The 116,609-nt window shown below is 39.0% G+C and overlaps 1 protein-coding gene across 1 annotated transcript; it reads left to right on the top strand.

Moving 5' to 3' along the window:
- Positions 1-17,770: 17,770 nt before the first annotated feature.
- Positions 17,771-79,214, top strand: hcn1 (hyperpolarization activated cyclic nucleotide-gated potassium channel 1). Its single transcript, XM_030769194.1, has 8 exons — positions 17,771-18,126; positions 25,206-25,629; positions 46,879-47,040; positions 57,837-58,055; positions 63,387-63,533; positions 65,532-65,772; positions 70,174-70,338; positions 78,205-79,214. Exons 1-8 carry the CDS (start codon positions 17,771-17,773, stop codon positions 79,212-79,214), a joined length of 2,724 nt encoding a protein of 907 aa, XP_030625054.1.
- Positions 79,215-116,609: the final 37,395 nt, after the last annotated feature.

Below are 116,609 nucleotides of genomic sequence, written 5' to 3'. Positions count from 1 at the left end.
TTGTGAACTTTTTGGAAGAGGCCCCGAGAGGTTACCTACATCTGCTCTACCATTGCAGTTTAGGCTTTTCATCTTTCCCTGACTGTTGTGGTTGTCACCACAGTCTGAAGATTGCAGACTCTTAGTGCTTATTATGGAAAAGAAAACTAAAAATTAAAGATATTCATCATGGACCCTTTACAACTGAGATGAGTTGTACAGCCTTGTATTTTGATTGTTTGGGCAGGTTGCTATCTTATCTGTCATTTTTACTGAGCCAGAAGTAGGTTCTGTATGTCTAATATAATGAAGGTTATATTTCTTTCCCAGTATGTTTGTAGGACTACTAAGCGTCAAAGATCCACTGTATAATTTGTCTAAATGTGCAAAATTGGCCTATTTACCTTCCCTCATTACTCTTCATGGACATCAGCACATTGTGGATCACATTAATTCACTTCCAGTGCCTTAAAAAATCTGCCTGGCATTTTTCCTATAAATGCAGACACATCCATTTCCCCTCAAAGGACACAGTCAGTAAGCTAACATGAGTCTGTAGTGAGTTTGATCAGTGTCTTAGTCTATAAATAAGGGCTTGAATGAAAAGAATAAGGTGATTTAGATTTGACTGACATGTCAGAACCTCAGGTGCTAAGCTCTAACTTGAGGACTATTAATGACACATTTAGTGTGGTTAAAATATAGATAACATGTCTGTTTCTAAAATAAATTCATTAACACTTCCACCAACACCTTCTATGCGCTGCATGCAACATATGTGCACAACACATGTGCACAAACTGACAGCACATAGGTAGTGGTATCCCCTGACTATGGGCCAAAGACAAGCAGCAGTTCAAAGATGCAAACAAAGTATCTACTTGGAAATTACTGGGTAACAGCACAAGCAATGTGCTGTTCTGTTCTTTGCAAAACAAGTCTAGTCTTAACAAACATCACCAATGTTAAATTAAGATATTAAATTAAAATATAACAGATGTTGTTTGTATAATCTTCATTGGTGAGGGTGGATATTTCAAACATATTTCGGTGTTAATAAAAACCAACACTCACTAGAATGAGAAGAATCAGAAGAGAATGAATTCAATTATGAATGCATTTGAAAATGATGCTTTCTCACAGATAAGCCGGGCACTGTAAGTATTAACAGATGTGTTACTCTTCACACTCATAGGTAAATCATTTTCAAGCTCACTTGAACTATACTGATAAAATAAGCTCTCGAAAGCAATAATGTGCATTTAAACTTTCTCAGTTTTTAAAAACAAACACACAAAAAATAAAATACACAGTTGTTACTTCACATATTTATTGTATATAAACTTGTATTTTAACTCATTCATAGATCCTTAACATTGACTTACTTGCCTTGCTTACAATGGAGGGGTTAAAGCTCTGATATAAGATCAGTGTTAGTGACTGAACCAGAACTAGCTAATCTGGAACTTGATAAGTAGATCCTTAGTAATTGATTCATTAGCGTGTGCTTAAATTAAAGTACCCAATAGCAATTAATCATTAATGACGAAGTTTGCTCTGCGACTTTTGTGATCTAGATTTAATTCTTAGTCTGGTTTAGCCATTGTCCATAATTACCATGAATAGAAACATCAGGATCCTTTGATAGGTCCTTTGATGATCTTAGAAGACCCTTTTTACATCTGAGTTGTTTGTTCATTTTTTGGGGCGTACTTGTGTTATTAAAGTTTTGAACCAGAAGTAAGTCACTTTTTGTCCCAGCTGATGCATTTGTTGTTGCTGTTAGACTGCCTTTGAGGTGAAGGCTTCCAAACCTTGTTGTTTTTTCAGGGATGCACATAAGTCACTGGAGCATGTTTGCAGACGCTGTGAGATAAAACCTGGGCAGCTGAGCCAAGGATATACTTGAAGTTACAAATAAATATGTAATTTTTTTGCTGAAAAAAAAACTGACATAGCAGAAAAGAACAATTATTCACAATGTGTGTTGGTAAATGGATGAATATATACTTTCTGTAAAAAAGTATAAATTCCTAGACGCTGGTGTCCATTGGGCTGCCTGTACATGTGCCGTCTACGTAATGTGGTATGACATCATCAGTAGATATAGGAACAGGTGTGTGAGAGCTGGCCCGTGGCCAGAGGTGCGGTTCATTTTAGATTCATTTACAGCCAAGGGACACGTCTATCCAACTTGGTCAGATTAAGTCAGAGTTAAGTGGCGTAACCCAACACAGACGATTAATTCATAATAAGGTTGAGATGTCTAAGTGCTGTCAATCACCGCTTCCTCTCAGTTTTGCCTCAGTTCATGTGTCAGAGAGCCTTCAGTAAACTGGGATATAAAACATCAGTGTAAATGACTTGGTAACACTGAAGATGATTTGATCATTGAAAAATACAGGAACAGCAGTGTCTGTTATGCTGGTAACTGCTTGACTGCTGGCCTTTCAAATTAGCATTTACAATGAACTACAAAGACCAGCTCATTAGCATATTTGTCAGTATAAACTATTCAAGGGCTTTTATTGCCACTTACTCATATCATTACCAGTACAGTCAGAGACAACAAAAAACACTACTTACAAAACTAGATCATGAGGATCAAAGACACCTGTAATGAAATGCACCAGGAAAAAAAAGACAGGTGTCATTAGAACACACTTGCATATTTTCCTTCCTCTAGAAATGAAATGTCTGAAGACACCATTGTATCTGATCCACTTTCTCCAGCCTGTATTTACTCTATTTAAAGGTCTTATTTTAATCATATTCAGTACATAACTCCATACAGTTATATCTCTGTGATATTGAATGTATACGTGCAATTCTACACAAACTCTATTGCATTATTTTAGGCAATCATCTCTCAGCAATCATCTAATCTAGGGCCAGGATGTGGGGCTTTGGCTAAGTCACTCTATACAGCTATCACCATGGATCACCCACTACCACACATTTCCACTGAAACACTTGATTCCGATTGGTCGCTAAAATATTCAGGTCAGGTTATATGGCTGTGACCTTGAGATTCTTATCGTCTGTCTTGGTACCGGCAAGACAAGGTGCCCGATAAATATTGCATTTGGTCTGGAGTGTGGGCAACAAACCCAGCAACACTTCAGAGACATACCGACTGTTGTCAGACACTATGTTCAGATGTTGTTTAGTCTCAGATGAATGAAAGTGCACTACAAAATTACTTTACAATAATCATATTAAAGAATAATATTTATGCAATAAATATTTTACATATAAGAACTATAAATCTATAAGGTTTTGTGTTCATTCTATCATTTCTTCATTCCTGTAGTACGACAAAGGTATTAATGAATACTCAGAATACTCAGATATTCACAGTTATATTTCATTATGATTAAAAAAAAATATATATATATATATATTTTTTACATGGCGTAGTGTTTCGACACTATGTGTGAAATGCCTGTCATGAAACAGTAACCAGTGTGTGATCATTTTGCCACTGTTCCATGGTAAACATTTCATCGAAAGCTCAGTGGTCTTATATAACACTTCCATATAATATTTACAGCATTATGGAAATTCCTAATCATGTAATCAGGTACATTCCAGCCCGTTCAATGACAGAAATGCGTAATGATGATCATTATAATCATAGGGAGAATCACTGCGACTGCTTATGTAAATACATAAGCAAACAAATAAAACTGTATCATTACATAACTATCTGACTGATGCTCTTTTACTCTGCGCTTGCAAAATAAAGCCAGCCTAAAAGTCATTAGTCTCCACGTCGGACTGAAGAACAAACAGTCAGCACACTCCTTTAAAAACAATGCTGATCTTTCAGGGCGAGATGTAAAAATAACAGCAGGTGATTCAGAGGGTACGCACGTGAGTACTATTAAATCTGGCAAATTCCTGACGCTCCACACACATTCTCTTCTGCTGCCAAACTACAGCTTGGCTTGAGAACAAAGGACTGAGGAAAAAAAAAAAGAAAAAAAAAGTAGGTCAAGAAAAATCCTGATGTTGCAATACTACAATCACCTCGTCTGCTTCCACTCCGCTGTACATCCCACAGGCAGGATATGTTGGGAATGAAAATGCACACACAACCCCGTGTGTTCATTTATTCACACGACGCTACAGCTCAGAGGACAGAGACTCTATTTTCAGACCAGAGGCAAAAGAAACTTTGCTGGCACGCTGCAGCGCCCGGGTAATGTGATAAATCAATATAAGAATCCTTTCAGTCATCACGGTATAAAACCATCGAACCTCAGTGTTTTATTGGATATTTTGGATGTATGGCGCAAATTGATTTACTTTTGCAAACTCACGTGCACATTTTGGATGAACCTGCAGCTCATGTCCAATCACGTTTCAGATGGTTTAAAGGCTGAATTATCTGTAATATTGCTAGTATTATGTGATAAAAAAACTCTTTAAAACAAAACAGAACAAAAAACAAACATTCCTGTATTTGTCCTCATTGCACAATTTATTTATGTCTACTCCCAATCTTATGTAGTTAATAGTGGGAGCACTGACAGAAACAGAAATCAAAGAGTTACTAATTATACTTGAACAATATCTAATTATTTTAATCATACTGTTTATTGAGGAGAAGAACACTGTAATTTAACAAAGGTATCATAGTCCTTCAAGAAAGTACACATGACAGACTGAACTCTCCCTTTTTTTTCTTGCCTTTTTTGTTTTATGTCAAAGTAAACAACCACAGTTTAAAATGGTTTTTGTCTGGAAAGAACTGATATTTGAAATTGCACGTTTATTTAAGCCCTTCAATAGCAATGTCAAAGTTGTCTATTGTTTCATTTTACATACAGAATTTCCTCAGAAATAGGATTTAATTCTTTGTTTTAGTGTTTTGGATTTTTTTTTTTTTTTTTGGTTTTCCTTCACAGCTGTCTGAGGCTACATTGCTTTCACATTTGAAGTTTCTGTCGTACATTTCTCTCTCTCTCACTCTCTCTCTCTCTCTCTCTCTCTCTCTCTCACTCTCTCTCTCTCTCTCATTCTCTCTCTCTCTATCACTCTATTTCTGTCTGTCTGTCTGTCTGTTTCTCTCTGTCTCTCTCTCTCACTCTCTCTCACTCTCTCTCTCACTGTCTCTCTCTCTCTCTCTCTCTCTCTCTAACAGTGATGGATCAGCAGACACACCTGCATAACCTCTCCTGTGTAAGCCCAGCTCCTCCTCCCCAGCTGTTTCTCTGCTCCCATTACAGATTCTTTTTGATGTACCCATTTCAAAAGTTCTCCAGGTGTCACATCAGGAGATCATCTGGAAGGCTCCTGAATTAGGATCACATGTCCACTAGCTTTAAACTGAAAAAAAAACCTTATATTGTTCAAATTCAGTTTTCCATGTCTTATTTCTCAGTACTGATTCAAAAGATGGGAGGATGAGTGTAGATTGACACTGTCAAACCAACACTAAAAACCAGATCAAGAAAAAAACCCCAAGAGTTCAGTGTGGTGGCATGGTTCAGCGTGTAATTAGAAACAGCTAAGACCACTATGAACAGGCGTCTGATAATCCACAGGGGACTGTATCAACAAATCAATAGTCTATTTCTCACCATTTACAATAGCCTAATCTCTCTGCATGGACTTTCTTTGTGTGCATTTGTGTCAGCTGGAGATCTGGTTTGGAGAATTCTATTGCGATGGTCTAGAACAGCAAGAAGACAGCTGTAAAATCGCTTCTTTGGAGTGCAATTATAAAAACATTAATCAAACACATCCCTGAAGGTTTGGGTATTTGGGCCCATTTCAGTGCCTGTCTGATGAGGTGCAGAGATGCAGGTTACTGCAAAGGAACCTGGTCCATTAAAATAAAGAAGAGCAAAGCCTGATATGTTGCTACTGCAGAGAGAGCAAAGGGTTTGACTTATATTAAACTGAACAATTCTTTTCCCTAAGGTATATGCAAGTGATAACACTGAAAATCATTATGTACAAAATTACACAGAGAAAATAGTCTTTTGTAATGCCACTTAATGGAGTCTAAATTGTCTTGCATATATTAATAATGTGCTCCTTCACTAGCACCAAATAAGATTGGAATCAGTTTTTCATTACATTAATAATTACTCAGCAATTAAAGGTAATGACTAATATCATCTCACGTATCAAATCCTGTGGGCTGAGGGAAAGAGGAAGCTGAAGTTAAAATTTTATTAAGCAGGGGAGTTTGCATTTAAAATGTTTGCCTAAGAGTTAAAGGTGACTGCTTAACGGGGTCAGACAATGAACAGTAACAGCTGAAGTAAGTTCAGATTCTGTGACTATAGGTGACTTACGTTAGAAAGTTTTAAACCAAAGTTAGATGCATTTTTTTTTCATTCCTAGTGCTGTAATTCACTGAATGGTATGTTATTTGTATGATACACCTAGCAATGTTACACTATCCTGTTTGTGCCCGGATGCGCTAGTTCCATGACCCTGCTACCACTGTGGGCTGTGCTGCTACACGGATGAATGTGTCATGGCTACTGCTGGAGTACATTACAAGTGACCCATTAACAGAATGTAGTTTCAGCTGAAAAAATTGGTTCAAGAAGGTTCTTTTGGAAAGCTTGTTTTGACAGCAGAATCGACTCGCAGTATGATGAGGTCTAACCTCCACATTTGCCACATTAAATATAATGAATCACTAAATTAGTTTTTCTTTTGACTCTTAATGTAATTTTCCATTTAAAACAATGTTTGATCTCTTTTATATTTGATTGTTTTCGATGATGTATCTCAGTGTTTTGTGGTCCACAGTTTAAGGATATATGCCACTTCTAATGGTCAGTTCAGGCAGAGCCTTTTTTTCACCAACCTGAATACACACCTGTGCTGCAGCCCACACCACTGCCCAAAAGTAGGACAGCATTTTGGACGCTCATCGTGGACATTACCAGTCCCGCTGTCTTCTGAAATCGGTATGTTTGACCTTGACATGCTCAAAATGATTTGTGTTAAATAACAAGATTTACTGCTTTCAGATTAGAATCCCTAGTCCCTTGCTCTGAATATTTCATATTTTCTCTCTTGCAAGGACATTTGGTGATCCTATTTTTTTTTTTCTTTTAGTGAAATGTACAATTAAGTCTGATCTCTGTGTCCCTGTGTGTGTGTGTCCCTGTGTGTGTGTGTGTGTGTGTGTGTGTGTGTGCATATACGTGTGTGCTAATGAGGAGTGCAATGGGTAACATCCTGCTTTTTTCTCATATTCAACCTTCCAGCTCTGCTGAGACAGCATGGTGGAACCTCAGGGGGCCTTTAGGGAGAGAGAGAGAGAAGGAGAGAGAAAGAGAGAGAGAGAGAGAGAACATGTGACCGAAAAAAAAAAGGAGTTTGAGGGCAATGGATGAAAAGAAAGGGAAGAGAAACAGAGAGAAGAAAGAGGATGGTAGAGAAGAGAAAGACAAACAAAAAGAGATAAAGAGAAAAAAAGAGTGAAAGAGAGGGCAATAGAGGGCATGGTGTGTTCTCATCTGTAAATCCGTGTTACGCAAAAGCTGCCACAATACAAACCCAACAAAGTACACTTACTTCTCTGACAAACAAAAAAGTCCAAGTCTGATTTGCTCTCGGTACAAAAATGTTTCCAGTGTGACCTTGTAAGTGGAAAAGTACTTTAGATGACTGTGGATTAGTCTGGCTCTCTGTCAGCCCATGAAATCTGCTGCTTTGGAGGTGATATGGCCTCAAATCTGCATAATGAACAATAGCTTCCTCTCATTATGTTCTTTCTCCTCAATATAGACCACATTTGACCTTGTTGTTACTTGAAATGAGCATAGCTTTCTTTAAACTTTTTAACATACTGGGAAATGTAAGGTAGCTGTGATGTTGCTACTCATTTTAACTCAATGATATTTAAATGTCAGCTCATGACATATTGAGGATCACCTGGAAGAGCTAATGAAATGTCCAGAGTGCTGGAGGGGTTTTGCCAGAGCAATGATTAGAGGAAGATCACAGTTGGAGTTCTCCTTACATATCTGAGAAGGAAAGCTGTGGGAAAACAGATGAGGAAAAATATGTTTGGAAAGTCGTATGAGGTAACAGGCCAGAGTGAAGAAATAATATAGAGATATGAAGGATAAGAGGAATATAACAAAACAGCTTGTGCGAATGTAATAATTTGCATTTACTTAGAATAATTTATTGTTTTATTGTTTGTTTATTGTTTATTTTTTTTTATGTCACAAAATGACATCTTTTGTTCACGATTCTATTCTATTCTATTCTATTCTATTCTATTCTATTCTATTCTATTCTATTCTTTGTCTTACCAAATAATTTTAGAGAGTGTAATTCAACATGGCATACAAGTAAGGCATAGTAACCTGTCAGCACAGTTGATCACACGTCTCTCATCCAAACTGCCATGAAGATCATAGGGAAAAAAGTACATGACTACCTTCAATTCTTATATGAAAATTCTGTGCTTAGGGAGACACAGAAGACTCTGAATGAGCCAACACACACCCTGAACCCAGAATTCGAGGTGTTGCCCTCAGGCCGACCATTCAGGATGCCAAAGTGCAGATTGAACTGATACAAGATTTCATTCATTCCATCCTCAATCAAGATATTAAATAACAACAAGTAGGAGTACAACATTTTTGTACAACATACATAATTTTTTTTTTTTGAGGGAGGGGGGGGGCTATAATTGAAACCATTATCTTTTATTACCTTCCGTTATTTTACAGCACTACTGGCTTGCTTATACCTGGGTTTATTATTGGTAATTCTGTCTTTTTATTATCTTTTACTAGTTTAAAGAACCACTGGCTGATTATATTTGGTTTTATTATTTATTCTCTGAAACTACAGTCTTTTATTGTCTTTTATTATTTTAAAGAAACACCAGTTGATTATATCAAGTTCTATTATTTGAAACTACTGTTTTTCTTTTTTTTATTCATTATTATTATTATTTTTATTTTTTTGTTTTAGTTTTTATTACTTTTCACTACTCTCACTACTTCACTGTTTTAAAGGACTACTGTCTCACTGTCTCACTTGATATGTGAATTTAAGCACGTTTTGCATGAGTTTGAATGAATGATATATGTACTTGCATGCATGTGTATTGTGTCGTTGTTGACAAGTGTGATGTATGTTGCAGTGGCATGGAGCCCAAGACAAGTTTCCCTATCGGACAATAAAGTATACCTTAACCGTAACCTTAACCTCATTCTTTCTTAGGCCCTGTTTACACTTTCAAAACGCTTCTTGGGCGATCGGATCACAAGTGGACTGTGCTAAATACAAGTGTAAATGACCACCAAGACGCATTGTGAACCGATCACTCAAACCACTTGCCGAGGTGGTCTGGGACGCATTTGACCACATATCTTTTGTAGTGTAAACGCTAATGCGCCCTGATGCATCCCTGACAGAGACTAACGTAATAACCTTCTAGCGAAGGTGACGTAGCAGTAACAAAATCTTAACACAAGTGGTCAGCTGGACACATTGGAGGCGCACGATAGACGCAGGTGTAAATGGCAATGTGTCTCGTCTTGTGATCCGATCGCCCAAGATGCATTTTAAAACCTAGTGTAAACAGGGCCTTAGATACACACTCCATTACACATAGAATTCCGGATGCACACTCCATACAATGCATAAAACCTGCCATGCCTGTCCAGCTTAAGACTGCTAAGTCAAATTTGAAAAGGTTAACGAAGGCCCTTACAGTAAGCCGTGTTGACTTGCAAATGCGTTAATTAACATCTGAAGCTTCCTAAAGCGTGCTCATAGACTTATTACCACATTAAAATCACTACAGTGAACACATTTGACATTAGCCAAAGGCTAGTATGTTCACATCACATTGTCACTGCATAACTATGTGCTGTGCAATCTGTGACCTTCATAACCATCACCATAGCTCTTCCATTAACAAGCATGTAATGAAATGACGGTAAAATGACTGAAAGTACAGTAAAGTTAACACAGTTAGTCTCCGTATGCATTCTAAAAGCTTCAGTCACAAAAGAATTTGGATCTTAAGCAAAAATATGCATGAGAACAATAATCTCTAAAAACATATTAAACATCAGTCAGCTGTGTTATATTTCCTCACCATGATTAGAAAAAGTCATTCTGAATTAGAGCATTCTAATGTGATACTGAATCTGAACGCTCAGCAGCTCCTTCTCAACACAAAGGTTTTTAATGTGTCAGTTTAATTTTAGTGAAATTCACAGAGGGTCATTCTACTGTGTGCTGGCTGGGGAGTTCTGATCCTCATATGGAGAGGACAGAAACCAAAGACTTTGAGATGCTGATAGGCTTCACTGACACTGAAGAAGAGAATGCATAGTCTACAAAGGCAAGGAAACTTAATCAGGATTTACTTCCTGCCTACCTGAGACAGAATAAAACCTAAACCTACCTCCCACGACAGGAAGCGACTCGCTTTTTTTTTTACACACTCTCTCTCTCTCTCTCTCTCTCTCTCTCTCTCTCTCTCTCTCTCTCTCTCTCTCTCTCTCTCTCTCTCTCTCTCTCTCTCCCTCTGTCTGTCTGTCTATCTGTCTCTCTCTCTCTCTCTCTCTCTGTCTCCTCTTTAAACAATTCCATTTGAGTTGTCTTGCAACGACAGTTCATTTATCTATCCTTGTTTGCATTAATGAACCTCAAATTATCAAAATATATTTGTTAATACATGTATACATGAATAGAAAATGATTAACTGAATGTTCGAAGATATTTTTCAGCTTGCTTATTCATGTCCAGTTTGAGAGAACTAAAAAAAAAAAAAGAAAGAAAGAAACCTTTGAGTGAAAAGCTCCATATCATGTGCAGCCCATATCCCTGTGGAATGGTTCCTCTCTTCAATATCGTTCTAATGGATAAAAATGGACTCATTTAACATCTGGTTCTGATCCCACTGGATGGATATAACTCCCCTCTCACTCTGTAGCTTAAATATCCATATTATCAAAGGGAAATGTTTTATAATAATAATTTCTTCTTTAATTAATGTTGAAGGGCTAAATTGAACGCCATGCTTGTGTGATTTTGCCTTTCTATTTTTGTAACTTTTTGAGCATAAAACTAAAATATATTGAAGCGCCTTGAGTGTGATTTCCAGTGTTTTCATTCTCCCCTTGGCCTGCCATGCAATACTCATTTCACCTTTTTCCAGATCAGCAGCAGGTAATGCCCTCATATTAAAGCTTCAGGCTGATGGGCTAGGGAAGGACGATGTCATTTTTTATGCCCGGTTACCTTTTCCTCCCCTCGGGGTCATTTAAATCTCCTGCAAAATGAAGCAGCCTGATTGCCTTTTTCAACACAACTTATTTTGGAGTTCAGGTAGCAGGGACAGAATCAAGGTCTCTCTGAGGGAGAGCGATCTGTAACCAGCAACAAAACCAGCTCATGACCTTAGTTTGCGTCTGAAACAACGACATCAATCATTACTGTGTGGAATTTTTTAAGAAAAGGGGCAAGGGTAACAATAAAACACATTATTTGTGGTTTGTCTTACTGCAGAGAATTTTTGAAGTGGCTGATTTTCTTTACACTGTGGTTTCTTTTTTCCTGAAGCAGCTATTTCTCTTTTGTAACATTCTCTCTCTCTCCCTCTGTCTCTCTGTCTCTCTGTCTCTCTCTCTCCCTCTCTCTCTCTCTCTCTCTCTCCCTCTCTCTCCCTCTCCCTCTCTCTCTCTCTCTCTTTCCCTCCCTTTCTCTCTCTCTCTCTCTCTCTGTTCCATAATGTTGATGACCACAGTGCAAATCTACATTGTTGTTCTCCTGAGGTTAGACATATTTGAGAAACCCATCTGTGTTTTTTAGAAGGGAGATTTGTGAAATTCCATTGAATTTCTTTAACTTATAAGTGTTGTTTTTACTGTCTCTTAATCTTTTAGAAATTGGTGACAAACAAGACATAGAAAGAAAGAAAGATTTCTTTCTTTTTCTTTAATCTTTAAGATCTTTTTCTTTAATTATATCATGTGGGATTAAAGACACCGAAAAATGTCTTTTTGATTATTCTTTTTTTCATCTCGTCTCTTGTTCAGCTATTAAACCATGGAGTGCAGCATAATATACAGTCTACAGCCCATTTGTTGAAAAGAAAAGCTTCCAGGAGTTTAGACATGGCTGGCTAAAATCAAAATAATTATATCTTGTGTTCCTGGATGGCAGACTGCCACCAAACACATCAGCATTACCATTGCCTAACAGGACCCAACACACATCGGACCTAAGGGTCAGGGCTAGGACTCAGCAAATCCACCTCTAAAAATACTTTGTCAATCCTTTGGATTACTACGCATAGCAAGGGAACACTATAGATGTTGTGAATGTGGAACTAGACAAGAGCAGGAATGGGATAAATAGGAAGATATCATATCTGTTCTTTGCTCTTCTCTAAGAAAGTGTCTGCTCCTTGCTGGAGTTCCTGTCAGGTGAGGTAAACACCTGCTTAACCCGGCACACATCAGATACACACACACACACCCACACGCGCACACACGCACACATACACGCACGCACGCATGCACGCACGCACACATGCACGCACACATGCACGCATACACGTGCACACACGTGAACACACACACGCACGCACGCATGCACACACACACACACACACACACACACACACACACACACACACACACACTTCTCTATATATGGTCGGATCTTGACAGTCAAATGTGAATTTATTGGTTGAGTTTGACCTACATGCAGGTAAAATGTCATGTTTATCAGTGTGCGTTGAAGTCTCCAATGCAAATATTGATGCGTTTCAGATTTCTGTGAGCCTATAATTCCTGAAAACCCACAAGCAGCATAGGTATTCTCTATAAGGCAAATTCTCCCTAACATGATTCATGCTGATCCGTGCCAGCTTTAAGGCATGCAAAGCTCAAGATTATCATCCTCCATGTCTAAATCTAGTATTAATCACAGCCTGTGCAGATTGGACTGAAGCCATAAGACAAAATTGGATCAATCAACTGGAATCAAAATTAAACAGGAAGTATAGTGACTGATTGACCCTGACTATGGAGTTTTATGTTATATCTGACTTTTCGTATTATGGATTGAATAGAAGACATGCAAATTGAATGAGGATTTTTTTTTCATCTTATTTCTCTAGCTCAAGCCATAACACAGTTGATAATATCTGAGTTATTTGGTCTGAGTTATCTGTACAAATGACTTGTGGGGAAAAAAAAGGACCACACTGACGTTTAATGGTTGAATGTATAGTGGCTGACAGATCCTGACTGGGGAGTTTCCTGTTCCTGACAGCAGACAAGCTAGACGTGGCTACACGCACACAGACGTGCAGATGTGGACATAATCTCTTACTATCCGAATCCCAGCTATGTAATCTGTATGTCTTTACATCTCAAGTGAATGACATTCAACATTTTATTTCCTTCAGATCAACCTGACGGTTATTTTGTTGAAAAAACAACACAGCACAGGTGAAAAAACAACACACTTTACTCAAACCCTGCAATTACAGTGTATCATTGGCAATTATAATCACTTCTAAGCATTTAAAAATGTTTTATCATAACACATAAATATGCTATAACCCTCTAGCAGTGTATTCTCCACCAGACTCACATTTCTCCAAATGAAACATGATCCATAAAATGCTATGAGACATCTGTCCTTTTTCATAAGAAGCTTTATTCCAGACATTGACTTTGTTTTACTGCATTTTACAGAGATATAAAACAATATCAGAACAAAACACAGAGGTAAAATAGGCTAGTCCTGTCACAGTTTCTGAGTTTCTGATTGAAAACATTTGATTACACTCACTGGCTGCATTTGCGGGAAAAAAAGAGGCATTATCTCATAAATAGGTATGTTATGATGTACCTATTTGATTATGCAGGCTGTGTCATGCATGCCTTTGATTGTGATTTGACAAATAACAGTGTCCAGGTTGCAGACCTTATCTCTGCACTGGAGAAACTCTTCAGCTGATAGATAGATTTAATTACACACACACACACACACGCACACACACACACACACACACACACGCACACACACACACACACACACACACACACACACAAACGACTAATTGCAATGGGTTTAGTGCCATTGATTTTGATGACACCTCTGGAACAAAGTGCTCTGTCTGTAATGCTACATTTTTTCTGAATGGACTGAACAGATTTTAGGTTTCATAGTAAATGACTGAAATGTGGCTGTGGTTAAAATTTATTTTTTAAGCTATATTCAACTTTGAGGTCTTTATTTTGTCTATATATTGCTTTTTTCTGGTAAATTATGAACAAATAGGAAGTTCAATATATGTCATCATTTTCTCCTTGGCTTAAGGACTGACAGTTAAGCTTTAGAAAATGCAGAATCGACACAGAGAGCTTCTGATTTTCTCCTCTTCATGCTACCTATCCACACTGGGGTTGTTCAGGTGAAGGCATGTCCTAGCTTTTTGTACTATCCAAACAGTCGGTGTTCTGGTTTAATGAATGAGTCTGCTTCCGTTTATTAATCGATTTATTAATTTAAGGGTACAGAAAATATCTACAGATCAGAACATTCCTAAGGACCAGGCTGGATACAGTATTCAAGATTAAAATGATGTTATGAAGATCTGTTCATATTTTCTTATGCTGATATCTGAGATCTGTAGTCTGGCAAAAGTATTTCTCCACTTAATGTTTAATTTTTCTGCTGTTCACTTCAGTCATTTCCATCATAATTGTTTATCAGCTGTTCTGTTGCCATGTTTTTCATGTTTTTCATTTGCACTTTGCTGGTTTTATGGAGGACTTTGACTAGGTTTGACTGAGGAGGTAATACACACACACACACACACCCACACATACACACACACACAAACTTGTTTTTATCTTACCCCTTTGGCTGAAGCCATTAAAGGGTTGACATCATGCAGCAGTGAGCTGAGCTATTTGTGCAAATGACTTGTAGGAGGAGAGGAGAATTCTGAAATATAATGCTCTAATTTTATAACATGTTCTATTTATGGCATGACAGATAAGTGACATCAAAGGGCATGTAAAGTGTCATGTCAAAATGAAATATTGAATGTAAACAGAGCTCTGTGGTTATAACCCAACAGACATAATCTCAGAGGAGCAGTTAAACAGTGAGAGATATCTCAATGGAACAGCTAAACAAAGCAAGGAAGAGAACCTTAACTCACAGGATACAGAGAAGCCCAGTATTTCATATGTTAGTATTATGTACCAGAGCATTACATTATTATATTGCATCTCGGGGGCAACAAAATGAGTTTAACATGGAGAGAACACAGCATAGTATTGCATAACAGTCCACACAGGACTGAAGTCAGAGAAGGCATATCCATTTTCATATACAATAATCCTTGGTAGAGTTTAAAAAAAACAACAAAAAACAACATGAGTAAAAGTAATAATGTTCTTTTGCTACCATTTTCTTTTTTGCACTACACTTCAGCACAGGTTTGGATATATAGTAATAAGGTCTGTGTTTAATTTTTTGTGCAATTTTAAAGGATTCATGTGTCAGTATTCCAGTCTGGGCACAGTTCTCATCGATCATTCAAGAGCTCGCTCGCTTGCTTACAGTGTCCGAGACACGTATGTATTTCACGTGAGAGCCAAATGAACAGTAAAGAATTTCAAGATGCATTTCACTGTTCCCGTCTAGGGTCAATCCCACAGGACCTCAATGTCGTACCTCTGAGTGTCTGTGTGCTCCCATACACGTGAGAGGACGCTGATGGAAACATAGAGCTATTGCCCAATGGCCGGTTTCGGGGCATGGTTACCTTGTGTTCAGAACTTATGCAATGTTTTTTCCCCTCTGAAAGTGAAGTTACACAAGCACTGCAGGCCGCCCTGTTAGGGAAACATTTGGCATGTCAACTAATCCACCCCTGCTCAAGCTGAAAGCAAAAAAGGGATGTCTGCCTCAATTATGATAACACTGGAAGGCTTATGTAATGACTCCACTGTCTGATGTGCATTATTGGATCTAATGCAGTCTCGTGTTGGGGTAATAATATTAGGTGGATATTCCGTCTTTTTTGGACTCCTGCAGTTTCAATGTAGTGCGGTGTGCTTAGGCAGTCAAAAATTTTGCAGCTGTAACGATACAAATGCTTGAAAACACTGACTATGCGTACATGGTGTTCATAAAATTATGTTTAGATATGTACCATTCTCAACAATTTCTGACCTCAGTTTTAAATAAAATCAGCATGACTGTTTGAGCTGTGAAATGGCTTCTATTTCACATGGTCCAAATCCATTTTGCACAAGTATGGAAACGGTTTGTGAAAATTTGTTCCATTTTCTATGTACTCCATGCCCCTAACATCACCGCCTTTCATGCAGGTCTGAATACAGCAGAAAGATGAATGCAATATGACAGAAGTTGCACCTGCCCAAATGGCCGGTTGAGTTAAATGCCCAACACTAATGCTTTCAGCAGATTAGACTTTATATCACAGCTGACAAAGACAGGGAGACCAGAGCAGAAACATATGAACAAAAACTTAAATGAGGCCATTGGAATATCACTGTATTGTCATACACACAGAAATACAGACACACACAAACATGCAGGCACACAAACACACAGTGGACGAGGGTAGCAGGTGGCCTGTCTGTGAGTTTGATCAGTTGTGGTGGAGACAGACTCTTATCTGCTGGGCACTACTCTCTCGTCTTGCCAAATACTGGCATAGACATGTCTGAAATACCCATGTGCCCCCTGATTAGAAATCCTCATCAACGTGGGCAGGAAATCCCCTCATTTAATTTCCCTTCATCTGAGGCAGTACACAGGGAGAGCTGGCAATCAGAATCTTTGATAAAACCCTAGGGATTGGAAGTCAACTCAATGGGCCACTGAGTATTTGTTAGTTCAAAATTAACACAAGTAATAGCAACCCTGGGAAGCATGGATATGGTACCTTTTCAATTTGATAAGGTCCCACAACTTTTCAAGGGCTTTGTTGCCTTAGCTGATGTCAGCTTAACGTAGCAGAGGCATGGTAGCATATACTGGAGAGGGAAACTGAGAGAGTGCAGGGTCCCCACATGCTTCAGTTTGACACATCAGAGTAAAACTGCTAGAAGAACATATTTTGCTGGAAAACTCTCACACACTCTCAACATGTAATTTGTCTGTATTTTTTCTTTTCATTCAAATGTTCCTGGTTAACTTAAACATGACGAAAGTTGTATAGGGTAGAAATATACTTTTATAACCTGATTGTTCTGTTGACCTTTCTTGTACAAAGACGCTTTATCATTTTCAGTGTGATAACACCACACTTCAGTCATATCTGACTAAAAAAAAAAAATTACCAATATGGTATCTTTGGCTGACTTACATAACAGGAACCAGCACTGGCAACCACCTGGTTCAATTATTTATTTATTTATTTTGGGGGGTGGGTCTCTGAGTTTGAAATCTATCCATGCAAAGCATTATGGAAATGAAGTGCACGAGCTCAGTGAACAGAGCCTCTATCCCTGCCGAGAAGAGAGCAGCAGTGCAGTGCCTGCCACGCGCGGGGAGCGGCAGATTGGGCGGCAAATCCTGACGGTAGATGGCGGTAACCCACGAAACCTGATCTGCCAGGTTCACCAGAAGTCTGCCTCAGTTTGCAGCATTCGCAGTAGAAGCAGGGGCAGTCGAGCAGTTGAAGGACATCAAATGAAAGAGGAGAGCTTTCAGCGGGTCCTCTCGAGTTTTGCGCGTCGCCTGTTCTCCACACCTGGAGACAGCACGTTTTGAAAACATGGAAGACAAATCTAATTCTTTCTCCAGCAACAAAGAGGAGAAAGGGGATGGGAATAATGTATTTCAGAGGCAAGACTCGATACTGAAGAACAACATGGGCAGCCAAAACATGAAAGAACACAGCAACTCCGTGGGCTTAAAGGGGGACCGGGAAGAGACCATGGTCGGTTTCGACGATATAGATGCAGCGTCCAGACAATATGGTTTCATGCAACGGCAGTTTGGAGCAATGCTACAGCCCGGTGTGAACAAGTTCTCTCTGCGAATGTTCGGCAGTCAGAAAGCAGTGGAGAAAGAGCAAGAGAGAGTCCAAACGGCGGGATATTGGATCATTCATCCCTATAGCGATTTTAGGTAAGGAGTAGAAAGTCACCTTCCTCAGCTCGTGCCGTCACGCACACTTAGGTCCGCAGCACTTACACACACACACACGTTCACAATCACACACATTTCCATTCTGCCATATTCACGCATGCACGCCTTGCTCTATGCAGATCTTAGCTCTCAACCTTGACAGGGGGTTTTGTGGTGGGTTGCTAGGTGTAAAGGAATTCATTCAATCAGGGAGCAGTTGGTTTCATTATCAATGCTGACTGAATGCGGACGACGTCCTTGCCAATAATGAGTGTGAATGTCATTTTGATACAGCGCAAAGACCTGTGATGTGAAACTGCTAGGATCACTCAGAAACTCGTCATTGTGCTATAATGATTGATTTCATCGTCGTATTGCCCAGCAGTGGACGTAGCAGTTACGCTGCACTGTGACTGTGAATTGTAAACACCTCATCGTCACTGTCTGCAGTCAGACAGAGAGAGTGAGAAAATGGATAAAACGGTGAAATTCTTACACCAGTGTTAAGTAACTGTTCAGGGTAGTTTACTGTTGCCTGGAGCACGTCGTGTAACAGCACTTGCCAATTTTAGAGGTGGAGCAGATCTAAAGCAGTTTAACTCTAATCCTGTTAACCAGGTGAATAGAAGGGGGATTTAGAAATGCACTGGCCCGCTGTTTAATATTTCATTTTCCATTTGACGTGTTTGTCAGGATTTAGTTCAAAATTACACCAATAAAAGGTCCAAATCTCATTGTCAAGAAAGAAGAAAAAATCTTTCAGTTAGACAGTTGATTCAGTTGATTTTAATTCCTAGGTGTAGAAATGATCTAGTTCAGTAACTGTTTAATGGCCTGCTTTACCAAAAAATAGGTTGTTTTCATTGCACCAATGGGATTTCTTTACAGAGTTAAGTCACTGGTGAGTTTTAGACCACTGCGCCATGTTAACTGTGGTAGTTCATTGCAGCTCTTGGCCAGTTAGGAGCCGGTTGTGCACCTCATGCATCGTTCGCGCCTTTGCGCAAAGAAAAAAAAAACATCTCCATCACTAAGGGTGGTAGCTCGATGACACAACATAGGCTCTTAATGATCTGCACGATATGTATCATATGGTGTATGGTAATAAAAGAAATACGACTCATCCATGCGTTGTATTGAATCTTTATGTCTCTTGATGACAGCTTTGGAGAGTTTCTTCTTTGTAAGGTCATTATTCATTGCTAGATGAGTTGATAATGCAAAACTACTTCTGCAATTTTACGACAGTATTTTAACTGCTACACAAGTTCATATTTACTATAACATTTCCCACCCATTGGAAGTTCTTGAATAAGTCATTTAATAGCCCATGTTTACATATCTGTAAACGAGTATAACCCGACAGTAGACACTCGCTCTCGCAGAGCGCGCGCCGGGGGTTGACGATGGACATCACGTGCACGTTTTACCCTGGCAACAACTTCTTCAAGAAGCTATGTAGTATTTGCCTGCCGCTTCAGTTGCTGCACTAGTATTTTGGTTGTACTGGCCCGTTTTAGGCTCGTCTTTTCCCCGACTGAGTGAATCGCTGTCCATGGTACTGAAACCATTATTAATCGCTGTGCGCGCTCTTAGGACCCAATGCGTTTTTCTGATTTAGAGAACAAGGGCAAGAGGCGCAGCATACAGTGTGCTATGTCTTTGGTTGATTTGATCAAAATACCTGATCTCAAAATGGAAAGGATGGAACGTGTCCAGAGTAGAGTGCTTACGTGTTTGTCAGTGGTGAAGAGGCAAGCGGGCAGTTAATGTCAAATCTGTAGACATTAGGAGGTTAGAGAGAAGGTGAGCATGGATTAAAAGTACAACATGACACTGAAAGAGCTTAACATCATCCTGAGCCCTCTGATGTAACACGACTGACCTTTGTGTCGTATACACTTAAAGTGGCTGCTTAGCAACCCCAACAATATATTTAATTTAACAAGCATGATAATTAATGCAAGATTTGACCATCAGTAGGGCCATAAATGTTATATCAGGAGGTTTTGCCATGAATGTTAGAGTACTTATACAGGTAAACTGATAACAAATCTTCTTTGTGAACTATGATTATAATATTAACATATTGACAGCAGCATCTCAGTGTATTTCTCTTGTTGAGAGATCAAGAGGAGACCATTGAGATAGCATTGGTTACATTCCAGTCTGTGAAGAAAGAAGGCTGTTGGCCTTTCTCTGCCCCAAGGTGGGTCAAGGGTTTCAGTGTGCCCTCTCTGTTAACCCACCTCTCTCTCTCAGATGACTGGATTTCACCTGAGCAGGTGTCATTCCTGACTCCCCCTTTCATCACATCTGCAAAAAGGCTTTATATCAAAGAATAGAAACAGAGTGAGAGAGAGACAGAGAGACAGAGAGAGAGAGAACAGGACAGAGACAGAGGGAGGGGGTGCTGACATTGTTGTCACTGCCTTTGTCATCCAAAACACAGGGGTGTATGGCTATCATATACCACCACTACACGCTACAGTGCTGCAAGACATGCCTGACACACCCCTGTGTCATCTCCTCTGTCAAAGTGAAATTGCTGCCTCTCTTTTCACTGAGAAAAGGCCTTTGTTGTTCTTAGTTCTATTTTTCAGCCTACTAGAACTGCAGGAGAGACTGCTGGCTGAAATACTAGCCCTTCAGACATATTTGTCTTTCTCTCTAGTTTTGAGTTTCTTTTCACCAGGCACACACAGGTGAATAACTGATAATAAAAAAAAAACTCAACAACTTCCAGTGAATGAAGATATCGTTGGGATTTTAAAGCACGAGGAAATTTAATACTCATGTATCTCTTCATACGGTTACTGTTTAAAGATTAATGACTGGTTAATAATATTCATTATTTATAGATTTCAGAAAGAGCTCACGCTCCACTTGTCAGGGTCTTGGCCCATTGGAAACAGCTTTTGTTCCCCCATGGAAGCCTGTCATGTGGCTCTTTTATCTATCTGCCATATTGCATGTCATCTGGGGTTGACGCTGCTATCTGCTGCTCTGTATCAACATACTATTGCTCCCGCCGTAATTCCTTCTAAAAACAAAAGGTAGTATGAAGGAGTGACAGAATGATGTTACTTACAGGATGAGGCATACCATACATCACATCACATTTCTCTGGGGGATTTGTTTGGTTTGAATTTCAGTGTTTCTGTGATGTCTATTTGTCAGGTAATGGATGTGGGGACATTGAATCACTGGCTTTAAAAATGAACCGCATCACATCTCATATCAAAGTCCTCAGATTTCTAAACCAAGATTAACCTCTATTTTTAGGAACTGCAACTTTGTAATGCATTATTGATGCTTTTTGGTCTAGCTCTTTTTCCCCTCTCTCGCAGTTCAGAGATGTATCCTAAACTCTGCTGAAGGTCCTTGTGTGTGTGTGTGTGTGTGTCTCACTTTTTTCAAATTGATGCCCTCTAGTGCTCCTTAATTAGCTTTGTGCTGTTTTTCTTTTTACCTCTAACAATGCATTACAGTGTCCTAAATTCATTTAGGCACATAAGCAGCAAAATGCAGGAAAACAGCAGTAAAACAACAACAACAACAACAACAACAAATAACAAATGCAGATGAAGGACAGAGCAATAGCTGTGGTTCAGGGCTTGTGGTCAATGTATTCTCACACAAAAAGGAACACCTCTGTAATACAGGGACAGTTCAGGGTAAGGCAGGCCAGGTGATCTGAGTTAAAGTCTTGACCTCCCTTGCCTTTCCCTGGCACTTATTCGCTGGCGCAGGCAGTCATGTGGTTCTGGGCCAACTAATGAAAATGCTGCTCTGACGGTCTACCTGTCAGCCTCTTTCACAGTAGGCAGATAATGTCATTAGCAGTTGAGCAGCCGTGGTCTAGAGGTTAGCGACCCGGACTTGCGACCGAAGGGTTGTCGGTTTCATTCCCAGGCTTTGGGCATCCGTGGCTGTGTGCCCTTGACCCCACTTAATCCCAATGCCCCCCTGGGCGCAAGGAATACTTCCCACTGCTCCTGCGTCTGGTGTGTGTGTGTTCACTACAAGTGTGTTGGATGGGTCAAATGCAGAGGACAAATTCACTGCTCACAAGGTGTGTGGGCGATCACATTTTACATTACTGAAGACTCTAGACATGGCCCCATGATTTAGGCTTCCTGCTGCAAAGAACCCCACTGTTTAATACTGGGAGACTCTGAGAACTCTTTACATCCATAACTGATGTTCTACATAACATAAATAACAACTGTGAGCATTTTATAATTTCAGTAAATGTTGTGGTATTGTATCCTCTTTTATTTGCACAAAATAATTGGAAATAAATTTTGCGGGTTTTATGCTTTTGCTTCAAGTATATACATATATAAATCTTACCCTGTAGTGACAGATAGCAATGCAGTTAATGTGTAACTACTATGCAATTATCTCCTATGAATAGGGACTGAACATTCTCTCTGGAATTTGTTTTCGGTGCTTTTGAGTGTAAAAATACCTGTTGTGGATATTATTAACCTATGTAATGCCTGTTAAGTTGGAGTGCAGACAATTATCTGACACATGATCTGGAGATATTTATAAAGCAAGGCCCAGGACTTCATTTATTCAAACAGATCCATTACAGCCCAGCGCCTCTACTGTAGCTGAGGCTCCAGCGGGGCTTTTGAGATAGGATTCTTGAAAGCATCTATTTTAGTTCATGGGTGCCGTTATCTGTGGCTCGGACATTTCGCAAGGTTGAGCTCTTCGGTCAGGCGCCGGGCAAACGCTTCTGGGTTCACCCATCATAGGACACAGAAGCTGCATTAACACTGGGAAAAAGAATGTGTGTGTGTGTGTGCACGCGTGCATGTGTGTGAGTTTGTGTAAGTTTGTTGCGATTTGCATCCTGTTTCATGCTCCTCCTTAATTGTCGAGGAGAACCTTGAATTCTGAGAACTGAATAGTTTTGTGTGGGAAATGCTGACTCATGCCCACTCTACTCCTGTTGATATCTAGCTAGTCAGACGCTAGTAAGACTTTCTTTCTTTCTTTTTTTCTTTCTTTCTTTCTTTCTTTCTTTCTTTCTTTCTTTCTTTCTTTCTTTCTTTCTTTCTTTCAGTGCACTCTTCTGTATGCTTGTCATTTGGCAGAGGTGCTGCTATTGCGTTAGCAATTTGTGCTGTGATGGTCTTCGAGCAGTGGGCTTACTGTGAAAATTTCTCTGAGAGCTGTGTGAATCGTCAGGATGTCACAGAGGAAGATGCTAACACTTGGTGTGAAAATGGAGGCAGTCAGACATTTTGTTGTTTGATTGACCGCTTCATCCTGACAGTCAGATTTCAAAAAATAAAATCAGTTAGTGCCTCAGAGCATTATGATAAAGGGAAATGGAAAGAGAAAGAGTGGGGAGTGAGAGCAGCGGCAGGAACAATTTCAGTGGTCACTTTTATGAAAATATGGCAGGGTGATGCATGAAAAGCTCTTTGAGATAGTATTGTGTTTATGTGTTTATTCAGATTCATTGTATTACTCCCACAAAACTAATAATTAAACACAGATATACTTTACATACATTTACAGTCATGGCAGGAAAAGGCAGTCTATTTATTTCCTTAGCCTTTATCCTTATTCCTATGTAAATATGCTACAGCTGTATCAAGTATATAGCCGACCTGTAACGAAATTCAATGCACTAAAAAAGCTAAAACAAACGAAAAAATCCCCCAGCATCGTCTTACATTAGGTTGCACTGTACCATGTCTAACTACGGATTCTTATTACATAACTGTGGCGGGTTTAAAATTATAATGAGGTTCTGCATATTGTAATAGCTCCCCCTTTGTCTGCTGCTAGGGCATTGAATACTATCCTTCGCAAATTTACAGTTAAAAACCAAAGCAGCGTTTGGTGTCAGACCACACGTCTAATTGTTTTATACTAAAGAAAATGTATCTGTTTACCTCTAAAACTTCTTTAACCTTCAGTTTGGAGAATGGAGATATTGTTTCTTTCTTGATGGACTTGAATGGTAGTGGACAAATGTACTTATAATACCCAGTCATCAACACAGTTGGGAATATTTCTTAAAATAGATTTTAAAAGCATGGACATGCTCACAGTATGGTGCAACTCTATCCTGTAAAATAAATAAATAAATAAATAAAATATTTCGAAACTTATTTAAAAATCTAAAAAGCCATAACGTTAGTTTTTGCTTTTCTTTCTTTCTTTTTTTTTTTGAGGGTTGTTTTTGTGAATTTGCATGACTTTGTGTTCCGTGATTTTGTTGTATACCTCACAGGCACTGCTAGTAGTGTTTGTTGCTCCAGTGAGTTCAGCAGCCCAGCGGGAGACTCAGTGCTGCAGCATGAAAGCTCGGGTGAAAATGAGCATGAGCAGAAAATGTGTGGACTGCAGGCACATGAAGCTCAGATGGCAGAGGGGCCTTAAAAGACATCTTGCCAAGACACTAGAGATATCTTATCACTGTCGGGCGTGGCCTGAGGGTTTCGTTTCACACTAAAAGAATGTTGAAAATGAGTGAGGGATGGAGGGAAGAGAGAGGGTTTAGGGTGACATATTACAGTGAATGATGAAGTGCAGAACAACATTTATGTGCATCACAGTCCACTCTGAACTCTCGGTTTCATTTAAGAAGTACAGTCTCATCGGTACATAACATAAGACATGTTATTCTATTTTCTTGAATATTTGCATGTTTACAGAAGAATGCTGTCTGTTACTTTTTGAATAAATTGCATTATATTTTCATTTGTTTAGTCACAGTATTTTTTTTTTTCATATAATTTACTATTGCGACTAGTAGTGCATGTGTGTTCACTATTATTTCCTTGGCTGAATCAAGCAAATGCTATTGATGTATGTTAAGTGTCCATGAGTTCAGGATTTCCTTGGTATATTCAAGATGATAAATTTCAGATCATTCTTTCAAGTAAAATACATTAATACGATTTTACAGTGTGTCAGAGACCTGCTAACAATGCCGCTACACTGCTAATTCTGCTGAGGGTCTGATGGCTGGGAGATGAAAAAAAGACTATACACCACATAAAAAAAATGGAACTACCTTGATATGTCATTTTTTTCTCTGCTTCTAGGTTCTACTGGGACTTGATAATGCTCATCATGATGATGGGGAATCTAATCATCATTCCTGTGGGAATAACGTTCTTTTCCGAGCAAACCACCACCTCCTGGCTGGTGTTCAATGTGGCGTCAGACACCATCTTCCTCGTGGACTTGGTCATGAACTTCCGTACCGGTATCGTCAACGAGGAGAGCTCGGAGATCATCTTAGACCCTAAGGTCATTAAGATGAACTATCTGAAGAGCTGGTTTGTGGTGGACTTTCTGTCATCCATTCCAGTGGATTATATCTTTCTAATAGTGGAGAAAGGCTTTGACTCTGAGGTGTACAAGACTGCTCGAGCACTGCGCATTGTGAGGTTTACTAAAATCCTCAGTCTTCTTCGTCTGTTGAGGCTTTCGCGACTCATCAGATACATTCATCAGTGGGAGGAGGTAAGAGAGAGCAGTTAGGATATTGTGTGTGCGTGAGTGCAAGTGTGAGTGAGAGCGAGAGAGAGAGAGAGAGAGAGAGAGAGAGAGAGAGAGAGAGAGAGAGAGAGCAGCCTGAAATAGTGATTTAATTTAACATGTATACAAATATATATAAAATTATGCCAATTTTGAGAGATGGTTCTGTTATATATTTTTTTTTCCAGCAAATGTTTGTGTTCAGTAGAGAAAGGCAATGGGAGACAATGGGGACTTTGAACATATTTATCTCAAAGTGTTGACATAACATTAAGAAACTCCATACTGAGCGACAGAGATCGACAGACAGACAGACAGACAGATATAGATAGATAGATAGATAGATAGATAGATAGACAGCTAGATATATAGATAGATAGATAGATAGATAGATAGATAGATAGATAGATAGATAGATAGATAGATAGATAGATAGATAGATAGACAGATAGATAGGTAGAGCATCATTTGGAAGCTCAGGTGGTTTTCAGCAGAAAAGGCCTGTCTCTTAGAACTGATCATTACCGTAAGAGGTTCAGAGGCTCTGAGGGTTAACATAAGTGATGCTGCTGCTTCACTGACGTTTGAAAATCTCTGTTTTTTCTTTGGTTGGGTGCAGCGGGCCATCTCTGAGAAATCTGTTCCCTATCGCAGAGCCTTAACTACTTTTTGCTCATACCATTAAAACAACTGAAGCAGGCCCAGAGAGGTCTGAGCAGAGATATAACCAGTTACCCTTTTTACTGACATCTCTCTTAGCATGAATTACCTCAGATCTCCTGCATGGAAAATTCCCCTATTTATTTTTCAGTTGACTGTTTGATAGGTTGATAGCACAACTGAGCAACGTAGAAGCTTGTAACGGACTGCTTGGGCTCTGATTGGACACTATCTCCATTTCTTTCTATGGAGTGCTTTTTGGCAGAAACAGCATAGTTAATCATCAGACAGAGGGCCGTATAGCAAGGTTGAGAAGCAAGTTCACGAGTGAGTCTCCATTAGGTTGGCATCAGCCCAAGTTAAAGTAGGTACAGTGCCGACCCAGAGGAGAGACTCAGCACTTTCGGACTGGCCTAATTGAAAAACAGATGTGTCTCGCTCTCTCTCTCTGTAAAACGAATGCCAGCAATGTCGTCTGCAACGTCTACACTTAATTCCCCTCATTACACGGCAATGCAGACGTACTGTAGTGATAGCTGGGACTGGATCCAAAGAGCTTGATCTTTGTGCCCTGTCCGGAGCCACTGAGCAAACAATTGATCTTCTGCTGTCGCAACAAGTCCCTCTAATACTCCCATCTCATGAAAATTCTAAATAAAATGTCCAGGTCCTTTTCACCATGTTTACCACTGAAACATCTACAATTCTCCATTAAGAAATGGGCCACACAAACTCTTTTGGGTGTTTTTATGAGGGAAGCTAGTACTCAGAATCCTTTCCTGTCTGTGAACCTAAGAGCATAATAGCTGAGTAAAAGGACTTTTTCAAATTCTCAAGAAAGTAACCACTTCACTGGTGGACCATTATTTTTGCAGATATAAGACATTCCCTTGGGTTCATTTTAAGGTTACATTGCGTCTTTTATTTAATTAAACTGCTGTTCTCTTGGAGACTGATGGTAGATATTGAGGCTCTGTACTGTTGGCTCTGAGGCTGATTTCCAGCTCCAGTGAAGAGTGGCACAATACCTATAAATATATATATGTGTGTGTGTGTGTGTCTGTGTGCATGCAGTACATCTCTTTTTTGTTGAACAGGGTTGAATCAAGGTGCAGAAATTGCCTTAATAACCGATGTGCAACATGTAGCCACATAACCAAAGTGTGTTATGGTACAGAGTCCAAATGGGGTTTGATGAAATCTGCTGCTTCCTGGGTGTTTGCTGTGAAGCACGAATGCTTTATAAAACAGTTTCAGATTTGTTGCTTCATAGGCCACACGTATACCACGGGTTGTCTAACGTGTCAGGATGCCTTTTAAAAATAACCGAAGCTTCCTTATCTGACTTAAATGCACAAAAAGTGCAGTTGTTGTCTACTTTCTAAAATGTTGTCGATTACAGAAATAGATGGCTTAATACAGTCCACAGATGTGTGTGTAGTCTTTTTATACAGCCCAGTACTAAATCAGTTTGTTAAATTAGTTGTAGATTATGAGGATCCATCCCAGCAATAGTGATGGCTCCAGGCAAAATTCTTGCCATTCCCAGACTGCTTTGTTCTTCCAAAACAGGCGTTCCCTGTGCTGCAGAGATTCAGGTCCTTTATCTCTGCTCTAAACAATGATACACAATGCAGAGCTTACTCTGTGTTATTCCCGGACACTTGGAAAATATAAACATGTGGATTCTTTAAGAATTTTCTGCTGAATATTATAATATCGTTATATAATACGTTTATCGAGCTTAATATACTGTGATATGCATTTTTTTTTCCATTTGCTCTCTTCATCTCTATCATAAAACTGTCATAATTCATGTTTTTTTCACTTTAGTAAAATGCTCTTAACTGCTTATCTCAAACTACTGATTTAGATGGGCAAAAAAAAGAATACACACAAGAGAAATGCTCCCCCAGCTTGCTTTGCAGAGAGAGAGAGGGAGAGGGAGAGGGAGAGAGAGAGAGAGAGAGAGAGAGAGAGAGAGAGAGAGAGAGAGAGAGAGAGAAATAGATAGATGAAGATGGAGGCTGGGCAGCTGAATCCCCATGATGATGGTAGACACATCTGTCTTGTCGGTGGGGTTCACAACACCAGCTTATTGGGCACACTCCTGAGGCAAGGTGGGCAGTTCATGTCAGGCTAGTGCCTCTAGTAGAAAACAGCTGCTCTCTCATAGTACAGATGACAGCACAAATCGCACCTCATTCACCTCCGATACTCCTAACATTTGAGCCTTTGCTCATTTGGGTCTTACTGAGTCGCCAGCACAAGATCAGGTGAGGCAGTAGCCAAATTTGTTACTTGACTTTGAGCCAAAGCTGTTGTCTCTTTAAACTGCCATAGACCTGAGAGACACTCAGGCAGAATGATTCATCCTTTGGATGGTAAATTGATCTGAAAAGGGGAAAATTTGAGCTGGCTGACCCATGTATCGGGTTCATTGGGGAGGAAAGGTGGCATACTGGGTCTAAGAGAGAGAGGGGGAGAGAGAGAGAGAGAGAGAGAGAGAGAGAGAGATACATCTAAGGCCAGTAAAGTCTGTAAACAGATACTCAATGAGGTCGTCTGAGGAGCTGTATTTTTGCCCTCAGTTTCCAAGCTAGGAGAAGCTTTTGGAGGACATTTTGTAGGTCTCAACTTCTCTTATGTCAGTGATGTCAGACTATGTGGTGATTTCTTTCTGTGATACTGAAAGCACATTCTGGCACAAATCACATATTTTACTGTCAATCATTTGTTATTATAGCCATTTGCAGTGATCCTACTTTAAAAAAATGTACCACCTCCAATAGCTATGTGCATGAGAATTGATTCTAATCAGTTTAACATGAAGCAGAGACTTTGTGTTCACAGCACACAGCGCAGTCATAATATCTGTGAATAGATTATGGATTACATTACAACTAAAGTTGATAAATTATAGCTGAAATGAATATACCGATAATGTATCTCCATGTTATTCGGGAGTCAGGTTAAGTCAGACGAGGGCACATGGGAACATGGCGTGTCTGCCACCAAAACAAGCAGAGTCAGGGGTTCCAGGGATTAAAAACTCTCTTCTCTCCAACACTTCCATCTGCTCTTGTTGCCTCTGATTGACAGCTCTTGACCTCAGAGATCCATAGCCATGGCAGAGTACTAGTTAGCGGTCGAGCTGAGTCACGTTGAGCAGGCCGTGGTGTCCCCAGCAGCAATGACTTAGAGTTCAAATCCTTTGCATTCATTCATCTTTTGTCACGCCAGCCATTTTGGATTACTGGTATTTACAGTTTTAGCCTTTGCTGAGAATGTGTGTATTCAGTGAAGAGAGAAGAAATTTGGAAAGAGTGTGGAGGGTATTTCTGATTTAAGAGTATCAAGTGGCTTTTTTTTTTTTTTTGGTTGTTAAAAATTGTTGTTATGTTTTAACATGCACTTACACACTGTTATGCTGCTTTAGATCTATTGGTACTGAATGGCACATTTCATTATTTACCATACAGTCAAGGCCAAGTAGAGATGATTCACTGCACATGTACTGTAATTTTCGAATGACATCTTTAGACTTACTGAGTGAATTTACTGTCATAACTGAAAATCCATAATGCTGAAAATTCCCTTACAAGACTACACCTCAAGTCTTGAGCTTCTCGTCCTGCAGGCCCTGATTTTTTCCAAACAGTAGAATGTAGCACCTTACTCTAAAAGTGGGTGGGACCATTTGAGGTGAGGCAGAGTACCAGTATGCAAATGAGACGTGAGAGTGGTGTGCCTAATTGGATAAGGGATTGTTGCTGTTCCGTTGGTGGCTGCTTGTACAATCTTCTTGAGCCCCAGCGGATCTGGTGCCTAGCATGTGTGAGAGCTGCCTGCTGACGCCAGCCGGCTAAAAGCTCTCATCACGCGGAATTGTATGTGACTAGGCGTTAGGGTCTGTTCAAGCTCTTAAGAGGGAACAGAGCATTAATGAATGGAACATGCAGGCCCAAACCGTTCTCAACAATCTTTAAATGAATGTGTGCCATTTTTTTCCCCATTCATGACTGCATGCTTAGGAGTATGTTAGGACAATCGGTTTATATCCTGAGTTTTAAATTAACTCCATTTTGAGAACTGAGTTTCCTTGCCTGCCTCTCATAAATAAACAATCACCCTGGGTCTAGAGTCATGCTATGTGCATCTCCCTCTCTCTAATTTAACAGTTGACTGTCTTTACGGGCTGATTTTGTCATTTGTTTGGAAACATATGTGTCATAATTGTTGAAGGGCATCGGCTCTGACTCTCTGGTTTTCACAAAGCTCTCGAAACCCCTCGTTTCTGAGGTTAATTAGATTTCACAAGCGGTTCACTTTGTCCAGGCATGTTAATGCAATTTCACTTCAGTTTCTCTCAATTAACAATTCATCTTCCCAAAAGCACTCTGTGTGTGTGCTCTTGCATAGCGAGAAAGGCCTGAGTCGATTTTTGGCTTGCAAGAATTAAAAAAAAAAAAAAAAAAAGGGCTTGTGGTTCTTCTTGTTGCTGCCGCCCCATAGGGTCTCCAGACACGTCCCCCAAAGGAGAACATAGTGAGCCTGGAAACATGTGGCCTCTAGGTAGGATAGACTCTGGATGAAATTCTTGCTCTGGGGATCCAGCTAAATTGGTTTGCCGTGTCTTGCCTCGCCTGAGCCCCTGTGCCCTCCGTGAGCTTGTGAAAGAGCCCTAGCAAATCCATCTCTTTTCCTCTATCCCAGCTTCATTCTCATTGCACCTTCTCTCCAGTCTGCCTCGGCTTAAATAACTAATTGCTAAATTCCACATGATTGCTCTGCAATAGAGCCTGTGTGCAGTTCCTAGCATGGCCGTCGTGTGTGCTCCTCAGTCCGACACAGTACAATGCTTCAAAGCCCCAGCGTGACTAATGTTGTTGTGGTATAATTTAGGGCTGTCTCACACAGAGACAAGGTAATTCAGTACATGCAAATGAGGATTACGCTGATTTGATGTACAGAAATTCACACAGAAAGCAAAATAATACTTCTGCTGAGTTTGATGGGAATTAAGAAATTATATTGTGTGTTTCCCCACACTCTCTAAAGAAAAGGGCTTAGGGGCTGCAGAGATGGAGGCAGCTTAGCTGCAGATACACCTACCATGGTGATTAATCACTATTTATGATGTGACAAAAACAAATTGTCAACATAAATTCTCTGACCTTATACCCAATGTGAAAAGCATAAAAATAAAAAAAGCATGTGGCAAAAAAGAGAAAAATGAAGAGACAAGTTAAGATCTTTGAACTTAGAGATGTAATGCTTTATCTTGGGTTACAAGACCCTTTTCACATTAAGGGGGGGGGGGGGGGCTTCCTTGGTTTCTCAGCATACCTGATGATGATTCAGGGCTCAGTATTCTTCTTCCCTTGAAGAACCTGCGTATTTTCACTTAGGGTACTTTTGAGGAGTTTCTGCTAATCTAGATCCATTTACTGGAGTACATCCTCTATGGCTCATGCTAGTCTGCTGTGCTAAAGGCATGGTCTTCTTGAACACAGCTGTTTTAGGAAACTCAACTGGATTACTGTAGCAGTAATATTTTTTTATTTTCTGTTTTGGGTTGTGCCTGTGAACTCTAAGATGTAGGAGACTCTGACATCTAATTATCACTGAATCAGTCACAGGCCTTTTGGGATTTTTTTTTTCTTTTTTTTTTTTCAGCAAGACCATGTGAATCAAACATTTTCTAACGTCATCTCTCAAAAATCCTCCTCTGTTGCACTGTACAGCAAGTGAGAAGACAATCTGTTAAAAAGCTGAGTCATCCTAAATTCCCCCATTAATGCATTTAATCTGAAGTCTGCCCCCAGTGGTGAAAGTGTGAACTGCACGAAAGTAGAACTGGTTTATTGTATTGTGTCCTCACAAATGGTATATATATTGTACATCTATCTGTATTCTGTATCAACTGTTCATATTTGTGCTGATGAAGCTGAATGGGACATCCCATCATCATTTTAGATTCACATAGATTGGATTACTGTTGCTGTGCTTTTGAAAAAGTAAATATTCACACACACGTGCACACACACACACAGACACACACACACACACACACACACACCCACACACAATGCAAATAAACTAAAAAAATTCAAAGATCCCATACTAATTGCTGATATTGCAACAAAGGAGTGTGGGATTTATTGATTATGCCTATCAATCATATTTTCTTGACATTGTGTGTGCAGTGTACAATAAATCTGCCTTATGTGGATGTTCACACAGAGGAAAAGCCTTCATTTTATGGCGGGGCATTCAAATTCATTTGTGGATGGAATATTTGTTTGGGGATGTTGGCACAGTTATTTTTTTTTATTCCACAGTGTCTAAACACATCATTCATTTTGATTAAAAGTTGATTTTAATTGACGCTGTCTGAAATCATCTAAATTAACTTTAGTTTTGAACATGGTTTCTCAGCCTGTCTTTATCACTTAGAAAATCGTTACTTCAGAATGAAGGTACATCTGCAAACCCACTGCAGATAATGAGCCACGGAACATGCTATTTAAGAGTGATAAGAACAGAGATTAGCCTAATCTGAGTTATTTTCTACAGCCAGGAGTAAACAGCAGCGTGTACTGCGACTGTAGTATGGGGGTGGGGTTGGGGATGGAGGGGTGGGGGGTCGTTGACTCATAATCCACGATGCTCAAATCTCCCTCCTCAGTGCCCCCCCCCTTCCCCCCACACCCCACGACCCATGCGACAGCCCTCTGTCCTGGGAAACAGATTCATTTATAAGCATATCAATATGATCCTGTTAGAATTTGTTAGACATTTTTATGTACTCATAGCGGTCAGGTTTAAGAATATTGTCATATCATGATAAATCTGATGGCATGCATGGAGCAGAGAGACGATCACAGTAAATCAAGATTAATTCAGATGTCTTTGCATATTAAAGGGTCTTAATATTTTGTCACCGCAGAGTTAATGTTGCAGCTCATGTTTTTGATAGGAGGTAATGAGTGTTTGCTTTATGTTGTAAATCATAAGCCAATATTAGTGGGTTAGTGTTCTGAATCTGTTTTTATGCATTTACATAAAACATAACAAAATGAAAAAAAATTTTTTAAAAAACTTGAGAGGTTAAGTCATACTTATTACACTGCAGCCTGAGACTAACAGATTTTCCTACTTTTTTAAATTCTCATTGATTTAATGAGATACTGATTTTCTAGATGTGATACAATCAGACTTAATCATTTGTGCAGCTGAATGGATGGACTCCACATTGTATAAATGCATTGTAATAAATGTATAGTCTAATCTGTGAATTTATGTGAATATTAATACTTTTCCCACTTTTTTCTGCTGGTCAGATTTTCAGTGAAGTCCGTCTTTGATTTCTTCAGGTTTTTTTAAATTGAGTGTAGAAGGAAGAGATGGATTCACAGAGGCATCATTAAATACACAGAGCTGCTTATTGTGGAAGCTTGGTCATAGTTTTACATCATTTTGGCTGAAATATTTAACACCATGCTTTGCCCTAAGTGCAGTGGGGAGTGCAGCATGCACATGAGAGAGAGAAAGAGACAGTGGGAGACACGAAAGGGGGGAGAGAGAGAGGGAGGGAGAGAGGGAGCAAGTGAAGAATGAAATCACTTTTGGAGAGTGACATGAAACTGCTTTATTTGTCAACCATGTCTTTGTGCCTGTTTGTTTGTTTGTTTGTATTTGTGTGTGTGTGTGTGTGTGTGTGTGTGTGTGTGTGCGTGACTGCGTACATTTTATAGAAGAGCCTTCAGGGTAAGCAAAGGTTGGGCTGCTGTGTCAGTTCAGCAGTTTACATGGACATACAGTGGACCATACTGCAATCCACAAAGATCCTCTCTCTCTCTCTGTCTCTTTCTCGCTCTCTGCCTCTTTCTCTCTGTCTCTCTCTCCCCCTCTCTCTGTTCCCTGCTCACATGAAGTCTAATCCAACCAGACTGCCATCTCAGCACTGATGATCCCTGCCAAATTTCAACCTCCCTCTCTCCGCACCTCCTCTTTTCACTTGACCTCTTTTTCTCTGTCTCTTTTATTCTCACTCTCTCTCTCATTTTTGCTGTCTGTCCCACAAACCTATGTTGTCTCCTTTTCTCCCACTCCTCTTATTCTACTCTTATGTGCCTTTGTGCTTCCTGCTCTTTCCTGTCTTTTATCCGTCTCACTGTTTCTTCTTTCACTTTCCTTTACTCTGTCCTCTTTTCTGTCTGTTTACTCTTCCTTCTCCCGATTCCACACACCCTCTTCTAGTCTCTGCCTTCTTTACCTCTCAAATTTACCTTCTTGTTTTGCCCCCTCCCCCCTCCCCCAATCTGTGGTGGGGATAATCTTCCTTGGGATGAAGTGATTTGCTGTCTTTAAGATTTGTCTAAGCCCAATTATTAGCAGCTCTCAAACTTTTCAGAGACAGACATCATATCTCTCTGTTAATGAAACTTGTCTGTCTGGTTCTCACAGTGGCACCTGTGATTGTAAAATTGTAACATCTAAACCTTTGATGACGTTTGGTGGCATCATTTTTTGACCTCAAGTTTGCCAACGCACTTCACTAAAGCATACCCAGCTTTACTTGAGGTTCTAGCTGGATAGGGGGCTTCGTTGTGGTCTATTTGAATCTAGACCTGTGTGTTTGAGATGCCAGAACATTTTATAAGAGGCGAAATACAAATGATTAATTAAATTTTAAGTAACACATTAAATCCTGTTTGGTGTCGTGTCCACATTTAAGTCACATTTTTATTAATTTTTACAGATCAGATCTTGATGTTTATAATATTTTCATAGCTGACTGTGATATTATCATAAAGGTACCTTGTGAGAAGATCATGTCCCATGAAGAAAAACAGATGTATTTTAGCTTCTGTCCTGAAGGAGTGAAGGTTCTTGGCTGTGTACTGGCGGAATGCTGCGCTCAAGCTGTTATTTGTACAGTCTTCTGTTGATGCAGTGTGTGTATGTGTGCTTGCCTGTGTAAATGTGGGTGTGTATGTGTGTGTGTGTGAGTGAGTGAGTGAGAGAGAGAGAGAGAGAGAGAGAGAGAGAGAGAACTGGAAGTTCTGTTGTGAAGTTGTCGGAGAGCTCCCAGTGGACAGAGTAAGCCGCCATGTCTAAATATGGCCTCCAAGATTACTACGTCTTCCTTGGGTTAATGGAAGGGTCGCTTTTTAAAACTCCAATAGGCTTAGTTAGCTACACAACTGTGTAGCACTCCATCTGGAGATCTGTGTAATCTAATTTACTGCTCCTCTCAAATATTACATTAGTAAGTTAAAGGTCTTCTTCAAAATAAAGCACAATTTTCCGTGCCATATGACTTTATCTAGTGTAAAATCATTAAAAAAATACAACCTTTGAATTGTTGCGGAGGAATGTCTGGCGAAAGTTCTTTTTTGTGATATCTTTGTCCTGTGTGTACAAGCAGTGGGCGATTTGTTAGCAAAATGACCAAAATGCATCACCCTTGTTCACTTGCCATCCCCCTACATACTCTATAGAGTGGTGTCAGCGACCATTAGGCCATCCCCCCTGTTAAAAAAATAACAAATCCCCCCTGTTAAAAAAATAACAAATCCCCCCTGTTAAAAAAATAACAAATCACCTGCTGCTTACAACAAGGAACACACCAAGTAAAGAGGATGATGCTCTAAAGCTTTGTAGGATGTACTTTTGTAGGATGGGGGAAGTCACTGAGCTTCATATGGGGAATGTTCAGTCTCCTTGAAAACAAATGAAGCTTAGGCTCTCACTGTAGTGATTACTTACTGAAGAGTCTTTGAATGTCCTTTTGCTTAGCTGTTAAGCTCCAAATTGCGACATCCTATAGCTTCTATGTATCATTATGTGTCATTTCTTTGTATACTCACTTCAATGTACTCTCCCTAACCTCCCCTTCCTTCATCTGTACTCTGTTACATATCCTTTCTTAGATATCGCTAAGAACATGATATTTGCCTCTGTGGTTTTATATCAAATTGGATACTGCTTATGCGCAGTTTTCAGATCCTGTTCTAAGGGAACATTTGGAAGCTTGAATTTCCACACATTGCATAAAGGGGCAACGTAAGAGATGTTGAAGGATTTGATATTGGAATCAGGAGTTTGGCATTTGAAACATGGGCGATCAAGAGGCTGACATGGTCATTAAGTGTTGTTCAATAATTTAGCCTTGGTAATACTGGCTGCTATAATTAGGAATAGTGGATGGCCTCTCAGACTGTCTGTGAGTATGGGTTGAGGAGTTTGGCTGTGCGGATGTATCAAGCATTAGATTCCTCTCTCCGCTGTCACTATTCTGGATACCCTGTCCCAGAGCCATCGCATGCAGATTGATCCTTTTATGGAAATATGACCATGTCAAAGCCAGGAGGCCTGTTCAGGAACTGTGGCCTATTAAATCTCATGGTAAAAAGCATTCCATATGATTCCATATAGGAGAGTGAATGGAGAGGCTTTGAGGTGTTTGCATACTTTGTGAACATGTACATGTGCGTGTGTGTGTGTGTGTGTGTGTGTGTGCTTATGCCTGTGTAGTGCTCAGACTCCAGGGACGTTTGTCAAATACTATCATTTTTGCAGTGAATTTTAAACAGGTTCAGTGTACGAAAGGTTATTTATCAGTCTGACTTTGACAGATTCATTTCTTACGCTATTATAGTCCAATCAAAAAAAGCACAATATATTTTACGTTTGTAAATATATTGAATTTACATTACATTGATTTACATCTTTGTAAGAGTTTAATATAACTCACAAATGAAAACAGCAAACTAAGGACAAACAACATATATATATATATATATATATATATATATATATGATATGTTGTACTTTGTTAGGACAATTTTGTAAGGACAAACTTGGCTATTCAGTGCTGCGTAAGGATGATGAGATGTCCAGATGTAAGCATTACAGGGGCACTGTGTTTCTACAGAGGCTGGCACACACCACTGCTATTTTGTTCTATGTACTTGTGTTACATCCAGAAATCGATTGACCAGGCCCATCTAGCCTGTACCATAAATAAGTTTTGTTTAGCATTGAAATGTGAAACTATGCCAGCTATTCCTTTTCAGGGCCTGTTTTCTGGAAACTTTCCACAAAATGCTATATAAAAAATATAATGTAGGGTATGAATGAAAACATTTCCATCAGTTTAATATGGACAATTGCTATTAAATGTATTATGATGCTTTTTGTTTTTACTGTGCATTAATCTGCATTTGTAAGATGCTGTGGCATACAATGACTGCTGATGAACTCAAATGTTATAATTCATTTTCATGGCTTTATGGAAGCTGTACAGTGCCTTATAAATGCATTTATAATGTATTTATGTATACAAAAATGTTGCCAATATTTTATAAATTCTTATGGCATCATTATTTACAGATATTGACATAAAGGCATCCCTGTTGGTCCTAGAGGCAAGTAATATCTACAGGAGAGGCGAGCAATATTTATGGAATCATTTGCCTGCTTGTGTTAATTAGTGGTAGAAGGGTCCAACCAATAGTGTTTGAGCATGACTTGAAATGGTAAAGCTTCATTACTGAATTTTTGGTCCAGGAAAGGATCCAAAACTAAATAGAAAGCTCTGACTTATTAAGATTCTCTCTCTCTCTCTCTCTCTCTCTCTCTCTCTCTCTCTCTCCCTCTCTTTTTCAAACTGAAGTCTTGAAATACTCCTTGAACTGTACATTCAGTTGTAATAAAAGCAAAAATATGAAAAATAAGATATCGGTCATCACCTAATGGAGCTGGAATAAACTGAAACTAGCACAGATGTAGCATTTACAGTATGCATCAATCACATATTAGTGACACAGATTCTGTTTAAATGAAAAGGTTCTAGGAGAGGTTTGGAGCCCCAGATGGCCGTGTTTTGTGTTAAAAGAACTGGCACGGAGAGACAAGGCACAAGGGAAGTGAGGAAGAATGTGAGCTGAACTGCACACGTAAAGATGTAGGGGCCTCACTACAGCAATGCACAGATTAAGAAGGAACAGAAGTGTCGAGGTTATCATGCTCCCAAGACCAAAATAGATCCAGCGCCTGAAGCATGCGCCTAGCCAGCAATGAGTTCACACTGGAGGATGGGCTGGAACGAACCTCTCTGGATTGGGAAAAAAAAAAAACACTCAAAAATCACCCTATTATCCAACTGTAACGCTGACGCTGGCAGACAGTAAAGAGATGTAAGCTTGTTTCCTTTTGCCCCGTGTGAGATTTTGTTTGCCTTTGCAGTAATGAAACAACAGATAGAGGGGGAGAGAGAGAGAGAGAGAGAGAGGGGAGAGAAAAGCCGCAAACAAACACTGTCGCCATTAGGCAAACAAGATGCATACATATGCCACGCGTTTACCGCCGAGCTGCTGATCAGCATTTGGAAAGAATTATGTTCTCCATTATACTTCATCTTATTTTTAGTTATGTAATACTACAAATAAAAAAAAAATAATAACAAACAACATAGGTAATCCCTGTAAGATTAGTAGTAAATGGTCAGAATAAGAGGCCAAACACTCATGGCCAAAAGATTACTCAGATGCCTTTTAAAAAGGTTTACTATGGCAACTGTATAAACTATAAATCGGCCTAAAGCTGGATGTCTATCAGTAACATGTTGTGATAATACACACACAAATGTGCATATAAGTTGAAAGAGGCCTGGGAAAGGCCTCCAAGACTTATAAAAATCTGGACAAAAAACACTTCAAGTATGTTAAAACAAGAAGACATTACTTGTCAAATTCTTCTTACTGTCAAGCTATAGCATATTTATGTAATTACAGTAATGGCAAAAGTCTGATGAAAATAGCAGTTTATGGCAAAATAGCTACTGTCTTACTATGAACAAAAACACTGTGTAACAGTTACAGATAACAAAAGATACAGAGCATTATTAGAATTAATTACAACCATCTATGCGGACAATAACAATGAAGTACTGAACTCTGACTGCTACTCCGCTCCGTCCGAGACCTTTTTCCTTTTTTGTGTGTTTTTCTGAAAAATCTGTTTGTTCTATTGTTGCATGGACAGTTTTGTGAGTTGACCTTTCCTGCAGCAGTATACCTCTCCCTCTGTAACCGTCCTTTTCATGCTAAATAATCAAACTGTCAGGTTCACTCCAGTCAGTGTATTAAAACCTCGACCAGAGCAACCTTTTCTCTGTGCTTGCTACCTTACTCTGTGAAGCGCAAGAACCAAAATGCCTTTTCTATTGATCTTTACATTACCTTTAATTAATTATGTGTAGTCACTAAATTACTGTTTGGACTCATCAGAGAAAACACCCTTAATTTGATCACGAGGTCACTTATTCTGCAGAGAAGTGACTTAATCCAGGGAACTGAACTAAAAAGTACAGTGTAAATCACTGATATGCAAAGCAGTTTGGAATTTTGTAATAAAAGAAATCACGGTTTTTAGGGGAGGTTCACCTTTTTTCACCCTGTTCCCCCGTATAATGATCATTTTCCTCCAATATAATGCTAATGCTCCTTGTAATGAAATCATTGACTCAATTTTTCAGATCCGTTTTTTCAGGAGATAAATATGTATCTATGTTTTTATTGTACAATGCAGAGAATGTCTCAATAAAAATAGCTTTAAAATCCATGCAAAAGCATACGACCATTAGTCAAAGATGCTGTTTCCCCACCTTCTGCAAGACCGAATCAAAACAGATTCAACCAGATTACACACAATATGGAGGACTCAACAGTTTCTATCAATACATCTTCTTTGTTTAAACTGGCCTGATATTTAAAAAAATCACATAAGGAAAGATATTTAAAATGTTTGGAGTTTTGAACCATCTACCATTCTGAATATTACAGTCTGTGTGTCAAAAATGGTACACTTCCTTTGCCTCCTCTTGAACGTTAGTTAAGAGAATGAGTAGTCGCATTATCGACTCTATTCTAAATGTCAAAAAGTTAAAATAACCTCAAAATAAAGATTGAAACACAACATTTTAGTTCTGTTCTTTTGCTGTGGTGTCATCATGTGTTTCTCTCACTGTCCTGCTTCCTTATACAAACCTAGGGCTTACTCAAGACTAGCTTCCATCAATCATCTGAATGATTTTCACTCTTGACCAGAGATAGTGAATTACAACAGCCAGAGCTGTGACTCTCTTAACCCCATTTAGCCGTAACATGATTGACAGCAGTGACATCCTTGGGCATTTCACCAATGAAAACCAAGATGCTGAAATTAACATTTTATCATCATAAAAACTGACCCATACACAAAATATGCTTATCTATATGTACATTTATATTACAAAGTCACTACTACACAAATTACTGTTTTCTACACTTTGACAGACATTCTCTGTTAGATAACTTTTGATTCAGATTGATTTTGGCAAAAGTAAATCCAAATAAGGTTGTCAGACGGTGTAACAATAAGCAATTCTAACACATGCGTTATTTTAATGCAAAAAATTGCTACTAAAACTTGTGGAAATATAGGGTTGATGGACACAGAGAGCTGTGTGCGTGTGTGCGCGCGCACGCGTTTGTGTGTCCATGTTAAATCAAGTATGTCTTGTGTTGAATCGGAGAGTGTTATTGCAGGCTCCAGGACACAGCTTCTGGATTTGCTCTGAGATTGGCCAGTTCTCTGTTGCTCTGCAGGAGGTCTGTGAGGAAGAGGCGCTTTGTGAGGAGGAGTGCTGATGTCATTTCCCTGCTGTACTGTGGAAGGGAGGAATAGAAACAATCATGTGCTTCAGTAACAGTAAAACATCCCGTAGAGCAAAAGCTATGAGTCACATATCCTTCATATTCTGCTTCATTTGCTACATTAGATTGTGGAAAGACTCCCTCACAGCACACATCTGGCCCACTCACAATCACAGAGGAACTCAGAGACTATACAGAGGAGGAACACAACTGAACGCTTCCAGCTGTTTGTGATTTTTTCTATGTTCTTTATTCTTGTAAGGACTCTATTTGTACCGTAATACACGACGTTAAAATTAAAATGTTAAGGGATTTTTAGAGGCATTTTGAAGCTTAGGTCATTTTCCTGGAAACGGTTTGTCATCCTTCAACATGATAATCAGTGGTGGATTTAATCTTTGCAATTAGTCTACAGTTAATCCGTCATAACCTTTAATGGAGGTCACCCATTGCAATGTCTAATTTAAATGTTTAAAAATGCAGAGAGAACATTTTGGATGCTGCGTAGTTGGATTTGATGGTAAAGCAAAATTCTCATTCCTGCATTGCAGCATAAGGTTCATGTACGTAGATCAGGAGACATCTTTGTTGTTTATCATTCTGTGGCATTGGGCATTGTGTACGCATTAAGAGATTGGTAACCCTAATGCTATTAATTCAAAACTTCCTGAGAGAGAGATCTGAGTCTAACCAATGAGATAACAACATGCCTAGTTAAGTTAACAGCCCATTTGCATCATGGACAGAGGTCAGTGTTTGCGTTTGTTCTTCCATTCTCATGCTACCGGAACAGCAGCTATTTAAACCCTTAAAGGCTTGCACTGGGCTCTGTCTTTCCACGTCTACACTCTGCCTTGTGTGTCATTTAAATGGACCCGTCTCTCTCACAATCATCTTGTTAATTCTGAAAACTCCTCCACTGTGAATGCTGTGCAGAGACTTGTGTAATAAACTTGTTAATGAGGATTAGCAAGAGTTTGTACACAAATCTGTTCAGGACAAGCTATGAAATCTTTCTTTTCCCCTTTCAAATCCGGTTGCGTTATCAGGCTATAGTTCACACTGTGCCTGAGGGAACAGTGACGGAGAGTGAGATTGTACGAGACAACATAAATCCATCTTCACAAATACGACAGATAGAAGATGAATGCAAACTGCATAACATTTAGATCAGCAGAAAAGGCTAGAGTGGTGAACTAATAGTCTGTGAGTCTGTTCCTGAGCTTTGTCCATTTATTAAGCCACCGTATACATCAAACCTGAACCGTCAAGCACTCTCCCAGACTTTTCCATGTTGTTCTGCATACGTTAACCTTACAGAGTAGAAAGGTTTTGCAGGAAGGTTGTTCAGATCCTGAAAGCTTATAGCCTGACACGGACCATTTACTCTGTGCAAAGTCAAACTAAACGTAATGCTAAGCCTGTTTTCCGTGTGTAGGAGCCTTTTTCTGGTCCAGCTCACTATTTTCACAACCATTTTGTTATGTTTTCAATTATGAGTTGTTGACGATGAATGTACAGACAGGCCTGTCAGAGTCTTTCTGGATCTAAAGAGTGGTGTGAAGCATTAGCAATTCAAATAGTTCCATATGCAGTTCCCTGTGTTGTTTTTTCCAACCACTTTACTTCATGAATTTTTTCAGTCCTTTAGGACGCTTTTGCCCTCTCTCTCTCTCTCTCTCTCTGTTCTCTGCTCTGTATGAAACAGGAGTGTGAAGCGAGACAGAGCAGCCTTCATAGAGAGGAATGAAGGCTCAGCATTAGCAAGCTGTGAAACATGCACCCTTTGAGCCAGCGACTAATTTTAGCCCCACTGCACTGTACCTCCCTACTGTATCTCTCTAGCAGATTAATAGAGTTACACACAACGGCTCCTACATTAGCTCAGCTGACCTCTCTGAACCCTGCACTGCCCTCACCTTGACACAATGTGCAGGATAATGCCAGCAATACAGAGTGTGGGCAAATGCGTGTTGGTGTGTTTGTACACGGTCGTGCATTTTGGATCGGTTATTCCATTTTTTAAAAATATTTTCTGATGACACTTTCAGTCCCTCACCCATACCCGGAGAACACACGCGTGTATGTTACCATAAAGTGCTGCGGTGACATTAAGTGCTTGTGACAGATCCAGTGAGGTTAATCAAGGAATGATTGGCTGAAGCGGAGGAGTGTCGCGAAGGACAGAAGAGACGAGTGCATAAGAATAAACAGGAGAGAGATCTTGACAAGCATAAGATTCCTTTGCCAGAATCGTTGAAATTGGGGGTAGAAATGGTGAAGAGAAGTATGTGGCTTTCGAGAGAGAGAGAGAAGAAGAAGAAGAAGAAGACGAAGGAGAAGAAGAAGCGATAATTGATAGTGAGAAAGTGCAGGGCCCCAGAGGTCTGCTCTGACATTCTCATCCTTTGACTCAGCTGTCCGCCTGCTCTTTTCCTCTTATTATTATCATACGCATCCCTCTGTTCCCTCTCCCTCCATCCCTCTGCAGCCTTTCCGGCCATCTGTTTTTCTCCAGCCCGGCTTTCTGCTTATGTAGCTGATTTTGAGAGACATCAGCGGTTTACTAGGAGCGATGTTGTTCTTTTTTGGCATTAGCTATCATGAAATGATTAGACTGCTCTCTGTATTTTGAATTGCTTTGCACGTGGATATTATGAAAGTCACTGTAGTGAACTCTGGATGCTCTCTGCGGGGTGAAACCGCCTAAAAAGGGTTAAAAGGCAATCCGACATCACAGACTGATCCTGAACGTACCGTTTGTCCTACTCCCACTAACCTTGAGTGTAAATCAATTCTCCGTAAATGTTCATCTTTAACCAGAATGTGTGCTGCGCTTACGCATGAGACATTGGCACAACGCTACACAAAAGTGTAGTGTCTTCCAGTTATTTCCCAGAGGAATGAAATCTCATTTTGGACATTGTGTGGTTATACTAGGAAAGACTGTATTTTGATAGCCTCATGCTTGGAAGATTACTACAGAGAGATATTATTAAACTCAGAAAATGGGTACAATATGGGTACGAAGCCAAATAGAAATGGAAGACTAATGATACTGTATGTTTCACCCTTGTGTGTATGGAGTCCTTTTGGAGGTGTTTCCCGTGTCAGCTCTGTGTGATATTGAGGGTCTTCCCATGTCAGCAACTCCTATGTGCAATACTGTTTGTCCTTGCTATGTCAGGGCTGAACTGACCAGCCCTGAGGCAGACCCGGGTCACAGTGAAATTGTATTTGAATGATTGAGCCCTGTCTCAGTATTCTTACAGAGTTCCAGTTCCATGTGTCATTTTCTGCTAAGGTTAATAAAATCCAAGCATCATATGAATGCTTCATAAAGACTTCTTCTGTGTAGCCTCTGTGTAGCAATTAAACAAAATAAATAAATAAAAACCTGCCTGGAGACAAAAGGTCACCATTCCTCAGAATTTTGTTGAGCATAAAATTAACTTCTTAATCTATCACTGTCGTGTGTAGCACCATAACACACGAGCCTATTAAAATGCCATTAAATTCATGCATTAGTGATTTGAGCAGTTTAGGAAGAGAGAAATCCTATCACCTTAAAAATAGATAACAATTACCTCCAGCTTCAAATCAGGTTTTAATTGGGCAGAATGGAGCTGGTGGACAGTATATAGGGGCTTTGGAATGAGTGAAATCTGGTTTATCATGCAAAACCAGTCACTTTGAGGCTGCCAAAACATTTCCAGATTCACCCCCCCCCCCCCCCCCCCCCTCAATGTTGAGCTTTTGCCAACATGTATAATGGAATAACCATCCGGGAGGGTGTGTGTGGGGGGGGGGTAATGGGTTTTTCATGCAAATGAGACTGTGTGAATCCTGCAGCATACCCACGCAAGCACAAGAGGTAAGGCTTTGTTCAAACCTGCTCACTAACGCCGCAGATTTCAATCAGTTGTAAAGAGGGCTCATCTGATTAAAGGACCCAGTCAGAGTAGTCCCTGTGCTCATGTCGAGTCACCCTGCCTGACACTCATCTCTCACACCAGCAGGTATTAGAGCTGAGCACAGGACTTAACTCTGAACATGAAAACCAAACAGCAATAACAGCCCCTGCTCAGAGAAATTAATCTTCACCAAATCGGCAGAATAAGTGTCACCTGGATTCCTGAGTGCACATGTACATCTCACTGGTACATCTCAGTTTAAATTCGTCATGCTCACACATCAGTGGAGTGCAATGTTTCCATAAATGTATTTATTTATTCTCAAAGCTGGGAAAAAACATATAGCATGTAAGTCACCATAGCGAGGTAAGCCTGATTTTGTTGAGAGTGAAATTAAATTACCATAATAAGGCTGTTGTCGTGTTCTCCATTATATCCAATCTGAATGAATGTATTTTTTAAAAGTTGGCTGAAAGCGAAATTAGAACAGAAATGCATGTAATATCATGGCTTACAAGCTGGAGTTTCCTCTGACGGAATGTAGTCAGAAACATATTAGTCTGAAACCCATAAAAAAAAAGTGGACATCTTTTCCAATCTGTTTCCCTCCCTCTTGCTCTACTTTCTTTGCTGTGCTATCAACCTCACTTTATATTTTAGCAGCTGAAGACAGACAAATGTGAAACTGGTATTTCAGGGCTTATAGGATTCTTTTTACTCTTCTTCTCTATTTCTGCAAATCATCTCCACCAAAGACTGTTTGCATATACGTAATTCTCTCAGATCTTCCTATGTTGTCCCAGCAGAGATGGTTTAGACACTTTCTCTTTCTCTCTCTATCTTCCTCTCCCCCTCTCTCCTTCTCTCTGTTTTTATGTCTCATTTTGTTCCACATTCTACCCATACCCTGCATGGAGCAGCCTGTATTTTTTGCCTCCTGTAGATACAAATGGTAGGGCAGCTGGCACTGTACTGTACAGCACTACTGAGATCTATTAAAGTGTGTTCTTGTAGATGTGAGATATGTTACCTAATCTCAGAGGATGGATGAAACAAATGTGCAAATATGCTGCTAATAATGTTATTTTCTTGTGATAATAATATGCTTACTGTTGTCTTAAATATGGCATTACATATTTCAGCTAAGAGGTCATGTGTCTCAAAAACAATATTAAAAAAAAGTCATCATGTTGAATGATGTTGATGAACTTTTGAACATATGTAGACATCATGAACTTATCATATAACTTATCATACACACACACACACACACACACACATACACACACACACACACACACACACACACACACACACACACACACACACACACATATATATATGAAAACCTCTAACTCTGCATTTTTCTTCAGTGCAATTTGTTGTTGATGTTTTGGTTTACAACGTTTATTGAGTCAGAGGTGTTCAGGAGCATTCATTTGCAAGATGACTGATTTACAAATTCTGTCAGTTTTTAGCATAAAAAATAAGGAATTATGCAGTAGGCTGGGGATTAATACAAACTGTGGGGAACATAAATTTTCCAGTTGTGTTGGGGTAACAATTTCAGTGCTCCCAAAAGAATCATAGTGTATGATATTTGTCTACCCAGACAGCCAATCTGAATCGCAGAGTTTGCGATAAACCTTCATTGTTTAATCTGAGAAAGTGGGACTGGTGATTATTTTCCCTTATTTTAAACATCAGCCTTTGGTAACACATTCATCTCCATTATCTCCTGACTGAAAAAAATACTCACAGTGACCTGTTGTCGGTATATCAAAGTGTGGTGGGTCGGACAAAATACCTTTTGCTCTGAATAGTTAGCCCATCACAAATTCAAAAAAAAAAAAAAAATCTTACTTTGAGATGTCCAGGTTTGGTACGAAGAAGAAAAGGGGAATGGCTGTAATTGCAATGACTGAGTCGTCTCTTTTCTGTTCCCTTAACAGATTTTCCATATGACCTATGACTTGGCCAGTGCCGTGGTAAGAATCTTTAATCTAATAGGGATGATGCTGCTACTCTGCCACTGGGATGGGTGTCTGCAATTCCTGGTACCTCTTCTCCAGGACTTCCCTCCAGATTGCTGGGTGTCGCTCAACGGTATGGTTGTAAGTATTGCCTTTTTTTTTTTACTGTCTTTCATTTACTTTAGTCTTCTTCTTCACTGTCCCTAGAGCCAGTCAAGATATTTCTCATTTGCCGCAATGTTCGAGATATAGTGCGTTTCAAAAAGAGTGCCAGGTACTCGTTGAAACAGTTTTGAGTAGCTTAGTAAATACTCCACCCCAATAAAAATGTCGGTACATGGCCTATACAAATATTAGGCTATTTACAGGCTGAAATTTATCACTGCGGCAGAAATTTGGAAGCCTTGGAACTGAACATAGCATAGCATTTCATCTTGACCTTTTCCAAATGGGAGTGTTGCTGCTATCATAATAGCAGATGGCTGGAAAGGATTTTTTAATTACACATCATATTAACAAAAGATGGACCACCACAAATGCCAAGATTAAGACTTTTTTTGGCTTCTCTGCACTTCAGACATTACTCTGCTCAAGTCATAATCCTCAAGGTCAAATAGTTACACACATTTCCGTATTAAACCTTTGGTTTAAGCCATATATATCTTTTCAAAATGGACCGCAAGTGTTTACTTGTATGAAAGTGTGGAATGGAGCAAAGCAGCAAACATGTTCCAACACATTAGTGCTCAGGGTTGTATTTGACCAGGATTCAGCATCAGAAGCAATTTTCTCTATAAATCCATCCAAAAAGTACAGCTACTTGAACATAATTGTTTTAACATCATGATGGTAGTTGCATCAAATGATTTTAGTGCAAATCCTCACAATGCTTTTCCACCAAGAAAGATTATGAGGATACTATGATGCAGAGATAAACAGATACTTTTTAATGGACAAGAAGAAAATCTCTTTGCTTTGTTTGATATCTGACACAAATCAGTTTAGCATCTATTGCATTAGATAAGAGGGCAGATATGGCTATACAAAGTTACGTAACAATATCTTTCCAAAAGACAGATTTAACAGGACAGATTTTGAACTTTGAGATATTATGCGGCGTTTAGGAGCATCTGTCCATTCTGAGCTTTTTTGTGTTTGATTTCATTTGAATGAAGTCCCTGTTGTGACATTTTGTGATATCTGTGTGCGTTGAATAAGCAAAAATTTGACAAATACATTAATGAAATGAAATGTTTTGTCAATTTTGAACTCAGAAAGACATTACATCTTAGCTGCAATGATGAGCATGGAATTTATTGTCTAAATATATGCGAGATACATTCCAGAGCAAATGAAAGGAAAAAAAAAAACATATTAAAAAGTTGATTAAATCTCAACAATAAAATACAATTTTTTTTTTTTGAAATTGGCAAATCCTCTCAAATCACCCAGCTTAGCAGGCACAGTTTGGTTCAGACTGGTTTTGTGAAACTACCACCGCAATTTAAATTCACCTCACGTCCACCAAAGAGACAGTGCTACCTAAAATCATTTGATAGTCTTTAGAACCCTTTTTAGCTTTCTGTGCAGTGGCACTGCTGGCCCAGGTTGTGATCTGTCTCAATTTAGTTTTGCTTTTCCTCCAATCCCACACCGACAGATCTTCCCTGCACAGGAAGGAGCTCTAAACAGGAGCTAAAGCGGTTATGTGGAGAGTTGAATGCTTTTTCATTGTGTTCTTTCCATTCCTTGTGGAGTTGAAAAACACATTAAGGTTCATAAGTGTTGCAGTGCAGTCACGCCTGGTGAATTTTAAAATAGGCGCTATGTACAACTCCGCATACATCCATTGGGATTTGTATGTTACAAAACACACACATTACTGTCAGTAATTTTCAAAGGAGAAATAATAATTGCTCCTTTAATTTAGTGTATCACCTTTCTGCATTCTATGCAGATGCACAAATATATAGTCACAGCTTTGATTGGCTGCTGTACCGATTATTATTGTTAGCAATTTTTTACAATATACATAATATATACCTTGCAGCAAGATCAAAGTGTTCACTTCCATGGAGGAATGTTGCATGACCTACAAAACCCCAAAAGAGTGTCAGTGTGTGAAGTCAGTGAGGCTGTTTCTTTGGTCAATTCTCAGCTCCACTTTATTTTTTTTTGTCATGCAGTGATTATAGTGTAAATGAGTACAGTGGGTAACTGTGTTTTATGAAAATGAGAGAAGTAAGAGGAATTAATACATAACAGATTTTCTTATAATTCCTGTCACACGAATCTCACTCTCTCTCTCTCTCTCTCTCTCTCTCTCTCTCTCCCTCTGCTGTGAGAGAGGTCAAATGCCCCTGGATGTTCTCCTTCAGAGCAATGAGAGAGGAACTGGAAATTGTCCCCTTGAGCTTGGATTTTAAATGCTGGCCCCAGGTTCTTGTACTGCAGCAAACACGCACACACACACACACACACACACACACACACACACACTGCTAAGAGTCAGAACACTGAAGGTACATCTGTCATTACTTTTTACCATCATATACCTCATCCTTTTTCCCAAGACTACTGGGAACTAAGGAAAGTTACCCACTTTTCTCCATTCTGAGTCACCATGCCTGCTAGACCAGTCTCTTAAGCTAAATATCAAGATGATCCAGCTATTAAGCCCTCACTTTAACATCCGTTTGATGTGATGTGTTTTCACTCAGGGGGTTTTTAAGCAGATTGAGACAAACGACCCACTCCCCGTCCTCCTCCCTAAAATGTTGCACTAAATAATACATCAACCGTCTTTAAATCGTTCCAGTCACTTAGTCTCCTGGCTTTTTGTTTTTTGTTTGTTTATTGTTTTTTTTTCAACACTGTTGCCTCCAAAATAGCCCCTCAGAACAAAACAAAGGATCTGATTTTTGCTATCTTTCGTGTAATTTTACTCACTGTAACATCCCCTCGCTGCTCTCCTCTGCTTCTTTTTTTTTTTTAATCTTTTCTTTTCTTTCCTTTTGAGTCAAGACTTTGTTCGACTTTGGGTAAATGACACCCAGCGTGTTTACCTTTCTGCCGCCACGTCTCCCTTAAATCCAATGCTGATAAAAAAATGAGTATCTTGCGCTGTCTTTTCTCTCCCTCTGGGTGGGGGGTCTGTGGAGGAACGGGGCGACCCTGCTGGGCTATAATTCAGGTTCACCATATGAAAGGCACGACGCGCTCTAATAGCCCAGCAGGGGGACTACTAACAGGAGCCTGCAGACTGAGCAGTCATAGGTGGACTACATTACAGAGGCTGCAGGTTGCCTGTCAGCTACAGCAGCCAAATGAGTTAGTAATACTGACCTTCCTATAGGGAATAACAGCCCTTCCTTATAGTGTCCCTCCACATGCTTACAACTCTGTACCCTAACTTCCAATAACTCTTGCCCTCACAGCGGCTAGCTGACGGAAAGAAACTTTCTGTACTTGACTTTCTGAAGGTTATGCTGGATTGCTTGGCTTCCTCAGAGATTCTTGTACAAGTGTCCCTAACAAAATATCCCAGAATCGATGTCAGGATTATTAGTATGGGATACGTGTAGTCTGTGTGTTTCAGAGAGTGAAAGCTCTTTGAAGACAGCCACTGCAATGTATAGGTTGCAGCTGCTGTAATTAACTTGGTATATTTGAATAATACATGGAAGTGTGGGATGCAGCCCATATAGATGTGTCTGCTATGTGTGCAACAGTAGGCACCATAAATTTAATATGAAGATGATTTTAACGTCTGCCAAACAGTAATTATGTGCTTCATTTTTTCCCATATACATGTATTATGATAAAGCACATTCCCTTTGTGGAGATTTTCAATGAATCATTCATATTACTTACTTAGAAAAATGCATATATTTTATGTTAGTATCATAAGACTGTAAATGTGCTACTGAACAAGTCACTGAATATGGAATATTTTGCAGTCTAAATAATAATTAATTCAGATGAAACGTACACTAAGCAGATTATCTGTTTAAAATGTTTAATTAAAAGTCAGTATGTAGCTTTTCAGGTTATAAAACTTAACAAGTATTCAAGCTGTGAAACATGGCCTGTCATTGCTAATATTGAAGAGATTATCATTCTGATCACAATTTATCTTATTACTGTAATCCGATTCAGGTGTTTATGAAAGTTATATATGTTTTATTCCAAATGGACTATTAAACCCTTTATCAATTAAATAGGCTCCATTTAAAAAGCCACTTTGTCAGTGTATGTTGTTGGCTCAGATGTGATTTGTGGGTGGAGTCTTGCGACTGACTCCGTGGAGATCTTCCCCCCCCCGTGTGCACGGTTAATGTAGTGTTCTACTCTAATTGGCTCTTTCTGTATCTGTGCAAAGAATCAAAAATCTTCGATTGGTGTTTGGGAGGTTTAAACATGATCACTTATGTGGCCAGTGTGAAGCCTGAGTGCCCTGACGGGAACTCAGCCGAACCAGAGCAAAAGACCCAGAGCCAGGCTGACGTTCCGGCCCTCATTCCCTCAAACCATGTTAACATTTTCAGTGGAATTTTTAAACAGTTTTTTTTGTCCTCTTTCTTTTTTATGTCTAAACGCTCTTCTTCATTTCCCAATTTTTTTTTCTGTAGACAGTCTAGACACCGTGTCTGCCAGTCGACCTCGCCAAATCTGTCTTTAATAAGATTCTCTGAAAAATCACGACCACCACCGTACGCGACAACAAAACAGGAAATAGAAAATGAAAACTTTTTTTTTTCTACAAGGGTTATAAATACTCACTCTCATCTTCCTGTCAGTTTGACAACATTTCTACTGGCGTTAAATCACAGGATGAGAGTACTGGTCCTGCATCTGTTTGTACAGGAAAGTTATGGCAGATAGGTGTGACATAGCAGGACACACACGCGCACACAAACTCACAAACACACACACACACACACACACACACATACACACAGAGTGTGGATGATGTGTGGGAGTTTGTGATGGAGATTGTGCTGAGTGGGTCTGTATGGGACTGAAGCTGATTATCTTCATGACTAATGGTGGCAGAGGAGCCAAGGCCTGCAGCAAGCTGCTTTTACTTAATCACAGAGGATGATAACACTCTCCACTTTAGCCCCCTGAACCAGGACTAACTCTCAGCCAACCCTCACACGTACACACAGACATGTACGGACAAACACACATACATACGTAACACACAAGTGCGCACACACACACACACACATCGGACACACAGGCACAGTCACAGACACACACACATCGGACACACAGGCACAGACACACACACACGCACACGCACACAGACATCAAAATATGGAGGAGGGTGGTGGAGTCACTGGTGCAGGAAAACCTATATGTCTGGACTTCCCTGAAATCCTTATCGTTTTCTGTCCGAGTGCTATTCCATATCTACTAAATATACCACACACCTTTTTTGCTATGGGCATTATGAAAACCATCATCATCTTACATTCCGCTTGACCCCAATTTCTTAAAGGTTACTGATACCTGCATGCTCTTGGAGAGCTTGTCTTCTTGCTTTGTTGAAAAGTGCTGGAGCTGCAGAATTTATTAGGTGTATTTGGTGATGGGTCACTAAGACAGGGGTTTTTTTTCCCCCAGCCTCATTTAAATTTCTATTGTTTAATTCATTAGCTAATATGGTAGGAGGCTTAAACTTTGAGAAAGGAGGTCGTAGTGTGCTTATTTTCAATGAAAGCAGGCAGACTTGGATCACAGCACCCTCATTCCCAGACTGAAGGCCTGCTGTTTTTAATTTTGATGAACAGTTTGTCACCAGATTTTTCATAACTGCAGTTTAGAGGTCTATGTGTCTCCAAATGCAATCATGTTTAGTTATCTCTAACCTTTAATCTCCACACAAAAAGTTCACAGGTGTTTGAAGTAAACAATTTTTTTTTTATTATGCACGGCATTCAGGAAATGATCTTATCTTGAAACTTCAGACTTTGATGAAGCTGCAGCTCTTGTACTCTCTTACCTTAGCTAAGCCAGTGGGTTGAAGAAAATATCTTTGTTAGCAGATTTACAAGCCCTGTCTTGCTGTCATAATCGCTCTTGTAGACACAAAGAGTATATTCCCAAGAATTTATTGACAGACCCTTGCAAAGGAGTCAATTCCACGCCATAACGCTGCACTTGAAGAAGAGATAACATTGCCAGACCAAATTAAAAGCTCTACAAATCCTCTTGATTTGATGGAAGAAACACATCAACTGAAAAGCTAAATTCATCTACTGGCATTTTCCCAGGGTTCAGTACACTCTGTGGCAGAACTTTAAAGTCCCTTTCACTACTGACATGATTAGGAAATATGTATGTATTATGTGTATATGCATTTATTTGTTTATTTGGTTCAGGTGGCATCTTGCTTATCCATTGTAAAACTGCCATTCCTGCCATCTGTGAGCTTAGAATGGATTTCTGACAGGATTAATGTCACATAGAATATGATTTATTTTGTAAACAGTCAAAGCCTCTTCAAGCCCCTCGGGTTTGATATTTTTCTCTTAAGTGCTTTTTTGACTGGTAAAATCAATCAATACAATTAATAAAATTGCCCTTTGTGTTCAGTTCAATTTTAATAAGTTATTCAGTTTTATTCATTCATAAGTCAGTTCTGGATTCAGATGAAGCAAATTAAGTACATCAAACATCGCAGTTGTTTTGATCTTCTATTGCAAACTCTTCAACACTGAAAGTTTGGTTTGCTTTTAATCTTCAGCAAGCTATTGAGGGCATTCTTTGACCCTCCTTTTTTTATCTCAAATGTCACTTGGTGAAAGCTTGGTGGTCTTCCAACTTGTTTTGGGGGAAAAACAAACAAAATTAAAAAAAAACCAAAAACATTTCGGCTGCAAGAGAATACAACATGCCAGCTTTCTGATGTTCATTCTAATGGAATATCCTTTCATTCCACCGAGCTCCTTCTTTGCTGACTCACCGGCTCTGGCAGAATCAGTGGTTTTGTCTGTATACTTTTATGTGCTTACCTGGATTTTTTTTTTCTTCAATTTATGTTTAAGTTTTTGCTATAGACGTCGGTACGCTCAGATGAGTTGTGCCTCTAGGACTACAGTGTATGTGAGAATGTGAGAAAGAAAGTGAGCAGATTGACATTTTATAATGCAATTGATAAGCAGAAACGCGCATGCCTTAATGAACAGCTGGCAGACTTTAATTACATATGCAAATGGAGGTGTTTTAAAACAGGCGTGTTAAAATCTTAGAAAGTGTTGATTTAGAAATGCAACAAAATATTTGTTTCACTTTTACTTCTTGTTTGCAAATTGAGAAGGTTTTTTTTTTATGTAATCATAACACAAGACAAATGTTGCAAAAACATTCATAATGCACAAAAACATTGCAAATTTCCACCATGGTCTAATCATATGTAAGAAGCATATTTCCAGAAACTCCACCAATAATTATGGCTCCTCAAATGTTTTCATATCTCAGGGCCAAACTAGGCAGACTAGACACCTCTAAAGCTTAAGCTAGATTTATCAAACGTTATTCCAGCATCGAGAACAAGTGCACCATTTGTCAATATTATCTTTCATCCTGAAGGGGTTTTTTCCTTGCTAGTCTGTCTGGCCCATCAATTCTCTTGCCTTTCTCTCTCTCTCTCTCTCTGTCCAGAATAGATGAGAAATATTGACCACCTCAGCAATCACACTGTCTCTTCCACTTCAGTATCTCAAACTTTTATGACACTCCCTCTAAAACAGGTTTGACGTGGACTCTTCCTCATCCCTGAATGATTTCCTTCTGATTAGCTAACCCATGTGACCAACTCAAGGGAGCACTTGATTGGCTGAGTGGTTTTGTTGGGGCTTAAAAGATTGCTTAGCATTTGGGGCCATCTGGCACAGATTCTCCAGGATGATTGACAGTGACGTGCGATTTTAAAAGCCATGCAGTGAGTGGGCATTTCAGGATTGGCTCATGTAAAGCTATTTACAGCTATTATGCTGACACTTTATTGTCCATCTGATATCTAGTGTTCCTCGGTCTGAGTTATCTCAGGCTAATTTTATCTACAAGGAACAGAGAGTGGAAAAACAAAACACTCTGTTAGGCTGTATGTGTGTGTGAGAGTGTCTTGGTCAGGTCATTTTTCCCACTAGCTCAGCTGAAAACAACAAGAGCTGTACACATTTAGCATAATGACACATGATTTAGGACACATTGTACACATACTTTCTCACACATTCATGCATCATGCATAGACACAGACACAAATAGGCACACACACACACATACACAGACACATACACACACACAAAATCTCTTGTGACACCCACTCACACCTCACACACAAACACATCACGCACATACATATACTGAGACAAGAGTTTTACACACACACGCAAGCATGTAACATCTTCCCTTGCCCTTTACAGCTTTGGCTGCACTGTGTAGAAACCCCATAGTGTGGAGACACAGCCCCGCATTTGGTAGGTTAGTTTATTTCGCACTCAGTAGAATGTCTGAGCCTGGATACTCTCATGGTAAATCAATGCTGTGTTTTCCACTAAAGCAAGAGCTCTCCAGTAATAATTAATGAGGCTACTGTTCTCCACTGCCCGGGTGTGATGCTCTGGTCTACTCTAAGAAGACATGCAATCATTGAAATCTAATCTAATTCCATCTGTAGTGCTAATCACACAGAACAACAGAGACACTGGAGGTACAGCGACAAGGTGCGATCCTCAAAAAGACTGGGGAAAACTGGGGAATGTTTCATTGCTTGTGAGGGAGCACTGGATAGAAGATGCTGTATTATCGGGGTCATAGATCTAAGGCTTCAGTTCTAAAACTTTCTGCCACTTTCAGGAAAGTTTGCTGGCATGCTGAATAAAAGTTGAGGTTTCTATATAATACATCATTGAGCCGGTGTGTGTTATGTATGTAAAAAAATAATGAGTTGGTATGGCTCCAGTGGAGAGAGGACGATATTTTTAGTTTTTGTGTCACCCCCTGGCCTTTGAACACAGCTGCTGATTTAATTCTAATGCAAAAATCCGTGAGCACACAGTTGGTCCAGGCCTGATTTTCTTTTTATGATGGCGGCACACGCAATTATCAGATAATTTTCTCATCAGTCTCTGAAAGAAACAAGCAATCAGCATGAAGATTAGATTTGGTATTAATAGGTGAGTCAGAGATGGGGCTAATTTAGCCATAAATTCACCATTACAACTGCCTACATGATGGAGCCGTGCTTTTGCGAAGGAAGAATGTGACTATGCTCTGCGCGGCATCACCAAAAAGTCTGATTTTTCAGACACACACACACACACACACACACGCACTATCTCTCTCTGGCACACGCAAGACAGAGTTGATGTATGGGCGAGAGAGGATGTGATATACGCAGTGTGTCATGGTAGAATATGGCAGGTGCACAGTAGGTGATTTACTGTACTGTTTCAGAAGGAGTGTACTTTCTTTGTGAGGATATCACAGCTTCCTCAGCACTTTTCTGTTCAAAGAATACAAAACGATGCCAACAGTCAGCAACTTAAGAACTAAAAGGCCTGTAACTTACCAATCCACATATAAAAAAAAAGTGAGCTTGGGCTGCATTTTTTCAATGAAATATTTTACTTGGAATGTGTATAACCACCCACTCACTCACCCACACACACACACACACACACACACCTGTAGATGCATGCACACACTGCTATTGTATGTTCGCACGAGTGTGTGTCTGTGTATGCCAGAGTGCTATAGAACAGCTGACACCCTTAGTTAGCCTGAAGGGTATCACTGATACTGATCCTCTGTCAGGAGACACAGACCAAGATGAACAAAAAGGGTCTGAAACATGTCATCAATTATACATGAAAAAATATATTTATGGATGTGCTTTCTCCATTCCCTGTATGTGCTTTCTTGAATCATTCTACACTGGTTCAGTATAGTTTCAGTATGTATATGAGACTGCTAAAAATAAACAGCAGACTGTTACAATGCAATCATATATGCAAGGCTTTGCTAAAAATCTATAGACATAGCATAAGTAGAAGCAAATAACTTGTAATGGACTGTCTCATAAAATGTAGTATATATTTTGTTCCATAACCTTATTATACTTGATAACATAGCATTCCAGTCTGTGGGTCAACACCATCTCACTGCAAAAAATACAGAAATCCCATGATAATGTATACTTTCAGTTTAGCATTTCTCATAACATATAAACAAGTTATATAACATGAGAGCAGCATTCTGCAAACATTGACGTGACACAGCTATAGAACAGTCCATACCAAATGGTTCTCTCCTCTCTTGCGAGTGAGGATGATGGGTTCCAGTCAGACTTCCCTGGCTGTTTTGTATTCCTGCCTGACTCCCATTATAAGCGGTGGTGCCATTCATTCGTATGGGGAAAGAATCCCTGCTGTCAGCCCCATTGACAGATCACTGGGGCAGGAGGAGGCAGTACATCAGTGAGTCTTGTCCAGTGCACGTAATGGAATTTGATTACCAGAGCACAGCCTTACATCAATTATTTTATACCCACTGGCAAACGAGAAGTGAAAATAGAAAAATATAAAAGAGTGAAAAGCATAAAGTAAAAAAAAAAAAAAAATCAGTATAAAATCAAAAGAGCATACGAGTGAGAAATTTGGAGAGGAAGAGGAGAGAAGGAGGGGGTGAGAGAGAGAGAGAGAGAGGGAGAGGGAGAGAGACAGAGAGAGAGAGAGAACTTTTATCGCTCTGTTAGAGTAGCGTGGCTCTCTCAGGCATGAAGGGTATGCACACAGGATGTTGTAAGGAAACTCACTGATCCGTCATACGGGGCCTGTGCCCGCAAGCTTGCTTTTGGTCACTTCTCCGTACTCATCGTCTGTCTCTGTTTCTCTCTCTCCTTGTTTCTGTTCCTTTCCACGCAGAACGACTCCTGGGGCAAGCAGTACTCCTACGCCCTCTTCAAAGCCATGAGTCACATGCTGTGTATTGGATACGGTGCCCGTGCCCCTGTCAGCATGTCAGACCTCTGGATCACCATGCTTAGTATGATCGTCGGTGCCACCTGCTATGCCATGTTTGTGGGTCATGCCACTGCCCTCATCCAGTCGCTGGACTCCTCTAGACGGCAATATCAGGAGAAGGTAAGGTCCCTAACCTCTCGTGCACAAGCAGGAAACATATATTCTGTCTGTGTTATATATGTTTTACATTTCCTATGACATTTGTATTACACATATGTATTACACATGTATTACTAATGTAATAGAACAGTTTTACAACTCATTTAGACCCAGTTCTAATCTGCAATGATACAGATCGGATCTGTATCAGGCTTGACTATGAGTAAAGTGTAATACAGATGAATTTCACATGTGTTAAACTTACAACAGTGTAGCCCATGTGTTATGCAGGCTGTGTAATACAGATTATTCACATTCATATCATATCTGTATAATGCAATGGACGTGTTATTGGTATACATGTAATACATGAAAGGTGGGTCTAAAGGAATTTCCCATCAGCTGGTACATGTGGAGGTAGCATTCATAGACAATAGTATACGGTTTATTTACATTTTGTTCCGCTCTCTTTCCAAACATTCTAATCTATTATAACGAGCTAGTTCATTACGCATCTAATACTCTTCATTGCTGAGTCACAGTTCATTGAGCCTATCTGATATGAAAAGTATGGGCGTTTTATGGCAGTGTCTCCCTCAGAGACAGCCAGAGGCCAGGGATTGGTAGATTATCCCTCATCTTAGCGTCTTGTCTTTGAGGGCTTGTTGTGCTCTCAATGGATCATTATATCCGCTGGTGCTCAAAAGCGGATTTATCCGCTGGGAATAACACAAGCCCTCACTCAGGGCCTTGTGTCTCCTGGAGACTGAGCTCTTTTTACCCAGGGTGCAGTGGGCTAGCTTAGGATTCATCTGGGGTTTGTTTGGATGGAATCACGGACAGGGGAAATTAGGAACGCAATATGTACTGCAAATGTTTCACCAAAGTGTGAACGAGTGTGTTTCATATTTAATACCTTTCTTTCAGATGTAGAATTGTGAATGGATAGGTGTCAGGTGCAATTTATTGTCATCACATTAACCTTGCAAAGAGCTAAAGAGCATCTCAATAACAATAGCCCTGTGATATCTGATAATTATATCTTCCTCTGATTTCTTTCTTCTGCTCAGCACAAAAAAAAGATATTGGCCATGTTGATTATTAAATTATCTCCTTAAATCTTTAAATTGAAGATGGCCAGAGAAAATGGATAACGCAGTATAATGGCATAGAGGAAAAATTTATTAAGAGGCACTTTAGACAACAACAAAGACAATTGTAAGGAGAGTTTCTGAGCTAATGAGATTCCTCCACTCCCTGACAGGAAGCTGTGGACAACAGATGCACATCAATTTCTTTGTCAGGGCCTGAGCCTGGCGTCTTATCTGCTGCTCACACATCAGCAGTGTCACCTTGACTGTGACAATGATGCGACTGGCCCAAAGTGGACCAAGCATTTTATTCATTTGCATGCACCAACCCTGTGCCTTGGCCCTTATCATTGGTTTGAATATGATGTTCTGACCTTGCTACAGGCAGAGTGTGGTCAATACAAATAAGCGAGACGGATCGCTGGCGTTGTGCGTTCATCATGGTCCAGTGACACTCTGCTGTTGTCATTTTCTCCAAATGTCGATTAGAATTTGGCTCGGCTTTAGAAAGATATTAAATGTGGTTTTCATAAATGTCTAACGGTAAACAACGGGGATACTGTGAATTTTCTCAATGTTCTCATGTCACCGCTAAATATCAGAACAGGTCAGATCTGTTTCTTCAAATGACTAAGCACATTGCCACTTCGTGTCCAGGCGGTAGATCAGTTATAAAAGAGCTGTGATGTCTCGATTTTTAATGGAACTGTGAATAGACAGAATAGACATTTACCGTTTTAACGTGAGTTTTCACATAAGTGTTTGCCTAAGCCAGAATCAAATCCATCAGAAATCTTAAATGTGCAAAACTCTAAAATGATCTGTACTTATGAAGGTACAAGCCAGCCCATTGAGCATATTTGAGAGCTTTCATTTTTATACCTTTGAACTTCAATTTAGGTATTTTTGCTAATCAGAATATATATTTTGTTACTGTCCATGTTTCCACATGGTTGAACCCTTAACTTTCTGTTATGGCCCACATCTGCTCATATGAAGATAGGATAAGAATAAGTTACATCCTTCAAAAGATCTAATATAACCCAACAGTCACCTAGTAATTATCCAGTACAGCCTCTGGAGTATTGTCTTAAATCAGCCTCATCTGAGTATACAGTTTGAGCTCAGATCAGAGAACTATACGCCTCTTATGAAGCAGGTTCTGATCAACACCTGATGAGAACGGATGACAGACAGTTGCTCCGCCAGGCAAATGATATGCTAGATAACAGAACCCTTTGTCTGTTTGACTGTTAGTTTGTTCCATTCATTCAGCAGCCGGTCGTTTGCTGATTGGCTAGTTTCCTTAATATTGGTCTCCCCGTCTTTTATACATTTGTTGACGCTTGAGTTAGGAGATATAGCACAATAGGCAGCCCATTTTTTATTCTGTCATTCATTAGAGTGGAAATCAGCCTTTGAGTTTGTGGATTCCCCCTCCAGCCATTGTTCCCCTCAGATGTAGCAGATTAGAAGATCCTCACAATGGGGAACCCTTGATCACACATCTGGACCTCTGGTTTCCTGAGGCCATTTCATAACATGTATTATATATTCAAATGGACGGACCGTTATCCAAGAGATTCAGTTAAGATGAAAAAAGCAGAACAGGCTCAAAAATGATGCATTCTCATTCTGTAAGATGAGGTCTTTTTTTTCTTCTTCTTCTTCTTCAAGATGCTGAGGCATTGTGAACACACAGCAGCACCTGTAATTGTATATGCTGTATGCAATAGAGTACATAACCAAAGTTATCTGGCAATTGAGTGAAACATAAGATCATCTCTTCATTTCTGATAGCCTCATTTTCATTTGGATGAAGAATCTAACCGGGAGTCTAATTTTCAGCAGTGTAAATTTCACAGAGCATTTTAAAAAATGCTAAATTTCCATTATTGTGAATTAGGCTATCAAATATTCCCTTCTGTGTACAGCAATCATTTTGCCTGTACGAGCGTTTATGAAATTGTGGAGAACAGATCAGCTCAGGGGAAGCATAGGGGAGGTTATATTTTACCTTTTTTTTTTTCCTCCACTGGACTCATTGTATCCACCTGAGCCTCCCTGGAGGCTAGGAGACAAGCTGGGTGGATTGTTTCTGACATCTAATATAACCCTGCCTCTCTCAGGCCACACAGCTAATGTGATGAGTGATTCAGTGAGGAAAAACACAGAAGGAGCAGAAAGAAAAAAAAAAAAAAACGAACCATGATGATGCATTTTTCAATCTGGCCCAAACCAGGAGTTAGTGTAATAATAATAATAATAATAATAATCATAATGATAACAACAACAACAACAATAACAATAACAACAATAAGTAATTATTATTATTATTATTATTACTATTATTATTATTATTATTATTATTATTGTTATTATATAAAAAAACATTAGATTTTAGTTGTTGTTTTCATATCCAGTGTGGTGCATTAATATGGAGATCCAGATAAACTGAAAATAGAGTGAGAAAAACGTCTCATAAACCATCGCTTGACAATCTGGGAAACAACAGTATGAAGTGACATGCTGTATCTGTGAATTCTGCCACTGGAATGCAAGGTTAATGTGTTGTAACCTCTGTGTGATCATGTGGTCCATTTCTGGAGTGGAGCACACATCGTTTTGCATGAGAAGAGGACAGAGTGGACTTCATTAGAGTTCATCAGTTAAGCCCTCCGGATTCCCGTGAATCACAGTCCAGTCATCAGAGAGAAAGAGAGAGAGAGAGAGAGAGAGAGAGAGAGAGTCAAGTGCTGCTCCTCACCCAAAAGGGGGTAGAATGCTGTACATCAGAGAGAGAGCGTGCACACTGGGTGGAGGGGTGGGGGGTTGTACAAACAGGAGAGAGATAGATGGAGGAACAGAGAGAGAGATGGAGAAAGAGAGATAAAGAGACGGGAGGAGGGAAGGAGACAGAGACAGAGATAGAAAAATAGAGGGAAGAGGAGGGATAGGAAGAGAGAAAGGGAGAGTCTACTTAATAATGCAGCGACTGTGGCTTTTTCGAGCTCCATCTGTAAACAACACATTGACACTGTCCATAGGGCAGTGAGAAGACCTGCTGTCACTTTGCCGAAACATTTCGTTTTTTTTTTTTCCCCCCTGAGGAAATCTGTCCAGTCGATGGCAGCCAGCTTTATTAAAATCCTCTCAGTGGATGAAGGGAGATTAGCTTTTCAGACAGTATTAATAATATTTTGTCAATGTGTTTATAAATCAGGTGGTCAAGACAGCTCGACCTCGCGTGGGTCAGAACCACCTCTGTCACCCTCCCTCTCGCTAAAGTTTAAATGCCAGTAACACACACACATACACAAAATGTCCAGATCCAACTTTTTTGTATGCTTTTTTTGTATGCTCAGTATTAAATCAATTTGCCTCAAACAAAACCCAGCCTTATCACCCTCTCGCAGCTGGGCTAGAATCAATGAGTTACACCAAGTGACAGCCCACTCTTTCAAATAATGAGTAGTGGTGTTTTTACAGTGAGTTGGCTAACGTTGACTGGGATTCATGCCTCAGCTGGCAGCCAGTGGAGTGAGAGGATAGGGTTTGTTTACAGGTGTGGTTGGTCATGGTGGTTTGGTAAACTAACTGGCTGTGTTCCTGACTCTGGAAGTGAGGCAGCAGTCAACTAAAACGGTTGAGTATCCAGAGGATGGTCCCTCTGCTCCTATTTTCTTTCTGTCAGAAAACATCTGACACCGTCGATTTGGCAAGTGCTGTGGCATATCAAAGTATTTATTCATTTTATTTCTATTTTAGTTTCTCTTTTGTTTTATTTTCATAATGAAATTTCAAGTTTTATTGCTTTTTCAAGAGCCATTAGTTACTTTTTGTCACACCTCATTTCAAAAAGGCATTTAAGACGAGCAATGTGGTCACCTTAATTGGAATTCTGCAGTTTTGATTAAATACACAAGACCCGTGTTTCATCATGCAAAAAATGCTTACAGTAATTATTTGAGAAAATATTGCCACGTGAGGTAGGGAATGGATTATGTGTCGTGCAAGAATCTTTGCATCTGTGTCCCTGGGCTTGCACTTCTGAAAGCCCTCTCATATAAATGCATTGTGTGTGTGTGTGTGTGTGTGTGTGTCTGTGTAAAAAAAGCATGAGAGAATCTACAATGTTTCATTTGCCAGATCTTACACTGGACAGGTATATTCCTCTCAGAAACCATTTAAAACTCTCTCTCTCTCGCCCCCCCCCCTCACTCCCCCCCCCCTATCTCTATTTATCTGCCTTTCCCTCCAGTATAAACAAGTGGAGCAGTACATGTCCTTTCACAAGCTTCCTGCAGACATGAGGCAGAAGATTCATGATTACTATGAACATCGCTATCAAGGCAAGATCTTCGACGAGGACAATATCCTGAACGAACTCAACGATCCACTGAAAGAGGTGAGAGACAGAGGAGTGTCAGGGCTACACGGCATTAAATACCATGAACAGTCATTTATTTACTGCCCAAAGTCTCTGTCTAATTGACTGCGGTCAAATGAGTACATCAATATCAACAACACAATAAAGATCATTAACACTGCGTCAGCCTATTGACATTTCATATTAGATTAACTATTTTAAATGTGATACCCATAGATAGTCATGCTAAATGTAAGCCAGGAAATGACTTTGCTGGTGGTTTGTCATAAGGTTTTGAGCTTAATAAATTCACTTCTGCAATGTTATTTCTATTATGTCGTTATCATGCTCAAAGGCCAGACTACTCAAATTTATTAGTAATGCGGTTTGGAGTCATTTTATCTCAAGGGATATTATTCAAAATATTGAAAGATATTTCCCTGAACGCTGAAATAACTTCTAAACAGACTCTCTAAACAGTTATAAAATGAAATAATGCCTAAATGAAATTAGAGACAGAACTATGTTCTGAAAAGTAGTTAGCCAAAGAAAACAGTTCACTCACATGGCCATCAGGTACCGCTGTTTGGCTGCAATAAACAAAATACTGGTGCTTCACAGAAGAAAAAAAAGCATGCCAAATATTCTAAAAAGTAACTCAGTCTTTATGTCAGAGCCAGAGTTTCAGACTGCTCCAGCTGTGGTGCAATGTTCAATATCAGCATGAGGAAAACACAAAATACAATGAAGTGTGTATTTATTTCAGAATCTTGGTTGTGGTATCACAAGATGGAAAGAGAGCTAAATCACACCATGGTGATACTTAATAGCATAGTCACATTACCACCTAATTACGCAGACATAACAAACCACAAACGGTTAAGGCTAACGTAACTGTACGTGAAGGTGAGCTGTTAGTAAAGTTGACATAAGGTGGTGTTTGCAGCAGTCGCCATAACAATGTACCATCTGCCCATTGTTATTAAGTTAGGACAGATTTTTATCAGATGGTCCACTGTATAGAACAGCTCCATTTTGCAAAAAGAGAGACTCAGTAAAGTATACTGTAGAGACATTCAATGTCAGTATGACTTAGAGCACTACAGCCAAGAACATCCAACATAATGAGCATGAACCTGGACAGAATGAGCACAGTGATGACGCAGCAAAGGTGAGAGAACAGACCCCGCTTTGTCTTAGCAACACCTTTTTGCTCCATGTTTTTTTTTTTTTTTTTTTCCCTTTCTTCCATTTTTTGCAGCTGGTCATCACTGCTGCTATTTTTACCTTAAGTGCCGTGTGGCGGACCTCCTTTAAATAGATAGAGTCTTCAGATTGTTTCCCTAGTGGAGTTCTAGGCAGGATGTTAGTATCTAAGTCATTATTCTTGGTGCGTGATTGGGGTCGGAGCCCCTGCTTTTGGCTGCCGCTACCGTCGAGGACTCTGTGAATGAAACGTTGTATCAGGAGGAGATTGGATCTCCATGCAGTAAACCCACAAACTTAAAATTCAGAATGAGTTCAGTGTTGCCTTGGAAAAAGCAACAGAAACAGGAACAGAAGTGCCGCTATGTGAACATTCTTTCTTGGTTTCCAGATGGAAATGCAGAACCATACCAACTAGCCATTTGTTTACATGTCAGCTGTTCTGAAACAGGAATTCTAATTAATTCTATCACCATGCAGATAGCTTTAGAGGCCATGATATGCTAAATTAGTAAAGGCATATACTGAGACCTAATTATGATCATCTAGGAAACCTTGGAGAGCATGAGTATACGGGGGCAATATCAGACATACTCATAACTTTGAAGTGGCATTAAGCTGGCAGCCTAGTATTCATGCTATTTTCTTAAAAAAAAAATTGAAAAATTGAAAACTATGAAAACTACAATGGGAAACTAAACATGTTTTTTTTTTTTTTTTTTTTAACATAAATGAATATGTAAATAAAATGATAGATTACTGAATGAATCAGTCAGTTGACTTTTCTACATTTCAAATTTTAATTTATTTATTTTGCTTATTCCTCTACAGGAAATTGTTAATTTTAACTGCCGTAAGCTGGTTGCAACCATGCCTCTGTTTGCCAATGCTGATCCCAATTTTGTGACGGGTATGCTGAGCAAATTGAAATTTGAAGTATTCCAGCCCAACGATTACATCATCCGTGAGGGCACCGTGGGTAAAAAGATGTACTTCATTCAGCATGGCGTCGCTAGCGTCATCACCAAACACAACAAGGAGCTAAAACTCACTGATGGCTCCTATTTTGGAGGTGAGTCATATTTTTGTTTTTTAGCATTGCAGTATCAAACATCACTCAGATGTCTGAGTGCCTTCAAATGTGGTGTTTTCCATCTTTATTCAATGAATTTTCTTGTAACTTGTTTATAAAGGTGACACATGTATAAAACTTCAAACAACTGTTCTTTATTGCCTATAAATTATATATAAATTGAAATGTGTTGCATTGTTGCCTGTATAGCATCGTGGCTCTCATTTTATTATGTTCTGTTGTGTTTTGGGGTAATTTCTGGGTTAGCTTGGGTTTTCTTGTTAAACACTTTCCTGTTCTGGATGTGATTTATTTTGTGCTCTTACATAATGCTCATCTGCTAAGTCAGAGAGGTCAGCGCCAGGATGAAGAGAAAGGCTCTCATAGGGCAGAGAGAGGTTGCATTTCTGAGCCTGGCACTGAATCACCGATCCCTTTGCGTAATTGAGGGAATAATTCCATTCTTGAGCAAGCAAGGCTTATCATCAAATATTCAGACGTCTATCCATTTAGAATGAACTTGTTTACCCTACCTAATTCTCGCTCTCTCTTTGTCTCTCTCTCTATTTCTTTCTTTTTTTCTCTCTCTGTGTCTCTCATTATGTGTCTTGCTCATTCTGTCTTGATCTACCCTTTTCTCTCTCATTCTCTTTTCCCCTATCCCTTGACCTAACATTTTCTGTTTTTGCAGCATGCTATTTCAACTAGGCATAAATGTTTTATTTGGTCTCAGTTCCCTCCTCCTTGAAAACTTATCTAAGGGTTCTTAAAATAAAGAGTGATTGCATGCCTGATTTTCTTCCAACAGACCATAGCTGATCATAGAGGAGCAAAGAACTCTTAGGAAGCCAGAAATTAAAGCTGTGTAAATGACAATAACCCTAAAAACATTCCATTCACAATTTTTTCTTCCTTCTTCAAAATGGCACATACAGAAATATGATGTTAGAAACTTCTGCAGTGATCACCTGTTTTCGCAAAGATGATGAGCACAGAAAGACCTGATCGCCTTTTATTTATAATTGATAAACTCTCAATACACATGGTAAAATCCCCTCCACTCAGTTGTTGTATTACATTTTTTGTTTCTCTGCTATTTTTTAAATTTCAGCTTTAGAATCAGGCTTAATGAAATCAAAGACTCAGTTTTAGTGGATGCGGTTCGTTGGCTTTCACTATTGACTGACCATCAGTTCTGTCCTTGAAAGAAACACTCACCAAAAAGCTCCCACTCATCAAATTCACACCGGATCATCCACACAAACAGAGGTTCTGAGAACAGTTATGAACCAAGGACAGTCAGTACTGTAGATCTGTGCTACTACATAATTAAACATGCTTTGTGTTTTATGTCACACAAGCTTTTTTTTTTTTTGGTTTTGTTTTCCTCTCCTTTTCTTTTCTTTTCATCATGTAAGCCAGAACGGATGGGGAAAATAAGTATTTAAAAAGAACAAAATCTGTGTGCCTCAAACCAAAACAAGGGTTGTTCTGTGCTAAGTTGCGTTATAGTGCCAGCCACCTGCTCCAGTGCACTGCCCATCTGCCGAGTGGTATTTTTACCTCAAGCGTTTGCGTAGCATTAGCATAGGGTTAGCACAATGTTAGTGGCCTCAGTGTGCATGCAGCTGGCTATGTCAGAAAATGAACTCTTTCTTCTCACTGCACTGCTAAGCTCTTACTCATACTAACGACATACTTTGAGTTCACACACACACACACACACACACACACACATACTGATCCCTGTCCTACAGCCTAATACACAATGATAAACCGATGCATGGACATAAACACTGAACCCTGTATCCGCAGAGAATACACAGTTAGACAATATTAGACTCACACACAACACATACTCACACAGACACGCACCCACACATTGAGGCCTGAGTTCAAAAACTGTATATACTCAGACAAGCTAATCTCTCAGTAACAATATCAGAATATGCTTGATTCTTGGATACTTTTTTTCTAGACTAAAATGTATTGAAGATCTTTTCTTTTCTTTTCTTTTCTTTTCTTTTCTTTTCTTTTCTTTTTAACACGCCAATCCAGATTTCAAAGGTGTCAGTTGTCTAAGATTAGCTCATGAAGTGTTGAAACCAATCACTGATATGAAGTGCTCATGGTGTATGGATTCCAAAAATATTCGGCAGGTAAACAAAGTTGTGTCAAATAAGCAACTGTTGAGCTGTTGAAGAGCCTTGCTGTGTGACACGCCAGTGATGACTCACTGTGAGGTTAGGAGCGGTCAGGCTGAGGAGCATAGCACATATGAACTCACGGCAAATTACACAAAGTATACTTCAGGGAGGTGTTGTGACATGTGACAAACACATGTCACATCACATAACAAGAAGTTCTCACATGCACACAGATCAGTGAGGTGCCAAAGTCAATCTTCCCACCACACAACATTCTGGAGGGGGAGGAGCTTGATTGTCCAGTCAAGGGTGAGGGTATAAGAAACCCATGCTCACTCATTCTTTCATCCACTCACTCAGGTACACTTTCAGGTTGTTTGGATGATACACCATAATTTAGAACACCAAGTTATACAGTGACTCCTAGCTTTCTTGGTGTTTCATCATATCATGATTCTTTCTCTCTCTCTCTCTCTCTCTCTCTCCCTCTCTTTTTCTCTCCCTCTTTCTCTCTCTCTCTCTCTCTCTCTCTCTCTCCATCTCTCTCTCTTTCTCTTTTGGGGATGGTACATCGCATAGAAATTTGATGCTTATAATCCAATCTGACTGGTTTGTGCTGAGAACATTTATGGACCTTACCTATCATGTGACACGACACGACACCACACAGAGTCTTTGTTTGCCAGGAAATATGGCATTGGTGAGGAACCAGATCCAGTAAAACACGCTAGCACCTTGTTCACACTCACTGCTGGAGAGTGATGTTAGCATGTCCCCAGGCAAAACAGTGCCACTTTTCACAGCAGACTCTGTGCCCACCACGAATGTCAAGGATTTTATGTCTGAATATGTGAGAAAAAAACATGAGGTTCTCTCAAGTCAGGTACACAATACTATTATGTGCTCGCACATACACACACACACACGTGCGTGCGCATCCACGTGCACGCACACACACACACACACACACACTCACACACGCATATATATCCATAAATACCATCATAGGCATTTTGCTCATTCACAAAAGGAAATGATGACGTTGTACTATTGTGTTGAACATTCTCGGCTCAGAAATGATGAAACAGTTTGTTTAAGGGTTGTCGTATTGAGTCTGAGAGAGACACTGTGACAATAGTAAAACATTTGCCTTAGGTTCATGTCCCCCATCATTCTTTTAAATGTAACAACTACACCTTAGGAGAGATGAATGGAGTGAACAGGAGCTGAGAGTAAAGCAGCACTAGATGCCCAGATATCTGACAAAAACAACCTACAGCTCTTCACGTCTTTGTCAGATTTGTGCAGTCTGCTCGCTCTCTCTGTGCAAACAGGCAAACTCGCTTGATGTCTGTGTAACGATTCAATGATGATTTGGCCAAACTACACCTTTAACTTTATGTGAATGGACTTTCTGTTCTCAAATCAAGCACTAAATTACATGATACGCTTTGACAATGGTGCTGCTGCTTAGTTGTTGTTGCTGCCTGGTGGGTTGTGTGGCGAAGTCGCCCAAGTCCAATTCTATCCTGAGTAACAGGGTTGACACAGAATTGGTATTTTATTATGCACCTGAGCATGTGCCTGGGGAAAGAAAAAAATAGTTTGTGTGAGATGCCTCAGAAACTATATTTTAATGGAAGTGAGGCCGTATCCCTGATCTCAGAGGCTAACACGCCTGGACAGACAAGCAACCCAGAACAGCAGGATAATATCCCCAAGACACACTGGCTAAAACATATATATTTTATCTAAGCAAGCATGCAGTGTCAGGTTAATGTATAATTGGGTATTTCAGCCCAAAATATAGCAGTACCAGCTAGACATGGTGTTCTGTCAGTATGACCTGCTCAAAAGTTTTGTCTATAAATGCTACTATTTATGAACTTACAAATGTAAATTACTTTATTATGTTGTAAATATATGCTCTCTGAAGTAGACAAAAAGCAGTGGGGAAGATTATTATTCTATACTGCAGTATCAAGGCTAGCAGAAGATGTAGCTATTGGTTTTCAGAGTCATTAGCTGTGAGACGGCGTAACAAATGGGTCTTCAGTAGCAGAGTAGACAGCTCACAGATTGTCGCATGATGCTATCCCATTATTTACATGTACAATAATGTTTTTCATGCATTCCATCTTTATTATGCACCATTTATATGCTAATCTATCCCATGTTTTAGGTCACAAGCTCTTGCCTATCTCTGTTACCATGGCAATTACTCATTACTCATTCTTTTTCTTGTATTTTGTAGAGATCTGTCTGTTGACGAAAGGGAGACGCACGGCTAGTGTCCGGGCTGACACGTACTGTCGGCTTTTTTCTCTGTCCGTTGACCACTTCAATGAGGTGCTGGAGGAGTACCCAATGATGCGACGAGCTTTCGAGACTGTGGCAATTGACCGTTTGGATCGCATTGGTAAGGCTTAATCTACCTCACTTGCTCTCTCCTGGACTAGTGCCATGCCTGTGCTCTGTGTTCGCTTTGTTTTGTCTTTCTTCACTGCACTTGTCTGCCACTGAGCTGCATGATCTGCATGCATGCTACCTCTCTTTCTGTTTTGTCTGTCTGTCTATCTATTCATCTTATCTATCTTTACCTATCTGTCTCTCTCTAACTTATGTCCTCTCTGTTGAGCCATATTACATAAGGTTTTTTTAGTTGAAAAAGAACCTCTAAATGAATGCGATTGCTCGTTCTAAACTGACTGGGCGTTAAGTAAGGCAGTGCATGTGGCAGTCCTGTGGGGGTTCAGGTCTCCTGCTTGTTTTGATTTGGTGACAACCCCGACTAGACTGACTAAGAGCGAGTGAATGGAGGTTAAATTTTCATCTGCATGAGCCTCCATTCCATTCGCCAGCACACCTGGGTATGAGCAGCACCCCACCCCTAACCCCGCCCCTAACTATGCCCATTTTCAGTGAGGCCCATAAACCGTGGCCCCAGCTGAAGTGTAGAGTCAGGAGCCCTTAGAGTCAGGGCATGAACAAAGTACTTGACTCTTTGTTTAGGCCAGGTTTTTTCTTTGATGTGTTATAAAGAATTACTTTAATATCTCTTTTTCCTGATTTCAATTTTTTTTATTGTTGTTATCTGTTTTATCAATTGCACATTTGGCCTCTTTTTTCTCTATCTTTCGCTCTCTTTTTCTATGTTACTCAGCACTGTGCTTGATTTCTGTTTTTCTGGGGAAATACTTTTTCCTTGATACGCCTATTTACTTTTTAATAGGTTTTGCTTTAAACTTTCTGGTTTTGAATAAAGGTACTTACAGCTATTCCTTGAGTAATGTTAGATACAGTATATAACTTGCTCTGTTGTTGATTTGTATTGAAAAGATTTTAGGCATGTTTTGGTAGCTCTTCTTGCTCATATACAAACACTCATAATTCAGCATGGAATCACCAGTTCATACAAAACTCCAGCTCAAATGTTCTTTTCACCAGTTATACAATTTTTACATACCATTTATAAAATTATCCTCAACTCTTTCCAAATAAAGTACAGCCAAATTATTAAGATATGTCAGAAAATGTTCGAGTTCTATAGATTTATATTCATATCTATGCACATATTTATTTGTAGACTTATTTGAATGGGGTGCAGGAGGGGTGATAGGACAAGCACAATTTTTCTTACTAATTGTACTTTATTTGGGAAAACGTATGATTTATGCCCTTTATTTATAACCTTTTAATCACATCTCCACATGTCAGGTACCCATGCTGAACACACGTATAGTAATTCTCAGCAATGATGTCTGAAACTACATGTTCTTTTAACTGTCAACTCAAAACAGGATATTGACCCCTTTAGCCCACTGAAAAATCGTATTTAAATAAACCTTTAAGCTATATAATAACTATGGGGATGCTGGCCAAAAATGATAAAAATGATGAAACTTGTAAAATTTGATAGGATATAACTTGAATATATAGTAGTTCTCCAGACCTCATCTAAACATTGGTTGAAACTATGAGATAAATGACATATCATATATTTGAATTTATCACAATTCAAATGTGAGCATGAATGCATTCTGAACATTCACAGAACATCAACTGATGTTTTGCATCATCAAACAATTTAGAGGATTTTAACATGTAAATATTAAGAACCGTAAGCAAAAAACAAAAAACAAAAACAAAACAGAAAACCCCCCTGACTTACATGTTTCACATCACACTACAGCCAGTAAGCAATGCATGACTTACATTTTGTCATAGCAAAAGGTAGAGATATCTGAAAAACATTGAAAAGCCATGGATATAAGGAAATGCCATTCAGCATTCTTGTGATCTGCATCTAAAGAGCAATTGATTCAGTTACTAACATAGCAGTTTACAACCTCATAGATGAAGATCTGATGCTTAGACACGTAGAGCAAGAACTCTTTATTTGCTAAACAATGTTATCAAACACTGATGAACAAGTATTTGGAGGAGTGACATGTAACATTTTGTCAATGAAAGCGCTTAATCTTTGGTTGTAACACCCCCCCCCCCCCCCCCCCCAAATATCTATAGATTTTTTTTATTGTTTGGTTTTTATTAGTTCCTTTTTTGTATGTTTGTTTGCCATATTAGGACATCTTGATATTGAATTGCTTTGCATCCATCAAACTGATGCAATATGATTGTGACTAGCAAGTTGCAAACAAACAATACCACACCAGTCTTGGTCTAATTAGACCAACTAGATAAAAAAAAAAATCCATAAGTGGATACAGTATGTCATTCTGCTGGCTAAAATACTCACCAAATATTTAACATTTCTCTTACCATTCTAATTGGCTTTTGGAGTAACCATTACCCATAGCCCAGTTATAGCTCTAATCATAAATGAACCGAATTGGTCCAATCAATCCCAAATCCCAGACCAAAGGGGTTTTGTCTCATACATGGGAAAATATCAACTCTGTCATGATTGGTGCTCGATGTACTGTCTATGGACTGCATTTGGTTTAATGCTTGTCTCGTTCTTTGAAACCCAAAAAGAACAAAAAAGAACTATGCATTTATCAGAATGACATGTTTGACAATATGATGTATCTATCTTTATCTAAAAATTATTTGACCAGGAGTTCCTCTTGAGATGAGCACATCTCGTTTTCAAGAGTATCCTGGGCGTCCATTAAACACCAGGTAAATTCTTCCTCTTGATCCCAGACTTCCCACAAGACAGCCGACCTACACCCTAGCACAGAATGGGCTTATTCAGCAGTAAATTTACTTTTAAATGTGATGTTGATCTGTTGTCATGTAAAGTAAAAACATTTTTATTTGATTTAGAATTCCATCATAAAACAAGGCAACAGAGATTTTTGCTTTCTACCCTTCTTTTTTTGGTAAAAGTAAGTAAATAAATAAATAAATAAACTTACATTATAGGTGCATGCCTGCCATGCATTCACTCCTAAAATGCAAGGTCTTAGTTAACAACAAGTTGTAAAACACAGCAATTATACTGCTTGATGTTCTCTATTTAGTACACAGTTTAATGTCCATTAGTGTTGATAATTCTCTGGTCTCTTGACTTCCGAACTGTATCATGCTTTTGTCTGCTGGTTGTCAGTCTATGTAAGCATAAACCCAGAGATGTCTTTTATAGCTATCATTATAGATTGCCCACTGAAAAGATTGGGGATTCTATTCAACTGTGTCCGCTCAGCTAGTAACAATATGAGTTTTAGAAATCCTCTATTGCATTTTTAAGGATAAAACAACTCACAAACCTTATGATACTGACCAATACCTTTAGAAAAGTAAAGTGAGGAATATCTTCATGGCTCTCTAAAGCAGAATTGGGCAGGAATATTTTGGTCAGTTTTGAGAGAGAGTAAAAGAATCATGTCTGCCACCAGAATAGGGGCTTGTGGTCAATGGTGGGGTTCATCACACCTCACACGTGCTCACACCCCGACTGAGCTTCCTCTTTTAATTCACTAACTGATTTAAGTGACAGTCTCTTAGCTTATGATATTCTACTTTTTTCCATCTCAGTTTGTCGCAAAGACAGATCACTGGATAACACTCTTCATGGGGTTGCTATCATTATGCTACAATTAAACACAGAGGTACCATGCAGAATGCTGTAGTTTCACATGCATTGCATTATCACAGTAAGCGCTGCAATATATTGGTCATTAATATTTGCAATCTTGAGAAAAAAATGTTCTTGAGAAAAAACTGGTCATTTATAAAATTAGGCTGAGGAAGAAAATAGCACTAATGATCTCTTTGGTCATTCAATATCACACCAAATTGACAGCCAGATAGTCAGTTATCATTTGAAAGGTATAGTATGCAAGTAGTAGAAGATATGTTATATAGGAAGATTCAAATTGCTGCCTCAAATTTCTGTGTTCAGTCCGGGTTGCTGTGAAAGCAAAGAATGTTCAGAATGTTCATTTTCTTTTTTTGTGGGAAAATGCTCAAAACTATGCTCACACCTTAACATCAGGATATGCCATTAGAACTTTTGTCTATATGTCTCCAGTGTCAAATAAATGAATAAATACATAACGGGTCTAAAATCGATGTCAAATTGCTAAATTTTTTTTTTTTTTTTACTTTGTTTTTTATCTTTCTCCAATCTAACCTCAAAGGTGGCATCTTTTTGTTATTTTTTTTTACAGATTCCAAATACATTTGCTCTCCCATGTAAATGAAAATTTCAATTTGTTTCTCAATTTGTCCAATGATTGAAAATGTCCTGCAGAACATGGTAGATACTGGATTGGACTGTTACAAGTTACAAGTCCATTCCTTTCTACCCCTTCCTGCTGTCCCTAAACCCATCACCCATGTCAATAACTCGTTTGTGTTGGACTCCTCGTTCACAGAATACAACTATCTTCCAACCATCTTTTCAGATGTCATGTAAGTCTGTAGATACAACATGTAGGCTTTGTGCCCTAGCAATAGACAATAGCCTCTTGTTCATTCTAACTGTATTGTTTTTGCCCTGTGCTACAGCTCAGACCACAGCAAAATACACATTGTAAATGTTCAATACTGAAAGTTATGAGTGACAAGCTGATCCTTTTAGAATACACCCAACACCACATCGAAAAAAGGGTATGATCAGTCCTACTTGAGAGATCTGTCAAAACGTACACCTTGCGTGGCAAGGACATCGCCGAGCTGGAAAGTTGTGTTTATTGCTCGTGCCTGTCGATGGTGCTGATGTGTTTGGATATGCAAGGGCTTGTTCTAGCATTCAGGAGTTCTCAAGGGAGCCACGCTGTCCTTTTTGTGAGTCTGCTAACATCACGTACTGTCCCACTGAATAAGACTTTTCTGTCACAATGAATCCCAAGAGCCCAATCTGTCAACACACTTACACATTTTTCTACTGTAAGACATAGTGGTTGGCTTGATAGTGAACTTACTCTTGTGGTTTATTGATTCTTAGAATCTATTTTCCTGTGATCTACTTAAATAGAAGATATTTTAAGCATGAGTGGAATGCCATATTTACATTATTGACAACACTGAATAACAAACTTATCTGTGGACTTCCTTTATTTGGAAACAGCTGAGTCATCCTGACTTTACGTTGTGCAGATTTAAAATGACAGGCCGACAATATTGCTCTGAATGTTATTTCTGAGCATTTGAATCATCTGATTTTAAAGAGTGTATAGATTATGCTTCAAACAATCTAAACTGAGCTGCAGCCTGAAATGAATAATGCAGCCATGTCTGACTAAAAGACTCAAAACCTTTTTTAAAATTTATTTAAAAATACCATGTTGCAGCCACTCACAGCCTTTCAGATGTTTGCCTTAGTCTGAAATAATTTTATTTCTTTTTTCAAAAAGTGGTGCTTGCTGTCAAGTGGAGCTCATATTTTACTTTTGTGAATTTTATGCCACAGTCCTCTTGAATAACCCCAAAATATGAGTTCCATTAAATAGTATCAGCATCTACTCAAAGAAAGAAAGTGACCAGTAATCTTTCTCATATTTCAAATAATGTCAGCTATACCACTTTTAAAAAGGTAATAAACTTATCATTACAAAATATTCAGTGCAGAAATTGCTTTTGTTCTATAGGCAAACAGCAAATATGGTAAAGCTGTCAGCTAGAGTACAAACAGCAATACTGAATGTCTCATTGTTTGACTGAGTGTCCAGCTCTGCTCCACTTCTATATATGTGGTGATGGGAACTCTCGTAGTGAAAAACAGTTACTGTATCATCATAAGTATTGTGCTTTATGATATAGTTTGGAGACTGATTTTGAACAAGGTCTACATTCACATACAATGTACATAGAAACTTCAGCCTGACTGGCTAAGTATTTTTGACACTAACCAGCGAATTGTTTTACACTGAAATTTGGATGAACATATTTTCTTGAGGACCACAGTGTGCCAGCTCTTTGTTGTCTGATTTTTCTGATGTTGCCTTGGTAGTTACTAAACAAATTAACCAGTCCCTAATAGTTTGCACAGCTATGTCATTCTAAATTGTAATTGTCCTAAAATCACAGCTGTGGCTTTTTTGTATTAGTGTAAATTAGCATATAAGTTAACATTAAATGACTGATAGATAGGTCCTTGAATCCATGAGCAGAAGAGTGTAATGTTTTCAGATTAGTTCACAGTTTTACTGTTACTTGGTTAATAGTTAACTGGCCTATTGTGTTAACAATTCTACTTTTAAAAAAACTGACAATAAACCATAGTAACAGTTTACTACTTATTCGAGCACCTTCTCTGCAACACATTTAGGAACTAAAGTAATATAAGAACTCTATGACAATACACAGAAAGGGACACCTATTAAACCAATGTCTGTCTAGCTCTTCTGTTCACCTTGAACAGTGAAGGTTGCACAGCATGCACCATAAACAGAACAGCAAGGTAAAACCGCCCCCATCCCACCCAAGGCTATGGCAGCCAGATTGATGGCCAATCGCTTTTAAGCCTTAACGCCTCAGAGCCTTACTCAGTTTCTGGCACTGACAAAAGAGCTCTGTTCTAGACTGTGAACAAAAGGTCAGCAATCCAAAAGAGATCCTGAAATAAATCTACACGTTCCTTATTCATAGAGGAGAAAGCATGAGTGATACCTTGAGGTTCTGAAAAAGTACTCAAAGGAATTAAATCAATTCGACAAGCCAGGACCACATTTGAAAATCAATTCCTAATTATTAATGTTGAATCGCTGTTCATAGTTTTGCTAACCAGGCCCACTCATGACATTGAGTCTTATCTGACCCAAGCTTGTCACTGAATGTGATGCCCCCCTAGGCACTGTTCCTGTTTGACAGCAGACAGAAACAGCTGAATTTACAGCAACCCTCTGTCACATCCTCTTTTCACAAGAAGCCAATATTTCTTGTGACCGTTGAGCAGCATTCCTCTGAGTTGATAATGCCATTTGTAGCCCCTAATTAACCATATTATAAAGTAGGATTGAAACCACAGGGAGACAAGTTGACAAAATCATTTTTTATCAGCCACATTTTTGGTGTTTCGGTGTATAACACAATAACATCACAAGGCGCTGGCTATACAAAGAAATGTCTTACTGATTCTCAAAGAACATCAAACATAAGGTTGAATATTTGGTCTCTCACTTAAGGGAGTGAAGCTGTCACTATCGTCAGTAGCAACACCTTCTTAGTCTTACGCTAACATAACCTTTCAGACCTTGACATTGAGCTTGGTTAGTTGATATTATTTAGTAATTACTAAGAATATATTCGAAGATTTGCTTTGCCAATGTAGAGGATTAAGGGCAACAAATTCAACTGACAGACATGGACTAAAGACACTATTAATTGGCAGGTGATATGTTTCACCTGACTCCCTTCCCTTTGTGATTTCTGTTGAAATATGTTTTTTGTTATACTTCCTTTGTCATATTAGATAGTTCAAAGGTAAACTAGAGTGAGAAATAGACTTGTGGTTATGTGTTGTGAGTTGTCTGTAATGGTAGAAGTGTATATTCATTTAGTTCTGGTTTCAGTGAGTAGACATCTAATAGAAGAACTTTCAAAGAAAAAATATCCTGCGATGTCATTAACATTAAGCTTCAGATTGAAGTACTATTGCATATGTATGTGTTTTGGTGACTTATTTTAATGCCTTGGAATTTTTGGCATGTAAATGTGTATAACATTAGCTTAAGTCTTCTTGGACATTTCTTCTCCCCTTCACTATTTAACCCAACATCAGCCAGTACCATCTCATAGTCCTTTACTGGAGTCCTTTGCCACTATTCTGATGTTCTGAGATAAAGTCCACTCCCTCTCTATTGCATTTCAACAGGGAAGAAGAATTCGCTCCTGCTCCAGAAATTCCAGAAGGATCTGAATGCCGGCGTGTTCAACACGCAGGAGAACGAGTTATTGAAGCAGATTATCCGTCAGGATCGGGAGATGGTGATGATGGTGGACCGGAAGCAGTCAGTCACGGGGATGAACTCCACACCGATGTCTGGAAATTCCATCATTAATTCTCCGGCGCAACCACCTTTTGCCACTCCACTTGGCAACAATCAATTACAGCAGCAGCCCGCCCCCCTGAGCTACAGCACTTCAGCGACCATCACCCCCCCAGCCCGCATTCTACCTACCTCTACGCAGGTTGTGTCCCATGGCAACCTCAGCTCCTCCTCTCCCAGTCAGCAGATGCCACTGCAGCAGCAGGGAGCTATCATGTCACCATGCTCCTACACCACAGCTGTGTGCAGCCCCCCAGTGCAGACGCCTCTCGCTGGCCGAACGTTCCAGTATGGCTCGCCCACAGCCTCTCAACTGTCCCTCATCCAGCAGCCCCTCCCCGCACAGACATCAGCTTCAACTGCGACAACACAACAACAACAACAACAACAACAGCAGCAGCCGCAGCCGCAGCCACAGGTGCCGTCCCCTCAGAGAAGCGAGGTCCATAAGAGTGCGCAGGCCCTGCAGTCAGGCAGTCTGAGCCGGGACATACGCCACCTGTCTGCCTCACAGCCCTCGCTGCCTCATGACACCTCCATGGGCTCCCGGCCACACCCAACGTCTGGTGAATCTCTGACCTCCATTCCTCCGCCGGTGGGTCCCGCAGCAGCGGCCGCCCAGGCCCCGGGTTCCGTCCTGCAGGGCAGCATCCGCTCCACTGTGCCGCAGAGGGTCAACCTCTTTCGCCAGATGTCATCGGGCGCGTTACCGCCGGTGCGTTCGGCACCTTCTACTGCCCAACACAGGGATTCCACAGGCTCCAGGAGAGATTCGGCAGTCTTAAGCAGTACAGAGACCGAGCAAGACAAGATGCGTTTTGCATCAAATTTATGATCCCATTTTATTATCTGTTTTCCTTCTGTTTATATTTTTAAAATGATATGTTTTGATTCATTTTTATGGAGATTCAAAAATGGGAAAAAAGACTCAAGTATTTTTGTTTTTCTCCAAGTTCTGAAAAAAAAAACAACCTCATAGATAACCTGTACAGACTGCCCTTGTATTATATTTTAGACACATTTCCCTTCAACTTAAGAATGTATATTATACAAACATATACGAACAAATCCAACTAGAATATTTGGCATTGACAGTATATTAAAAGAAAAAAAAAACTCTAGTATAAACACCAGTCTTCCTTTCCAATATATATAAATATATCATGTCTGAAGATTTTTTTTTCTTTTTTTGATTTGGGGTTTCTGTCTGTTGTTTTGTTTTTGTAAATGGAATGCAACATGAAAATTCACAGTGACTTTTTGAATTTTTGATTTTCTTTTTTTATGTAGAGGAGACAACAACAGAATTCCTGGCACTCAGAGGTTTTGGAATCACTGTGGAACATCTACACACAATTGAACTGGGAACTGTTAAGGAAAAAAGCACACTCAACATATACCAGTTCAAACAAAAAATGTTGGGATAATTTTTGGAGCAGCGTTGAATTTGGGCAATAACGTCAGAAAAATCAATAGATGTTGGAATTTCCTCTGCAATACTTTATCTTCAGCAGTAATTCAGTGTGGTTCATTTAGACAGTGTTATGGGTCCAGCAGAAAAAATGTTCAACCTGTTTTTTTTTTTTCTTCTTCTTCTTTTTCCTCTTCCTCTTCTTCTTCTTCTTCTTCTTCTTCTTCTTCTTCTTCTTCTTCTTCTTCTACTTCTACTTCTTCTTTTTGGATTTGTGTTCTCACATGGAGGATGTGTGGTGGGAGAGATAGGTGTGGCTGTTTTTTCTATTCATTATTTCAGCGAGAGATGGACATTACATAATGTTGCTTAATGAATATCTGTACATTTATAATATTTATAAACTAAAGATTATCACCATTATGCAATAGACTGTGATATAAAGATTAACTATATATGTGTTGTACATAGTTTTGTAGATCTAGTATTTACAAAATAATGTGTGGTGCATTCTCAAACATGGCAATGTCTTACTTCTATCAGGATCCTGGGTATCATTAATATATGCATATATAATACAATGGTAATAAGTGACAAAAACACAAAACATCAGTAGAGATCAGCAAACCTTAATGCAATGAATAGCATTTAATGAACACTGAGAAAATGCCCATATACAGGTTTTAATAGCCATCAATCGTCTGATGAAAACTGGTCACGTGTAAGAGGATAAAATGGTAAAGTAAGCAAATGAAGGGCAAAATACATTTTAGAAAAGTTTTGTACATCATTCTTTAGTTTATGAACATCTCATGTTTTTTTTCAGTTTTAATATAGTTTTAGGTTATTTCATATTTTTTACAAGAGGGATGAAGATTACAGAGGTTACAAATCTCTGAGATCTCTGTACCTCTGTACAGAATTACAGTAGATGAAATCTGCATTGTCTGTATTGAAAGGAACACAATGATGACCAGTCATCTGAAAGACCGAGGTAACATCTTTCACAGACTTTTTACACTATACTATTTGAATCTTTGGTTTTCTTTCAGGTTTTCAACAGTGCAATACAGTAATATCCTTGCTGAGTTGGCTTTTTTACAAGGCAATATCCCCTCCCTTTACCTCTTAGCAACTAAGAATACAAAGCACTATTGCACATATCTCATAGAATTATTATTCTCTCATATTCTCATCAGAATTATGAACTTTACTGTGTTGTGGCTAAAAACACTTAATTTGCAAGTTTACAACATATATATTACATATGAAAGGCAGCACACAAGCATTCCATTCTTCTGATGCTTCCAGCATATCTTCCTTTCTTTTCTTTTCTTTTCTTTTCTTTTCTTTTCTTTTCTTTTCTTTTCTTTTCCTTTTTCTCTTAGCAAGTGTGCTAATTCTTTAGTTTTTCTGTTACCTAATTTTTACTCTCAGCAGATTAAAAAAAATACATATTGTGGTATCTTGTGGTATATACCACACAACATTTGCTATGCATTACCTTCAGCGCTGATATAAGTGTCTATGTCTAAGATGTGGATATGATGTTGTCCCAGATGTTGATGTAACATGGATGTACATGGGATATTACTGTATTGTAAGAGGCATTTTCTTAATCTGTAAATCATCAGACATTCCCCTTTAACTCCAGGATCAAACAAGAGAAGGAGTAGTGTCTATAATGGTGTTAATCATGTAACAGAATAGCTATTCTCAATCAAGACATCTCAGGAGCAAAACAAATAGCTGGTTTGCATTAAGGTTTGTGTCTCCTGTGTATGTGTGTATGTTTGTGTGTGTGAGCATGTGTGTGTGTGTGTATGTGTTCGATTCCATCATGTTTAGGCCTTGGGACTCTTGACAAAACCAGTCTGCCGTGACTTTTGAAATCACTGGAGTAGAGTGGAATGGGTTGAATTAGACTGCAATGGGATGTATGGCAGATTACCTCTACTTACAACGAATGTTTCACCAAAGTCCAACAAAATAAAATGGATAGGTTGTTACTTTGGTGTGAAACATATATGTCGGTAAATCAACAAACACAGTCCATGAGGTCAGCCAGTAGAGCTGTCATATCATTCTTGTGTCTCAGATGGGCGAAGTGGAGAAACAAACAACTAACAGACTCCATTTTGCTGCATCGTTTGTGGTACTTTGAGTCCTGTGTGAAGACATCAGGACCACTCAAACATAATGGTCCTTTGCATAGTACTCACACAATGGCAGTAGACCTAGTCAGTCCAGAGTCTTCAGGCCCCATAGAAACGCACTTTTACGAAAGACTACAAAACTGCAGACAGACACCTGTGTCAATATTGTACCAATACAAAGTTGGTCCACCATGTCATAAAAAGCATGCATTGTCACAAATACTTAAAAAAAGAGATACTATTTAAAAATGTTGAAGTTTAAATGTATTGTGTGATTTATGTTTTTGTTCATTGTCTGCCTAGACGTTATTTGTGTGCATCGGAAGCATTGAATTTTCACGAAAAAGGACATTCTTAAGTATTTGTGCCTAAACTATAGCCATGTCTCATCCGTTTTCAGTTATGAGTGTAAGCTGTGTGCACACATGCACTTGTGTACATGCACATGTATATGATAATGTGTGTTCAGTGTTTCCAGAGGAGAATGATAGCAGTGATGACGGCCAAATGTATCAAAAGTAATGATTGGAATCTTAGAACACTTTGTCACTGTATTGTTCTGTTTGTTTGTTCTGTGATTCTAAACTGAGCAAAAATGAATGAACAAGCAAACAAATATGTAAATTACTTGATCTCTAGATCTTGAACATTACAAATTGCAATCACTGTAGAACTGGGGATTATTTTGCTGAGACCTTGTAGAAATTTGGAGCACCTTTGTAAGTTTATAGCCACAGAAGTTTGGTTGAACATAAATGTTGCGTGGAATGAAACTGGCCAAAGCTGAACATTTGGAGAAACTTTATTCATTTTGAATTGCACTTTCTGATTATGAAAAAAAAACAGCAGAGGTGTAACTCTGCCGTACGTTTAGTTTAATTTAGGCTGATAAGAAGATGTATCATCTAGTTTCTAAACCTTCTGCCCTTTTGGGGGGCTTCAAAGGAGGTCAGTTGTTTTAAATACAACAAAGAGCGCTTAAACTTGCTATGCCATAGTGTATAGAGTCTAGTATACAGTTAAGGTGGTCGGCAGTACTGTGGGTATCTGCTATTTTTGATACTGTATTTGCCTTTGGAGGGGAATGCTTCCCAGTCTATGTGCTTTTACTTTCTGTCATGACTACAGTTAGCAAACAAGGGAGGGCATTAGTCGGAGAATCAGCTACCACAAAAAAGAGTTTTGTTTTGTTCTTTTGTTTTGTTTTGTTTTTGTTTTGGGGGTTTTTTGTTTAGGTTTTTTTTTTAGGTTTTTTTTTGCAGTCTGTGTCAGTATGGGAGAATTCGAGAAACCAGCACATGTATTTGTATATTTGTTTTTGAGTTCCTGAAAAAAATGAAGAGATCAAAGAATAGTGATTCAAAAAGGGAAAGCTAAACTTTGGTTTACAGCTTCTTCAGTGCAGGTAAAATATGTGTATTTACTGTGTTTACCGATATGTGCAAGACAAGGGGTACGTTAGAACAGGCCACAAGCTCCTCTTAAAGTCTGCTTACAGTTACATTGTGCTCATTCATGTAAACCAAGGCTTGATGAAAATGAACAATTAGTTGGATACTTGATTCAGACCACAGAAAGATAAATGTATACTTTCTTACAACTATATGCAGACAAACGGTGTTTGTCAAAAATTCCTTTGATTTTATTTTACTTTCTCTTTTATTTTGTTTGTAAATAATAAACCTTTAAAATATAGAGAAAAAAAATAAAAGAAATATTGTCATTTATGATTGTGCCTGAGTCTGGGTTTGTAATGCGTACTGATTTTTTTTTTCAATATGCATGGTTTAAACATTACATCTTTTTATATAAATATAATAATTCGGCTATGTTATTCTCCATACATAGCAGGCAGATGAGCAGACAGACTGACAACCATACGCATAGAAGATGTCATCCTTCATGACACTCAGAGAAATGGATTTTTTGACCCCTGTCATATATAGTATGAGTAAAGAGCAAGAGATGGAGGGGAAAGAGAAAGAAAAAAAAGAGTGAAGAGGCAAACGTCAGCAGTTCCTGTGGGAATATGAAAAATCGGACCTGTGGGACGCCTGGGATTTCCATTCATTACCTTCAGGTTCAGTTATCAGTCATAAAGTATTCATACATTAAGACGGATCCCTCCATCCGTCTATTCAGCCCAATGGGCTACTGCGCTTTACCCACTGCTTGAACCCTGAGAGCCAATATTCACAATGCTTTTCTCATCACTCTGAACTTACTGAGAAAACTATATCAGTACAGACCCTCATCAAGCTCCGGTTGAAGGTGTTGGGCTTATTGATAGGAATATGATTTCATCACAAGACACAAAGAGGCCTGGGGTTTTGTTTGTGTAGTGTTAACAGAAAATGTGGTAGCTTATGTAACAAGACCTACTTTTTCAAGTATTAACCCACCTAAAGTTAGCGTTATTTCAAAGTTTTATGTTTTGCTGTGGTGTTCACAGACAGACTCAAAACTATTACATGTAAGAGTGGGGAAATGCACAAGATGAGCTGTTTTTTAAAGTGCCATTAAGGAAGTGTGATCTTCTGCTGGATTCATAAGATCAGTGTATTACATGACTGAATGACAACCATTGAGAGTTTTGTGTAAGCGTGTGGCACAGGTCAGCTGATACGATGTGTCCATTATAATCGGAACACTGGTTCCAATGAGCTATTCTTACTGCATTAAATAGTGTAATCATATACACAGCAGATAAATATTTCAGTGTATATGGGTGAGATTGCCTTGTTTAGTAAATGGCTCACTTGGCATAGATACCATCACGACCCAAAAGACAATAAGACCCTTTTGAATATTTAAAAATTGAGAGTTATCATCATCATCCAGTCAGTAATGAGACTCTCTGTGGGGAGATAAAACAGCAGGAGAATGCCATTACGATGCATTAGGAAATTGGTATTTATTTATTAAAGTTTATGTGTTTACAGTTTTGGTTCCTTTTTTCTCGTTTATTCAACTATTTAATTATTTAGAATTCAGAGACTTTGGAGATATCTAATTGCAAAATAAAATAATGAAGCACATGATTAAGTATCTGGAATATAAAATGGTGTTCGCGGTTGTTTTTAAGACCCACCAACATTAGGTCTGCTTACTGGTATAAGAACTGAGTAATAACTATTTTTGTATTATATTTGTATACCTTTGACGGGGCACTTCAGCATCTAAGATGGAGAACGTTGAGTATGTGTAATATATATCTTGGCAACGAGCTCTTAACAAGATTTTTGACTGACATATTTAGTTATTTTATTCTGCCTATTCCCTCTGCGCAATCACCATCAGAAAGCAAAATTTCAAAATTCAGCACAATATTCAGCATTATACTGTATTTGTACTGAATAGTATTCAGTGTAATATATTTATCTCTACTAAGTAAATCACATTGTTTTTCCAGGTAGTTCATGATCATACAGTAAATTCGGCACGGGACATTAGTATGCGAGTTTTAGTCCATGATGGTGGCCGTTACCCTTGTACGGCAATATTTTCATTAAAGAATCTGCGGCAGACTATGTAAAACATTGCGGAGGCCTCACACATCTATTCCAACCCCACTCCGCCTCCAGCCCCCCCACCCCTCTCCGTACATCAGCTTACATCTTAATGGAATTAATGCAAAGCTGATAGCTCCATTAAAGGGGAAAAGCAGCGTGGCGAGTGCCGTAGTAATGGCACGCGGTGGCAACCAGCTGGAGACTGTGATTCAGACACTAGACCAACTGGACACACGTGTCAAGGTCATGTAAAGGTCACAAAAGGGATCTTATGCACAGAAAACTACAGAGAGGACCTAAGGGCTACTCCTGGAACTGGGCAAGAATGATTAATAATGTCAACAACCCAGCGACTAAGTTGGAGTGGCTTTGGAAATGTATCCATCCGGATAGGATTACACAGTCGGGGAGATTTGTTGGTTTGTTGCAGGACCGTTATTAGATGTTGTTTTAAACATGTCCCATGTGGTGTGCAGGAAGAAGTTTGAAATTCAAACAGAGATAATCTGTAATGTGAGAGCACTTTACACCCTTTGGATTCTGAGAAATCCATTCACATGAAATATATGGACTATATGTAAAGTTTGGTACACTGTTTATGATAAATGCTGCAAAATTTCCCCTCAAATGTACATCTTGTGCTTGATAAAATACAGCAGCAAAATTATCCCTCAGACATAAACAAGTCAATACCAGTAACAGTAACAGCACTTGACAGCACTTCTATTTCATTTGTCATTCTTTTTTATTTTTTTTTAATTAATTTGTTTATTTTCAAGTCAAATGAAGCAGAAGCATTTATGTTGTCTGTATATGTTTAAACCCTCCATTTACCAGTGAAAAGGGCTACCTCTCATGCAATCCATTTGACCTTGTCCCACTGCAGGTCAGTCAATCCAGAAGATAAGGGAAAAGGTAAATCCAAAAGCCAGAGTAAATAGGTTTGAGATTTGAAATATTATATCATTGTACCAGGTAATATTATCCCAAAACTTTTTAGCAGACTAATCTCTCATTTTTATTTATTTTTTTTGTTCTTTCATTCATGCAAAACTGAATGAAGTACATAGAGTCAGTTTGATAACATCATCAAAAAGAGACATGTGACAGATGGAAGGGAATTTGAGCACTTGCCAAATGAAGATGGAGTATATGACAGAAAGTCTGTATTCTGTTGAGAGCTGACAGACAGATGCTAGTTATGAAACAGGAGTTACATGTTTTACCATCCTACACTTGATTCATCCCTCTGCCAAATGAAAAGTGACTGAAAATAAACCTCTTTTATCTGTCCCCGTCATGCAGAAAAATACAACATAGGTTTAAATAAAGTATATATCAACAAAGAGAAATTCAAATGATCTGAAGAGCGTTGTATAAAGTGATGAAATGAATCACCAACCAAAACATTACCCAGTGTTTTTAACCATCTACATTTGATAATTCTGAGTTTCCGGTGCATAAATACAGTTTATTAATAGACAAAGATATAAATAACTGTTTGAAATATATATATATATATATATATAATTAAATTTTGTAAATATTTTCCTCTGAGCACTGCATATAAAAACTGAAAAACGCTTTGGCTTTGTGTTGTCCCTTTATAACAAAAAGAATGTAATATGAATACATGCAATGCTAAATATGTATACATTCACAATTTAACTGAGAAGGACATGTCCGGAAATCCCTAATAATTTGGGATGTTTGAATGTTTCTTCTTACCATCACTCAAGGTTACCATAAGGCAATAATGCAGTTGTCCACCTACCTTTAGCTGCAGGTGACGTATTTCAATAACAAATTCACTTCTCATGTGAGGTTATGTTAAGGTTAGCATGTTAAAAACAGATTCTGCTGGATAGACAGAATGGTGCCCAATAGATTCATCCTATGAGAAAATGTCTATTGGAATTTCATTACTATGCTGCCTGGAAAGTCCTTGAGTTCAGTCTGTGCCATTTTCCTCTAAGCTTTCCACTAGTCCAAAACAATATGTACCGAATCAATTTCACTGTGAAGGAAATCCAGATGGAGTTACTCAGCCAGTTTCAAATGAGGCATCTCATGTTTCTCTCTCTTTTTTTCTTAATGTATTTCTAATCATGTCTTCAAAGCACTGTTGCAGTCTTCATCATTTCCAAATAAAGCCCACACCATATGACCTGCCTTAATTGCTTAGAAAAGTAGTGTGATGGGGGAAAAGCATTACTCTGATTCATTCAATCATTTTTCTCTATTACATTTTCAACCTTTGATTTCCACTCAACAGATTTCCTATAGACACAGGAATATATGATCCAGAACTACAAGAGCACATTGATTTCCTATCAAGATTCTTGATTTCTTCTATGATTTCTTGATTTATGAAGCTCTCAAAAAATCTTAGTGTTCTGTCTGGCAACAATGCTCTTGCATAGGTTTCAACAGGAATGAAACCTCATTACCGAGGTCCCTAGATGAATAGGTGACTTCCAAATGTGCATTAATTTAAATCACACAGTACAACTATTTGCTCATTACTGACGTGTTAGTGTGATGCTGTGAGTAATTTATTTTAAAAGTAATTTATTTTAAAACCAGCAAGAAATCTTACAGAAAAGTAAATAAGCTCTGTAAAATAAATTCATCATTACCCAACAATCTTGAGGGTTTTTTTTAACATTCAAGAATCTTGAATGACGCTATCTGCACCTCTTGTTCACATCACAGATGATCAATCAGGTCAAACCAAGCAGCCCAAACCCTTCCCCTCACATCCAAAAAAAGCAGCCGTGAGACAGTTTGCTCATTTCTGGGAGACATCTAGCAGTCCTGTCGGGTACATCACCATCCCGTCTATAACAGTTAACACTGATATATAAAGAATTTTGATATGTGAGATGTAGAACCAAGTTTTGCTGATGTTTCAGCACTTGTTGAGCTGTGAGCACGTGTAAAGTATTAGGGGAGATGGGTTACTAAGCCAGCACACAGGGGTTTGCTGGTCTAAACTGTGGAACTCAATCATCGCCAGAATGGTGCCTGGGAATCAGATAAGCAGATGGTCAGAAAGAGCGGTAGGTGCTATGCAAATGGGTGGGTTTTGCCTTAGACAGCACAACACTGAATCAAGCATGTGCACAACCTGTCACCAAGCCCTCCCTGTTTAGTTTAATTTTAATCACACTGGCCGTTTTACGTAAAAACTATTGGTTATTAAATTTATTAAATTAAATGGTATAAGTAATAAACAGTATTTGTACATTTGACATATTATTTAATGAAATGCTTACATGAACCATAGGTACATGAGTTACATTTAAATGCTTCTCCTTCTACGAACATTTTATATAGAACTTGGGCAGGAAAAAAAAAAGGGGGGGGGGGATTTACCTAGTTCATCTTAAGGGGTGGTTCAAATATCAGAGAGACAAAAATCCCCAAAATGTTAACATGGAAACTTACAAGTACAGTGTAATAAATGTGTGTAAAAAATCATTTGATCGTTGCAAATTAAAAAGGTATATGGCTTGTAAGCTATAAGCATTGCCATATGTGATTCCCTCTCTCCCGCTGTATTGAATTTGTAATCTGCATATCTTGTTTAGGGTCTCTACAGCACACCCGACAGACAAGGGAAAGGGTACATGTTGTTATATAAACATAACCATCGTCAGCCTGTTCAAAGCCACACACACGTCACTCACACACACACACACACACACACACACACACACACACAAAAGCTTTTCAATCCTTTTCTTCCTCTGTCACGGTCTCCGTGTGTCAGTGCACAGGTCTGGCCACTGCTAGATTAAAGGGTATTATCTTCTCTGAAATAACATGGAAATAGCATTACTGGCTTTGGACAGACCTTTGGTGACCTGTGCCTAACCAAGGTTATGTGAATGTGTGAGTGTCTCTGATCGCGCTAGTCTTATCCGTACACGTTAAGAGGCTGAGGAGAGCAGAGTCTGTCAGTTGATGTTGCTCTGAGAAAATCCATTCTCTGTGAATCAGATTGTGTCAAACGGTCTTTGATAAGATCTTATATATAATATCCTGTCTCGCTTTGTATAACACATAACATACACTAAATCATCCCCGCAGGGTAATTCAGTAAAAAAAAAAAAAAAAATCTCCTCAGGAAAATTGTACGGGTCTGGAAGTTTCATAAATACAGGATGTGTACCTGTCAAGATCTTCCATGTAGAGCATCCAGCGATAAGACATGGCTTCATTCATGTCTTATCATCATTCAGTTATTTCAGCTGATTAGAGGTTACACTCTTTCCTTTTCTTATGTTCTTTCTTTTTCTTTTTTTTTTTTTTTTGGACAAAGCATACTTTAAAAATCTATTCCTGAATAAGATGAACAAGGTGTACTTTAATGATCATACTTAATTTTCTCCAATTTATTCAAACAGAAATAAACATACTGACCTTTTACTTACTGGGGTGACCCTATTTTAAGTTAAGAATACAACAGAAAATTAAGGTAGATCCAATTACTAGTGAGTAAGAATTTTAAAGGGGAGATGCCTGATTTTTCACACTTTTTGCACTCGGCAAAGGTATTGTTGATTCTGAAGAAGCAGCATTGTCCCGAATGATGATTTATCATGGACAAAAGGTCACAACCACCTGCAAAGCAGTGTTTTCTTTCTACTTTTTCCTTCACTATAATTGTTCTTTCACTTCAGTGATTCCTATGCTGTGTGCTATCTCTCTACGGACTCTTTTCAGGTTTGCTGACATAAGAGTGATTACATGTGGAGACAGACCTAGTCTCCGAGCTCTATTGCAGTCTCTCCAATATACATATCTACCAATGAGCACTGCTCCACATCAATGCAAAACCTCATAGGAGAACAAACAGATCAATAAAAAACAAAATGTAGCCACAGCTCCGAGAGAAACTGTACAACAAATTGGTAAAACAGAGGACTGATGAGCTGACAAGATGAATGAGCAGACAGAGGAGGGCACAACCTTGTCTTCAGGTTTTTATTTATTTATCTATTTTGTCGTTGTTGTTTGTTTGCTTTTTTGTTTGATTGTTTGTTTGTCACAGACTGGGATCCCCACAAAAATAGCAACATTGCAAATGGGAACAGTGTCCATGTGTCTCATGAGCAGTCTCAAGGCCATGTCTCTCACATTCATATATGAACCTGTGTGAAGTGAAAACACAAACTCACTCAGACACAACATACTGTGTAAGGGCTGTAAACATGCAAAGTGAATCTGGTCACACTTTCTCAGAACCTTTCATTGTAGGTGCTTGTTAAAATCTGTCAAAACAAATTCTCTCAATTTATGTCAGCTTGGGCTGACTACTGTTTGAAAATTTTCAAAACCAGCATCGATAGCAGCATTTAAGCTTTTGTACAAATAACAATACCAGTACCTCAAATTTGAAACAGATACTAACTGAAATATTTTACAATACTTATGCTGATTGACACCTCTTTGCATTCTTTAACAGCTAGGAAATTATTTGTTACAGCTGTATTTTTGATATAATGAGTTTTAAAAGACTAGTTATAGCTAAGATGTGAGGTTATAATCATTCAAAAACAATTTAAAGAATTTCTTGCACGTGCGTGTGTGTTTGTGTGTGTGTGTGTGTGCCTAAATAGACTGAAACACTGCATTTCTCTCACAATCCCTACACAAAACCTGAGTTTGCTTAATCGTTTAAGAAATCTAAATATTTCTGCCATCAGAACTGTGTGATCAGCCTGAGCTAAGCCAGTACTGTCATGTTTTCACACTCGTATTAGTTATTGGTCTTAAACTGAAGTTTGCTTTTATTAGAACATTGTAAAACAAAGAAAAAATTACAGCCAATGTAATATCATCATGGAACATGCAAGTAATTACACATTTTTAAGTGCTGAAAATAGCCTGAGGATATTTTGACCTTGACTGTTCTTTGGGGCTTGAAGCATGCACCCCTCTGCTCCGTCTCTAAGCCCATTACTCAAATTGACCTCAGTCTTCCTGCTGGTTAGGATAGTTTTACACAAACAAGTCACAAATCACCCCACATTCCATAAGCCCCTTAACAATTGTACTCACACAAATCCTGTTTCTTTCCACAGTTGCCAGTCTACGCCACTAATACTGTACAATTCCAGACTGCATCTGTGACACATGACTCTGAACATTGAGCCAAAATGGCTCAAATATCTTGTTTATTTACAATTACTAACTATACTGACTGTATAGAGGATTCTGAGTAGAGAGCCAATAATGGCTATAATGTTACCTACTATATGTAGAGACATACTGTATATTGCTTTGGTGGTAAGTAGCTGAACAGTGAGCCAAATGGTTGGTTTTAACATGTATTGGTTTCAGTAAAAAATGAAATGACCAGTCAGAATGGCTCACATGTTATTTACATATATTTGATCCAGCCAAGGGAAGGTCAGCAGAGATGGTATGTGGTTTGAAGAAAGGACACTGATGGAGCTCCAGTCTCTGGTCTGGGGCAGATAATGAAGTCTGTGACTAGAGATAAGTCAATAAAGATTAGCGCTGCAAGGTTTTTCAAGCACCATTCAAGAATCAACCCACAAATCATTGCAGGGGAAAAAGGTTTATGTTAGAAGCTACGGTTCAAGGGCAAGGCAAGATGACACTGGCTTTGAACCTCACTATGCAGGAGCAGTGTTGAGTTCTAGGCTCTACAGCATTTCATTTGGGGTTTCTGGATTTGGGAGAGTGGGTGAAACATATATGGTATATGGTCTGCTCTACACTCTTTGGATGTGTGTGTGTGTTTATTTGGGGACAGGCACGTGATATCAAGATGCTAGCTACAACATGCTTGTCATTACTGGACAGTTTGTTTTCCACAGCATTTAGCCTTTGAGAAAGAAACAGGCGGCCTGTACTGACACTGCTCATCGGGGTCAAAGGCCTCTTGTTATCCAGCCAGACACACACACACACACACACACACACACACACACACACGCACAGTCTGAGACTCACGCGCTTTTGCTGTTTGGGAGAAAGATGCTCTTTCTCTCTCTCTCTCTCTCTCTCTCTCTCTCTCTGTCTTGTGTGTGCGTATGTGTATGTATGTTTTTGTGCTGACATTACGTGTCTGATCTTTTCTCTATTTTCACACTACACACTGCCTTGGAAATTCTGAAGAGTATACTTGTGTACCTACAAAGGAAAAAGCAGAGGCTTCCCTGTGTATAGATATGGAAGACTTTGAATACTGAGCCGCATAATCAGCTCAATCTTACTGATTCTCCAAATGCTGGCATGTACTAATAAAAGTATTAGCAAGTTATAAGCTAATATTCACCTCTGTTCCCCTCAGCTGCACTCTGTACTATTCTTCTCACTCTAACACATTCTGTTTTAAAGAACCTATTTACAGAGTGAAATACACTGTAGCTCATAACTTCTTTTTATTTCTGATGAATGGTTACACTGAAATTGTTAAGCTACACTTATACATACATGCATATGTGCTGCCTTATGTAATGCTGTTATTTCTGATGGTCCACCTCAGTTTTCTCTCTGCATTCAGTTTTTGTACATCCTGCATAAATCTACAGACCCTCACTCTTGCCATGTAATTTTACACTCATCATTCAAACTGTCCTGTGTATTTACCCATTATTTATTGCACATGTACCTTTACCATGTGCATGTTATCTGTACTGCTGATTCATTCATTCACTCAACTCTGCCCTGTATATTCTAATATGTATTGTATGGTAGTTACTATTCTTTGGAACTGTTGTTTTCATGTTCATGTTCTCTTGCACTATGTGTTACCCAGTCTTTGCACTGTCCCGCATTTACTTACACTATGTTGTAGTTGCTGTTGCTGCTATTGTATAGTCTCTGTCTGCTATTCTTGTACCTTGCACAGTGGTGCAGGATAAATGAGATTTCATTCCACTGTATACAAGTATATGCCTGGGATGACAAGAAAGTTCACTCGATGTGCTCCATCATTAGAATATTCTCAAATTTGTTACATCAAGTGTGTGTGTCTCTCTCTCTCTCTCTCTCTCCCCATCTCTCTCTCTCTGTCTCTGTCTCTCTCTCTCTATCTATCTATCTCTCCATCTCTCTCTCTCTCCATCTCTCTCTCTCTCTCTCACACACACACACACACACGCACACACAAGCACGCTCGCACACACACACAATTCAAGATTCATAGAAAAGCATAATTATTTCACGGTATCAAACAAACACCAGATACATCAAGCAGGACAATTTTAGGGGTTATTGTCAGAGTTAAGGTGTGCAGGGTCCCCATTTTTGTGTGTCCTTGTATGAGTATGTATGTCTGTGTTGCAGAGCGAGAAAGAGAGTAGCCTACAGCAGAAACTGCTGTCTCACTCAAGGTAGATCAGATTAGTGCTTCTCCTACTACAAAGGCCTGTATTTGAAGTATTATCATATAAAATAGTTCTCATAGTCTGCAGGGCATCAATAATGTTGCTTTGCTCTGTTAACAAAGTTGCGAAGTTGAAAGTAATGCCACTGTTCCTTGACTGACATCAACAAAAATCACTTCAGCACTAATGAAGTTTCAATTATATGCAAAAGGCAAAAGCTTTTCATCTTTTCGGAATAGCTGCCTTTTCTATTAACATGATAAACTGGCACAGTGATTGAAGGTTACCGGGAAAGTCAATGATTAAGAAAGATGAAAGGAGGTTGTGATTAAATTGCCAGTGTAGTAATCAATTTTTCTTCACTCAGACTGTGTTTGTGTCACCTCTAGAACACTTCAGCTGTCCTCCCCATGAGGGAAGATTTCAGTCTGCTGAGGGAGACATTGTTATTTACTCTCAAAGACAGTGAGTCGGAGAGAGAGAGAGAGAGAGAGAGAGAGAGAGAGAGTGTTTTTGTGTGGTGTGTGTCTGTGTCTGTAGGAGAGAGAGGCTACCTTGAGGCTGGAAACTTGTCCAAGCTGAAAGAGCTACCATGATTGCAAAGCGTGGCAAACAGTCAGGGGGTCGGACAGAGGAGCACCGAGGGGGGAACTCGCAGGTCTACGGTGAGCACTGTATGGTCGTTGGGCATTATTTTTGATTTGACTTGAGGGAGGACACAAGTTGTTCAGTGATAAATTGGGTCGTTGTTTCACAGCAGACATGTGTCTGGGGAGCAGTAACTGTGGCAGGGACAGGAAACGTCAACATAATCAAGTTCTGACTTGTCTCAAAAGAGGATTGAACAGCACTAAATGATGATCTTTGAGAGCCTTGGAGAATCCTACTAAACTTTTGTAACCACACAGAAACTGCAGCTTGGGGGCAAAGAGTCATTCCCCTTTTCTCCCAAGAAATTAAAACAGAGGCTGTCAATCAAGTTGCCAAGACTGTTACCATTTTGAAAGGTCACTCCATGTTCACATGTTTGTCTAAAGTATCCCATGGCTACAGCTTTATATCACAGCCCACACTGACTTTATTCTACATCTTTACGTAATATTCATTTGCACAAATTTGTGTTAATAGGAACATTAATTCCTGCTGTTTACCTATTTACAACTTTTGTAATTTACTTTAGATAAGTGTGTGTTCTAAATGAATAAACCAAGATTTTAGAGCAAGCAACTTGGTAAAAGTCATCTCCAAAATGATGACTTAATACACACTGATTCATATTGTTTTAATGTATTTGAATAAGTACTGACTGCAAATGAATCAACCGGTGAGCAAACACTGACACACCTACAAGCAATCTGTGGTGTGTGCTGATCCATTTAAGTGTCCCAAATCCAGCTGTGAGAGGTAATGTTTACCCCAATCAGAGAAACAGGAGGGGTGTGTGTGTGTGTGTGTGTGTGTGTGTGTGTGTGTCTGTACCAAGTATGTGTATCTTTCTGGGGACTGAAAGTAAATAATCTGACAAAATTACCTTGTGGGGACCAAAGTGCTGGTCCCCACTAGGACAACAATGTTTTTCTAAACTATTTTGTTGTTATTGATAAAACAAAAAGTGTCAAAACATTTCTTTGGTTAAGTTTAGGGTTAGGGCTAAGGTTACGGTTCAGGTAAGGGTTACGGATAGATTAGTATTGTTTAGTTACAAGACAATGGGAGTCAATGGGAAGTCCCCACTAGGATATGAATAAAGACTTGTGAATAAAGTGTGTGTGTGTGTGTGTGTGTGTGTGTGTGTGCGTGTGTGTGTGTGTGTGTGATGAGCCCATGTAGCTTGGCTAATCTTGTCGTCCTGACAGCATTCCTGAGCTGACGTTTACATCTTAAGTTCAGCACCAATACAAAAGAGGAAATCTGTTTCCCTGCAGCTAAACATCTCCTCACCACTGCCTCTGTGCCTAAAAATACCACCCACCAACAAAAAGAATCAGAGAAAACATCTACAAGCTAGTCAGGCTAATCAAAATGCCATGGCTAATTTCATCAAACACTTCTGCACGCTTTCTCAAAATAAAAAGTTAAATAAATATATAAAAACAAGAGGAAGCGAGATTTCACATTCTGATTTGCTAGGCAGAGGGTAGATATACAAATAGGTTTATTAGAGGAAACTAGGCCTCTTGCAGCTCCTGAGGCACTGTTTACTACCGAGGTCTTTTTAGCCTGAACATCTTTCTGGTCATTTTTTCTTTATTATGTGTGTCTGTGTATGTGTATGTGTGTGTGTGTGTGTGGGGGGGGGGGGGGGTGTCCAATTATGTCTGAACTACAATTTGTTATGTCTAAGATTGCCAATTAGAGAATATATTGGCCCAAGAACGAAAGACCGAAAAACTTGAACTAGAACAAGAATATCTAAAGCTCTGTGAGAGATGTTTGTTGAAATAAATATTCAGAAATGTTTCTCTTCTTTTCCACTATGCCTGTCTCTTTAAACCATTAACCTAATGGAATATTGTATGTATCTCTGAAAGTAAAATTGAAAAAAAAAAAAACAGAAAACAAAAACAAAACTAAGACTTAGAACTGTGCATTATGTGTATGTGTGTGTGTGTGTGTGTGTGTGTGTACTACTGTGCAAGCTGAGGTCTTTTCAGCCCATGCAGATTATATTGTACAAGCAAAAACATCACAGGAGTTACATAATGCCTTGGCTGACGTTGTGGGGATTAAAGCTGAAAGAGCAGCCATATAGTCATATATGCTCTCAGACATGAATGGGATGTTTCCACAGAAAACTCCATCCAAGCCACTTCCTAGGATCAGTACTGAATAAATGTACAGTTTAACCATGCACGTGAACGGAATGAAATCTCTCTCTCTCTCTCTTTCTGTCTCTCTCTCTCTCTCTACCCCTGATCTATTGAATACAGATTAACAGCTGTAGGGATAAACAAATAGAGTGTGGATGAAATAACAGTCAAAACTGTTCTTTTTTAGTTTTAAATACCATCAGAAAAGCACATGGATCCACCACATATTTCAAATACACAAGTAATAGATGCTCAGACCCCAAACAAAAGCTGCGTAAGCACTTACCTAATCCTCCTCTTTCGTTTCAGTAGATTCACATTTTGTTTCTACTGAACATAACTTTGTGTCATTTGTTTTTCTGAGTTTGTGTTTATACACCATCTGTTCACAAGTAGAGTGACTCCACTCCCTCAAAACTGCAGTATTTTTTCTAATTCTATGTGAAGCACCTTCATTGTACTGGCAAAGCTGTTAATCCACTTATGTAAAATTCACGCACCTTATATTCACAAATACTGTCAATAGGTCAGGACCTGAATAAATTGGCATGGTTCTTGTGAAAAACGCAGTGCATTTCCATGCAAATGTGACTGAGCCTAAATATTCTTTTTTCAAAAGGTAGTTTTTAATCTCATAGGATTATTTTGTTGTTCAATTCCACAGAAGCACTTTAACCTGTTGTGCTATTTCACTCCAAATCACATTAGAATACTGTAAACAACATATGGTGGAACCATTGGTCACAGTAGTCTTATCTGAACCTGAAAAATTACTTCAGCAGTTGCTGCACTAGCATCCTCCCATTTATCAAGACTGACCTCTTCTCCTCTTCTTCATTACAGTCAACATGGATATGCACTTTACTGTACAGCAATCCTCTGCTGGTTTCCAAGCATCTGGCTTCCAAAGATCACTTACGCCCCAGCTGAATATATTATGCTACTCTAGTACATACTTAAACCTATTTAACATTCTTTCCCCCTTGGGCATAAAAGAATAGTAACGAACTGCACCATTTTAATATTATTGTCAACAAACACTTCATTTAGCCAGCACTACTCCATGTGTCCCTCCAGGTATACTGGCTGTATTGGGGCTGCTTGAGAAATCTTGCCCAGGTTATCCCATTAAATCACCTTAGGGGCCAGCAAAACCATTCTGGTAGCTATTGATTTGTTTTGTACCTCATTTGGAGACAAATGCAAGGAGAGAGCCATATAACAACAGAGCCAGGAAAATATTGGAAAAATGGAGCGTTTTTGAAAAGAATTTTTCACACACAAGGAAATATATATATGGGAGCCTGAGGTCATTACTTGTACAAGGATGAAATATAAACATCAGCTCTCCCACTAAATATTTCAAATCACAGCCAAACTTTACTCTAACTCTGTAAATCACTCAACACTTCCCATTCAGAGCGATTCCATTTTATAGCAGTTCAGAGTGCTTAGATCGTATTTCAGAACTGCCATAAAGTAGGTTTCAGAATTAATTTGAATATTCAGAGCGGCTTGAAATGATTAAGTGATATGAAACTGTATATGAATGGATCTGTAATGTCAGCACACAAACAACAAACAAATCTTTTTTTTTTTTCCCCATGTCACATTTATCTGTGTTGACCTTTATTGACCTTTCTTTCTCCTTTTCATCTTGTGTTCATATAGATGTTTATATATGTGGACATGTGATCTATCTATCTATCTATCTAGCCGACCATTCGTGTGTGTCTGTGTGTGTGTGTGTGAGAGAGAGAGAGAAAGAGAAAGAGAAAGAGACACATTTTGCACTCTATCATGCCAGCACAAAACACATGAAGGCAACTTTAGAAGTAAGAGAAAATGACACGTGCAGCTTTTTCATACCATGTGATACTTCCCTATCCATAAGGCTTGGAAGTTTACAATATCACTGGAGCTAGTATAGCACACTCCTAAAGTATTGCACATTAACTGTAAAAAAAAAAAAAAAAATTCAGGGAAAACCATTGTAAGCATTTTTAGACCTCTCTTTACATATTAGGTATGTGCCTAATATTTCACTGGCTTATACTCAGCCATGATTATGTTGCTCTATGAAAATATTTCAGCACATGACAAAAATCCTTGACCAATGTGACTTTTTCACAAATGGAACCCCAACAGCTTTTGTAAACTCTCTCTCTCTCTCTCTCTCTCTCTCTTCCAAAAGAAGAGTGAAAAAGGAGCTTAGGGTTGTCAAGTTAAGATTTCTGGCATTAAAGAGCTTTCTTTTTTCAGTCAGGCACCTCTGGTCACTCTTCATACTCCACATACACAACATGACAGCATTTAGCGTTTAAAAAAATAGCAAGGTGTTAGCAGGCTGTGAATGTCTTTGAACAGCCAAGGAGACGCTGTTCTATTTTTGGTTTGGCTGCAGCAACACTTTTTTTTTTTTTAGAGGTATTAGTATGGTCATGACGTAGAATGCATCTACACAAAATGCTACAAGCGCTTTTGTGGAGTCCTCTCATTTCAACTGTCGAAATAAATCTGTTTTTTAGAGAGGCTCTACAATGACCAGGCAAATTCTTTAATGTCAAATATCAATTTCAAATACATGTTTCTGTCTTATAATCTACATACCAACTTGTCTCTCCATGCAACCTTTACCTATTCATACAATCATGGAAAACTTGATAGGTTTGGTTAGGCACACAAAACCAAACAATAGTCTCAGAGCTTACAATTAGGCAGACTGAATCTCGATGTAATATTTACTAAGAGGAGGCGGACTGATTTATTCAGGGGACGTTTTCAATAAGTGCAGTGAATTGTGTGCTACAGAAGCTCTGTCATTCATGTGTAATTTTGATTCAGATTTGTGACTGCATGTTAACATTCCAGGGGAATTTTGAAGCAAGCTTTGCTTATTTTGAAACAGGATTTCAAAGGCTCCCCTTGAAATAGGCCTAAAAGAGAGAATGCATTTGGTGGAAAGATTAAGAGATTATCAGGAATAAAACTGATGAATTAGCAGGCTTGCCATAATGTTAGTCTCATCGTTGGGTTCAGGGCACTGAGATTAATACAATGTGCTTACTATATTATTCCCTCCCTCTCTTACATCATTAAAGGTTTGATGCCAGAGGATAGTTCATACGTGGTGATAAACTCTTCAATAAACCAATGGTAGAGGCTGTTAAAACCAGTGTAATAATTCACTTAATTACCATTTGTAATTATCTGGTCATGTCCTCCACAAACTATTGGCTGTCATTTTATGGGTATTAATTACATAAGTGCATTATTCTGATGTGTTTTAAATCAGCTTTGTGAGGAATATGATAACACTAATCTGGTCTCATATGTCCAAATACTATAAAATTTTCGTACATAATGAACAAAATTACACTACAATTCATATCATCAAGTCAGTCTAAAAGGGTTGCCATTTAGCGATGTTTGAATGTGCTACATTACATAACTAGGATTCATAGATCAAAAATACCTCCATAGATTGATTTCTGCATCTCAGCATTTCTAACCCATCAATGTTATCTGATTGGATTGAAGAGCAGTTTGAGGTTTTGTCCTGTGCTTTTCTCTACCTGGCCTTCTGTACCTAAACTTGATATTTCCTTTCCCTGGATCAGTCGTTAAGGGGGCTTTGAACTGGCAGTCCTCTGCTAGTAAGGGCTGCTGCTTATCCAAAGGAGTTTATCACAGTTCTGTAAGTTCAGGTGAAAAAAAAAAAAAAGCACATGAAAAGCAGCATTGAACGAACGAGAGCTGGAAACTCTAGTCTTAGAACGCTGCCTGAGGAAAGTCTCACATCATCTGCGTCACACTGCGTTAAAGAATCATGAGAACGGTCACAGGATTGCCTTTTATAAATCCCGTTAGTAAACCTGATATAATATACTTCACTGAATGCTGGCCTTTTTTTTTCATATGTCCATTTGACCCGTTAAAGAATGCCCATTCACCTGGCCTCTTGGTTCGTATTCAAGGCACATACTTAAACGAACGGTGTCTGTATTCTCCACGGTTACCGGCGCATATTTGACACAGCTAGTTGACATGTATTTATTCCACTGCATCTCTGATTTATTCATCAGATGCACAGGTTTCTCTGTTCAAATATTTGCAGTTGGCTGCGGTTTCAAGTAAGAGTTCAGAAATGGGAGCGGTAGTTAGGACAACATAAGATATTTTTCAGTCCATGTGAGACTGCACTCAGCTGTAGTATGGTTGCATTACCTGCAATAACCTGGTATTAAAGGGACATACCGCTGATATCACCAGCCTTAATGGCAGACATAAAAGATTTCTTTCTCTATTCTGCTGTAAATGCTTGGCATACAATTGCAGTGAGTGTGCTGTGCTTCCATTTAATCTATTTTAGGCTCAGTTCAGAGTAATGAAGTGAAGTGACTAATGCCCGAGACCATGATGTCCAGGATCAAGAATTTAGATGACTGTACTTTCTGGGGTTGAGTATGTGGTTCAACCTGGGTCATGTGTGTCTATAGGTGAAACTGAGAAAATTAGCTAAACTGAAACAATCTAGCCTGAGTAATTTCATGCTAGGAAATAATGGGTTTCTGGAAAAGCATAAAGCCTCTCCATAACTCAGTCACATAAAACTGAGAGGTCACAGGTTAATTCCTCCAAATGTTCAGAAGAAATGTACACACACACACACACACACACACACACAAGCACTCAATCCACACAAAATTTGTGTTTTATAACTTTTTGTGATTTCTGTTTTCCAATTGGTCCCTCTGGGGCGACTCATTTGGCATTTTGTATTTCCGGTGCTTGCATTTAGGTTACTCAGCATGGCATGCATTTGCTGTATTTGCTGACTTTCTTGTTAGGAGATTGTAATGTTAAACAGACTTTGGAACCATTCAGAGACGTTGTCTGATACATTTCCATTTAGTAGATTCTTCTCAAAAGTGCTCACAATTTGGTCTGTAAATTAACATAGGAATTGCAGGTTACAGCATTCATGAATCTCCAGAGATAAATGGATGTTGAACACAGCTCTAAAATCTCTGTGTCCTCATTGCTTATGACAGACTTGCATAAGCTAAAGCTAAAGTGAGCAAGCTTATCAGTTTCGATCAGTTCAATATCAAAAGTTTTAGCATGTAGCATGGCCAGGTATTTGCTATGCCCACTGGATTACTTCTGGATTTACCATCCTGGAGGATTTGGTTCACCTGAACTCTGATTCAGATAATCAAGCTCTTTGGTATTTAGTAGTGTGAGTATAGAGTCTACGAGATCAGTGTTAGTACAAAATCCTATAAGAGGACAAACGTTTGGAAGGACAAATGACCACTGATGAAAAAAGTCATCTTAATAAAACTGAGGCATGGTATCTCTAATGCCTGATCTGAGGTCAGTAACAAGATTTTGCTTTTGGCAATTAAGACTAGGATAAAGAATGGGAAAGCTGATCCTAGATTTACTATGTGGGACAAAAAATAAAGCTCAGCAAGAACAATATGACGAATGGGAGGTAAAATTAATAACTCAAATGCCACAACATATCCATCAACAGCAATTTCCTCTTTTTTTTTTTAAATTTATTTTTAAAGAAACTGAATTTAACATCATAATACATCCACAACACTGCAGGGGAGAAAGTCCACTGACGGATGGAGGCTGTCTGGGATGTGATTTTCTGAGCTAATTCTGGTCATCAGGACACTTTAAAAGCTATTCTGAGGATTAAGTTGTCACTCAGATAGAGACTTTCTGGTGTTTTGTTAATGCCTGGCATATTTTGAATCACCAGCTACAAAGACCTGTCACAGACCTAGAAAACCACAGAAAAGTATACGCTAACACCACTGCTAATTATCCTCTTAAAGATGCAGTATTTCTTCACTCACAAAGCCTTATAGACTATCCAGAATGCATTATGATACAGACATTAAAAAAAGTCTTTAAATGCAGTTATGGATGCATTCATCTGTGTCCATAAACCAATATGAAATTACATATCAGAGCATTCTTATTTTTTTTAAGCATTAAATTTATTTTTAATTTGTAGGGTGGATTAGATAACATGACAATGCATAAGTCTTTTATAGATTTTTGTTCATTGTATAAGTGTTTTATTCTTTTTGTTGCTGTATTTTTAGTGCCATTATTTTACAAGAGAGCCATAGTACCACCTATAGCAAATGTCAGCTGAACCTCACACAACCTGCATGATTACTACAAAACCAAGCCAGTATTAATCTTCATCTAAACCATTTTAAACTCCAAGACAGTATTTCATTTAGTTCTGTGTGCTGCTTATTGACTGGATTATTTCTCTGTACTGACAGGAAAGGACTGAAAAAATATGATTGAAGACTGAATGATCATGCTTTATGCCCTTGCAGCTAACAACCATGGATAGAAATCATTAGACACATAGAGCAGAACCAGCCTTTTTTTTTTTCGTTTGTTTTTTTTTTTTTTGCTTTGCCACTGTGTTGAAAATTATTGATTAAATATGGCTATTTAATTATGAGGTCATGGAAGAATGTGTACGGGTCAAATGAATCTATAAGGTTAGATGAAATCATGCTGAACACCAGCCAATAAGAATGCAGAATTGAGAGGATATTAGAATATTCTGATACACATGTAACCTCTACCTTCGTTCCAAATACGTCTACGGGCAGATTGATGATACAGTTAAATCAAAACAATTTGGTTTTTAATTTTTTTTTTTTTTTATTAACAGCAGTGTCTCTATCAGTAAGAGGGTAAATAATCCTTTAGACTGACAGATGGGTCTTCTGAGTTGGGGGGGGGGGATAGCAATAATGCTAAATAATTTCAGTTTAAGATTAATTTTAGACAGATAACTCATGCATGGTGGGACATGTGCATGACAATCACAGTAAACATGGGGAAGGCTTTAGCTGAGCAGAAAATAATACTCTGGCATCCGGTCCATATGCAGGGGGGTGGTAGAATAAGAGTTCCACACCATAGGAGCACAACTGACTCTCATGACAGAAATCAATTCGTACCGAACGAAGATTTCTGCAAATTAAACAAGATACCCATGGCTATGTTTCTATTATATCCAAAAGGAGAAGGGATAGGTTTCGCAACACATGTGTATGGTCACATTCACAGCTACATAGTGTGAGACCTACAGCTGATCAGTGCATTCAGCAAAGCAATATTAACGCTGTATGCTCACTGAGGCATAGACATTAAGTCTCTTTGACCTCCAAAAGTATATTATTCCACCAGTTTACACACCAGGAAAAATAGCTCACACCCTGTCTTTTTCTCATGGGGCACACAGAATACATTTTAGACCGCATTGCTTGCATTCTGAGGATATCTGATACTGAGTGTTGTCTGAAGTATTAGCATGCTAAGATACGGATTAGCTGCAGAGAATCACATTAAAAAATTATAGCAGAGAATGAACGTCATAGTTATGTAACCACACAGAAAGACAGGAGAGAAGGAGGGAGAAAGAGTGAGAGAGAGAGACAGAATGACAGAGACAGAGACAGAGAGAGAGAGAGACATGAGCCAGCAGCAACACAGACAAAAACGCACAACCTTGTCTTCACATCAAAGGCTCAGCAAACTTATTGTCAGAAATAATTGCATTTCCCCTCAGTTTCGGGTGTGTGTGTGTGCGTGTGTGCGTGTGTAAACCAGGAAATGGAGGAATTACTGGAATATACATTTTAATGCATACAGGAACACACATGGTTTGAAGGCACCTACTTAACATACAAACAAAGCCTTCTTAGAAAATCTTCCTCCTCTGTGACTTCAGGTTGGGAAGTATTAGCAAGTGTTTAGCTTTGCATTTCTCTTTTTGCCCTTTGCTGGATGAAGCAGTAATGTTTAGGAAAGCATGTGAAGAACCATGGTGGGAAAACATATGACCACGCAGGAGGGTGTGAGTGCGCATGTTTCTGTGTAGCCAGGAAAGTAGAGCAGCAGTAGAGAACTCAAGGTGTGACCAGACTTCTCTTGGCATTGCTTATATTGCCATGTTTACCTCTACAACACAATGGAATACCTATATGTACATAAAAGTAATCAAATGTATACATGTTAATCGTCTATAATTTAGATTTTTCAAAGCCCTAGATGGGTTTGCCAGGCACCTAATGTTTTTGAGGGAATAATGACCACCCCCCCCCCCTTTTTTTTTTTTTTTAAAAAAACAACAACAACATATTTTTAGTATCGAAGAATAGAGTGTTTATGGAATATAATATTCTTCACACTTTGCCAGAGGGAGTAAATTCATGTTCACAAGCTCAGTGACCCAGTAACGTATAGATTCTGGACAGCCTAACATATACAAGGTAACCACGTAATATCTGATTTATTTGAGCACTGTTAGCAGAATGGAATAAAGCAAAATTGAGAAATTCAGTTGCTGAATTATACAGATAGAGCACTACCACTTTTCACACTGAGAAATTAACAACTGTACAAGAAAAATACAGAGTACCCATAATGAAAAGATATTAATATGATAGCTAATTCAATTATACTGTCAATATGTATGGTAGTTACACTGACCAGATGGAGAAGCAGTGAAATGAATACATTACAATGGGGAGGATTGGGTCTGGGGCATGGATCTTATTAATACTCCTAACTAAAATGAAGTTACACAACTGTGTCTATTTTCAGAGTCTTGTATTAGTTATGATTTTGTTTTTGTTTTCTAATGGAATATTGGTTGATATCATAGCTTCCAAATGTGATTATGCTATACCTGGCCCAGACCTTAAATACCATCTGGCATTATTTTCACCATCACATACATTTCCTGTCACCACATTTCACACAAAGCAATTGATGTGTGTTTATTTATAGATTTTATCTTTAAATTTTACATTTATATTAATTCTATGCATGTCATTATTTCTCAATTAAGCGTCTGAAATTTTTCAAAGCATTCAAAGCATATTTAAATAACATCCACCACTTAGGAGACACTTTGTCATCCTTAAGCTTTACAATCTCTCACTGTGAAACTTTCAAACTTGAGACCGGTAATTTGACGTCCAAAACTGTCCAGACAGCAGATACGAAAATGTGCAGTTAACATTGACTACTAATTTGCCAACACTGAGATGAGTGGTGAGTGTGGGTAAGCTACTGGGTCACTTCCCATGACGACGGGAAAATGGAAAACTGTGTGAAAAGCGTCAGAGCTACCTGAAGCTGACAAAGATGTGTGATTATGCACGTCCTTTGTGCGGTGCCTCATGTCCAAACACCTGCAAAAAAACTGGCAAAATTCAAGATGAAACCAACGCTGTCTTCCAAAAACCTAACGAGCCCAGAAATAATGTGAAATAATGCCAAGTTACATTTATCTGAACTGGCAAGCTAACAGCCTTCATGTTAAATGAATGGAGAGCAGCAGCAGCCTACATAACAGACACAAACCATTAAGTAATGGCTTTTTTTTGAGTAAGTGAACATGGAAATGTCTGTGTCACTGGACATCATACTTTGTCTGGAGGCACTCATGAGCCAGAGAAAATGAACTCACCGTCACATTTGAACACTTGATTGTAAATGCCAAATAAGAACATCCTGAGAACTGTGATTAAAAGGTTATTCCACACAATAGGGAGTTAAAGGGAGACAGTCACTAAACATCTCCTAAATGTCCCAACCAACTCACATTTGAAGCAATGTACGGCTAACCAATAACTGTTTCCTGTATGTCCTAAAGTTTTATAATAACCAAAGGAGGACCAAACATGTCAATTTAATAACCTCCAATAAAGGTAATTTTTCATATGGTTGTACAATGCACAAAGGATAACATATAGAGACTGTCCACATAGTCCTCAGAAGGCTTGGGACATTCAGGCACCAAGTCCAAGAGAACTTTAACAGCACTCTCACGAGTTAAACTGGACTCTCTGCAACTGTAGACATAGCCATAAACACACTGCAGAGCTGAATGAACTGAATCAATACTTGGACCGGTCTACTCTGGTAAAGGCAGAGGACTTTTTCATTTTGGAAAAAAAAGGCCTTGGTGTGAAGAGGTCTAACGTCACTGCTCTTACAGTCTAGTGCTGAGACACGGTGAGGGATTTGGGTGTATGTGTTTGGGTGCATTATGACTGCCTGATGAGATTGGAGTTGGACAAAAGTCTAGTATTGCCCATGGAGACAGCATCAGCCTGTACTGATGTTATTAAGGTAGACAGCTCATCACTGGTTAAATCTAAAGCCTGAATTCCTCAGTGCTAAGAAGGAAGGATTTTCTTATCCTTTCTTCTTTCTCTGTCTTCACTGATCCGTAGTTGCAGTGTGAGTCATTAGTGTGTCTGTGAGAGTGACATTCCACAGATAGTAGTCCCAGTGCTCTGAGGCCCTTCCACAGAAGCCACTGAGACACAGTCACACACACACACACACACACACACACACACACACACACGCACACAGTCTACACACACACAGAGAAACATAGCACTGTTATCGCAGTACTTGTTCAAAGAGACACGCACACACATACGCATACACACGCACGCACACACACACACGTGAAAGAAATTACATACTAAGCAGAAAAATTCTGTGGTCTTATACTGTGAGCTTTAGAGCACCTGAGCCCATGACTTGAATAGATTGCTCTGCGTGTCATAGAGACCTCAATAGCATAGAGAGCACTCAATACAATCTCTCCATGTTCCTTACAGACAATTTTATTTACACACTAATGCTCACTTGATAGATAAAAATGTAGATAGATAGACATACAAATGAGGCTAAGTGTATTAAACCAGTAGTTTAAATCTAACTCTTGTTCTTGATCAGTTTATTCTGAGCAGAATCAGTATCTAAATACCTCTGTTCTTCTTCTTTTCAGCTGAAAATTCAATTCAGGTAGAAAAAATGTATTTGTAATGTGCTCCATAACAATTGTATAGTTACGATAAGCTAAACATACAGCCTTGACCACAGACAGGCTTCAGTGTGCTTGAGTGGTCTGTTTGACCATACCTATCAAAGTTTGCAGGGATAGCAGCACAGTCCTTAAAAATGATCATTGCTCAGTGTAAGTAACAGCACTCAGTAATTTTTTTAAATTCTGTTGTGATAATGCTGAAAATACAATAGTCTACAATATAGCAGCTACTATTGTCCATGACCACTCCGTGTTGCACGGCTAGTTGCATGGGTAAAGGTATGCAGGAGCATGCAGGCTAGAACTGCATATTTTGAATTTCTAGCTTTTGTTGTGGGATGGCAGGAGAAAAAAAATGGATATCTGAATTTTAACAAAATGCTTTGATGAACATTAATTCATTCATCTTTCTATCCTTCCTGTTTCCAATTTCATTCTGGTAAACGTGAATTTCATTACTGGGTTTTCCTTTCTATTTCTGTTTTAAAGCCCTGATTTAAGATGGCAATTTCTCAGACAGAACTGAAGATAACTTTCATTTCATCTGGAAAGTGAAGGGGGAAAAAAAAAATCAATAAGGCTTTTCATTGCAGAGATTCAAATGAGCGGTGATGGTGAGGGGGAATTACAGCAGATAGTAATGACTTTTTCCCCCCTGAACAATATGTGGAGGTGTAGTGGAGCGTATTGTTTCTGTAGACTCATAAATTTACATATGCAGAAGACCAATTCTGCCGAATGTCTCAGAACTAATATAAATGATGATGAACCGTATCAGCATCAGCCAGTGGTCGCCCTCAAAGGACAGCATGAACTGGTGGGGGGGGGGGGATTGGTCCACGAGAGAGAGAGAGGACGAGAGAATCAGATGGATAATGCCTGGATCTAGGGAGTACACATAAGAGAGAGAGAGAGAGAAGGAAAGAAACATGTATTAGACAGGACCACGGTGACTAATTCGTAGCAAGAGTAACAAGAGTGAAACTCATCGCTCTACACACACACAACCTGGTCCCTCTTGGATAATGATGAATTCAGACTCCTTCTCTCTTCTCTCTTCTCAGCAGACACATGAGTCAGTTATGAATTGCTACAACAATTCTTACAACCTCTTCTTTGTTACATCCTCTTCTTTTAAATGCCTCATAACTAAACTGATATGGTACCTTAACTCCGGTCTGCTGCCAAGGGTCGGGTCTAGTTCAAGGCTTATGTGTTGTGGCGATGAGAGGAGACACAGTACGCTACAGTCTACTACATATAAATTCATATTACCTTGCCATACAGGGAGACAATATTTCAGCATGGCCTGGTCAGGAGATAGCAGCCTGCATGCGTAGACTGGGATTAATGGCTTTAATTTCCCATAGAAAGAACTTCACTCACTCCATTAGCCAGTCCCTGATCAGGGCTACAAATATCAGGGCTCTGGCATTGCCACAGAGACAACACCGTCACACATGAAAAAGCCCCTTGTGTATAGAATCACACACACACTCACACACACACACACACACACACACACACACACACACAGACTCACACAGACTCACACAAGCATTTCTGGGCTCAGATAAAAACAAGTTTATGCACAGACATGCTGCCACACACTCACATGCATGTGTGAGCACACATACCTATTACAAGTGCGGATATGCACAGATGTACAGATACAGTGTGTGCACACTCATGCACATGCATGCACATGCATGCACACACGCATGCACAGACACACACACACACACACACATAAAAGAACAGAGGCCAGACACTCTAAAATCAGTGGTGTCTTGAGTATGCTAAAAACACAGTGCTGAAAGATGATAAGGGGAGACTCCAGAGAGAGAGAGAGTATGTGTTCAAGAAGAAGCCAGAGAAACACAAAAAGAAGAGAGAGAGAGAGAGAGAGAGACAGAGATTCTCTCAAGGACACTGCACAGAGGTCGTATTTATTGATCCTGATGAAGAACATGTATAGTTCTCCATAGCAAAGGGCTCCATTTCTATGTGTGCTGCCTCTCTGCATCTGATTGACCGCAAATCATGCGATTCCCTGCGATTAGAACAACAGCAAGCAAACACGCAAGAACCCTCACTCTCTGTTTGTCTCTTTCTCTTATACCCATACAAGAAGATTATTGTTTTTACATTTACTGCTCAGTGACCTTTGTAGATCTGTTAGGAAAGGGGAGAGAGAGAGAGAGAGTGAAAGAGAGAGAGAGTGAGAGAGGGAGAGAGAAAATTAAAAATAGAAAACAGTCTGTTTGTTCTCACTCTTTCAAAGATTGTGTTTTGATCCATTCCTCAGGCTTGAAATGAGCATAGCACACATGCAGGGCAATGCGACAGCTCTACCTTCTCCGACTGACATTTTTTCAGTGGCTCTGCATTATATTTGCACACTTCCATGTTGGGAGTTCACTATCACAGAGGCTTGGGAATTAATTAGTCAGATTAGCCAGATTATCACCTAATATGTTCAGAGAGAGCTGGAGTATAGAATTATACAGAACCTCCCTTGGAGATTTCAAGAAAAAAAAAATTATGTTTCCATGAAGTTATGACATATGAGAATATGAAAAAACAGCATCGCTCATCAAAATGCATGATTATCATGTAGAGGAGGGCCTTACTCCACATTATTGTACATTATATTGTAGATTGAGAAAGTCAATAAAGTCAAAATGTTCTCATCATTCTTATGCCCAAAATATTCGCTTTCAAGATGAGGCACTGCAATAAATTGGACCTGTCTTATATTTCAAAGCAAATTATATTCCTTTGCACCTGTAACATATAACCATGTGTACCAAAATGATCTTGACTTACAAGAGAATACAAATTTCACAGAACAAACTACTGTAAACAAGAGAGGGCTACTGAAATCACACACGTTGCTCTGTGAAAGTTTCTGAAATATACAGGACATGCTGACTGTAGTTGGCAGTGTATAAACCTAAAACACGTGCAGTTCTTTGATTTACACTGTTAATACATGAGAGACCTTCCTTGCATTTACGTTACTGTACAGTAGACAACTCATGCGGAGGGCATGCAAGGTAATGTCACTCCTCTGGATGTTGACTATCTCCATGAATCAAAACCATCAAGGAAAGCCATTTGTCAACGTCAGCAAGGCTGACGGGAGGAAACGTGATGCTATGGGAGGCCAGAGAGCTTGTCAATCACCTGTGTAATTAACCCCTGAGGACCCAAAGCAGATCAGTGGGAGAGCTAAAAACTACTGGAAAACACACAGGAATGAAATGTTCTTTTCATTATCATTCTTGTTCTCATTCTTGTTTTCTCTCTCTCTCTGTCTCTCTGTCTCTCTGTCTTTCTCTCTCTCTCTCTCTCTCTCTCTCTCTCTCCCTCTCCTGCTGCTGCTGCTGCTACTATTAAAAAGAAAATTACAGATCCTACAAGAAATGAAACCCTACCACGGGCTTCTTTCAATGGGGCAGTCAGCCTTCAACCTTGTGTTGCAGGGGGGAAAATTTCACAGGCACAAAAAAAAATCGCAGGAGTCAGAGCTGTCATGACACTGCCCCCTCCTGGTTAAAAAGTTAACATCAGTGTTAAGCCTTGAATTCTTGATGCAGTGCAACCATCCACTTTTGCATTATTCAAACCAAGTGAGTTTTCGAGTCAAAACAGTTGGACTCTTATGTCACATTACTGTGCAAGGCTCCTATGTCCAGTTCAGTCAATAGCAATCTACACACTTCATTTATTATGGAAAAATCAACCCCCCCAGCCTACACACCCAAACACACAAACACACACACACACACACACACACACACACACATACCAAGACACTCAAACGCACACATGCACACACACACACACACACACACACACACACACACGCTATGGCCATAGAAGAGGGCAGCACAGTTTAGCCACAAACCTAAAGTTATCTCACTTCACCAGAGAGAATGAGAGAGGAGAGGGAGAAAAGGAAACAACGCGTGTAGCATTTTTCCACAGTCGAGTACATCGGGAACATCTGTATTGTAAAAAAAAGAAGAAGAAGAAGAAAAAAGAATTGCCACACTGAAAATCTGCTCATCAGAGTGCCAGTCTCTTCTAATGTAATGAAACACACACGATCGCAGGACCAGGTTTTCACCTAGCACTTCCAGTCTGTCACTGTCAGTTATTAACATCGTTATTGCTTATCTCTGTGAGAATGAGAATTTTATACCGTGGTGCTCTTTTCCTGTCATTAAATTAATACTTCAGTATGCATTGACCTGCTGCTATTTCCTCATGTGTGAAAGGGTTATTGTCAAACGTTATGTAAAATCCTGCATAATTCCATTACAAATGGTCCAAATCCATGCCAAACTCCATGACAGATCCTTTGAAATCATACATAGCACAACTTTAATTCACAACTTTAATTCAATAGAACTATCGACATTATCGCTTAAAGCATTTATGGCTCCCTCTTCTTCTAGAATATCTTCCCTCTCGAGCACGATGCTCTTAAAGACTACAATTTATGAAGTACGAAGAAAGATGGAGTAACAATGAAGTTCAACTCTTGTGTAAATAAAACACCGAAAATGCAAACCTGGATGGCAGATTATAAAAGGTATCAGTTTTTACAAGCTTCTAATATAGGCCTACTGGTGTAGGAACAATGCAGTTACTTGCAATTTTTCATTATACATAACAACAAACAAGTAACTGCAGGCTAGCAATACACATGATGTTGGGAATCAATTTATCAATCAGTCAATCAAGTCTTGTATTGGAGATGGAGTTAGGAGATACACCGGCGCACTGTAATCTTCCCTCAGTTCCACCACACTTTGTCCAAACTGAATGTGAGTCTGAGCGACAGGGCTTTTGTAATATCTTGTGTCTGGGTCACACCAAAGGAAACCAAGCTAAAATTCACTCTCTCATCATTGGCGAGTTCTTCATTAATAGTATAAAATGACATTTGACTTTCATTGGAAACCAGCATGAGATCATCCATTTGGCATTTTCTAATTTAATAGAATAGGAGAGCTCTTTCAGACAGGTGAGATGGGCAATCATTTCCATAGTAAAAGGAAGCACTCTCTCACTGAGAAAATCATATAAGATTCCAACTTTGGATAGCATTTTTGCTGGCACTCTCACAAAATTCAGTGTTGACATTCTGGTGTACCTTTTTTAAAATTTGTATATAGGATGCTAGTGATAGATGAATCTCACCATAAAACACTACAGAGTTCTGATGAGTCAATCTCCACAGAAGCACCTGCAATGTTGCTGACTGCAGAGTGAATTTAACATTATGGCCAGCTACACCCATAACAAAAACAGATGGTAGACAGGGTCAGGCCACACATTCCACCCCAACAAAACAAATTCGTCTGGGCTGTATATTTCACATATGCTGACTCATCAGATCAAACAAAGTCATCGTAACAGTATAAAATTGGTGGCTCTACACTGAGACAAAAGCAAAAAAGGACAAATAACACCCAGCAGAAAGAGCCAAATACTATAGTAAGCCAAGGCACACGTGGAACAAATGATAATCACACTTAAAAAGAAGTTAAAAAAATCTTAAAGAGATGTTTTTTTTTTTTTTTTACACATCACACCCAACCACTCATGTGAGGTAGCCATTTTAAGAGTGACACGTTTGTATTGTTACAGCTGGTATTACTCATTATTCATTTTCAGTTGAATCTTAAGTGAAAATGGAGCTATGCAAATGAGACCCCTTCTCACAGAGTAACATGAGTGTTTTCTGTCGTTCTGTTGATTTGATACGCTCTTTCGAGAATCACATATCACTCCAACTGTACATCAAGCCCCTGCAATCGTGCAGCGGCTCTCTTCCACTCACCTCAGTCATTGAGGAGAAGACTCATCCTCTTCCCATAAGTCAGTGGAGAAAGTCAAGGATTCTGATCATCACAATCCCTTCCGGCTCTTTCCACTGGACCGCCGCAGCCAAGCTCAATTCATCAAAATGATAGCATCTCTGGAGGAAAAATCAGACCCCTCATCTCATCAAATCATTCAGTACGCAGAGTGGAGTGTAACTCACTGCAGGAACTCCTCTCCCTCAGGAGTAATCTTCGACATTAAAACTTTATCACGATGCTAAAATAATTGGTGTGATATGATTTCCTTCTTTTGAACTATAACGTGACCACAAAACTTGATTAAAGAAATCAGATGATTTGTGAACATGTGGAGGCAGTAATTGCTGAGTCAAACAAAAAAGGTCTGTAACAGAATTTACTCAAAATAATAAACGCTACATGGGATAAAGTGTTGGAAAACTGATTAAGTCACCAGTGCTCGTTAATCATTGGATGTTTGCAATAATGTGTGGATTTCTTGGTGTATTAAGAAGTGTTCAGAATGTTTTAGTAAAGAGTAAGTATACAGGGATGTGAAAGTAATGCTTTATAATGTATTGGTTTGCCTTTCAAATGCAGTTGAAAAGTTTACCATGAGGAAGTTACATCATGAAAACATGAGTTCCACATTTCAGTCAAGAAAACATCAAGCAGCATTAAAGAGAAAAAAACCCACCATATTAGCATGTGATTGCTTCCTGAAGTTCCACTCAGAATTAACTGAGAGAACACGGCATATTAGTATGTCGTCAGTATACACTATAAACTAAAAAAGGAGTGCAAAAGAATGCTGCTCTACATTTTTCCCATTCATAGTGCCTCAAATTGAATCCACAGGGAGGATGTGCTCCCATGGTCTTGTCAGATGTCAGATTTCCTGTTTCTGGGACTTTTGTATGTCAACAAGGAAAAACAGCACTCACACAGCCCTCCCAAAAGCATTTTGGTGTCTACTAGACTTAAGAGGCCAGAACTCAGCTGAAGAAAAATCAATCTAATAAGATCCTCCAAGTAAGAGCAAAGAGATTTACGAGAATAAACATGATTATTTTCATCCTGAATTGTTCAACAAGGAGACTTTTTCTCTCCTCTAAGGGCATGGCAATCAATTCCAAGGCAGATTTTGACTCCAAATGCATTAGGGTTCTAACTCTAAAATGAGCCTCTAATGGAATAAAACACAGTGAGATTTATTTTCACAATGCTTCAGCCCTTGGAGCAGTAATAGCTTTAAAACATTACCTAATGTGAGAGACTCACAGTCTCTTGTCACTCAGACCATGGCTGCTAAATTGCCTTGCTGAACTCTGGTATGAACCGTTTTTAATGTAATTTATTTAAATGAATTTTCACATGGAAAAAAGAAATGGTCATGGATTAATTTCTCACACAAATGTGTGGGGTCTTTATTTTGGAACCAACACGCCCCCACCCACCCACCCACCTCCACCCCCACCCCAAAAAACAAAATCCACTGTGGGACACCGTTTATGTTGAGTTTTATTCTGGGTATTTTCCACTCTGATAAAGGAACTGGTTGCTGAAATGTTGGTAATTTGTTGTTGATAAAATAAAGGAGGAACAGAGTGAGCTATCATATTTATGTTCTAATATTGACTGCCAGTTGACCTGCATCTTGTCAAAACTTGGGTATGCATTCAATTCCCTTCAAACAAATCTTCTTAGAGAAATTTTTTTCCCCTTATGTTTACCTCCCAGTCGTATCCAGAAGGGAGGGATCAGAGGTCATAAACAAAGATACATAAACACACTTGAATACTCTATTTCAAATCTTTCATTATCAGCCCACCAATGCTAATCACAAGGGAATCTGCATTTTAACATGATTTAAATTTACACCAAGCTGTTTTTTTTTCATTGAAAAGGTGGCCATCAAATGAAATCAGACAGCTTCAAGCAGTTTTATCATGGTATGACTCAACTTGTCTGTACACAAAGCAGATAAGTCCATAGTAATTTTATACCAGGAAGATCTTTAAAAAGCCCATACATGTTATATCCATGTAGTATTTTTCCCTTTGAAGCACATGTTGACTAAAAAGATACATACTGTAAAACGAGAGCCAGAGAGAAGTCAAACCAAGTTCAAATAAGGTCACAAGCAACATGTGAGTTTCTGATAATAGAGGAGTTCTAAATGTTTGCAGAAGAATATTATTTTTGTCGTCCTTATAATTTCTTTTTTCTTTCTTTTTTTCCCCACCAAGCACAATGCATAAAAGTCTAAAGTGCAAAATTCTAAAAAAAAAAAACAAAAAAAAAACTCATGCCACCTTAATCATCTCAAAGGGGCTATCCACAGATCACCCTTCCCTTACACAGCCAAAAAAAAAAAACACGCACACACACACTCAAGGCAAAAAAAAAAAAAAAGCAACAACAACAACAAAAAAAACCCCAATAATTTAGCAGTACTGTACACAACACACAGTAATTGCTGAAGCCTCTACAAAGAAGCAACAGGGTTTTCCCCCCTTAACAGGCTAACGCTCTAAAACATGTTTAGAGCACTGTCTAGAACATTTACATACAGTATCAAAGCATGGGAAACAAACAGGACCACAATGATAACCTATATCCTAACTAGTGTTATGTACCAGTACCTTTCCCTGAGACACAGGGACCGTAACAACCACACCACATATTCTCTACACTGTTCACAGTCACAAAAAAAAAAGCACTACAATCCTAATATGTATATTATTATACAGTAGTGGTATGATATTTGGCAAATAAAAATATATCTGAGTGCATATGTGCATGGCATTTGCAAGTATACATTCATTCAAGATACAATGTATTGTTGAGCTGACAAACCCTCACTTCAGGTATGCCATTTCAGGGCTTCAACATTTAACACTCTGAGCTACCCCGAAATTTCTCGGAGGCTCCATGTTATCTCATGTTTAATGCTTTACACCATAGTTAAGTGATTAGAAATAACATTGCACTTACAGTACATCAGTTAAACAGACACCGGAGTCGACTGGAAAATTACAAAGCTGCCCAAAGCAAATTTAACTTAATCCATCAAATCACAGTTTAACTCCAGTCAGCCAAGGCCGACAAAATCCCAAAGGGACTCTGCAACATTCCCAGGCACAGAGATTGAAAAGATCTGACATTTTTATTCTGTAGAATTTTTTTATAGAGTTCTTGTAAA

Source organism: Chanos chanos, chromosome 3 (genome assembly GCF_902362185.1).
Source record: "Chanos chanos chromosome 3, fChaCha1.1, whole genome shotgun sequence".
In the NCBI taxonomy this organism is placed as follows: Eukaryota; Metazoa; Chordata; class Actinopteri; order Gonorynchiformes; family Chanidae; genus Chanos; species Chanos chanos.
The sequence above is the reverse complement of the archived record's forward strand: the minus strand, read 5'-3'. Positions and strand labels throughout refer to the sequence as shown.

Excerpts from the sequence above, each read along its gene's own strand:
- hcn1 (XM_030769194.1), top strand. The coding sequence starts at position 17,771 with ATGGAAGACAAATCTAATTCTTTCTCCAGCAACAAAGAGGAGAAAGGG. Across the intron at positions 18,127-25,205 it reads CATCCCTATAGCGATTTTAG|GTTCTACTGGGACTTGATAA; the intron begins GTAAGGAGTAGA and ends CTCTGCTTCTAG. Across the intron at positions 58,056-63,386 it reads GACGGCAATATCAGGAGAAG|TATAAACAAGTGGAGCAGTA; the intron begins GTAAGGTCCCTA and ends CTTTCCCTCCAG.